The sequence below is a fragment of the Lissotriton vulgaris genome, unplaced genomic scaffold, assembly GCF_964263255.1.
Source record: "Lissotriton vulgaris unplaced genomic scaffold, aLisVul1.2 SCAFFOLD_3957, whole genome shotgun sequence".
Lineage (NCBI taxonomy): Eukaryota > Metazoa > Chordata > Amphibia > Caudata > Salamandridae > Lissotriton > Lissotriton vulgaris.
This window is the reverse complement of record NW_028251085.1, coordinates 63,158-195,226: the sequence shown is the minus strand read 5'-3', so window position 1 is coordinate 195,226 and position 132,069 is coordinate 63,158. Positions and strand designations below refer to the sequence as shown.

The 132,069-nt window shown below is 46.7% G+C and overlaps 1 protein-coding gene and 1 long non-coding RNA gene across 2 annotated transcripts; both read left to right on the top strand.

Moving 5' to 3' along the window:
- The first annotated feature begins 12,804 nt into the window (after nucleotides 1-12,804).
- On the top strand, nucleotides 12,805-124,692 carry LOC147663035 (sterol 26-hydroxylase, mitochondrial-like). Its single transcript, XM_086950715.1, has 8 exons — nucleotides 12,805-12,992; nucleotides 44,121-44,320; nucleotides 61,449-61,646; nucleotides 66,555-66,718; nucleotides 92,039-92,205; nucleotides 110,207-110,288; nucleotides 122,116-122,316; nucleotides 123,250-124,692. The coding sequence occupies exons 1-8, from the start codon at nucleotides 12,829-12,831 to the stop codon at nucleotides 123,373-123,375; spliced, it is 1,302 nt and encodes a 433-aa protein (XP_086806841.1). The 5' UTR covers nucleotides 12,805-12,828; the 3' UTR covers nucleotides 123,376-124,692.
- Nucleotides 124,693-125,424: 732 nt separating this feature from the next.
- LOC147663034 (uncharacterized) lies at nucleotides 125,425-128,963 on the top strand. Its single transcript, XR_015305441.1, has 2 exons — nucleotides 125,425-126,306; nucleotides 126,665-128,963. It is a non-coding gene; the product is annotated as an uncharacterized LOC147663034 (long non-coding RNA).
- Nucleotides 128,964-132,069: the final 3,106 nt, after the last annotated feature.

Below are 132,069 nucleotides of genomic sequence, written 5' to 3'. Positions count from 1 at the left end.
CTTACTAAGTCCGGCAGGAGCGAGATGAGTTACAATTAAATCCTCCACTAGTAGGTCAACGGTAGTGTCACCACTGTTCTCAGGTACCCCGACTAAGCGAATGTTGTTACGTCGGGCCCTATTTTCATACTCGTCCAGACGTCTGGCCATCAGATCATGCGATGATCGCAGGTTGCCAATCTCCGACTGCACATCCGCCATATCAGTAACAAGACTGGAGGCCTTAAGGTCCAAGGCTTTGACCCTCTCATTGGTCTTAGCCAAGTCCGCTCTGATGAGGGTAACATCAACGGCCACCGTGTCGATCTTTGAGACAATGGCCTCATATTGTAGCCCCATATCAGTCTTGCCCCCAGCAATGGCGCGCATTAGATCCTGGAGGGAGACCTCCGATGTCGCCGCAGGGTCCATCCTTGGGTCCTCAAGACTACGGCCAGCACCACTGGGGGAACCCTTCGGTTGTGTATATCGGTCCATAACATTAGTTTGGACGGAACCCCCACTGGTCGGCACCTTCGTCTTGCGCTTCTAAGTTTCAGGTTTAGTCGCCATATTGGAAGCCGCGCCCCGAAGGGCCCCTCTGGACCTGGTATAAATGGCAGTTATCTTTGGGTCGCCAAAGCAGGGTTTACGTCCAAATCGTAGCCTGTAAGACCAGGGATATGGCCGGAATGCACAGCGAGTCAGGCCGCCGCGGTCCGAAGTCAGGAGTACTTCCAGAACAGTCAATAGGAGATAGAAGAGAAACCGAAACCGAAACTGAAAGTGACAGTGACACCGGTGGAGAGAATGTACTTTGACCGCTGTTGTTGAATTACGTCGCGGCCAGCCAAGGCTTCAGAGACCCCGGTCTCGTCCGGGGGTAGGCCAGAAAGTTGAAGACGGTGTAAAAATGGTTCCCGAAGTCCGATCTTAGCTCTGGAAGGTGTAGCAGGATCATCAAGAGTAGTACTTCAAAAGCCCATAAGAATATTCAGGATAGTAGAAGGATAATTGCGAGAGGGCGGCGCGGGTCTCTGGAGCCCTCTGCTCACACGACCATCTTGGATGCCCGCGTAGCTCCTCCTCCCGAGGAGAACTTCTTGATGCCAGCATTTCTGAGGGTATTTTACCTTCACTGTATCCCCCACCTTCTCTTTAGTTATTGAGGTGGCATGTCTAACAGCAAAATTAAGTTTCCTTTTTGTTACTTTCTGATTTTGAGCTCCTTCCCACTCTCCTCCACCTGCAGAAATACCAACATTCCTACAATTCATCCAACCAGTTTTGTGCCCTGGAACAACTCGAAAGCTATCCTGTTAGTGGTAGAATGAGGTGTAAGTCAATAGAGTTTCACTCTCTCCACAATCACACCTGGCCAGTCCTTGTTCTATGGCCTGGCTATCTGAATGGACTCTTTTAACACCCTGTTGGACATCTCTAACAGCCATTTCGTCTCGGGATGATGAAGAGAGCATTTCTTGTGTTTGATTCCAAGGACGACAAAAACTCCTCCATTTCCTGTTATCTGTTAAAATGTATTCAGTAAGTCCTTCCCTACAGAAAACATCATCAAGAAAGGCAACAACTTTGGACGTTTACATTTTTTGTGCGATACAAATCTCTGGACACCTAGCAAATATATCCATTAAAACAAGTATTGGCCCGACTTGCATGCCAGAGGTCCTAATATATTCAAAGAGATATCTTGCCTCACCGGAGTGACCATAGGTTGAATTCTGGTCTTGCACACTCTGTCGCTTGTACAACATTCCATGCAATCCCTTACAGCTCTTTCCACTTTCATGTCAATCTCTGGCCACCAAAAGTACCACCTGATCCTCTCTGTGTTTTAGAAATTTCCTGATGGCCTTGGTGTGCTAACCAAACAAGTTTCTTCCTAAGCACACAGGGCAGTACTAGTTGTATACCCCTCCGTAAAAGCTCATCACAGACAGACACTTTATCTTTTGCATTCCAATACTTCTGAACATAAATATTAATAATAATAATATCCTCTCTCAATTTGCTTTTCTTGACCACCCATTAGAGGTCATCCGAAAAACATTGTGTAGAGCAACAACATTGGGCAACAAATCCTTCCATTCTCTTTCGCCAACAGCACCTTCAGTGATCGCACACATATTAAAATCATTTATGCTTCTAATGTCATTCTCCAAGTTTTCATCATCTCCAGCTTGTACAGACACCAACCAGGACAAGCAGTCAGCTACTCTATTCTCTGTACCAGAGATCTATTCAACACTAAAATTAAAACCTACAGGCAACCACCCATTTACAAATTCTAGTCGAAATACATCCAACTTCTTCTGTAAAAATATATCCTTTAAGGGCTTATGGTCCGCCCTGACAACAAATGAGCCTACCTATAGAAATTTCTTAAGTGTTTTAATCGCCTAATAAATTCAAAAAGCTTCTTTCTCAGTGACCGAGTAGTGGTTCTCAGGTTTAACGTCCTAGAAAGAAACATAATAGTGTGTTGTTTCCCCTCTCACTTGTTTCAACACTGCCCCCAAAACGTTCGCGCCGGCATCCATGACCAGAATGAATTGACTTTTAGAGTCAAAACTTTGCAGCGAAGGAGCATTTCTCAAAGCATCCTTCACATCATGAAACTGAGTCACATTTAGGAGATCCCTGGAATCTAAGACCTCTCTTCAACGATGTTCTTAACAAATGGGTGCGGTGAGCAAACCCTGGTACAAATTTATTGTAATATTTGGCCATCCCAAGGAAAGTTACCAAATCATCCCTACTCTTCGGAGTTGGTAGAATGTCAATTAATTTCACAAGCTGTTCCTTGTGTTTAATTCCATCCTTAGTCAATCTGTGTCCCAAATATTCAATCTCACTAAGGTTAAATTTATACTTTATTGTCTCTTAAAGTAAGTCCTCTTTCCTTAAATTTTTCTAACACTAGTCTCACCCTGAAATCATATTCCTCTTGGTAAGAGCCATAAACCAACGTGTCATCTTGGTAGGTTTTAACACCATCGATTGCCCCCCCCGAAGACATCCTCCATGGCTCTCTGAAAAAACAGAAGCAGTTGAATTGAACCCAAACGGTAATCTCATGAACTTGTATAAACCAAAAGGAGTGATAAATGTGGTTAAATTTACGGACAAGCTATCTAACTTAATCTGGTGGTAGGCTGCACTAAGGTACAAAGTAGAACACCTCACAGACCCATCCAGCTAAGTCAACATCTTGGAGATTTTAGGGAGAGGGTACTTGTCAACAACCATACATCTGTTAAGACCCCTCAAATCTACACAGAGCCTTATCGCTCCAGACGCCTTGCTCGTAAGAATGACCGGGCAAAGCCACTTGGTCGCTTCAATTTCTACTATAATACCCTCCTTTATCGACTTGCCAATTTCTGAGCGCATGGACTCCCTCAAAGCCAACAGCACCCCTATCATTTTACATGCTACGGGCTTGGCGTTTTCCTTAAGCACAATCTAATGAGAGTAATCAGAGAGACACCGAAATTTGTCGATGAAGACTTCCCTGAATTCCTTCCCTAAACACACTATCAAATGATTCCCATCTTTACTTATCTTATCTTATCTTATCTTAAGAGGAACTTGTATAGCGCTCTGTCACCATAGGTTTCCTGGCGCTGGGTGGTACTGAGAGATGTAGAGAGGGGGAGCTAGCCAGACTGTGTAAAAAGATTGGTTTTAAGAAGTTTTCTGAATTCCAGCAGAGACATGGAGGATTTGAAAGATAACGGCAACTGGTTCCAGAATTTGGGAGCCAGATGAGCAAATCTGCAACCACCATATTTTTTGAGTTTGATTGGGACTGCGGTCAGAAGTTGACGGTGGGAGGACCGAAGGTTGCGTGCCGGACGGTAAGGAGTCACTAGGGACTTCAGAAAGACGGGGGACGTACCAGTCACAGCTTTGTAGGTCAGGCAGCCGATCTTAAATGCAGCTCTCTGTTCGACCGGCAACCAGTGGAGTTTACAGAGTAGTGGTTTTGCAGACTGCCACTTCGGGGTCTTAAAGTTAAAGGCTAGTCGGGCCGCCTGATTCTGCACGACTTGCAGCCTATGTAGCAGGTATTTCGGTAGGCCATGATACAAGGAGTTGGAAAAATCCAGGCGGGAGAGCACAAGGGCGATTAAAACTTGTATCAGGGCTTCAGGCGAGAGTAGGTGGGAAACTTTCCTGATTCTCCGAAGCTGAAACATACATGAGGATACGACTGCACCAACCTGAGGCTTGAGGGAGAGCTCTGAGTCTATGATAACCCCTAGGCTCTTTGCCGATTTAGCCGGGATGGGCGGGGAGCCCAGCTCTGTAGGCCAAAACTGTGGGCCCCAGTGAGTGGAGCTACTGCCAGGGAGAATTAGCTCAGTCTTCCCTGGGTTCAGCTTGAGCTGATTAAGGTTCATCCATTGCTGGATATGTAACATGACCGCCTGACAGTCGAGAGCTGCGTTAGGGGTGTTAAGAGGGAAGATGATTTCCAGGTCGTCTGCATAATTGAAGACGGTAATGTCCCAGCTCTTCAGGGAATGGATGAGCGGGCGAAGATAAAGATTAAAAAGCAGGGGAGACAGAGAGGAACCCTGAGGCACTCCACAGATGAATGGTTCCCTAGTAGCAGTGAAAGGACCCAGGTGAACAGCCTGGGTTCTGCCTGTCAAGAAGGATTTAATCCAGACCAGAGCCGAGCCCCGGATACCGGCTTGCTCAAGGGGCACACATCAACCACACACTTTCCATCAATATGCCTCTTAATAAGCTTCTCCTATTTGTGTGGCATCATTTCTTTTAAGACCATACTAGGTCCGTTGTTAGGGTCAAGCATAGCATTGAGACCTTTCTGATGGAACCAGCCTATTATACTATCCCCTTTGCATAGGACAAACATTTTTCCTGCTGCCAAGCGACAGTTGTAATCGGACCCACCCAAAAATTATCCTAGTAGGTTTATGGGTCGGCCACCATAAGCCAGCAGCCTGATATCCGGCTTGAAACGTTTAAATTTGCCCTCTAACTTTTCCCGGTAAAGTACTTTGGAACTAACAAAATCTTGGCCCCGGAATCAAAATGCATCTAAATAGACTCACCATTGACCAGGACACTGTCAATGGGACCTTTACCCTTGTTTTCTTCTACCTAGGGTACAACCTTCACGCAATGCTAATCATCATAATTACAATCACTTTAGACTTCCTCCTAGTTCACTTTCTTCACCCGCTTAGTTTTCTGTTGGGTCTTGCAGTATTTAGCAAAGTGTCCCATCTTTCCGCAACTGTGACACTTAACAGAAGCTTGAATGCAAACTAATACGTTTGGAGCGATAAGGCTCTGTGTAGATTTGAGGGGTCTTAACAGATGTATGGTTGTTGACAAGTACCCTCTCCCTAAAATCTCCAAGTTGTTGACTTAGCTGAATGGGTCTGTGAGGTTTTCAACTTTGGACCTTAGTGCAGCCTACCATTAGATTAAATTAGATAGCTTGTCCGTAAATGTAACCACATTTATCACTCCTTTTGGTTTATACAAGTTCATGAGATTACCGTTTGGGTTCAATTCATCTGCTTCTGTTTTTCAGAGAGCCATGGAGGACAAGTACTAATGTGGTATTTCGTTTAGTTGACTATGTGTTCTTTTTGTAATCAAAGATATTAATTTAAAGAAAATAATGAAATAAAAGGCAGAAATTACTGCTAAGGTAAACGTATTGGTTTGCGTTCTTCTTACTTCATATGAATAAGTGTTGTGAAGTCACTAGAGGCATAGGTAATTTTTTTCTTATGTAGTATAACTGGCCCTACATACCCTCTAATCCTTAGGGCCAAACCCCTCCTTTTTTAACAGAAGCAGCAGGGTAAGTCTTGTTGGTAGCTAGATGAGAACTGCTTCCACATCTGAAACACTTCCCTTTGAAAGTTTCTTCTCATATATCGCAGACGGATCCTCAGAGTGTTTATTAACTGTTTTGTTCACAGGCTGCACGTTCTCACCTACCACAGTGACATTTTCCTTTTTTATGACTTCCACACATGCTAGGAAGTGCTCAGTGCATTTGGCCAACAACAAGATCTTGTCAAGTTTTGGGTTATCTTTCTGCCAAAGATAGTTTTTGACCTTCTTAATACTGCACCTAAGCATAAATTGATCATGTATTTGCTCTTCAAGAACACCTGCACATTTGCAAGACACCACTAATTTTTGCAGGTCAGTGACATATAATTCCACTGACTACTGTGGTTTCTGAACCCCATTACTGAAATGGTAACGTTCTAATATCGTGTCCAACAGTGGTAGATGTTTGTCTAGTTTACACCAACACACTTCAAAGTCATTCAAATCCTCTGATTCACAACCTGAGCTCAGGCAAGTGTTTTAAAGACCTCTTGGCCTTCGGGCCCTAAACAATGCAACAGCAATAAGGCTTTTATCTCCACACTTAGCAACACACCATAAATACGGGGGTAATGTCAAAAAAAAGTTTTTCACTTTGACCAATTAATAGTTGGTTCACCAATAGAAAACAAAAAGAAAGGTGGTGGTGTAATATTTTGCATGATTCCAGAACCAGCAGCCAGGGACAAGAGTGCACCTGTCACTGTGGTTATATGCAAATGACAAGCAAGAGCTAGTGAGGAAAGTGTGCCTGTCACTGAGGTTTAAATGCACATGACTAGCGAGTGATCATGAGAATAGTGTGCTTGTCACTGAGGTTAAAATAACAAGCAAGTGATGTAAATGTAAATGTACAGGAATTTATATAGCGCAAATCCCCAACTGGTCTCTAAGCGCTTGCTTAGGGAACCCGTCCTGGTATTCCCCTGCGAGATAACCCCGGCAGGGTATCCGCAAGGTGAAAGCCAGGCATCCCGCCGCGAGGGGCCGTTGTGGAGATTAAGCAAGCTATTGCCCAGAGTTGCAGAGTGTGAACCCGTGAATCGAGTAGACACCGGAGCGAGAATTGTCGAGTCCATGGACATTTAGGACTCAAGACCCCGCCAAACCGGGAATTGAACCCTGGTCCCAGGCTGACCTCTGCTTCCAGGTCTGCCTCCTCTAACCAGTGAGCCACACTTCTCCACTGATTGCAGCAGAAGTACAACAAATGTATGCCTGTCACTGATGTTACATGCAGAGGACAAGCAGGAGATCATGAGGAAAGTGTGCCTGTCACTGAGGAAGTCATAATGACAGATGCAGCCTCTTCTCATTGTCAAAGCAGCCAGTGAAGTAGTATGCTGCGTCTTAACCCTTAGGAATCCAGAAATAACAGACCCCCATGATGTCATCCAAGCAACATCCTACAAAGACTCCGTGATTAAACCCAGGGCCTCCCAGCCAATGGGAAGGCACGGACATTAGTAACTGCGACGTAGGCTCGAAGGTGAGGAGGCAAGCTATTGTGATGTAAGACCCCGCAGCTCCCTGTCTGCGAGGACTTCGCCCGCGGGTTCACAAGGTAGCGTGGCTTGCACGGTGGCAGCACAGCGAGAAGCTTTTTGAAACAAAAATAAATAAAGTAAAATTGTACAATAGTACCTTGTTACACCATGGGAGGAACACTCCCAAAAGCACTTTGTGTTGAGACGTCTCTTATGCTCATTGTAACCCTCGTTAGGTAGAAGACTGGGTAGGCCATGGAGTAGGTCCGTTGAGTGTAGTTCTCTGAAATAGTAGCGTTACAGCTGAAAATCTGTATCGCAGAATGAATGACACCAAGATCGTCGCCATTGTAGAAAAGGACTGGAGGCGGCAGTAGATGTACCACAATAGTTTATTTAATACAGAGGTACACAGAGAGATGTTCCATTACGAAGGCGGCCAACTGATAACACTGACATTCCAACCCTAGCAACCTTCTCAGAGCAGGGTTCCACGTTACACTTTCTGCGTCCCTACAAACTAAGACTTAAACTAAGAGTTCCCCACATAATAAAGACACCAAGATATCACACATTTTTTCTCTTTTTGTCATAGAAGGAGACACTTTGGCATTTTCAGGTGTGCTATTGAGCTGTCAGTACTCATCAGGAGTCAGAGACTTAGGGCCTTATTAAGAGTTCAGCAGTTTTACTGCCGGTCCCAAGAAGATGGCTGCGGTCTCCCGCCCGCCGTATTGCGATGTTCCCGATGGGCCGGTGGCGGTCTTTAGTGACGACGGTGAATGTTTCTTCATATTTGTCGATGCATGTGCATATATTTTGACTGCACAAGTGTTGAATGTACCCATATGCATGACACATGTGAAAAAATACCTACTGCCCATTGCTGGAGTCTGGACCATATGTACCCAGTCTAGTCAATGGGTAAATACTGCAAAACACTTACCTGGATTTCAGCGACATCAGGGTCGTTTTCTTTGAGGTAAAGATGCTGCTTTAAAGGGGGGGGGGGGCTGGAGAAAGGAATCCATGTCAGAGACTGAAGGGATGAAAAGGAAATGAGTGAGTATGCACCCCAATTCCTTCGATCCATTAACTCTAAGCTGATGGTCCCACCAACAGGGTCAGCTCATCGGAAAGCCAACTTGTAATTCTAGTGGCAGTGAAACTTCTCTCCGTTTTGCCACAACCAACACCTTGATGATCTGCGAATGGCTGTCGGTGTATCGCTTCGCACTCCCCAGATAATAGAAAATACCGCCCTCCAACACGGAGGCTCAACCATGACAAAGCAATGAAAACAGAACACCACCTGGAAAGGGATTTCACTTTTATAAAATGAAACCCATCAAACACAGGTTCTCAGAATAATGCATGGGGTTTTATATATGCAACACTCTCTAACAAAATGGCTTTACCTTATGTCAAATGAACAACATTCAAATGTATATAGCAATATATATATGTGTATATATAATATATGTGCAAGCAATAATAACACACTTATAAGTAGGATAATAATATGAAATGAAATGCAAGCAGTTAATACTGGATGTCCTGCAAGAAATCAGAAAGATATATACACTAAATACATCAAATCATTATAGCCACTGAAGACTTAAATGTGCACACAGACATTCGCACATCACAATAGCAATAATCAAAAATAAAACACGTCACCTGGTGCAAACTTCATCTTGGCCCTCTCCAGACTGTGGGATTCACAACTGGGGTCAAGAGACTCTGCAAACAGATTCCTGCACTGAAGACGCGTCCGCCGTTCAGGCCCAAATCCCAGTTTCCAAGTCAACAAACCCTCGCTTTGTAATTTCAAAACACACTAGAAGGTTCCGAGAAGCCCTCCTCTGCACCAAGTAAACTGAGTGGAATTGGCCAGTTTCCATGAAAGCATTCCAAAGGCAAAAGAGTTCTCACGTTCCTTCTGCACTTTCACATGTTCCAGTCTTTATCTTAACAAAGCTTATGAAAGTCTCCGGCAGTAAAGTCAACAAAAACAACCTTGAACGTGAATAACCTGTGTGTGCATAAAGCGGTGAAAGAGGTGTGGCGCAGCGGCCAGGGTACCTGACTCCGGACCATGGGGTTCACGGTTCAATCCCTGGCACCGGCGGCAGGTTAGCCCAGCACCATGTGACTCTGGGCAATAGCTCGCTTAATCTTCTTGACGGCCCCCAGCGCCGGTACACCTCTTCAGAGGTAGCTGTGCGCTTTACAAATGCTGGTATTTCATTTCATGCAAGACAAAGTAAAATTTCAAGATGGCATGTCAAAGCCAATAATAAGAACTTCATAATACTTCCCAGTGTACAACATAATGTACATTTGAGCACCACTGCTTATAACACTGCACTCTGAGACCTAGAAATACATTCCACACCTCTCTCTCTCTCTCCCTCCCTCTCCCTCTCCCTCTCTCTTATGCACATCCTACACGTTATGTTCCTGGCAAGGCTGTTCTATGCTGTGAAAGCTCCGACCACCAGATTTTCTGTATCTGGTAGATGCAAACAGGTCAAGTTTGTGACTATCAGATTGGAACGAATGATAGCCGCTACCACTCCACCGGATTTGCCTGAGCTACGGTCGGCGTGGATGGTGTAGTAATTATGTGGGAGTGCAGCTATTATGTCGGGGGCGGAGTCCTGGGTCAACCAAGTCTCGTGAGCAGAAGGATGTCTGGTTTGTCGGAATCTAATAATAGAAAGATATCCATCTGGTGTTTTACCAGAGAACGGGTATTAAGGTAAGTTATGGACAGAGAGTGAAAGGGAGGGCAGGGCTCCGTCCGTCTGCGCAAGCTCATCTTGTTAGATGGAAATATGGGAGGAGTGCCATTGGCTAGGATCCCATGTTTCCTGGCCCTATTGACCGCATCTCTAGACATGTGGCCCTGACCTCTGTTGTATTTGAGAAGGTCATTGCTCGAGTATGGAAATGATTGGGCAGCACGGTTGGCCCTGGGGCCCGTCTGGGCGCGGACGGGCTCAGACAAGCTTGCCTTCGGCGTGCCGCCGGCGCGCCCGCTGGGCCCGTCCGCTGCTCTTCCTGGGTGGAGGGGCCATTTTATACCTTCAAGGGCTGGAGGGGCCGAGCACTGGTCCGATCGTCTGCTCCTCAGCCAAGATGGTGGCCGCAAGGAGACAGAGCCCAGGCAGCGCCTGATCGGCTGCAGTGGGGCTAGAGAGCAAAGACCGGGTGGCAGGTCCACACTAGGCAGGTCAGTGCAGCGCGGCAATTTTAATCAATTTCCAAAGTTGCACAATTATTAAAAATACGAACAGCAAAACAACAAAGTGCAAGTAATTTTTAAAAAATGAGGGTCAAGGCTATTCACGCACAGAAGTCCCGACTTCCGCCTCAGGACAAACACCAGCACACTGTCAATCGGTGCTTGCATTGGCAATGGTCTTTTATACCTCCAAGGGCGAGAGGGGCCGAGCGCTGGTCCACTCGCCTGCTCCTCACCCAAGATGGTGGCCGCAAGGAGACAGAGCCCAGGCAGCGCCTGATCGGCTGCGGCGGGGCTAGAGAGCAAAGACCGGGTGGCAGGTCCACACTAGGCAGGTCAGTGCAGCGCAGCAATTTTAATCAATTTCCAAAGTTGCACAATTATTAAAAATACGAACAGCAAAACAACAAAGTGCAAGTAATTTTGAAAAAATGAGGGTCAAGACTATTCACGCACACAAGTCCCGGCTTCCGCCTCAGGACAAACACAAGCACACTGTCAATCAGTAGAGAATACAAACAAATAATTGTTTATTCAAATACACTCAGAGTGGAGACCGATCTGCCAAGTCACTTAGGAGTGTTGCAGAGGGACTGACATCAGCAAGCATAACGATACATTATGTACATTTTAGAACCAGAAGAAGCACACCCACCATGGAATTCTCCAAACCGAGGCAGCTGAACAGTAAATTACAAAGGAGTATGTTTCGATTCTGAGGCCGGGCGCACATTATCTGTTGGTCAAGGTCATCCTGCCGGTGCCCGCCACTAGACACATGGGAGAAGGCCTACATCTCACAACAAAGGTATGCACTAATAAGAACAGTGTATTCGTTAATGTAGCGAAACTCGTCTCTGAAGAAACATAACCTAAGGAAATGCATTTCTCGGAAAAGGCAAAGGATTGGTTTTGATCATGACTTAAAATGGCGGCAGTACATAAAATGGTGCTCCGAATGCTAACTTTACGTGAACATGAACAAAAACATATTTCATTATTATTTTTATTCTAACAATCCTCACCCTTGACCATTTGGAAGTGAAAAAGTATAGGCCCATTTGTGCCTACCTCTTCTGGCTAAAATACTAGAGAAAGCCATAAATGGATTTGTACATGCTGCTCAGCTGAACTTCTACTTCTGGACTTTGCAGTGGGAAAACAGCAGACCATCTCTTATTCCTGCCTCTTCATGGGCTGGTGGGGCCATGCCCCAAAAACCCAAATGGATGAGCTACCTTTGGAAATATCATAGAAATTAGTTTAGAAAACTTGCCTGAATGGTGGTGCTACCCGTGGAATCGTACGTTCATGCATAATAGCTGTTAGTGGCTTTATTTATGTCATCAAAATGATAGGACTAACAGGAGTGACCTCGCAGGAAGGGACATCACACAGTGACAAGCTTTGCATGTTGTTCGGCCAGCACTGATTACTGACTATTTGGATGTGGCAGTAGAGCGCACGACTTAAGCTAGATGAGTAGTCATGTTCGTTATACCACATTGGTTGGAAAGCAGTACACAGGTTCGGCAAGCTGACGTTTAGGGATAGTAGTTGTAATTCCTAGCTGTTCTAACTGTCCATGACCTGTGTGTGACCAGCTGTTAGATCGACCATGTAAAATAACTGCATTCTTTTCAACAGGTCGGTATTCCCAATTCTGTCTCTTGCATCTGTGTGCCAAGGTATCACACCGCCTTATGCACCACTCACTCTTATGCATTATGGCAGAGCTCATGCTAGTTTCAGGGGTATGTTTGTGGTCAGGAACATTTAGGACACAGGGGTCCCTAGAAGCAATAAGGCAAGGGACACAAGGCATAAATTCCTCTCCTTCTTGAGCGAAAGTCATTGCAAGGCATTGTCTTGGATAAATAATTTGGAAGAGTCATCCAGGAAACTGCTACTTCATTTATCTACAATGAGAGTCTTACAGTTAGGGCATTTCACAACTATCTTGGCTAATCCTATCCCACAGAATGTCCACTGTCTTGCTAAGAAATACTATTCCTGTCCATTATAAGTGGTTGTTATTCTTAATAGAAAGGTTTTAAAATGTTTCTTTAGAATATAACCGCTGCTGTTTAACGCGCTGGCTGTGCCTGCACAGCTAAAATAAAACCAAACCAAGACCTGTTTCAATGATGTCTTGTATCTGTGGCTTGTGTCTTACAGCTGATTTTCAAAAAAGTGTATGGACCCATGTGGAAATCCACATTTGGACCATACAAGAACATGAACATTGCCTCCCCGGAGATTTTGGAGATGGTGCTGAGGCAAGAGGGGAAATACCCCATGAGATGTGACATGGCGCTCTGGAAGGAACACCGAGACCTGAGAGATTTCGCATATGGACCTCTGACTGAGTAAGAAAATTGTTCTTTGTTTTTCTCATAATTTGATTAAATTGCTGATCTATAATGCACAGCCGCTAACATGTACATGTTTCTGGACTTGGGTGTAGTCTGCTGGTCCCACATTGAGGAAATCTTTCAAATAGAAATGGTCTACCGGTCCCTAACAGGGCACCGAAGGGATTTCTGGCCTTAGATGTAGTATGAAGGGCCCCAAAAGAGTACCTAAGGGAATCCTGTTGTAGTTTACAGGCCCCTGACAAAGAGATGCCTGGTATTGACCAGGAACCCTTTCTGTATTCTGTGTGGGACCACTGGTTAGAGGCGGCAGACCCGAGAGCAGAGGACGGCCCGGGACCAGGGTTCAATTCCCGACGCGGCAGGTTTCTGGACCAGGGTCAGCGGACTCGATAATTCTCTCGCCTCGGTGCCCACTCTGATCAGCGATCACACTCGGCAACTCTGGGCACTAGCTTGCCTCATCTTCACTAACGGCCCCATCAGACCGCCGGGGATGCCTGGTCTCACCCTGGAGATACCCATTAAGGGACCATCTCTCAGGGAAGCCAGGAAGGGTTTCGCAGCGGTCGAAGCGCGGGGACACGCCGGTGCGCGTAAAAACCCAGCGCTATATAAATGCCCCTATTACTATTACTATTACTATTACTTACTTGTAGATCACCTGTCTCTAAGAGAATATGTAAAGGGTTATATGTAATCTACTAGTCCTCTATGAAGTAAGTAGGGAAGTCCTGTTCCTATGTGTAATCTACAGGTCCCTTACAGCATTTGTAAAATATTCCTCATCTCAAGTGTAGACTACGGGTATATAATGTGAATTTATAGTGTTATGTTCACTTATCTCGCCGGTAGCACAATATGTAGGGAATGCCCAGTCTAAGATGTAGCCTGACAGAATACATACAATTATTTGTTTTAGGTGTAGTTAGCAGAGTATGTAAGGAATCCCTGGACTTAGGTGAAGACTATGTGCCCATGTCAGAGTGAGAAAGAGTTTCCTGGTTTAAATGGAGTCCACAGACCCTTAACACATGAAGGAAGAGAGTCCTGGTTTGAGGTGTAGTCTTCAGGCTCTTGATATAGGATGGAAGAGATCCCTGGTCTTGACTGTAATCGACAGATCCATAACACAGTGTGTAAGGGATTCCTGTTATTAATCGTAGTCGACAGGTCCATAGAGTAAAGAAGGGAATCCTGAAATTAAGTGTTGTCTACAGACCTTTAAAAGAGTAAGAAATGCCTCCTGATCCTAGGTGTAGTCTACAACCCCTTATCAGAGTAAAGTAGGGAGTCTTTGCCTTAGGTGTGGTCTGCAGACCCCTGACAGTGTCTGTAATGTAATCCTGGTCTTGGGTGGATCCTACAGATCACTACTCGGGTGTGTAACGTATTCCTGGTCTTAGGTGTAGTCTACACATATCTAACTCCGTACAAAAGAGATTCCTGTTCTTGGGTGTAATCAGCAACCCTCATCATGCCATGGAAGATATTCCTAGACCTGCAACAGCATTAGTTTGGGACCCCTCTCTAGTTATTTTATGACCAGGGAAAAGAGAGCACAACATCTAAGAAAACATAATAAAGTTCCCCCCTGGTCTATTAATACTTTCTCATAAGGCGTGGCTCATATAGTTAATCAATAAGCCTTCAGATTAACACAGGTACACAGATTTTTTCTGATTTTTGATATTTTATTCGTTTTGTTTTCCTTTGTAGTATATCAAAAAAAGGCTTTTTTTTTTCTTCTATTTTTGCTATTTTTCCATATATATTCATTAATTCATCAATAATACTTAGTCATTTCAACATTAAAATTCAATAAACGGGGGCGTGGCTTGGCGGGCGAAGATGGCGGTCGCAGCCTTGTAGAGCTCCCGCCGGCCCGGACTGAATCCGATCATTTATCCTGACCCCCGAGCCCACTGTTGGTGCCCAGTGCCTGTACTCGATCCGGTGAAGTCTCCAGTCTGCATTGGTGTATAGATCCTGTGATTCCTCCCTTCCTGTGATCGAGGGGAGTCGGCGGCAGAGTGCGGCCTGGTGGCCGGCCGGAACCGGGGTCCTCGAGTTTCGCGACGCCTGGTGGCAGCTGTGACCTGGCGGGTGCGGGTGGCATCCGCCACGCCGTCCTGGGCTTATCTCTCAGCCAGCGATCGCCTGGAGTTTGAGGCGGAACTAGCGACTTCTACCCATCGGTTCTTCCCCTGCACGACCGGCGAGTGGTGGCAGCGTGGCCGGGCCCTGCGACAGTCTGGTGGCGGGGGCAACCGGGGCTGGACTGGTGGTCGGCTGGCCCCCCCTGATCCGCCTCCCCTGGCTAGGCCCACTGGATACGGCGACCCATGGACCGCGGACCCGCTGATTCCTCCTGACATATCCTGGACGGCTGCCCGTGGGGACGACTGTGGGTGCGGCCTGTCCTGCTGGGGTGAAGCCGGGGCCTCGATTTTCGCGACACCCGGTCGCAGCGTCCCTCCCCGGGGCCTCATCTGGGCAGCCCCGTTCCAGTTTTTGCGACAGTGCCCGAGAGTGGTGTGGGCCCTGCCCGGCGCTTGCCATGACCAGGGACAGAGGAGGTGGCCCGCCCAAGCATGGACCCATAGATAAATTCACAGGGCCGAGTGGTGGCGCTGGGGCGACCGGTGGCAGCGGCGGCCCCGGGCCAGACAACGCAGCTATCCTAGCGGCCATAACCCAGTCTCGGGACATGCTCGATGCCAAGATCGGCGCGGTCGGGGCGGATGTCACGCTCCTACGCCAGGACCTTCGCAATGCAGTGGAGCGGATTGCTGGGGTCGAAACCCGTGTCACGGAGACTGAGGCGGACATTGGTGGCCTAAAGAAGCGCCTTGCGGAGGTGGAAAGCGTCCAGAAGACACTGGCGGCCCGAGTGGAGGATGCAGAAGGGCGCGCGCGGCGCAACAACCTCCGCTTCATTGGTTTTCCGGAGCGGTGCGAGAAGGACAGCATGGAGAGGTTCCTGACCGGATGGCTGGAGAGCTGGCTCCCTGAAGGGGCGTTATCTAGGTGTTTCGTGATCGAGAGGGCCCACAGGGCCCTGACCCAGCGGCCGCCGGAGGGTGAGCGCCCGCGGCCGGTTATAGCCCGCCTGCTGAACTATCATGACCGGGATGTTATCCTGCGGGAGGCGAGGAACAAGGGCTCCCTCGCCTTTGAGAATCATACCATTATGATCTTCCCGGACTACACAAAAATGGTGCAACAACAGCGGCACTCCTTCATGGACGCTAAGGCCAAGCTCCGGGGCCTCAAGCTCCAGTATTCGCTCCTGTATCCAGCTCGCTTGCGGGTCGTATACCAGTCTCGTACCCACTTCTTTGACTCGCCAGAGGAGGTGTTTCGCTGGACGGATGAGGCAGTGCGACTACGTCCCCACGCCCAACCGGGACTGGACCCGGGCAGGTCTCCAGGGTCGTCGCCGGAGCGGACACAACGCCAGCCCAAGAAGGGCCGACATCGGAGGTCTCGCTCCAAGAAAAGATCGGCTTCCGCCTGTGCGTCGCAATCGGGTGGCGCCAGGGACTCTGAACACTCCGATGCGGGCAGCTGAACACTGTTGGGCCTCCATACATTCTGTCGGCGGCATATGGACTTGCTCTGCCTTGGCTGGTGAGACTGTTTTACTTTGTCCTTGATGTACCAGCCGGCTCCCATGTGGAGACCTCAGCTATAGACGTGGGGACACTGTGTGGCTCGGAGGGTACCTTATACGGGCCTCAGACCCTCACGGATGTGAGTGTTGTTGGGGGGGTGGTGTGTGTGCGTCTTGGTGGGGTTTTGGGGATCCATTGGTATGGCGGGCCCTGAGTCCTCTGTTTTGGGCTCGGGTCTCTCCATGCCGCGACAGGTACTTCACTGTTTTCTGAGGTATTGGGGTGGGGGGAGTGGGGTATGGGGGGGTGTTTTGGTGTTGCACTTGTTGTTGGGGGGGCTCTGGGCTGGAACGGGGGAGTTGTGTTTGCGGGCTGGGGGGGTGGGTCCACACGTGTCGGGGGCTGTGCTTTTTGTCGTTTTGCGGGTAGCACCTGGGTGGGAGGGTGGGCCGGATCTTGCACTGTGTGTCGATAATGGCTAGTGCTGCGAGTGTGATTCCTTCGAAGACCCTGCGGGTGGTAACGTGGAATGTGCGGGGTGTCCTGGATAAGATTAAGCGGGGGGCTGTGCTGCGGTGGGGGAAAAGGGAGATGGTGGATGTTCTTTTGCTTCAGGAAACGCACATGCTGGGATCCAAAGCCCTTAGCCTCCAGAGGTTCGGCTACCACCAGGTCTATCATGCTGGCTTTACGAGGGGCTCGAGGGGGGTGGCCATACTGATTCATCGTAGGGTGGCCTATGTCCACGAGAAGCAATGGATTGACCCCCAGGGCAGATTTGTTTTTGTTAAAGGTCTACTGGGGTCCGAGCCAGTGGTTTTTGGTAGTGTCTATGCCCCTCCCCCCCCTGCAATGGGCACTGTCTGAACGGCTGTTTGCGTTGTGGGACGAAGTCCCCGAGGTCCTGACTGTGGTGGGGGGTGATTGGAATGAAGTCATGGATGTGGGCTTGGACCGCCAGTGGCGAGCGTGTGTGGTACCTAACCCCCCCCCGCGGCTGCCCCCACCCGGTTGAGTGCAACGGCGCGCAGTATGGGCTGGGTCGATGTGTGGCGGCATTTTCATCCCGCAGTACAGGCCTTCACGTATGTATCGGCGGTGCATGGGTCATTCTCGAGGCTTGATTACTTGTTTGTACCCGGGGCCTGCCTGAGCCGTGTTAGGGACGCCTCGATACTCCCCAGGGGCCTTTCGGATCATTCCCCTGTCCTGGCCACTCTGACCCTCCCCGTTAAACGGCAACCTTTTCGCTGGCGTATGTCCGCCTGGCAGTTGCAGCGGCCGGACTATGTGGCGCACCTACGGGAGGCGATCGACCACTTTTGGCGCGAGAACTTGGTGGGGGGAGCCGACGCTGTTGTAGTGTGGGAGGCGCTGAAGCCCACGATCCGGGGCATTGACATAACTTGGTGTGCGGCCGCTCGGCGGAAGCACCGGGAGGCCATTGTGGCTGCCGCGGCCCACGTGGAGGAGTTGGAGCAGCGTGGTCGACTTGGAGGTGAGGAGGGCGTGGTGCGCCAGCTCCTGCAGGCCCAGCAGACTTACTCCTCGGTCCTACATGAGGAGGCCCGGCAGGCGTGGCTCGCCACGCGCAGTAGGGTATATCAGTGGGGCGATAAGTCCTGCACCATGTTGCATAGACTTTGCCAGGCGACCTTCCAGCCCCTGGAGCTACCCGGTCTTACGGCGGGGGATGGCTCAGTCATGACCGACCCGGACCAATTGGCGGCCAGCTTTGCCCGCTACTACGAGGCACAATATGCCCCTCGCGATCCGCTGAGGGAGAGCGGGATTGCCCCGTACTTGGATGCTTTACTCCCGCAGGCAGTCCCGGAGGAGGCTAGAACGGCCCTAGAGGTCCCACTTACGTCCGAGGAGTTAGGGGAGGCGCTTGGCCAACTGAACACTGGGAAGGCGCCCGTCCCTAGTGGCTACCCTGCCGAATTTTATAAAAAATTCCACGTCCAGCTGGGACCCCACTTTCGCAATGCGCTAGAGGCAGCGCGGTCTAGGGGCGAGCTGCCACCTGACTGGCGCCATGCTGAGATTGTGGTCTTTTTGAAGCCTGGTAGGGCGCCTGACCGTCATGATTCATACAGGCCTATCTCCCTCCTCAACATCGAGGCCAAGATCTTGGCGAAAGCCCTGGCGAACCGCCTTCTGCCCCTTATAGCCGACCTGGTCCACCCCGACCAGGCCGGGTTCATGCCGCACAGAGCCACCCGACACAATATCCGGCGGGCGCAGGCAGCGATCGACGCCATGAGTGCTAGGGATGAACAGGCCGCACTTCTCCTTGCGGACATGGACCGGGCCTTTGATTCGGTGAGCTGGGCGTATCTCTTCGCCTTATTGGCCCGCCTAAACCTCGGGCCGGTCTTTCTGTCCTATGTCCGCCTCCTGTATACCAATGTCACGGCGTCGGTCCGGGTGGCAGGCGCGGTCTCAGGACGCTTCCCAATCGGCCGCGGTACGCGCCAGGGTTGCCCGTTGTCCCCATACCTATTTGCCCTGGCCATGGAGCCCCTCGCGGCGCGGGTGCGGCTAGATGCCCAGCTGCGTGGCTTTGTCTGGAACGATACTCTTACAGATAGAATTGCACTCTACGCGGACGATGTCCTCCTGTTCCTTACGGATCTGCGGCGCTCTGGCCCTCGAATCCTGGAGATCATGCGGGGGTTTGGCGAAGTCTCCGGGCTTACCCTTAACCTATCTAAGTCGACCCTGTGGGTTCTGCATGGCGGAGCGGTGGCCGACGATTGGGCTGCTGATCTACGAGTGGCGACGGACGGCCTGAAATACTTGGGTGTTTTCCTCTCGACTTCGCGGGCCGTGGCCTGGACGCGTAGTGTCCTACCGGTGTGGGAACGGGTTCAGACGGATGTTAAAACGTGGTCCAGGATGCCGCTTACGATCTTTGGAAGGTCGGCCATCTTTAAGATGGTGGCGCTGCCGAGACTGCTGTACCAACTCCAGCATTTCCCGCACCCTATCGGCATGGAGTGGTTTCGCCAGGTGAACTCTGTGCTGGGCCGCTTCCTGTGGGAGGGCGGAGCAGCCAGGGTGGCCCTCAAGACATGTTTTCTATCCACCTACTGTGGTGGCTTGGCCACGTCTGATCTCCTCTCCTACTACCAAGCATCGCATCTGCTTGTTCTTAACGATTGGTGGTATGGGGATAGGAGTGATCCGGCATATGCCCTGGAAAGGCATCTTATGGGTGACCATACGCTCCACACCGTTCTATACTCGGCGCGTATACGCCGTGGGTTGCCATCGGTGACAAGGGTGGTCTTTGCAGTGTGGCGGCAGTCCTTGCGCCGCATGGGATGGTGGGGCAAGCTGACGGCGGAAACGCCGCTGTGGCACAACGGTCTGCTTCCAGAGCTGGCGACTCTGGCTGGGTTCGAGGGTTGGGAGACTATTGGGATTACTCAACTGGGTCACGTCGTGTCCGGCACAACCCTCAAGTCCTTTGCAGACCTCCGAGTGGAATTCCAAATGCCCCAGTCCCAGTTTTTCCGTTACCTACAGCTGCGACATGCCCTCGCCCCAAGCATTGCCGGCCTCGACTCCCTTCCGGAGTTTAGCCCAATTGAGGCGAAAGTCTTTATGGGCGACCTGGGAGACAAGAAGGTTTCCAGGATCTACCAGACTCTGGTTATTCACTGCTCGTCTACTCTCAGCTCCCTCCGGGAAGCCTGGGAAGTGGACGTGGGCACCCTGGACGAGGACGACTGGAGAGAGGCCCTGGAGTCTCCCCGTGGCACCGCTATCGCGGTTCGGCTCCGTCTCATACAATTCAAGTATCTACATCGTGCCTATTACACACGTGAACGACTGTGGAGGGCTGGTTTGATTGAGTCATCGGAGTGCCTGCGATGTGGGGAAGTGCCTGGCACCTTGTTGCACACAGTATGGTCATGTGGTCGCCTGGCTGGCTTCTGGAGGGGTGTATGGAATTGCCTGGCTGAGGTCCTGGGCTGGGATCTTCCCCGTACCCACCGGCTGGGCCTGCTGCACGTCATGGACGGGGTTGGGGGCAACATCTATAAACGTCACCTATTGCTACTGGGCCTGGTGGTGGCTAAGCGCGACTTGGCTCGGGCCTGGAAATCTGTGAGGGCCCCCCCCCTGTCGGCATGGAAGGCGGGACTGGACTATTTTATGGGTCTTGAGAAGCCAATTTTTGAGGCGCGGGGCTGCCCGCGCAAGCACTTCAAGATCTGGAAGCGGTGGGCTGACTATCGTGGCCTATCCTTGGAACCCCCAGCGGAACCGGAGGAGGACATTTGATCGCAGCGCTGTCTCTGGCCCTAAAGGCACATCCCAGGTTGCTTCATGCCTGCTTCTCTTATATGAACCATCTCTGTGTTGCCTCTGTACATGTGTGGAAAGGGGGGGGGGGATAGTGGGTACGGGTGGGGGTGTAGTTGGGGTTGGGATGGGTAGTTGGGATTTTAAAGCTGAGCTTCATTGATACTTGCTTAGTATTTCTTGTGTATGTGATCCATACATTGATCTTGAGGTGGTGACCTTGGTGTGGGAAGGTGCCTCATGCTTGTCATTCTTTTGCTCAATAAACTTGGTTGTGAAAAAAAAAAAAAATTCAATAAACAGTTCCTTTATCTTTACAATTTGATATATACATAAGAAGGAATTTTTACAATGGAAAACAAGGACCCTGTCCGACACACACTTATCGACATTCACACTTACTCATTCATAAAATTATACACACTTCTTTTTACAACCCAAAACAATTTCTGAGGTTGAGGTAACACAGATATTAATCGTGAGTTTCCACGCCAGGTCTACGCGCGTTTCGGCTGGCTTGTACCACCTTCCTCAGGACCAACAAAGAAAAAGTTTTCTCTTCAACGTGTGTTTACAGGGTATCTGAAATACAAATATAATATAATGTACCTGTGCAAATTTGACCAAAGGACAGTTGAATTAATCTAACAAGTTTCCTTTATATAGCACTTTATAATTACTGTGAGGTATCAAGTTTATTTATTTATTTATTTATTTATTTTTGCTATTTTTAAAGCGCGCAAATACCCTTACGGGTGTCTCGGCGCTGTTGCTCAAGGAACTCTAACTCTATGAGGATGGTTAAACAGAGGAGAAAAGCCATGTCTTGAGGCTCTTTCGGAATTTAATGAGGGTGGGGGCAGTTTTGATATGCAGTGGGAGGGTATTCCATAACTTGGCAGTAGCTGTAGTGAAGCACCTGTCTCCCCAAGTCGCTTTTTTTGTCCGAGGGACCGACAGCATGCAAGTAGTTGAGGATCGAAGTGTTCTGCGGTGCTCCAGAGGATGAAGAGCTATTTTTAGGAACTTAGGCCCTGGAAAATTTAGGGTCTTGTAAGCTATACAAAGAGCCTTAAATTTTATTCGGCTTCTGATTGGAAGCCAGTGGAGTTCTTTGAGACGGTGGGATACTGAGGTGAATTTGGGGATTGAAAGTAAAATTCTTGCAGCCGCGTTCTGGACAGTTTGGAATTTATTAAGGACTCCTTCCTGCGCGATGAGAAGCAAGGAATTGCAGTAGTCCGTTTTTGAGAACACAAGAGTACTAATGAGAGTTTTGCCCGCTGATTGAGGAAGATATGGGAGAAGTTTCTTAATTCTTTTGAGTATAAAGAATGCAGATGATGTCACAGTATTGGCGTGTTGATGGAAGGTCAGTTTGTTATCAAAGATAACTCCTAAGTTACGGACCTTAGTCACCGGTTCGGGGGGGGATCCCAACTCCGGTGGCCACCATTGTGGGGACCATGCTGGTTTCAAGCTCCCGAATGTCATCACCTCCGTTTTATCAGAGTTAAGTTTGAGGCAATTTGATGACATCCAGGAGCTTATTGCCTTCATACCCTCCCGGAAATTGGCTGCCACACTCGTTCCGTTGTCATGTACCGATAGCACTAATTGCGTGTCATCGGCATATGTGGTCAATGCAATGCCGTAAGATTTTATCACCCTCGCCAAGTCCGATACATAGATATTAAAAAGCGTCGGACTTAGCGAGGAACCTTGTGGGACTCCGCAGGGGAGAGAAAAGGTCTGGGAGGTGTAGTTACCCATTTTGACAATCTGTGGCCGATTGGCGAGAAATGAGGCAATCAGGTCTTTGGCCGTTCCTCCTATTCCCAGGGCTGCGACACGGTCGATCAGAGTGATATGATCGACCGTGTCAAAAGCAGCGGAGAGATCTAGGAGTATCAAGACAGCTGATCCTCCCTTGTCCATAGTTGTTCTAATTTCATCAGCGGCTTTCAGTAGTGCCGTCTCAGTCCCATGTCCCTGCCTGAAACCGAACTGAGTGTCGTCTAGCAGGTTGTTGGTGTTTATGAATTTTGACAGCTGCAGGTTCATGGATTTTTCAAAAATCTTAGCTGGAAACGGGAGACAAGCAATTGGTCTATAGCTTGCTGGTAAAAGAGGGTCTAGCGTGGGTTTTTTCAGCAAAGGTTTTATTATTGCTTCTTTCCAGACAGAAGGATATGTTCCCGTAGAGAACATGGCATTACATATTGTGACTAATGAAGGGGAAATTGCTTCTGGTATGCGGTTAAGAATGGAAGGGGGGCAGGGGTCCCGGGGGGAGCCAGATTTGGTGCTGACTACTAGACGTTGAATATGATCTTTGTCTACCGGTTGAAAGGATACAAAGGTTGGTGAGTTACTGGTAGAGGGAAAAGTCACAGGTTGTAGCGGGTTAGAGCGTGAAAAAGTCTGGAAGATGGAACTGACTTTTTGCTCAAAAAAGCTAGCCAAGGCATCGGTCAGTGATTGGGAGGTCTCTAGGGGCGGCGTCGGGGGGTTGGATAAGGTAGTTACTACCCTAAATAATTCTCCGGATGAATTTTTTGCCTGGTTGATCTGAGTAACATAGTAGTGACTTTTCTCAGTAGTTATCGCTCTTTTATAGATAGCGAGGGCATTTTTGTAGGTGGATTTGTCTGCCGGGCTGTAGTTACGGCGCCATTGTCTTTCCAGGTTCCTGCAATGTTGTTTCTGCATGCGTAGGGCCTCCGTGAACCATGGGGCTGAAGGTGTTGTTCTGTTTCGGTGTGTAGTTTTGGGAGGGGCTAGTTTGTTACAGGCCAAGTCTAGATTGGACTGGTAGTTTACAGATGCTATGGTGGGGTCTTGCTCAGTAGGGATATAGGTATCCTGTATCATCTCTGATAATTGAGATATATCAATATTTTTCCAGTCTCTGTATGTAAGCCGAGCTGGTACATCAGTGTTCGATTTAGTGACAGTAGTTTGTATAGTGAAACAAATGGCTGAATGGTCTGACCAGATCAAAGGAATTATCTGGGTAATATTTACCAGAGGGTTGTTTGTGAATATGCCGTCTAATGTATGGCCGGCTTGGTGAGTCGGAGAGTTAATGAGCTGTATTAGTCCCACAGCTTCAAGATCTGAAATTAGTTGTATGGTGTCTTGGTTATTTGAGATCTCAAGGTGAAAGTTAAAGTCACCTAATAGCGTAAACTGGGGGGTGCCAGCGACTGCTTCCAGTAAATTCCCTATGTTAGATAGAAACTTCGCTCTTGAACCAGGAGGGCGGTATATCAGCATTCCCTTAAAGGATGTTTTTGCTGATAAACCTAGAGTGAAAGTAAGAGACTCGTATTCTGAACAAATATGTGGTTTGGTCGTGAGTTTAAAACGGTTTTTATAAATGATGGCAATGCCGCCACCTCTTTTTATTGGTCTGTCGAGTCTGCAAACATTAAAGTTGTTAGGAGTGGCTTCGGCGAAGTCGGGTCCCGAGGCCTCGTCGCCCCAAGTTTCAGTAATGAACAATAGGTCGAGTTTAAGCTCCTCGATCAAGTCGGCTATTTCCGTTTTGTGTTTAGGAAGGGATCTGGCGTTTATAAGTGCCGCTTGTATGGAAGGTGTATTATTTATTGAGGATTTTCTGGAACGTTTGGTGCAAGATGGACATGACACTGGGCCTACAATATGGTTGGAGTGTTTTAAAGTGGGGAGTGAGTGAGGTTGCTCCGCTAGATGTTTTAATTGGCGTAGTTCATCGGCGGAGTAGGTTAATCTCACCGTATGTGGATGAGGCCACGGGTCTGGAGTAGCATGGGGGGGGCCGTTGGCCCGTCCTCGGCGCGGACGAGCGCAGACGAGCTTGCCTTATGCGCGCCTTCGGCGCGCAATCGTCGCGCCCGCTGCGCTCGTCCGCTGCGCTTCCTGTTGCAGCACATTTTTAAGTCTATGGGCTGGCATAGGAAGAGGGCGAGGTCACGTATAGATCACGTGAGTGGGCGTGTCCGCAGCAGTGACGCGGCGTTGCCCTGGCAACCGAATGCCGAGTCAGCCCTGAATCGGCTGGCCGGTTCGGTTTACAGTGCGCTAAAGCGTGGGTGAGTTAGCAGATGGGATTAAAATGAAAAAGACACAATTACAAATTAAAAATGCAGCAAGCTAACTCCCGGCTTCCGCCTCAGGAGTGGAGTTCCTTGAACGCGCGAAAGCAGTCTGCGCGCGCTCAAGTAGGTTAGGTGGGCGTGGTCACGTATAGATCACGTGAGTGGGCGTGTCCGCAGCAGTGACGCGGCGTTGCCCTGGCAACCGAATGCCGAGTCAGCCCTGAATCGGCTGGCCGGTTCGGTTTACAGTGCGCTAAAGCGTGGGTGAGTTAGCAGATGGGATTAAAATGAAAAAGACACAATTACAAATTAAAAATGCAGCAAGCTAACTCCCGGCTTCCGCCTCAGGAGTGGAGTTCCTTGAACGCGCGAAAGCAGTCTGCGCGCGCTCAAGTAGGTTAGGTGGGCGTGGTCACGTATAGATCACGTGAGTGGGCGTGTCCGCAGCAGTGACGCGGCGTTGCCCTGGCAACCGAATGCCGAGTCAGCCCTGAATCGGCTGGCCGGTTCGGTTTACAGTGCGCTAAAGCGTGGGTGAGTTAGCAGATGGGATTAAAATGAAAAAGACACAATTACAAATTAAAAATGCAGCAAGCTAACTCCCGGCTTCCGCCTCAGGAGTGGAGTTCCTTGAACGCGCGAAAGCAGTCTGCGCGCGCTCAAGTAGGTTAGGTGGGCGTGGTCACGTATAGATCACGTGAGTGGGCGTGTCCGCAGCAGTGACGCGGCGTTGCCCTGGCAACCGAATGCCGAGTCAGCCCTGAATCGGCTGGCCGGTTCGGTTTACAGTGCGCTAAAGCGTGGGTGAGTTAGCAGATGGGATTAAAATGAAAAAGACACAATTACAAATTAAAAATGCAGCAAGCTAACTCCCGGCTTCCGCCTCAGGAGTGGAGTTCCTTGAACGCGCGAAAGCAGTCTGCGCGCGCTCAAGTAGGTTAGGTGGGCGTGGTCACGTATAGATCACGTGAGTGGGCGTGTCCGCAGCAGTGACGCGGCGTTGCCCTGGCAACCGAATGCCGAGTCAGCCCTGAATCGGCTGGCCGGTTCGGTTTACAGTGCGCTAAAGCGTGGGTGAGTTAGCAGATGGGATTAAAATGAAAAAGACACAATTACAAATTAAAAATGCAGCAAGCTAACTCCCGGCTTCCGCCTCAGGAGTGGAGTTCCTTGAACGCGCGAAAGCAGTCTGCGCGCGCTCAAGTAGGTTAGGTGGGCGTGGTCACGTATAGATCACGTGAGTGGGCGTGTCCGCAGCAGTGACGCGGCGTTGCCCTGGCAACCGAATGCCGAGTCAGCCCTGAATCGGCTGGCCGGTTCGGTTTACAGTGCGCTAAAGCATGGGTGAGTTAGCAGATGGGATTAAAATGAAAAAGACACAATTACAAATTAAAAATGCAGCAAGCTAACTCCCGGCTTCTGCCTCAGGAGTGGAGTTCCTTGAAGGAACTTACACCAAAAGCTCCCAAAAAACCAGGGTGTGAAACTCTCATAAGTGGGAAAGCAAAATTTGGCCTAGTTTCAAAGTGACACTAGATTGATGGGTTGTCACATTTGATCTGTATGACTCCATTTGGAGCCTCATCACAGTCATTCTGAAAGATCTTCTCAGACATTTTAATGTAATCTAAAGTATGGGACTCATTGTCTCAGAGAATAGAGGTATGAATGTATTCTCACCTTTAATCTAGGTGTGATCAAATGTGTAACATGTAATCCTGTTAAATCACGTGTACATTTTGATCATGTATTTTCAATTTATTTATTTATTCAAAGTTTTATATAGCGCGAACAAGATCTTTTCAGATATCAGAGCGCTTTACAGAAACAATGGGTAGGGGCAACAGGAGGGCGAAAAACTATTGGGTACAATACAGTAGTCGGTAGTGAATGAATAGCAGAGTAGGATAGCAATCAAGTAAACACATAACAATATAATACAATACACGATCAGGTGCCAATAATACACCAAGGGTGCAAAGTCATAGATCCAGAAATAATAGAGTTCATGTGAACTTGGCCATAAGGATGGCTTTGACCTCCTTCTTAAAAAATGCAGTGGAGGAGATAAGTCTTGTTTCAGGAGGGAGTGCATTCCAGATCCTGGGTGCCATTCCTGAGAAGGAGCGTTTGTATGTTTTTTCCTTCCGGAATCTTCGAGGTTTCAGGAGGAGATTTTTTGTGCTTCTATTGGATCTCGAGCCACCAGATATAGTCAGCTTTTGAGTGAGGTAGTTGGGAGACTTGTGGTGTATGGATGAGTGTCATACAGGCAATTTTCAGCTGTATTCTGGCTTCAACAGGCAGCCAGTTCAGGGATCTCAAGTCAGGGGATATATGCAAATGTTTTCTAGAACCAGTGATGAGTCTCGCGGCAGCGTTCAAGGAGGCTCTTAGGGGAGCGGTTGTTGAAAGGGGGAGTCCGCTGAGGGCCACGATTCCGTAGTCTATGCGAGGGATGACTAGGGCTTGTACAGCAGTTTGGAAGTCCTTAGCTGGGAGGAAGGGTTTAAGTTTCCTCAGAGTGTTGATTTGGAAATTAGCTTTGCTAATGTGCTGCTGCATATTGAGGTTGGCGTCAAGTGTGATGCCTAAGGATTTCACGGAGTCCACAATAGTGGGTTGGACATCAAGGGCAGTAAGGTGATTGAGCCAGGTTTGGGTGATGGCGATTTTCTCAGGAGGTGAGATCAGAAGGAACTAAGTTTTCAGAGCATTTAGTTTGAGGTGATTATCGACCAACCATGATTGGGTGTTACTGAGTGTGGCATTCAGAATTTTGATGTCTTCCGGGGATTGTAGTTTGAGGTACAGTTGAGTGTCATCGGCGTACATGTGGAAGTGTACATTAGATGCTTGCAGCACGGTGGTGAGTGGTTCCATGACGAGGTTGAACAATGTGGGGGATAGGGAAGATCCTTGTGGGACGCCTAAAGTTGCAGGTACAGCTGAGGACAGTACGTTGTTGATCTTGAACTTCTGAGACCAGTTATGTAGGATGGAAGTGAACCATTTGAGAACCGTCCCGAATACACCCTTTCTGGTATATAACAGCTCCAGTAGGTTCTCATGTTTGACAGTATCAAAGGCTGAGGAGAGATCAAGAAGGATGAGGAGGCAGGAATCATTGCGATCAAGGATTTGGAGGGCGTCATCAATTATGTGCGTCATAGCTGTTTCCGTGCTGTGTTTCGCTCGGAAGCCTGATTGATGAAGGTTGAGGAGGTCAAACTGATCAATGTGTTTTGTCAGTTGGAGTTGTACGCATTTTTCCAGCAGTTTGGCCAATGTGGGGATATTAGTGATAGGGCGGTAATTGTGTAGGTCAGCCGGGTCAGCTGTGGGTTTCTTGAGTATGGGCGTGACTTGCCCTACCTTGAGGGAGTCTGGGATGAGTCCTTGCTGAAGGGAGCTGTTAATGATTTTAGTCCAGAGTGGGAGGAGCAGGGGGGTGAAGTCTTTTACTGCATTGGCAGGTAGGGGGTCTATGAAGTGATTAGAGGGCTTCAAGGTGCCGACCAGTTTGTGAATTGTATCGTCAGAGTAGGTGTCAAAGGATGACCATGATGCGTTGTTTTTAGGTTGAGTGGTGGTCATGCTGATGTGGCTGGAGTATCGGCTTGCATCGATGAGGAGATCACTCCTTAAGTTATCTGTCTTTAGTTTAAAGAAAGCAGAGAAGTCTTCACAGTGTGGGATATCGCTTGCTGTGATGTTTGCTTGTAAGGGTTGCATCTTGGTTTGAGTTTTGACAAGTTCGAACAATTTTCTCGGTCGGTTTTTTGCTTGGTCCAGCTGGTGGCTAAAGAAGTCAGATTTCGAGCGCTTGATTTTCCTAAAGTAGGCATTTCTCTTGTTCTTGAGCATTTTAAAATGTAGTGCTGAGGGGTCAGATCTCCAGGTGCGCTCCGCCATTCTCATAGCACGCCTGTCTTCATTGAGTCTACCATCATACCAGGGGTTCGAGTTCTTGGTGGAGACTCTCTTCAGTTGCAGGGGGGTGGCTTCGTTGATTATTGAGTTCATAGAATCGAGGTAGAGGTCGGTCAGTGATTGTACATCAGAGGCGCCCGAAGGGGGAATGAGGAGACTGCAGGTGTGGGGAGGCAAGGAGTTAGGGTTAAGATTATTCATGTCCCTTTTCCAAATCTTGGATTTGGTGGGTTGAGCCGGGTTAGGTTTAACTTTTTCATTGATGAAGAAAGTGATAATGTGGTGGTCTGACCAGTCACAAGGTTGGATCTCTCCCAGTTGGGTAGTGTCCTCTTTGGCGATGATAAGGTCGAGGATCGAGCCTTTGTCGTGTGTCGGGCTGTTGCAGATTTGGGCGAGGTCAAGCGCATTAAGGAAAGATTTGAGACTATTCACCACTGCGTCTTTCTGATCGTTCCAGTGGAGATTGAAGTCACCCAGATAGATTTGAGTGATCTGCTGACCGGCGTTGGATGAGATCGTGTCCATGAGTTGTTGGGTGAAGGAGAGGTTGTCCCCGGGCGGGTGGTAGAAGACATGTAGAGAGCATACAGGTTTGCCCTCACTTGAGATATCCAGGCAGAAGAGTTCACAGGAAGTGAGGGAGGGGGAGGTGACTTTGCTGACCGAGAGGTTGCTCCTAAAAATGCATGCGATTCCCCCGCCCGTCTTGCCGGACCTGTCGAGTCTAATGATGTGGTAGTTGAGGGGGACTAGTATGTCCATTATAGGTGTAGAATTTTTCAGTTAGCCACGTTTCAGTCAGTATGGCTAGGTCGAGATCCATTGATATGATGAGATCCGCGATATCGGAGGAGTGTCTCGGGGCCGATCTGCTATGGTGGTGCTGAGTGAAAGGGAGAGGAGAGATGGGTATTAAATGTCTAACTAAAAACTATAGTATATGTGAGGCGGACTCGGAAAAGAAAAGGGAGGTGTGAGGAGGGAAAGGAGGTGAAGAAAGGTAAACCAAAACAGGCCGTAGGCTCACAGGTAACCTACTGTTAGACCCTACCTACGGCTCTATGCATCATTAGTGCTGCTTTGTGAAACTTTTCTGACCTAGATGTTTGGTTCTAAGAAAAATCTATTAAAATAAAAAACACATTAGGGGTGGCACAGAGTGAGCATGAGTGCAAGGCGGCGTGCAGCTGGTAGTAAGCTAGGTACAGCCTGCCATACTTTGCCTTGTAGCACTGCCTTTATCGCACGCTAAGTCGGAGTCTTCTGGGTGTGGTGTAAAGTCTGTTTCTCTAGGTCGGGTGACTGTCTTGTTCGCTGAACTAACGCTGTGCAGTCAGCGTCGGAGAGGCGTGGCCGCAAAAATGTATGGATTGTTTAAGTATATCTAATGGTTGTAGGCAATATGAAATGGTGCAGCATGGTGGCACTTGTTTCCCAGGTGTACAGCATATCTGAACGTATGAAATTACTGCTTAATTTTCTTTTTTCTTTTAAAGCAGGTGCTCGTCAGGAGGTCGCTGCAGCTTGACAAACGCATTGCCCCTGCCATCGCTGCCAATGACAGTACCAGCACAACTACGACCAATCACACTCCTGCAGGTGTGACAGTTCAATCTATTCTAGCGCCCCAAACCTATAAAACAAAATGGCTTAGGCGGCAGGTACTAGTCATTTTTAATTTTTAATGTATTAACAACTGTTGTTGTGATACACAGCCACTATGTAGCAGATTGGCATAAACGCCGGTGCTGACTATTAAGAGCTTGTGCCCAGCACCGAAAACCACCGGCTCAAATTAAGCTCTGAAAAGGCTCGGTTTAGGGTGCTCTGCTGCGTGTCCTGTTTCTCTATGCGAGTGCAGAGGGCAGCCGGTATGACAAACCAAAAGGCAGGAAGGAAGCTGGTTGGATTAAGTCTATACAATTTAGACTAGCAGAGCACACATACCTCTGCTTGCACCAACAAACACTTCAGAAAGAACCGGGCGCGAAAGAGATTAGAAAACCTTGAAACTAGCAGGCGTGATGAGGATTACAATGCAGGGGTGACACTGGAAAATTGAAGCGGATAAGTGGATGTGATGGAGATTTGACTGCCTCGGACCAGCACCTCCCTGATGTGCATGCAATATTACCATGTATACATTTTTTAGGTCTTTGTACACACACTTTTAAAAGAAATCCAACTGTTTACCTGGATGCAGGGTTGGGCACGCTAAAAAAAACAAGTCGGATGGGGTGGGGGGCGGGGGAGAAGGGGAGTGAGCGAGTGGGAGGGAAGCGCTGGCTCTCGGCATTGCGTGGGCGGGGGGCACATTCCTTTGAAGTGTGAAGCAGGCAGGCGGCTCGGGGAGCAAATGGCAAGCGCGTGCATAAGCACATGCACTCCCCACTGCAGAGGGCTCCTCGAAGCCTCCCCAGGCCAGCGGGGCCCACATAAGCAATTCTATAAAAGCTCTGCCGAATTCCACCATAAGTAAATCATTTGCTTTTTTTGCGCCAAAAATTGCAGTTTACTTCTGCAACTGAGTCCCTTTAATAAGCAGAGAGCATCATTTAATGGAAAAAACAAATCAAGCAACCCATGCAATTACTGAATGACAGGGCAAGCCTCCCCCACCCACCCTCCCAGGAGAAAGCACAATGAATTCCTCTTTATTGCTCTCCTTGCTGTGCTTTTCAGTCCCAACCATGTACTTACCTGATTTGTCTGCAAATAGTCGAGGGCAGGACGGTGGGCTCCATTGTCGGCCTCATATGAGCAACGAGGTTCTGGATTCCATGACTATGTTAAGGTTTCTCATTAATTGCAATGAGTGGCAATCAAGGCAACACAGATACTGCACCAGCATGGGACACTAATTACATGACACTGGGAGAAATCTGAACAGCCACGAAAGTGAAAGCGCCAGGATGAGCCGGCAAGGCGACGGCGAGCATGCTAATGTAATTAAGCGTGCGCATGTCCCATATTACAACACGCGCTGAAAGACAAGCGTTTACCTTATGCGCTGAAAGTGCAAAGGGACCTATCTATCCCAGATTCTGGCCATGGCACACATGTTGGCACGGGGGAGGTGGCACTGATGCACTGCTCGCTGTAGTGAAGCGATCCCACTGTTGCCAAAAGAAGAGCGGGTGAGGCCGGGCCCCACTCCCAGCAGGGCCCGCATTTGATAAGGGCGGTGTACTGTCTAATTAAAGGGCTGTCAAAAAGCAAATTATGCACTGCAATGTGGCATGTTGTGAGGCGGCATTACTTTATTATTTTATTATTTATTTTTTACAATGTTAACATTACCTGAGCAGATTCAACTGCAGGTAAGGGGCCTCTCGTTGCGCGGCATCACAGGAACAGCGTTTTAAATAATTTTGGTTCTATTTGAGCAATAGATTATGCGGCAAGTACTGCAAATCCATAACTATGAGTATAATGCTGTGACTGCAGAATCGCATAATTTGAGGCACTAATTGTAACCCATGTTCACAGCAGTTCAGGTAAATTACAGCAGGGGAGCGGACTTCTTAACGAACATTAATTACTATTCCTTTGGGGGCTTGGACACCTCTGTTAGCCTCCGTCAAGATTCCTCCAGTTGGGCCAGTGTGTTTGGGGTGGAAGTGGGGGCATAGCAGGATCCTGAACAAAGGGGTGAGCAGGCTGTGCCGTCGAGGCGTGCCCGTTGCTTCCCAACTGATGGTGCTGGGTCACGCGCTCACAGGATGGTGCCAGGCCCCACGTAGAGTCAGAGTACACTGAAGCAAAAAAAAGATGACAATCACATTAGTTTGATAGCAGTCACACTTCTGTTGTGATCCTGATGCGTGTCATACCTCCATGTGGGGCTGAAGAGCTTGTGTAGCGCTGCGAGACGCCTGCAATGCACAGAGGACGGAGCAGGAGCCGTGCTGAGAAAGTTAAGGGCACTGCATCCGCACTACATGCATAGTGGCCCGGGAGGCAGGCGCCATGGTAATTACAAGTAGCATCTCGGAGCGAGTGATATTTTTGTAGAACATCACATTGTATTGCTTTTATTCAATGTTTCAAAGAACAAGGCAGCAAGTACTCCAGACTGTGCTAAGGGGTCAGACTGGCACGAATCCGAACTAATCCAGATGACGGAATGATTAAATAAGGCCTAAGAGAGAGCCACAAAGAAAAGGAAACATCATTTCAGAAAGGGAATCCGGCCAAAGCTACAAGTAAAGCTGTACCATGGTCCAGCCAACCTAATCAGGGGGCATGGCTGTAGGTCACAGATCCTAACAAGCATTGGCGCCGCGCGGCAATCAGTCACACTTATGTTGTGATCCTGATGCGTGTCATGCCTCCATGTGGGGCTGAAGAACTGGTGTAGCGCTGCGAGACGCCTGCAATGCACCGAGGACGGAGCAGGAGCCGTGCTGAGAAAGGCAAGGGCACTGCGTCCGCACTACATGCATAGCGGCCCAGGAGGCAGGCGCCATGGTAATTACAAGTAGCATCTCGGAGCGAGTGATATTTTTGTAGAACATCACATTGTATTGCTTTTATTCAATGTTTCAAAGAGCAAGGCAGCAAGTACTCCAGACTGTGCTAAGGGGTCAGACTGGCACAAATCCGAACTAATCCAGATGACGGAATGATTTAATAAGGCCTGAGAGAGAGCCACAAAGAAAAGGAAACATCATTTCGGCGGCTCGGGAGCAAATGGTAACAAGCAATTAGGGGGAAGAGAAGGGAAGCCAGCGCACGCTGGGGAAGCCTGTGGGAGGGAGGCTGATGGCTTTGAGGTGGGGAAATGCGTGTGCTTGTGGTCACTTGATTTCACGTGAACTGTTGAAAATCCGCACTCTGTGAAACTTTCTGGTTTCACCGCAATAGGTCTCTCTACGAGACCTAAAAACGCTTGCTTTATGTACAAGCAATCATGGACATGGTGGTCGGCTGACCCCAGCAGGCCACCATCCCAGTTATTTTAGTGATTCCTAGGGGGTCGCAAATTGCGACATACCTCATTAACATTAATGAGGTAGGTCCATTTGCGAGCCCATACGAATCGCTAAATGAAAATCTTGGTGTTTCATACTTTTGGAATAGGGATTACGTAATTGACCTAATTGCGATTTTCAGCAAATCGCAATTAGGTTATTTCTAAACTAAATCTTGATATATGTGGCCCATAGTTCTGTGGGAACTTCTATCTTTTAGGCCAACCTTCCTTCAGAAATTTCCACACTTTCAAAAGTAACAAATTCTCCTTCACTGCAGCTTTCCATATCTCATCTACCCCTTTAAACTCCTTGTGCATAACATCAGAAATACTGGCAACTACTTCTGTCTCCTCCTCTCTCTTACTTCCCTCCCCAGTCTCTGGGAAGCCTAGAAAGACAATCTGCAATAACATTTCTTTTTCCGGACATATATCTAATTTTGTAATTGTACTCTTCAAGTCTAGACATAAGCCTGGCAATATGTACAGTGGGACCCCCCTCCTCCTACCCCCCCGCCGCACATGGAGATAGTATTCAGACTAATGGCTTATGGTATGTGTTAAGGATGAAACGAGCACCCCAAACATAAGTCCTACAGCCCACACATGCGCTAAAAGCTCCCTTTCAATTACTGCATATCTTCGTTCAGTTTCATTCAGGGAATCTAAATTTATATGCCTTAAAGGGAGATCATAGGAGTTTTAAGACTCATTCTTGATTTCTATAAAAGTGGGTGATTTCAATTTGCCAAAATTCTATCTTAGCCCAGGCTGGATTGAATCAACACATTTTTAGTGGCTGTACTTGTCAATTTTCCTCATGTAGACAACAAGAAGAGGTTTTTTTTGGGAAGGCTCCAGTTTTATTCTGAAAGTTAAATTAGATCACATAGGTTTTGCTATTCTTAAATCAATATCTCCTTTCTATTATAATATCATTACTGATGTTGTTTTAACTGACCTTTTTATCCGCTGCTGGTTTATTCTCTGTCACTTATAGTCTTCAAATTTTGTTAGACATCACTGTATTTTCATTTGCTTCCACAGTGAATTGTTGTTTAGTGCTGATGATGCATTTAACCCATCTCTCCATCAGGATTTCACTATGTCTTTTTATAGTTAGCTATACCATTTTATTAGAGAGTTAAAAACGGAGTATTGCCTTTTGTAAATAAATGTGACATCCGTGGAGCTTCATTGAACTCCCATTAATTACATAATCGACGTCAAAATTCAATGCCATGCTGAATTATATCAACCTATCCACTATACATATACTTGATATGCATGTTTGTTCTACCTGTATAAGTATCATGTCAAAAAAAAAATTCGAGTTTATATTGGTGAACATACAGGTGTAACTTGATACCTCACAGTAATTATAAAGTGCTAAAGAAAGGAAACTTGTTAGATTAATTCAACTGTCCTTTGGTCAAATTTGCCACAGGTACGTTATATTATATTTGTATTTCAGATACCCTGTACACACACGTTGAAGAGAAAACTTTTTCTTTGTTGGTCCTGAGGAAGGTGGTACAAGCCCACCGAAACGCGCGTAGACCATGAGTGGAAACTGACGATTAATATCTGTGTTACCTCAACCTCAGAAATTGTTTTGGGTTGTAAAAAGAAGTGTACATAATTGTATGAATGAGTAAGTGTGAATGTTGATAAGTGTGTGTCGGACAGGGTCCTTGTTTTCCATTGTAAAAATTCCTTTTTATGTATATATTGAATTGTAAAGATAAAGGAACTGTTTATTGAATTTAATGTTGAAATGACTATAAGTATTATTGATGAATTAATGAATATATATGGAAAAACAGCAAAAATAGAAGAAAAAAAAGCCTTTTTTGATATACTACAAAGGAAAAAAACTGAATAAAATATCAAAATCCCAAAATATCTGTGTACCTGTGTTAATCTGAAGGATTACTGATTAACTATATGAGCCACGCCTTATGAGAAAGTATTAATAGGCCACGGGGGAACTTTATTATGTTTTCTTAGATATTCCTAGACCTGACATAGTATACAAGCATTTCCTGGCCTTAGATGCAGTCTGTGAGCTGTTAGCAGAGTATCAATGGAATTCTTGGTCTTATATGGAGTATGCAGGTCCCATGTATGGTATGTAAGGGGTTTCTTGTCCTTGATAAAGAACATCCCTGCCCTGCATGGGTGACTATGTCATAAAACAATATAAAGGGTGTCATTTTAAGTAAAGCCAGCCTACTAGATTTATCAAATGGTCAGCACAGCAAAATATAAAAAGCAAGGCCCTACTTGTCTATCAAGGGTTCAGCACATCAACATGTATTAAGCAGATATATTTGTTTTTTATAAAAGTCACCAATAACTATAATCAAATATGTATTTTGTAAATTCACACATTGCAATGTTTAATTATTGTGATTATCACAAAATATTTTAAATAAACATTTTTAAAAAATACATTAAATATGCCTTAGAATAATAATGTTTTAATTTTTCAGACCACAAAGTGCAGCCATAGAATTAAACACAAGGGGTCCCCGCACGCCAGGTGGCGAGCATAGAGCTCCAGCTCAGAATGCTTTAACAACTTATGCTTTGCTCTCCTTGGGGCATGGATTCATGGTCCCAGGAGACTTACGGTGTTTTGTGTTTTTTAATGTTGTTGGGGCTGCTGCATTTCCTGCAGCGCTCCACAACATAAAAAAGTGATTGGTCATGCCCCTTGTAGGGGCACCACAGTATCAAAAGATATTTTTTAAAGGCGCTCCCCAGCTGTGAATATGAAGTTTCACATTTCAAATTTCAGTTTTTCTGCGGAAGGGGCGCATGGCTCTCTTTCCCGAGCCATTTCTGGGCCCAGTGGACCCCATCCCCTAAACGGATCCCTTTTTAGGTCTCGCAGACGTAAAAAGCAGGCGTAAGCCTGCTGTCTGCGAGACATCTTTTGTTGGCGTTTTAGAAGGAATCTGAGACGGAGCTCACGCACGAGCGTCGCCGTCTCAGATTCCTCCACGAGGGCGCGCACGGCACCACACACACGCATGCGCATACACAGAGACACACAAGCGCCCATGCACGCACCCATACATACAGAGAACCCACCCCCGCATACACACACGCGCGCAGACACACTGCACACACACACTGCATACACACACTGCATACACACACGCTCCCCCCCTCCCCCTCCCTTCACGGCGCTGTGCCCATCTCCTGCCTCGCAAGCACTCACCGGGTCGGCTCCCATCTCCTGCCTCGCAAGCACTCACCGGGTCGGCTGGTGCTCGGCGGCGGGCCGGTCTCTCCTTCTCCAGCGGGGGCTCCATCTTCTGCACGCCCCCCCCCCCCCCCGCCATGGCTGGCACGGCATCTCCGGTCACAACAGGCTGAGGCAAAGCTTCCGCGAGGCAGTGGGAGTGGACACACCTCTTTCCGGCCCCGCCCACAACCAGGCGGCGGGCCGGACATCTGCTTCCGGTGTTTTCCTCCGGGCTGCGGCGGTGATTGTTCTCTCGTCTCCTCCTGTAATGCACCGTTCGCTCCTCTTGTTAAGCTATAGGCGAAACAGTTGCAAGAAAACCTATGGGAACTAGACTAGTGAATTGAATGTGTGTTGCACGCACTTGAAAACAACCCTCACCAGTGGACGACGTGTTACGTTAAAATTGCATTCTAGAGGCCACTGGGGCAGATAATTGCTCCTGTGTAAATGTGTGTTTATTTATCCCATGCAGCACTGGATTCTGTTTCCGAGCTTGAAACAAGGCGCGTTAACAAGCTCTCTTTTGCATGCTGGTTAGTTACCTTTCTAGAAATTCATTACACTTGCGCCATCTTGTGGCACCTCCTTCACAACATTCATCCTCAGCTGCCTGTCAACCAACCCTCGAAAGAAATCCTTCCTTATTTTTGTTCTTTTTAGCATCACTGTTTTCACCTCCTTAGAATCCAGCCTGCTGTAATAGTCATCTGCACAGTGCATTCAACTTTCTGCTTTATGTTTGCCGGGCTCGATATAAGCATCGCTTCTCTAGTGATGCGCATTTTGCTTAAACTCGTCAGCTTCTCTAGTTTGCATTTATTTCAGAGGAAGGAATAGCGCAAACTCCACCTTCCAATAGTAGTAAGCCTTTTATCGACACACTGTACTGCCAAATGTGTGACGCTTTCTCATAAGTAAATGCTTTCCGTTACCAGGGTATGTGGAAGGGGTAGTGGTCTTCGGTATTTCTCAAGGCGATCCGTCCTGTTCTCCCCTTTGCACCTCTTACCTCTGCAGTCTCTCCCACTACGGCCCTTTTTCTCCCCATATCTGTTTTGAAATCCTTCATCTGCATGTCTTGCATGTCATGCCCAAGCTGGTAATCACATTAGTTTGACTCTGTACTCTGCACCACACATCCACCCATTCTCTCTTCCCTTATCTGAAGACGCATCATTTTCTTTATATTTAATGCTGTCAGTGTTTTGACATCTGTTTGTGTATACCTCCTTCACACGCTCCTGTAAAATGGCATTTACAATTGCACATGTGTGAACATTGCTCTGTGTGGTAGGCGAAGAGACCAAGTACCAGATAAACTTGTAGCGTGAATAACTGTATCACTCACTAAAAGGCAGGATGAGATCAATTGTGCCCACATTAATATTTGTGATGCAACTTAAATTAGTTATGTGGAATGTCAAGAGGCTTAGAAAACACCATTAAACATCAGCGTGCTTCATCTCTCTCAGCTCGATTGAAATTTCATACAGCTCTGCTACAAGAGACAGATCTTAATGATCCATAGGCTGCTAGGCTTAAACAAGCATTTGCAATGCAATAGGTCTTGCATTTGCCCGAGTTTGAGCTATTGGCATAGTAAATGACAATGCCTTTTATTTATGTTTTGGTTTTTAAAACATAAATAAAAGGTATTGTCATTTACAATGCCAATGGCTTAAACTTGTGTAAATGCGAGACCTATTGCATTGCAAATGCTTGTTTTATGCTGTACCATCCCCTAAATGAATATTAATACAACCTCTCTTCACCTAATGTCATTGGAAGTATCTGAACAAATCTAGTTACACTCAAAACAATGACAGTCTCATATTATGAAGAGGCCTAAGGAGGCAGGCAGGAGAAGCCTTAAAACCTCTGCAAAGAAAAGGCAAACGTCTACCCCAGAGCTCTTCGAGGACTGCATGTCAATATAGATTATCTCAGAACAGCTTCTTTTACTGCGTGCGGCCAGCAGTCAAATTAAAATACACATATGATAGCATTAGCGTTCAAGATGGAAGCTAGGCCTAGTTTAGTCCAGCACAGGAAAATGTAGTTTTGCAAAGTACTGTGTTTTCGTTTTTGTGCAAACATGTTCACAATGAGAGGCACACATTTCAATAAATCAGACTCCTCTCTGTGACCCATCAAACCTGCTCCCATACCAACACATACACCATCCTTACCTGCTCCCTTCCCACAACAAATACACCATCCTTTCCTGCTCCCATCCCACAGCAAATACACCATCCTTACCTGCTCCCATACATCAACACATACACCATCCTTACCTGCTCCCTTGCCACAACAAATACACCATCCTTACCTGCTCCCTTGCCACAACAAATACACCATCCTTACCTGCTCCCCTGCCACAACAAATTCACCATCCTTACCTGCTCCCTTGCCACAACAAATACACCATCCTTACCTGCTCCCATACATCAACACATACATCATCCTTACCTACTCCCATACATTGACACATACACCATCCTTACCTGCTCCCATACATCAACACATACACCATCCTTACCTTCTCCCATACATCGACACATACACCATCCTTACCTGCTCCCTTCCCACAACAAATACACCATCCTTACCTACTCCTTTGCCACAACAAATACACCATCCTTACCTGCTCCCTTCCCACAACAAATACACCATCCTTTCCCGCTCCCTTCCCACAACAAGTACACCATCCTTACCTGCTCCCTTGCCACAACAAATACACCATCCTTACCTGCACCCATACATCAACACATACACCATCCTTACCTGCTCCCATACATCAACACATACACCATCCTTACCTGCTCCCATACATCGACACATACACCATCCTTACCTGCTCCCTTGCCACAACAAATACACCATCCTTACCTGCTCCTTTGCCACAACAAATACACCATCCTTACCTGCTCCCTTCCCACAACAAATACACCATCCTTTCCTGCTCCCTTCCCACAACAAATACACCATCCTTACCTGCTCCCTTCCCACAACAAATACACCATCCTTTCCTGCTCCCTTCCCACAACAAATACACCATCCTTACCTGCTCCCTTCCTACAACAAATACACCATCCTTACCTGCTCTCTTGCCACAACAAATACACCATCCTTACCTGCTCCCATACATCAACACATACACTATCCTTACAGACTCCCATACATCAACACACACACCATCCTTACCTGCTCATTTCCCACAACAAATACACCATCCTTACCTGCTCCCTTGCCACAACAAATACACCATCCTTACCTGCTCCCATACATCAACACATACACCATCCTTACCTGCTCCCTTCCCACAACAAATACACCATCCTTACCTGCTCCCTTGCCACAACAAATACACCATCCTTACCTGCTTCCATACATCAACACATACACCATCCTTACCTGCTCCCATACATCAACACATACACCATCCTTACCTGCTCCCATACATCAACACATACACCATCCTTACCTGCTCCCTTGCCACAACAAATACACCATCCTTACCTGCTGCCTTGCCACAACAAATACACCATCCTTACCTGCTCCTTTGCATATCAAATACACCATCCTTACCTGCTCCCATACATCAACACATACACCATCCTTACCTACTCCCATACATTAACACATACACCATCCTTACCTGCTCCCATACATCAACACATACACCACCCTTACCTGCTCCCATACATCAACACATACACCATCCTTACCTGCCCCCTTCCCACAACAAATACACCACCCTTACCTGCTCCCATACATCAACACATACACCACCCTTACCTGCTCCCATACATCAACACATACACCACCCTTACCTGCTCCCATACATCAACACATACACCACCCTTACCTGCTCCCATACATCAACACATACACCATCCTTACCTGCCCCCTTGCCACAACAAATACACCATCCTTACCTGCTCCCATACATCAACACATACACAATCCTTACCTGCTCCCATACATCGACACATACACCATCCTTACCTGCTCCCATACATCAACACATACACCATCCTTACCTGCTCCCATACATCGACACATACACCATCCTTACCTGCTCCCATACATCGACACATACACCATCCTTACCTGCTCCTTTGTCACAACAAATACACCATCCTTACCTGCACCCTTCCCACAACAAATACACCATCCTTACCTGCTCCCTTCCCACAACAAATACACCATCCTTACCTGCTCCCATACATCAACACATACACCATCCTTACCTGCTCCCTTCCCACAACAAATACACCATCCTTACCTGCTCCCTTGCCACAACAAATACACCATCCTTACCTGCTTCCATACATCAACACATACACCATCCTTACCTGCTCCCATACATCAACACATACACCATCCTTACCTGCTCCCATACATCAACACATACACCATCCTTACCTGCTCCCTTGCCACAACAAATACATCATCCTTACCTGCTCCTTTGCACAACAAATACACCATCCTTACCTGCTCCCATACATCAACACATACACCATCCTTACCTACTCCCATACATTAACACATACACCATCCTTACCTGCTCCCATACATCAACACATACACCACCCTTACCTGCTCCCATACATCAACACATACACCATCCTTACCTGCCCCTTTGCCACAACAAATACACCATCCTTACCTGCTCCCATACATCAACACATACACCATCCTTACCTGCTCCCATACATCGACACATACACCATCCTTGCCTGCTCCCTTGCCACAACAAATACATCATCCTTACCTGCTCCTTTGCACAACAAATACACCATCCTTACCTGCTCCCATACATCAACACATACACCATCCTTACCTACTCCCATACATTAACACATACACCATCCTTACCTGCTCCCATACATCAACACATACACCACCCTTACCTGCTCCCATACATCAACACATACACCATCCTTACCTGCCCCTTTGCCACAACAAATACACCATCCTTACCTGCTCCCATACATCAACACATACACCATCCTTACCTGCTCCCATACATCGACACATACACCATCCTTACCTGCTCCCATACATCAACACATACACCATCCTTACCTGCTCCCATACATCGACACATACACCATCCTTACCTGCTCCCATACATCAACACATACACCATCCTTACCTGCCCCCTTGCCACAACAAATACACCATCCTTACCTGCTCCCATACATCAACACATACACCATCCTTACCTGCTCCCATACATCGACACATACACCATCCTTACCTGCTCCCATACATCAACACATACACCATCCTTACCTGCTCCCATACATCGACACATACACCATCCTTACCTGCTCCTTTGCCACAACAAATACACCATCCTTACCTGCACCCTTCCCACAACAAATACACCATCCTTACCTGCTCCCTTCCCACAACAAATACACCATCCTTACCTGCTCCCTTCCCACAACAAATACACCATCCTTACCTGCTCCCTTCCCACAACAAATACACCATCCTTACATGCTCCTTTCCCACAACAAATACACCATCCTTACCTGCTCCCTTCCACAACAAATAGACCATCCTTTCCTGCTCCCTTCCCACAACAAATTCACGATCCTTTCCTGCTCCTTTGCCACAACAAATACACCATCCTTACCTGCTCCCTTCCCACAAGGAGTATACTACTGGAAAAGCAGATCCATTCAGAGTGATCGTCTGGTAAAAGCACTTCCCTTTGGCTAGTTGATCTCAGAAAACCAGGATAAACCTTCCCACCGCGTCATCGCGGATAGAAGTTTCCAATAAAACACAGACCAGCTGAACCTTTCCTCATTTCACCACCATTCTTAAGGACTCCTGTCAATGCCGTCAAACAGACCGTCCACTTCCTCAATCTATCACCGTTCGCCATTGTGGCCCACCACCCAAAACTACCTAAAATCAAGAGGAGCGACCCCCCATAACACACAGGATTAATGTCTGTCCCTTTTAATTGTTCCACACTTAAATATAATGTGACAGAGAATCTACAATGACATCTAGTTCTCCAATATCAAATCACAGCTTCTTGGTGACTTCACCTAACCAGGACCAGTTCCGTCCAATCCCAAACACCATATCAGTCACAAAGCCTCCATCTCATCTGCACCTCTTCTTGCTCCTTGGGGAAAACAGGAGATATTCAGGATGACCTGGTTACCGCCGCCTTGTGAACACTCCAGTGAATTTCGGTGGATGAGCAGAGAAGATCTGCCCCGGACTATGATCTTGAAGGTGGTCCATCAAGATGGGAAATTGCATTTGGAAGAAATAATAAAAACGTAATCTCCTCATTGGCCCCTCTAACTCTTGGACAGCAGTTGATTTTATCAATCAATCAATGTAAACTTTATTCAACTTTTGAAATAAAAACCATAAAAGTAGAACAAAATGTGATATACATATCAAATAAGAAAACATCCTCCGAATGATCAATTTAAAACTTAAAAAAAAGAACATACAGTATTTAGAAATACATTGAAAGGGCCAAGGATAATATAAATAAATACTCTTGGACAGGGGATTGCTGTACATTCCCAGGGTCGAAAGAAGCGCTGGGAAGGGTTTAAAGGGGAGTAAGGTGTGAAATTGTTGCTAATAATGTGTGTTAAGTGCTAAAAATGGGCTCTCATTTGACTTTTGAGATATTAATAGTCTGCATCAGTTTAAGAGTGGGTTGGAAGCTTCTCTTGTGTGTGTGTTGAATGCCTTGGATTCAGCACCCACACAGCTCTGGGTTTGTGCCCCCTACAGGTGTATTCACATTAACTCCTGAGATTTCAGTACAGTTTTTCATGGAAGTGTTGTTTGAGTTCAGTACCAGGTTACAGTGTCTCCTGTCAAAGACTCGTGTAGTAATTTAGGTACAACATCTCACCTGTACACTTTGGATTCTTTTCACAGAGAAGGCCAGAGGTGGTACCAGCTGCGCACGGTCCTCAATAAGCGGATGCTGAAGCCGATGGAGGCGGTGCGCTATACGGGGGTCGTAAACGAGGTGGTGACTGACCTTCTCACCAGGCTCCAGAAGATGAGGAGCACCAGCGCCTCTGGTGTGATGGTCTGCGATATGGCCAATGTCCTCTACAGGTTCTCTTTTGAAGGTGAGACATCATGGCCTGCACTACATATAGACTGCATCATTCTGGCAAAACCTCAGCATTGCTCTGTACTGTGGGTTCCTCGTTGTCGGAGCCTTTGCAGACTGTTCACATTGCCCCAGTGGCTGGAAGACAATTGGGCAGCGAGGGTGAGGTGTGCTGGGAAGGAGCAAAGGTGTGTGAGAAACTGATTTTATACATAACTAAGCGAGCGAATAAAAAGAAATGGGTGGGACACTAATATAAGCTTCAATATGAATTGTGATGGGTGTGATGACCCGGATTTTATTATATTGTGCTTTGTTGCATTGTCTTCTGTATTGTCATGTCTTGTTATGTTTTATGTGTACTGTGAGTTTTGTCTTGGCCTTTTTGTCCTAAATACGTAGCCTGACTTGCCCGAATAGAAACAGAAAATGGTTAATTATAAGTGTAGTTGGGACCGCTAGATTACCTATCGATGTAGCCTGTCCTTTGGGGTCTCTGGCACCTTACAGATCTGAGTGCAAGTGAGCCAACTTGTGTCTGTGAAGGTGCTAGGCCATCTCCAGAGTGGTGACCACAGTAAGTCATCCATGGACCAACTCGTTGTCTCCTGTGTGCCTCCAGGGTAGTAGGTTAGTTTGCATTGCTTTCCCTCACTTAGCAATGTGACCCCAGCCTCCATCCAGTGAATCAAATGAACATCAATAAGAAAAATAAGTTCATCCCATTCAAGTGCCTGACGCTGAAATGTTTCCTAACAAAAAATGTAATTTACTAAGTCCATGACTGCATTTTACAAACAAGCAAAGCGGTTTGGACAATCTATGGTGTCCTGAGTTCTCCGCGCCAGGAGAAGCATACCGTTCTGGTGGAGTTCACGAGGAGTGTAACAACCCTACCTCGCCTTCAATTCGAGGGCGTGGTACTTGGGTGCAGTGAAACGGGCTGGGGAAGTACTGATACTGCATCGTGTTCTCTGGTGAGACCTTAATCCTCCATTGCAAGCAAGAAATAGGGATAAGTGTCAGTATCCCATTCTGGCCAAAATTTGGGATGGGGTCAGTTTACCTTCTGCTATGAAACTTATTCTGTTCTTATCATTCTACTTTCTTAAAATACTGTCTGAATAGTCTGAAGGGGGTACTGTTACCTGTTTCTTTCTTCCAAACGGAGTCCCAGTCATAAGTTAATGCTTAGATACCAGCTGTAGGGCAGCGTTAAAAAATGAAATGTTACATAATTCTCTCAGTCTTGGTATATGCAAAACTTCAACAGCTCCCTGTTCCCTTTTCGCCTCGCTCTGTCGATGGGCCCTTGCCTGTTAGCCCCCCTCCATACTCTCCGTGGCATCCGCTCCGTGAATACCACCGTCGTACCTGCCTGCCCACACTGTCTTAATCTCTAGCCAGTCCTGTTTTATAGCTCTTACTAAATCCAAACCTTTCATCTAGACGAAGTCATTTTCTCCTAGGTGCACCAATAAAATGTCCTGGCCATGGGCTCCTTTTTCCAAGTCCTTCAATTTGGGCAATAGCTCGTGCCATCGCATGCCTCCTTTTCCAAACTGCACTACGGTATCCGGCACCCCAGCTGGCTTCCTCCTCGCCTTGACTCAGCATGCCTCACTGCCCACTTCACAAAAAAATTCATGCATATCCAAACCTCTATATGGCCTCGTAGTGGGCATGCAATGCAACCTAGGAGAAAAAAAACTCATGTTATTGGTCGTCGTGCAACATCCACTCCATACCTACATAGCTCCAATAGCAGCTAGATCGCCAACTTCCCACCTGCTGAATCTCCCCCGCCGTCCAACCCCTGCCCTCGGCCTCTGTCGCCATTCCATTCCGGAATGAATGCGCCCCGAAATCCTTTGCCTCGTAGCCCAACAAACCCAATGCTTTTCTCAGGAATCCCAGCATCTGCGATGCCGAGAAACCCTCTCCAATCTCCTCCCGACTGCCGCCTTGTTCTCTCAACCTTACCCACCAAGCGCATGTGCAAACCGATACATCGGGGTACACTCGCAATACCACACAAAGGACCTTGCCCAACTGATTTGTCTTGGACTTGGGTATCCAAACCTGCACTGCCCCCCCCTGCACACGGACCTCACGCCAAAGCATCCCCCCGTGCGACGCAGAGCCAACCAATTCTTTAACCCAAAAAGCCAACAAAAAAACCAGCTACACCACAATCACCGAAAAACACTGCTTCTCTCATGCGTCCCGACACACTCCTGGCAGAGCTGCAATCACTTGTTTCAGAATCCAGTGATATGGGCCGTCTCTACTGATCACTCATCCCCATTCCCCTGGGCCACCCCTCCAGAATGCCCTTCCCCATGTCACCCGCCGGTGGCTCGTATTCCCACCACAGATTTACAAACAAGCATTTACAATGCAATGGTTTTGCCTTTGTTAAAGTTAGAGCTATTGGCATTGCTCTTGACATTATTTTTATTTGTTTTTTTTTTAACATAAATAAATGGCATTGTCATTTACAATAGCAAATTCAACCACTCATCTAACCCATCTAAAACACCCAGCCACTGATCCACCCGCTCATCTATCTACGCATGCAGTTGCCAATCTCTTCATTCACCCACCCAGCTGCCCACTTGTCCATTCTGGTACCCACTCATCTATCAAAGCAGGCGCCCGCCGACCTCATCATACATCCGCTCCCTCGTCCCTCCCTCCAGCTGCCCACCTACTCATCCATCCACTCATCCTTCCACCTATTCATCCATCCGCTCACACATCCATCCGCCCACTCATCAATCTGCTCATCCTTCCACCCGCTCATCCATCCTCTCACTCATCCATATGCTCATCCTTCGACCCATCCATCCGCCTGCTCATCCTTCCACCTACTCATCCACCCACTCATCCTTCCACCTACTCATCCATCCATCCACCCACTCATCCATCTGCCCACTCATCCATCCGCCCACTCATCCATCCGCCCACTCATCCATCCGCCCACTCATCCATCCGCCCACTCATCCATCTGCCCACTCATCCATCCGCCCACTCATCCATCCGCTCATCCTTCCACCTACTCATCCATCCGCTCATCCTTCCACCACCTCATCCATCCGCTCATCCTTCCACCACCTCATCCCTCCACCCACTCATCCATCCACTCATCCTTCCACCTACTCATCCATCCACTCATCCTTCCACCTACTCATCCATCCGCTCACACATCCATCCGCCCACTCATCAATCTGCTCATCCTTCCACCCGCTCATCCATCCTCTCACTCATCCATCCGCTCATCCTTCCACCCACGCATCCATCCTCTCATCCTTCCACCTACTCATCCATCCGCTCATCCTTCCACCTACTCATCCATCCACCCACTCATCCATCCACCTACTCATCCTTCCACCCACTCATCCTTCCACCCACTCATCCATCCGTTCATCCTTCCACCTACTCATCCTTCCACCCACTCATCCATCCGTTCATCCTTCCACCCACTTATTCATCCGCTTATCCTCCCACCCACTTATTCACCGCTCATCCTCCCACCCACTCACCCATCCGCTCATTCTTCCCGCCACTCATCTATCAAAGCATGCGCCGTTCATCCAGCCATTCATCAGCTCACGTGTCCATCCCTCCATCCTTCCGCTGCCTGCCTGTGGGAAGAGTCCAAGCCCGCACGCATGTCCCCCTCCCCGTTCCATTGAGTGGGGGATTCAAATTTTCTGACACTCTTGCCGTTATAAAACTTTAAAATAAATTATATGACAAAAAGTGAGAGGCGTCCAAGGGGTAAGGGAGAGGAATGCGATTTGGTAGGAGTACTAGGAAAGAGAACACAATTTTTTGAAAATAAAAAAAAAACATTTTTGAAGACTTTCAAAACTGGAGTGCCTATGCGTTTTTGTCTGTGGGTATGTAGAAATTCCTGCTGAAATCCAACTGGCATCTCATTCTCAACCTACCCGACTGAAAGCACCCCTACCATTCTATTAGGAGATACATATATTAGGGAGGGTGTAACCCCCCTCTTGACCCCCGCCCCATCTTAAGCTACACCCCTGACTTAACCGCCTCACCGTATTTCTTACATGTGAATGAGAATGGATGAACCCACAGGGGAAATATTTCCTTATGGTGAAAAAGGTACAGTGAAAAGCTGTGAACATGCATTTCCGCCATGTATTCTCCAGCGGATTTTTCCTCCTCGTGGATAAAGCAAACACTTGATTGTATGTGGCACAATACACGTCGATTTATCACTTAAGTTCTGCAGCGCAGCGGTTATACGTGATTTGAGCGGCATCCCCTGTACATGGAGAGTGACATATAACCATGTATCGGAGTGCAGACATTCATGTTTTTATCAGATTTATTTTCTGTGTATTGCACTGTTCCCTACTTGAACAGCAGACACGAGTAAACAGAAAGTGGCAGTTCAGAAATATCACATTCTGAGGGCGGCATGGGGAAAAAAATTAAACGATTTCACTGCGTGTCAAAAACATCGCAACACATTTTCCATTGAGCCAAGAAACCTATAGAATGTTTGCTTCTATGTAATATTTGCAGAGGTCCACATGAAAGAAAACTAATAGCAACTGAGCCCCGCTAATTTTATTTTCACTATCATGTAACTCCTGACTTTTACAGTCACTCTCACGTTTCCATCACCTTTCTTTCAATGCACAGTGCTCCGCTGCCTTTTGGCTAACTTTGTGCTATAGAAATACCATATAGAAACATTGGACATTCATTTGAGAAAACTCCCCCAGACTGAACCCTTCAGATTGTTGATGCAAGTGATTGCATGAGTGACTAAGTCAGTATTTCAGAATAGGGGTGCGCCGGGGCTGCACCTCCTCTGTTTTATTACCCTTTTGTACGCCATTCTACGCTGGTGGCCATTAAAGCAACAGTTCAGCGCGTTATCAAACTGCAAAGAAACGTAACAAATTACTTCTACCTGCTCCTCGGTTTCTCTAATCTGAACCAAACAACATTTAAAACTGCTCTAAAACCTCGTCTCAAAAGTTAGAGGTAGCAACCCTACTCTAGCTAAGGTTGCCAAAAGCGATGCACACTATATTTATGGTTGAAGTTATTTTTTCAGACAGAGTTTAGCAAGCAATAGCTTTAATTTAGCCGTAAATGCGTGTTTTTAACGTTTAGCAATTATCGAAATAATTAAACACCTAAGCACCTCAGGGAAGAAGCTAAACTGCCATCCCAAAAGCACAGTGGAGGGCACAGAAGGAAACATAAGTGACGCCAAGTGCCAACAGGGAGCACCAAACGTGGCTGTGCCCGCGGGATCAGGTGCGCCCTTCCTCGTCTGAAGCCCGGACGCCCACCCCTTCAGTTTTATGGGGGCTCCTGTCCTCTCGGCTTACCCCGATGTTGACTAAACATATGTATGTACACGACTCTAATGAGGGCATCTCAAATAAACTTCCCTTCGCGGATCAACTAAAACACTCGTTTTGATATTCAAAAAAAGAAATAAAAGGGGGCGGATTGCATGCATAATGGAGCTGATCGGAGCTGTTGTGGCAGAACCCCCACCCCCCGCATGCATTCCAAATGTGCCCCAGTGGAGCATTTACCGCCATACTTCTTGTCCTGGGCTGCCGTCCTGGCGGGGGCTCCTTGCGACGGCGGCAATCTGTTGAGCACTTCTCCGGTCTCCCTCTTCAGCATGGGAGATCGGCAACGTCCTCCGCTTCTTCCGGGGCTCCCTCCAGGCAGGCCACGGGAGCCCCGCGTGGGCCGCCATACTTCTTCTGGGCCGCCGTCTTCCTTCTTCCCCCGGGCGGCGGGGGGCGTGCACTTCCGGCCGGCCGCGCTAGGATTGGCCGGCCGGCTAGTCACTTCCGGGTCACCCTCATGGCCCGAAGAAACCCCCGGGCGGGGATCGAGCAGGAAGGGAGGAAGGGAGGGAGGGGGGGGGGAGGAAGGGAGGGCGGGGGAAGGTCACTCACCTCCAGACCTGGGCAGCTAGGAACAAATAAGGAGACCCGTCCCGAGCAGCAAGGGAGGTGCCGGCAATGCCGGACCAGATTCGGGGGCGTTCCCAGCTTTTGGCTGACATCGCGTGACGTCGGCAAAAGCCAAAAAATCTCGGGAACGCCCCCAAATCTGGTCCGGCATTGACGGACAGGCCCGTCGTCCAATGGCTATGCTCCATTTGTGGAGCTAGCCAATCAATGACGGGGGCCGTTCCAAACCACACTACAGTACTCATTAGGTTTTCGCCTGCGCGAAAAAGCTGCGCAGAGCGCAGCTTTCGCCAGGCAAAACCTAAAAAGGCTATGGCCGGCGACTTACCAGCTATCGCGACCGCCGACAAACCCTTGTCAATCAAGGATATGATAAAATAAACCATATCAACCCGTCGAGCTCGACAGCCATCCGAAATTCCCCGGGGGACCGACCCTGACTGCAGAAACTCCTCCCACGCCAGCCCATAAGCTTTCCGTGTTGAATCCGATAGCAAATCCGGGATCAGTTGCATCACACACTTTCCCCTACTTCCCACAAGTGGTCCGGCATCACAATCTTCCTCTAGTCCGCTCCTGGGGCCAACCCACAGAACCTCGTCCGCTGAAATCGAGAGAGAGTATCAGAAATGTCATTGTGTATTCCTGGAATGTGTCACGCCCTGTAAGAAATGTTGTGCCACAAACATTCCAACACAAATACTCTCAACAACTGCCACACCTTTGGCTCCTTTGCTGACTGACGATTGACCACGTGGACGGCTGCCATGTTATCCACATTAAAATGGACTGTCCTGTTCATAAAGCAGCTCCCCCACAAGCACACTGCCACCACAAGAGGAAAGAAATCTAGTAAAGCGATCCTACGCTCTCCCCACTTCCACCCCTCTGGCCATTCCTCAGCGCACCACCGCCATTGTCAGAAAAGGCCAAAACCGTGTCCGCCAGCGGCATCTGAAAATGGCTCCAAGGACTACTCCATCTGCTCTCGAAGCCCCAACCTTGGAATGCCATTGCACTCGAGCAGAAAGGTACGCCAAAACCTCAAATCCTCCCAGACCCCTGCTGTGATTCTCACCCTATGATGCGGCATTGAAGTCCCGGACAGTGCCCAACCCAATCTTCTATAAAACGTCCTGCTGGTTCTGAATGCCTTACAAGCAAAGTTCAGGTGCGCCAACATAATCTGCACGTCCTTCACCTGCACTTTCAACCTGGGTACAACCGCATCCAAGAGCGCCAAGCAACGACTCTTATCATCAGGCAGATGAATTTCCATTTTGTCTGAATCCAGCTCCACACCCAAAAAGGTAATCACCTGAACTGGCCCCACCATCTTTTCTGGTGCTAAAGGGACCTCCAAATCATGCATTAAACCCTGGAGCAACCCCAAACTCTCCTGACAATCCCCAGAACGTGGAGCCCCAACCATGAAAAAAATAATCTAAATAAAATGTGTCATCACATCCATTCCAGCCACATGGAAAAATATGCTTTGCAAAAAGTAAGTAAAAGCCTCAAACAGAGAACAGGAAACTGAACATCCTATCTGCAAAGCCTTATCCACAATAAACTGCCCTTCATACTGAGTGTTCAACTACTCATGGTGTGCAGGGTGAACAGCAAGTAGCCTAAAAGCTGATTTGATGTCACATTTTGCCATAAGGGCACCCTTTCCCACCTTGTTGACCAACTGGACCGCCGAGCCGACTGAGGCATTTTGCACTTTGCTACACCCCTCAGGAATGAAATCATTGACTGACTGCCCTGCAGGCCAGGGAAGGTGATGAATAAGGTGAAACTCACCCGCCTCCTTCTTGTGCATCACCCCGAAGGGCGAAATCCTCATATTCACTAGCGGCCAGTCCGAAAAAGGCCTCTTCATTCTGTCCTCAGACACCTCCTTCATTAACTTTCTCCAAACCAACGCCTCTTGGCCTCTGACTGATCTCAAATTTTCCGCCCACTGTCAAACCCTGGGACCCTCATAACACAAACGAAAACCAAACTGGAAACCTGTCAACAACAACTCCCTCTCCTGTTCGGAGCCCAGCATGACCAGCCATCTGTGCAAGCAGTCCAACTTAACCAGCGTACGTGCTTTTGCACATGGAACCCTGGCCTCCTCTACCCCGTCTCTAGTCATTATATCTAGTCCACTGTCTCCTGACACCCCCTTGTGACGAACCTTAACCCCCTCTGGACGCCACACTAGGTAAGCATGTGTTTGCCACCACATTTTGAACACTTGTGGAGGTATTTGCAGTATTCCTGCAAGCACTGTCCCCTATTGAATGACTAGCATGCCCCAGCCTTCGCTGTCTGGCCCCGTCCTGCCGTACCAACCCCTGTCTGGGTGGGAAAGCCTAAAAAAGACCTGTAGATCACCGGCCAGCTTCTCGCCGTATAAGTCGATGGGGCTGGCCTCTCCGGTGTCATAGTTTGCAGGAACAACTACTAATCCAATTGCCCCTACATCCCATCCTCTTACTCTGCCAAACGTGCCCGAAATTCTTTGTCGTAACGTACCCACGCCCAACCTCCAAAAGTCACATGCGCCTACCGCACTACATCCAGATATAGAAACAGATCACTGCACCTCTCTGGATACTACACGCTTAGGTATATGAGTAAATTCGTTGTCCAGTTTTCAATATTACTGGTCACCCTAGGCCAACATGACATCTCATGCTCATCCTCCTTTGATGATTCTTTTGCCCTTATCTCCCGATGTAGTAACTTAACCCCTTGCATGCTGATGACGGCCCCCATCCGTCATGTACTACGGCGCTCGTGTGCTGATGACGGCTGGGGGCAGTCATAAACCCGCCCACTCGCGATTTTACCGCGCAGGCGCAGAATCGCGGCAGCATGCAAGGGTTTAATAACCCCACAAATTCCTCTTTCAAAATCTGCTCTTCAGTAGAAGCCATCAAATGTGTGCGCAAAGGTTTAGTGATCCCCATGTATGGCATCTTCTTCCTTCTGACATCTTTGCTCTCCTTTTTTCCGCTGTCTCCTTCCTTTCCTTCAGTTTCGGTGGTCTCTCTGGCTTGTGCTGTGTCCCTTGTTATGTCCATACCCGTACCATGATCCTGCACATACATACCCCTAAATAGCTGCAGACCACCCTCTCTTTGCTCCTCTGCCTCATAGCCTGCGGCTTGAACCTCAGCTTCCGCAAAACCACCTGTTCCCCCTTTTTGCATCATCCCCACTTTACCTGGCTTCAAGATTGGGACACGCGCCAAAGCCGTCCGTCCTGCCGCTGCTGGTCTCTCCTTTTGGGTCAACAGTGAGCTTATCATCACATTCTGAAAGACACCAACACTACCCCTCCGATTAGGCACACCTCGCCCTCTACTTGCAGGAAGATCCACCCACCACTCATTTTCATAGCTAACCGCTTCCAGCAACTCGCCATCATCCACAATCTCACCCTCTTCGAAATCTTCTTCATCATAGTCCTGGTCCCAGTCCCTGACCCCTCCATCGCCCCACTGCGCACTCGTACTCTGCATAACCTCATAACCTATTCCCCCATCTCCAAATTGCTCCAGAAACAAATCCTGTTAAGAGTCCTATGATTTTTAAATATGTTTATTAGATTTACGTTTCATTTTAGTTTGTTTTTGCTGTCATTTCATGCCTTATGTTTTCCAGTGTGTTACTGCCTAGGAATCTTTTTACATACAAGGGTCCTATTCTCACCAGGCAGATGCACCCTACTGGCTTTGGCTCGCTTGACTTGGGTCCCCCACCGTCCCAGGGCCGGCTGTAAAGACGCACACCCTATCTTTGGCTGGGGTGGACAGGCCGCATTAGACCCTCCCGACTGACCCGCCCGCGATCATTCCACCACGCCTACCTCCAACCCACTGGTTGGCATTAGACTGTCCCTGCCCTGCCTGCCCAACAAAACCAGAAGGGGGGAAGTGGCACCACACCCACCGACCTGGGCCACCATCCTGGAAAGCCTCAACCCCACCCAAACCATGAAACGAGGTGGTCAATAAGCATTACCCTACTTTAGGAACCCCGCACCTGTGTTCCCACAGAGCTAGCACACCACCCTCCTCCACCCCAGCTGGTACTGCCCTTGCCCCGCTACCTCCATGCCTGCCCTTCAGACCCTGGGACAACCCTCCCACCCTCAGTACAAGAGCCTCCCCAATGACTACCCCTGCCCCCAAAGCACCAACGGCTCCACCTCAGGGGCCCCACCTCACCCTTCATCAGACACAGTTGCATTCTATGCCCTTCCCCTCTCCCCAATCCTGCCTTCTCACCGCTCTACCCAGCCAGGGATTGCATACGCGGACTGGAGAGGTCCAGCGGCAGGCCCTGAGCAGTGCAAGCCCGCCCGCCACATCATTCTGCCCCACGGCATCACTGCACCCTCTGGCTACACTACAGGGTGCAGGCCAGAGCCACGAGGACTCACCACCTCCTGGCCCGCGGACACACCCCTGCTGCCCGCCTTCCTCCTCCCTTCTGCACAACGATCGGGACCGCCATGCTACCTCCCCGAGCTAACACTAAGCCTACTACAACACGTCAACACACAGCGCCAACCCTGACCCTAGCAACCGGGCATGCTGATTCAAAATGGCACCTTGAACCCGTCACCCATCACCCAAGAACCTACCTAAGCCCCGCCCTTCACCCCCTGGTCAATCTCTATGCCCTGAGCTCTCGGACCCTACCACCCGTCTGAAAATGCTGGGAGGGTAGGGCTTCTGCCGACTCTTTCAAAACCATCATAGTCAACAGTAAACAGTCACCTGCAGAAGCACAGATAACCTCATAAGTGCTGCGCCTACTCCAACGGCCGACGGCACCACTACCTCGGGAGTGCTGCCGTCGGCCGTTGGACGTTCCAACTGCACCTGCGCAATGGAACGTTGAGCACTGGAGCTGGACGTTCCATGGCTGCTAAGGTGTTAATGTCCCAAAAATCTGTCCTCGTTATCAGTAAGCTTCTAGGAAACTTAGCTAGGCAGGACCTACAGACTTAGACCACAAAAACGTTACACTCATCTTTTAGCCTAAGGGAGCAGTATCGGTGATGTCATGAAACCAGACCAACATAAAAAGCCTTACTAGTATTGATGACGAAATGAGTAATGCAATAGCAACCATAGCAGTATTCACTGACACCGAAGACATCAATAGTCTTCCAAACTCACCATGAGTTTTTTTTACATTTTTAAAAAATATATTTTTTATTGGTATTTACACATTACAGAATACAGTGTGACATGTATCACATACAAGTTCCTAATTTGTTTCGAAAATGCTAGTATTTTTCCCCACAGCATCAGCTTACCCATGTCTTAGAATATACCTCTACTATCAAATGAAATAATTTCATTTTGAATAAATACATTCAATTTCCCCAACAAAAAGCCTATCCTTTCATTAAAAAAAATTTAAAAAAATTTTGTTCTGAAATACCAACTTTTCATTTTTAGCAATCATTTGTTTGGTCCTGAGACATCAGTGTGTCGCTTTCATCAAGTATTCTTCATGTGCACTGCTGCTCCACATAGACGGATTCTGCCTGTTGTATCCGTGTAGCATCATCGGATACCCTTGATGTTAGTTATTTGCCAAGGATTGTCATTGGTGCTACGCCTGGGATGCCCGCAGTTACGTAAGATGTTCACCATGTATTATGGTTCAGCACCATTGCTGCATAGTCTTCAGTTGGTCAGGAGACGGCCCTGTAAAGCCAAAGATGTCCATATGATCAGGATGACCAGCTTCATGCCAGGGCTGGGATCCACATGCAGGACATGCCACAAATGACACTCATTATGCCAGACCTCCCCATTATGACAGAGGCTGGCACCGTTATTTTTTTTTTGTATGTTCTTATATAGCGCTCGAATCACCGGGAGGCATCTCGGCGCTTGCCTTGGGAACCCGTCCTGGCTTTTCCCTGTGAGATAGCCCCTACAGGGCATCCCCAAGGTGAAAGCCAGGCGGGGTGCCGTTGTGGAGATTAAGCAAGCTTAGTGCCCAGAGTTGCAGAGTGTGAACCCATGATTAGGGCAGGCACCGAAGCGGGAATTATCGAGTCCGTGGACATTTGAGCTCAAGACCCTGCTGCGTCGGGAATTGAACCCCGGTATCCGGGTCTGACCTCAGCTTCAGGGTCTGCCTGCTCTAACCGGTGAGCCACACTTCTCCACGTTATGCCAGTGATGCCACATTATTCCAAGTGTGGCCATAGTTTTGCGAATGGCTTCTCGATGCCAAGTGTGTAAACTATCATTCCACAGACATCCACAAAGCGGAAAGAGCAGCCATAGCATTCCGGCCCGCATTTACGAAAGGCCTTCGCCGCCGTAGCATCACATTGTATGAAGGTCCGGTGGCGCAAGCCTCTTAATCATATCTATGAGGCGACGAAAGCCCCCTTGCGTGGCTCTGCATGACGTCATAGCTAAGGAGTAAGGCAAAGCAGCACAAATCGCTGAATTGCCGTACACTGCGTCAATGCGACATTCCATGGGCGTTGAAGTGGTTGTGCCCACAGAACACCCATAGATTTTGAAGCTGCTCCAGATTTACAAATTCATCTAAACCTGGGGCAGTGCCAAAACCTTACGCCTGCCCAGAGCAGGCGTAACGAGGGGAAATGTTTACATTCCTCCTCGTTTTTTTGCTCTTTCCAGACATAGAGCAAAACGCCTCTCGTGATTGTTTGGTGTTGCTTCCTCAACAAAAACAATCCTGCCAACAACACTGAGACACTTGCACCGTGGTGCTAGGGCGCCTGCGTTGGCCTCGGCTGCAAATTGTGAAAGGGCAGAAATGCATCCCATCTTGTAAATACGGTGCATGCCTGCCCTTTCGAATTGGCGTAGGGCAGCGCTGCGAAATGACTTGCAGCGCTGCCCTACGCCAATTCTTTGCAAAGGAGGCCCTGAATGTACAGCACAGAAAGGTCATAACCTGCGCGTGTGCACTGAGCCATAAACGACAGAGCGGGCACCAAATCCGAATCCCCAGCATAATTCCGCATAAGTCAGCATAAGTGGTTGAAAGATTTTGTATAAAAGTCGAATAGAGTTGGGATAAACTAAGGTAACACCGCAAATGCACCTCTTTGTGCTGTTGAAAAGGGTTTGTTCTTTGCTAATTTACTTTCACTTTGCATTCTGTAGTGGTTAACTTTGTGCCAGGGTGCTGTGAGGATCAGTGACATCAGAGGCTCCCTTACTGGCTGGCCTGGGGCACCGCTGCTGTTATGGTCTGTGCACAAATATACTTGGATGAAGAGCAGAACATCCGGTGTGGACGAGAAGCCACCTGGAGACCCAGACCATGTCTTCAAAGAGAGAAGCAGGACAAACCCATCCGGAGCATCACAAGCGAGACGAGACCAGGAAACACGTCTTCACATCAGCATTCCTTCCATCGGCGGCGGGGGGGCACCTGTGGTATAGACAGACGGATGAAACACAACATTTCTTCTTCACATCTGTCAGCTTAATGGCAGACACGTACGGGCGCGCCGCAGCTGTCAGCGCGTGAGGCCCTCGGCACGCACAGAATTCCCTTTGCCCAGCGCTAGAGGGTGTACAGAGGCCCACAACATCTGGAACACAGCCCCGAACTGAGCAAAGGCTCCGAGGCAGAGCGCAAAACCCCACACTGCGCTCCAGCCAGCCACAGTGACCGACAGTGTAGAGTGACATTAATATGGATAGTTTAAACTTACCTCTGTCATCGAAATAATTTGTTTACTTCCACAGCGAGGAGGAAGATGTTTGAAAACAGCATTATTTTTGATTGTGGGGCTGTATCTAGGAAGGACTCAACCCTTTAAACTGAACAACACTGCTACCTACTGTCCTTATTAAAAATTACAAGTGGCATTAAAAAGTATAGAAGCAAACCAGGGAATGTATAGGCATTTTATATAGCGCACTACTTACCCGTAGGGTCCCAAGGCGCTTCGACCGCTGCGAAACCCTTCCTGGTTTCCCTAAGAGATGGTCCCTTAATGGGTATCTCCAGGGTGAGACCAGGCATCCCCGGCGGTCTGGTGGGGCCGTTAGTGAAGATGAGGCAAGCTAATGCCCAGAGTTGCCGAGTGTGATCGCTGATCAGAGTGGGCACCGAGGCGAGAGAATTATCGAGTCCGCTGACCCTGGTCCAGAAACCTGCCGCGCCGGGAATCGAACACTGGTCCCGGGCCGTCCTCTGCTCTCGGGTCTGCCGCCTCTAACCAGTGAGCCACACTACTTCACTCTGGGAACCCTGGTCCACCCCCCACTGAATGTGGGCAGGGATATTTGAGAATTGCTCGGTAGCTTTGGATGGTCAAAACCTCAGTCCTACCAGGAAAAAGTCACTTTTGATAATGGGTTGGGTAAAGAAGAACAACATAGCTTCAAATACTTACCAGTGGCACTGGATCAACACGGTCAACCTATTCAAGACTCTCAAAAGAAAGTTAAACAGTTACTAGAGGTTTGATTTGCCGAGGCAGTTATATCGCTGTGGCAAGACACGCATGTCATACACAACCACAACGACAAGATGAATATGAAGAGGAATTTGTGGCCCACCTAAAAGAGCTCAAGATCAAATGCCAATTTAGTGAAATGATGGATGAACTAATAAAAGACCAATTTATAACTCAGTGGTCTTCTAAGAACAAGAATGAAAGGCTTTGGGCTGCCAAGAATCCAACCCTCAAAGAGGCAATTGATATGGCCAAGATTGTCAAGAAATCCTGTTTATGCATGAAGGAAATGGACCTCAAAGACTTCAATCTGACGCAAGAAATAGCAAAGCACTAGGACAGGGAGGAAGTGGCAGTGGTAATTAAATTACATAACTTTTCCACTGTTAGACCTTCTTGAAACAAACAAGCTCAAACGAGAAACAGACAATACGATGAGGTATAGTTAAATAAATAAGAAGCACATAGAACTCATGGTTGATTCAGGCTCAGTGTTCACCAGGGTGCCTGAAGCCCCGTAGACGGAAACATGGCGCAGATCTACATTGTATCCCAACGACATCAGTCCCACATGGTATGAGAGTGGAAACATTGATGTGTTGGCTTATATGTGGGTTGATATTGTCTTTCAAGGAAGGAGCATATGAGCAATGGTTAATATTGCACAATCTTGGCCCTTGTGTTTGGGTTGGTCCACCAATACGATCTCTATATTATTATTACTAATCCTCGAACTGTCAGACGCTAGTGGTAGAGGACACAAGCATGGAGAAGATTATAGACAATGCCGAAGATCATTTCATTAATGTAGGGGCTCTTGAGGGGTATGTAAAAAAAATCATCCTAAAACGCGATTCTCAGCCTGTTAAGCATAGGCCCAGGAAAATACTGATCGCCTTTAAGGACGAGGTAACAAAAATGTTGAACAGCATAATAAAGGATGAGCTGATAGAGCCAGAGGAACTTTGCTGAGTGGCTTTCTTTTACGGTAATCACAAAGAAACCCAATGGCAAGTTGAGGTTTTGTGTCAACCTCCACACCCTCCACCAGAACATCGTAATGGACAGGTTTCCCACAAATAGGGGAGATGGTTCTGATGTTAAATGGTGGAAAGTGTTTTTGAAACCGGACCTGCACAGTGCGTACGCCCCAGGTTAAGTTGCACCCTCATTCTAAAAACCTGACCGCCTTTATAACTACTAAGGGAGTATTTCAATTCAACTGCCTTTCTTTTGCATTGGCTTTGACAAGATGCATATTCCAACCGGTCATGACAGAGATCCTTAAGGGTGAGAAGCAAGTTGCCTTCTTTCAAGATGACATCCTGATATTTGGCGAATCTGTGGAGGAATACAACTTGGTTCTGAGCAAGTGTTGGCTAAGGTAGAAAGAGCAGGGTTAACTCTGCAAGGATAAATGCCAATTTTTAAAGGAAAAGATGAATACCTAAGCTATTCATTATGTGCGCAAGGTGTTAGGCCCAAACCTGATTTGATAAAGGCCATAAAAGATACCCCCAGCCATGAGACAATGAAGAGTTGAGGTCCTTTTGGGTCTTGTGGAGTAATATGCAAAATTTGTCAAGATCTTTTCAGAAAAAACAGAACCTTTACAATTCTTGTTGTCAAAGGGGGTGAAGATTGACAGCGATCTGTGAAAGTATCAGCATTTGAAAGTGTCAAAAGTGAGATTGCATTTGCAGAGACTGTGACACCATTTGGCTTGAATTGCAAAATACTCATTACGGTAGGTGCCAGCGCTGTGGGTATTGATATGGCGTTGTCGCAAAAGAAGGCAACAATGAAAAGACTGTTACTTTTGCCTCTCACTCTGTCGCACACTGACAGTAGATATTCCGTCACAGAGAGAGAGGCATCGGTGGCATCTTGGCCACTGGCACATTGTAGGACCTACATTGGGGAATGATTTTTTTGCTGCACATGGATCACAAGCTTTTAATTCGAGTATTGCAACTCGGGGGAGCTTCAAAAACCTGAGCGAGGCTGGCAAGATTAGCGTCCCATCTTATAGATTACTATCACACCAAAGAGCATGTGCCAAGTTGGAAAAAGTGACAGGCGGATTGTTTTCTCAGATTACTGATTGAAGAATGTGTGATTGAATATGAAATTCACCCTCGATAATTGTGGCTGGGGCCGAAACCAACCTTAGTGACCTCTGAAGTAAGGAATATACAGCTTGCCCTCATTAAGAGTTGAGGTACTTTATAGCCCAGGATCCAGTTTTCCTAAAGCTGCTTCATTTGGAGAGCATGCTACCATGGACAATCTCTGGTTACTGATATTAATACATCTGTGTTGGTGGTATTGTTTCCAGCTGAACAAAAGAAGAGCTTATTGCATCATGTGTGTTTTTTAATGCAGTAAAGTGACTGTTTATTTTAATGTCCTTCTTGGCGTATTGTAGATGAGGTAATTCATTCTGCACTTTTCTATATATTTTATGTAAGGATTTTTTTGATGTTGTGAATGGTTGTATTTATATGGTGGCATATTACTATGGCTGACCAATAACTTCGAACGTTTTTTGAAAAGTTTTTTGTTGTATTATTTTCCAAAACTGTGTGATTAAATCCTTTAAGAAATGTATTTGTCCTTGCCTTGTAACATGAAGTTAATTCTGTCGCTGTTGTGTTTCACCCCCTTTACAGGAATCTCCGCCATCCTCTTTGAGACGCGCCTTGGCTGCTTGGAGGAGCGGATCCCGCCTGAGACGCAGAAATTCATCGACTCCATTGGCTACATGTTCAAAAACTCAGTGTTCGCCACAGTCCTGCCCACCTGGACGCGGGGCGTTCTGCCCTTCTGGAACCGCTACCTCGAGGGCTGGGATACCATCTTCAACATTGGTACGGTGTAATTGGCCAGCGTCACCTAAACTGCATGCAAACTCACCAATGACAGTGAGCATACAACTGGTGCACTAATGCATCACCTCAAGCGTTGGAGGCTCAAATCCATCAGCCTGAAAAATATAGATTTGTTGAAAGAGATACAGTCATATACATAAAATCCTTTTTTCACCTCTTTTATTTCTTTCCCCCTCAGATCAAAATTCTTCACTTTCGTTGCAGGGAAAGTTTTCCATGTTAGACCATAGATTAATCCCAGGCAGGCTGGGTAACTTTGTATAGAGAGAGTTTGCTGTTTCCAGACTCGTTTCGTCAGCACACACAGGTACATGGAGAGTGGGCTTTAAGTCAGCCACCCTCAGCTGCCAGCTTGCTTTGGTCACTAATGCTTGTTTAAAGTTCCTTTCACATTTTGTATCAGGCCATTGGAGTATTGTGCAGTTATAGATTTTTGTAGTAGTAAGTGTAGAAAGAGTCGCTCTTCACCACAGCATATGCAAAGTAAAGTGAATGCCAGAAATCTGGCTTTTTAGGAAGGGACTCTTCAGGTCTCTCCTCTGTCCTCTGTAGAAAAGCCTCTCACTACTAGCTCTGGAATGCTTCTGGGTCTATAAATCCCTTAGCATGGCACAGCACTTGAAGTGTGTGGCATCGAATGCTTTAGTCTCAAAGTATTTCACCCACAGGGTGGCATTTAGATTAGAAGCGGCACGACCTTGTCCACTCTTATTTTTCAAATACTTCCTCTGCAATTGAAAGGAGGAAGAAAAGAGCTACTGTGTGATCCCAGGGCATCATGGGTATGCAAATAGACCCTGGCAAGGCATTTTTTGTCTTGAGAACTGTTTCTTTCAGGTCCTTCACAGTTTGCAGCAATGTGAATCCGGAGTGCAAAAACAGAAATAAAGTATGAGGGACGCCCTTTCCTCTTTTTTAATGTTGTTTTTCTGTACTTGTTTTTTGCACCTTTATGTAGTACCACACCCCTGCTGACTGTGCACAATGGATGATCTATCACTCACATAAGTTTGTGTACTTAAGTTTGATTGTTGAGGTTGCACTTGGGGTGATTTAGTACATAATTGTGATCTTTCACCTAAATGTGTTTTTGCTTTGAAATGTGATTTTTTTCCCAATCCACAATCCTACCAACTTTGTAGCAAGGGAGATTTGTCATTAAATGTGATTTATTTTCCTAATCCTTTCCCACATGTGTGTTGACATTGCTTCATGGGCGATTTTGTACCTTAATGTGCTGTCAAGTAAATGTGTTCTCAAGGGTATGGCTGTAAAGATGGGTGTTCAAATGTAAAGCATATAGCAACATAGCTATGGTGACCTTTTGCCAAATAACTATAAACAGAGTCCAGATAAACCGACAAGATTGCAAGATTGGAGGCAGTGTTTGATTTTTGTAGGAGCCTCCACTAAGCTGTAGAGCTCCTTGTTTATTTTATTTGTATGTAATCTTGCAGGAACGATAACCACACGAGGGCGAGTTACTGCCCTTGATGTCTCGATTTCGACATGCTAAATATCTTGTGTAGCTCTGACTTCATCAAGACTTTGAGTTGCCAGTCAAACTAGTCCTCCTGAGGCTGCCTGAATTGATGGATGCAGGTGGGGAGTACATGTGTTCTGAGTTGAACTATAGTTTACTTATCTTCCCTAAATGAATACTCTCACAGTATTCAGTGTTTGCCCTTCAGAAAGAATTGTTAGACTTGGCTTTTTGACCTCCTGTTTTTTACCCTGTTTTTGTTGGTTTTAGGGCTCTGGGCATTGTACCACTGCCATTCAGTGCTAAAGTGCATATGCTTTCTGTGTAAATTGTGTTCATGGATTTGTGATTCCATGATTGCCATATTTGATTTGCTGCTAAGTCCTTAGTTCAGTGCACTGGGTGTGCCCAGGTCATGTAAATCAAATGCTGCTAGTGGGCCTGCAGCAGTGAAATGTAACTCAGTCCTGCCACTGCAGTGTCTGTGCGCAGTCTGGTACTGCTATGCCGAACTGGCAAGTGCACCCATTTGCCAGACCCTAACCTTCCCTTTTCTTACATGTAAGACACCCATAAGGTAGGCTCAAGGTAGCCCCATGGGTAGGGTGCAGTATATGTAAAAGATAGGACATGTGTGTGGCATGTCCCGATAGTGAAATACTACAAATTTCGTTTTTCACTATAGAAAGGCTATCTGTACGATAGGATAGGATGGGAGTTTATTTATAACATTTTATAAATATAACTTCCCATTGGGACAAGATAGAAAGATGGAGTTTAGTATGACTGAACTCAGAATATAAAAATGCATCTTTTAGTAAAGATGACTTTTATATTGTGTATTTGAAAATACCACTTTTAGAAAGTGGGTATTTACTTGCTTAGCCATCATGTGTGCCTCTGCTGGTTTGTGGATTAACTTTCTGGCTTTTCAATGACAGGGGCTGAGGATGTGTATTCTCTCAGACAACTACTGGGAAAGGGGGGTGGGGGCGGTTGATATATGTCCTGCCTTTCCTGGGTGAACCAGGGCTGGGTTTAACAGACCTGGGCTGCATTTAGAGTAGGGGAGGAGATTTCTTTCAAACCTGAATGGGCCTGATCTGCCTTGGACAATGCTGTCTCCACGTCCTGCCGGGCAGCTGCACCAGAGTGGACAGAACTCATTTTGGCTGGGCAAAGAGCTTCTCTGCCACCACCAGAGAGCGGCATGAGACGGGAACAAATGACTTTTATGCATTCATTAGTACCATAGCAGCTCGTCTGGATAAGACTTTATTTAGCAGCATCAAACAGGGTGCTAGCATTATTTATATGAGTGTTAGTATCCCAGCCAGGTGTGAAACTGTGTTGGTGTGTGATAACTAGCTGATCTGATTATTTTTGAGTAAATTGTGGCATCAGAATTGATAAAGTGAGATTGCCTGATATGGACCCACACTCCTCTGCCGGTTTACCTATTTTTCAAGAATGCTGCAATGCAGATATAATACCAAGCTCTTGATTTTTCCATACCAGCCTCAATGGTCTTAATAACCGGTATAAACAGTGACTTTGAATATGTTGTGTTATGTTTTGGTATGTTATGCAGATTTGTAGAGCACACTATCACCCAGGAGGTTAACCTGGTGCTGAGCTGGCGGGAGTCTAGCTAAAGTTAGACCTAGTGGGTCTACTTGAAAGCCAAGTCTTCAGTTTTTTGTGGAATTCAAGAAGTGAGGAGAAAGCTCTTATTTGCAGCAGCAGGTTGTTCCAGTCTTTGGGAGTGATGCACGAGAAGGCTTGGTCGCCAGATGTTTTCTGAATGAATGGGATGTGTTCAAGTAGGAGTCTGGACGAGCGGTGGTTTCTGGTAGGTTTATGAAGCAGATGCAATTCTTGAGCTATGTTGGGCGAGTGTTATGTAGAGCCTTGAAAGTGTGGGTAAGGAATCTGAATTGTGCTAGTTTGTGTATAGGAGGCCAGTGGAGCTCCTTCAGGTGAGATGAGATGTGAGTGTGACAGGAGAGGCTGACAGTGATTCCGGCCACTGAGTTCTGAATGGTCTGCAGTCTTCGGGTGAGTTTTTTGCTGTGGAGAGGTGTGGTGCAGCGGCGATGGCTGCTGACTTCGGAACACAGGGTTCACGGTTCGATCCCTGGCTTCGGCGGCAGCTCAGCTCAGCACCATGTGACTCTGGGCAAAAGCTCACTTAATTTCTACGAGGGCCCCAGCGCCTTGAGACCTGTAAGCCTGAGTAGTTCATGCTTTACAAATACGGATTTGCTGATCCCGGTATTGCGGGTGTTCCTGTAGTCCAGCTTGGTTGTGACAAGGTCTTGCATGACTGTTTACCCGGGTGCTCATTGGGAGCCCTTTGAAAACATTTCTCCTAATAACTCTTGTAGAATTCAACAGGCATAAGATCCTCACCCGTAGGAAGTGATGCAATAGCTTTATTAGCCTTCTCAATTGTAATAGCCATTTCTAAACTTATTCAATGATCTTCATTGAGTCAGGTTAGCTGTATTTGAGATATGAATTGATCTGCATCTTCTTCAAAGCTAGTTAAGTCACCAGTATATGGTTCTTGATAGAACTGTTGAAGTTGCCGTAATATGTCTCTTATATGTGTGTAGCCATTTTCTCTCTGAGGCAGCAACTGATGTGTGCACGCATAGCATCTATTTGCAAAAATAATCCCATCACTTCCTCTATTTGATATCTAACTGTTTCTGTCTGTGCAATGTCAGGTTTTCTTAAAGTGATCTTTGTCGCCTGATTCTCAATATATTTCTTTTTTCTTCTATACAGAATAATTGTATATGATACCCCATTATATTGTGAGTTTCCATTAGCCTTAGATTAATATTTGCCCGCAAAGTGTGGTAAACTCAGCAATGTGTCAATTTTTTTTTAAAGAGGTGAAAAACTACTAGTAGTAACATTCCACTTGTAAATTCTGTTTCAAGAATCCCCTCCCTCATATTTGAAAGGTTGGAAACATGTAAGTCTACACCTATGTGTAAATCTTCCCCTCAGAATTGGTGAATAGCATAAGAGTGGAGTCACACCTAGTTATAGGAGTAAGTAAAATAGGGGCTTAACATGAGATTGTTCACACAACAGCTTCTGCCCATATCTTACAGGTTTGCATCTCATAAAAAAATATAAAGAAGAATTGCTGTCTCAACTAAGTTCTGCTGGTGCCTCCATTTTGGAGGAGGGCTCAAGACAATCCGCTACAAGAGCAGAAAAAGCAGGGAGGGAGCATTAATGATCATGTTTATGGTTGAATGTGCCAAAAAATCTGTCTTTTTCTAATCCTTTGACAGTGAATTGGAAACAAATTCTAGACCTTCATGGAATGAACGTTCTTCTTGTTAACGATATTGCTGAAGGTTGTTCTCTTGTGTCGTACACAGGGAAGAAACTCATTGACAAGAAGATGAAACTGATCCAGGAGCGCATGGCGCACGGCACCGAGGTGGAAGGCGAGTACCTGACTTATCTGGTTTCCAGTGGAAAGCTAACACTACAGGAGGTGACCGGAAGCATGGCCGAGCTGCTGTTGGCTGGAGTAGACACTGTACGTAATGCCTAATGTAGGTCTTGCATCCCAATCAAGGGAACAAGCCTGTTAGCTTGTAGTCATCTGGTACTGTAGAAGGAAATGTCCTCCATAACAGTGCTGAGCAGGTTGGGATGGTGCAGGCTTTTAACACTGTAGCTCTGGGAATTGTCTCTGCATTTACTTTCCCCTCTGGTCACACAATAGATTGATTGCAAATTGTGGACAGTGGGGTGCAAGTTCTTCATACCTTCCAGCAGCTCAGTCCCCTTGCTGATCTCTTGGTCAGAGGTACAAAAGGGGGTGGTGATGGACGGAGCATCTGAATCAATCAAACACTCACACCCAGTCAAAAGATCTGGGTTTAATCCATCACCGTTCTTTAGCCCACTCCGCCACCCCAGTTCAGACATGGCTATATGCAAATCAGTCTGACCCTGTGCCTCATGGGAACAGTCCAGCCCGAACTGCCAAGCCATGTCTTCCCTGGACCGGAAACAAGCTTCTGAGGACCGGTTTCTGGCATTCCAGCCGTCTTCAGCCCGGCTTGCTTGAATCCAGTGGCAAAGTGAGCAAGGGACTCACGTCTTAGCATACCATGCCAACTTATGGCGAACAAAGTGGTACAAATGGGGGTGGTGATGGACGGAGCATCTGAACCAATCAAACACTCACACCCAGTCAACAGATCTGGGTTTAATCCATCACCGTTCTTTAGCCCCTCTGCCAGCCCAGTTCAGACATGGCTATATGCAAATCAGTCTGACCCTGTGCCTCATGGGAACAGTCCAGCCCGAACTGCCAAGCCATGTCTTCCCTGGACCGGAAACAAGCTGGGGTGGCAGAGTGGGCTAAAGAACGGTGATGGATTAAACCCAGATCTTTTGACTGGGTGTGAGTGTTTGATTGATTCAGATGCTCGGTCCATCACCACCCCCTTTTGTACCGCTCTTAGTCAGAGGCCTGCACCTCTCCTCTCACTGGGCAGTCCAGGCTCCTCATTATTCGAGTTCTGGACCCAGCAGCAGACCTTCTCCCAAATTCTAGGTCTTCTTGTCTGGGGAGTGAAGACACAAAGAGGGCCCTGGTGAGGCTTCTCTGTGCTGGGGCTGTGAGGGTCTCTTCTCAAAGTCCAGAAGAATCCCTGGCTGAAAAGCCAATATTTATCCCACTTGCAGACAGCCAGACCCAAGCAATGTGCCAGCTTATTTCACAGTTTTCAGCACTGCTGAAATACCAGCATAAAGTACATCTTAGTTCTTGTTGTGGGACATTGGGGAATAATTACTATAAACTGGGAGGAAGGTAGTGAAATGGAGTGAAATGTAAGGAAGGTTTGGGAGGGGTTGCTTAAACAAAACACACACCCACAAACAGTAACACAGTTAACACCTTAAGTGCTGCCGTCGGCCAATGGTCGTCGCGAGCACTACCTCCCAAGTGCTGCGCACGACCGTTGCCCGACGGGCCAGCATTTGTTCGTCGAACGTTCAGCAGTGGGCGCTGAACGTTCGAGGCTCTTCAGGTGTTAAAAATCACTAAATACCTGCTAAAGTAACAACAGCCCTAAAGGCGTCAAAACATTGGCAACCGTACTCCAGCGCAGCCGTCTAATAATTCGGCACAGCACCTGACCAACCAACGGAACTGCAACATTGGAGGCAGGGAATTAAAGTAGCTTCCTATAGGATCTTATGGTAAACCCTGTTGTTATTTAATATTACAATGAAGTAAAAATAAAGAAGGATATTTTTTAAATTATTTTTAAAAAGTTTTAAAATTAACTATATAAATTACTTTTAACCAAGTTATAACCGCATTTACTAAATATCCAATAAATGCACAAATATTAGTGGTGGTGATTATATTTTTAAATTATTGTTTAAAAAGTGATAATTATGAATTAAATAGTTTGTCTGTTAATATGTCATAACATTTTATTTTATTATTTATTATTTCCAGCTTCATAATAAATACTGGAACATATTTTTGATTTATTGTTTTTAATAGTAAACATTATTAAATAGTCCCAATACTTTCACATAGGAAGAGCTCCACCCAGGTGGTGAGGATCCCCACTAAGAGGTGAAAAAGTAATAGCAGTAACTTTACAAATCTTATTGACGTTGTAGGAGCACTTCTTTGGAGGGGTTGGAGACATGCAAGTCTACCGCTAGGTGTAAATCTGCACTCAAAAATGATGCAAAGCAAAAAAGTGAAGTTACAGCTAGGTATAGGAGCAAATATGCATGTGAGTACACCTACACGTGTATATTTACCCTTGTGAATTGGGCCAGAGCAGTTGTATTGAGACCAGTCGTACTTCCTGAGCCATGTTTCCACTGATACTTTGTGATGCCCAGTGCAAGACACGACAAGGGAAATGGTGGGTTTCATGTAGAGAAGGGAAGGCTAGTCTAACAAGGGAGAGGAAGGCTGATACTTCACCAGCTGACTGACCCCTCCAGCTGGTGACTGGAGACCCAAGGAACCAAGCACATGTCGGCCATCATTCACCAAGAAAGCAGCCGGGGTGATAGAGGATACCAGCTCAGGGCCTGCCCCTTGGGGAGCTAATGCACCTCAATCCAGAACCAGCTGCTCTCTTTAGTTTCTGCAGCTTGACCTAAACTCTCCCAGGCTTCCACTTGCAACTCTTTGTTTCTATTACTTTTAGTCTTCTTATATCTACGTCTAGCTTCCCGAGCTGACACAAGGTCCCTAGGTTTCAAATGTAATTTTTTTATAAGGTCCTTCCGCGCCTGGCAGCATGGGTGGTTAAACTAACCTGTTTTCCCTCCCTTTGCCCTTTGACCTCCCAGTCCATGTTTGGCTCATTGAATGAGATATGGAGATGTGAGCCTCCAATGTCTCCTCGTGATTACTTTCTAAAGCCAGACCTGTCATAAAAGGCCCCCTGATCCTGGCTTCCAGCTTGTTTCAAAAACTAAAGGGATCAACACCAGCCCATTTCAAAGAAGCAGGGGTTACATGATCAATTGTACCTGCACCAGGGGCTGAATCTAAGGCAATGTGACTGGATTATGATCCCTGATGCAGGGGACTCCCCCCTGTAACTCCTTTGGAGTCATTCTATCCCTCTCTGAAATAAGAAAGTAGTCCATGTTACTGTTAGTCAAGTCAAGTCAAGTCAAAGAATTTATATAGCGCACTACATACCCAGAGGGTCTCAAGGCGCTTAGGGAGGGAAGGAGGATTACTTGTCAAATATCCACGTTTTAAGTTGCTTTCTGAATGCAAGGTGGTTGTGGGTAAGGCGAAGGTAAGTGGGGAGTGAGTTCCATGTTTTAGCAGCCAGGTATGAGAAGGATCTGCCTCCCATGGTGGTCTTGTTGATGCGAGGTACGGTGGCGAGGGCTTGGCTGGAAGAACGTAGTTGGCGGGAGGGGGTGTAGAAGGACAGTCGTGAGTTGAGGCATTCTGGTCCGATGTCGTAGAGTGATTTGTGTGCGTGGGTTAGCAGTCGGAAAGTGATCCTCTTATTGACGGGTAGCCAGTGGAGGTCTTTCAGGTGACCAGAGATGTGTTTGTTGCGCGGGATGTCTAATATGATCCTGGCTGAGGCGTTTTGGATTCGTTGGAGTTTCTTCTGGAGTTTAGCGGTAGTACCTGCGTAGAGGGTGTTTCCGTAGTCCAGTCGGCTCGTGACCAGAGCATGGGTGACTGTTTTTCTGGTTTCGGTGGGGATCCAACGAAATGTTTTTTTGAGCATGCGAAGGATGTTGAAGCAGGATGAGGATACGGCGCTGACTTGTCTGTTCATTGAAAGTGAAGAATCTAGGATAATGCCTAGGTTCCGTGCGTGGTCTGTCGGGATGGGTGCTTTTCCAAGGGCTTCCGGCCACCAGGAGTCGTCCCATGCAGAGGGGGATGTACCTAAGATGAGGACTTCTGTTTTATCTGAGTTCAGTTTCAGACTGCTGTGTTTCATCCATTCGGCAACTTCTTTCATTCCTTCGTGTAGGTTAGTTTTGGCGGTGCTGGGGTCATTGGTGAGAGAAAGGATCAGTTGAGTGTCATTAGCGTAAGAGATGATGTTGAGGTTGTGTTGGCGGGCGATGGCCGCGAGGGGGCTCATGTATACGTTGAAGAGGGTGGGACTGAGTGAGGATCCTTGTGGTACGCCACAGATGACTTCAGTGGCCTCGGACTTGAATGGTGGAAGGCGGACTCTCTGGGTTCTTCCGGTGAGGAACGAGGTGATCCATTCAAGTGCTTTTCCTTGTATTCCGATGTTTCTGAGGCGTTGTAAAAGGGTGTTGTGGCAGACTGTGTCGAAGGCTGCAGAGAGGTCGAGGAGGATGAGGGCGACTGTGTCTCCATTGTCTAGTAGAGTTCGAATGTCGTCTGTTGCTGCGATGAGGGCGGTCTCAGTGCTGTGTTTTGCTCGGAAGCCAGATTGTGAGGAGTCGAGGCATTTGTTGGCTTCGAGGAAAGCGGCGAGCTGGTTGTTGACAGCTTTCTCGATGACTTTGGCCGGGAAAGGAAGGAGCGAAATGGGGCGGTAATTTTTGAGTTCGGTGGGGTCCGCTGTGGGTTTTTTCAGAAGGGCGGTGAGTTCAGCGCGTTTCCAGTTTTCCGGGAAGGTGGCGGTGTTGAAGGAGCAGTTGATGACGTCTCGGAGGTGCGGTGCTATGACGGAGTCTGCTTTGTTGAAGATGTGGTGGGGACATGGGTCTGTGGGGGATCCTGAGTGGATGGAGTTCATCAGGCGGATGGTGTCCTCAGTGGAGATTGGGTTCCAGTCGTTAAGGGTGTTCAAGGGGGGAGAATGTTCAGCATATGGTTGGGTGGGTTGGTCTCCGGGTTGGTTGTCGAAGCTGTTGTGGCTGGGGTCATTGAATATGAGAACTAAAGCATGAAGACGCCAAAGGAGCAGCGTAGAGACTGGAACAACACGTATGAAGGTTAAAGGCTGAAAATGGCAATTCGGGATACAAAAGTTTGCTATCTCTAGATTATGTTTCAGCTGTTAGGGTTCGAGGGAGAAGAAGGAGACCTTGAGCTGTGTTTAGGGTCGGATCATGGAACCGGAGGCGCACTTTACACACACTCCCTTAGTCCTCTAAAGGAACGCCTCGTACGTAGCCTGACGCTTGGCTTACTGACTCGTTCCGTGACCACGCCCCCTTCTACTTCCGTGTTGTTCCAGTCTCTACGCTGCTCCTTTGGCGTCTTCATGCTTTGGTTCTCAGCTGCCCGGGGTCCTCGACTCAGCTCCCCACGGAGTCGATATCCTCCTGAGGTGTAGCGGTATTTCTTTCTTGGCAGCCTCCCCTTCACTGCATTTCCTTCCAACCCCTCTCGTTGTTACCTGCCTCATTTGTGTATATCAAGTGCCTTATATCAAGTACTGCGAAGTCTGTCACGGTCTCAGTGCTGCTCAAGACTTTCGTTTATTATCCTCCCCTTTTTTGTTTTTCCTGCGAGGGAGTCGCTGTTCCGCTCCATATTTTCCCCGTGGAGCCGGACGGCACACCTCAGCGAGTGTGTGTCGGCTCCGCCCTGCTGTGGCTGACAGAGCCGGGCGGAACACCTTGGATCCCTTTCCTGCATGCGAGGGAGTTGCTGTTCCGCTCCATATTCTCCCGTGGAGCTGGATGGCACACCTCAGTGAATGTGTATCTGCTCCGCCACGTTGGGACCAACTGGCCGGTCGAAACACCTCAATCCCCTGTCCTTTTAGTTTAGACAAGTTTTCACCTTCTGTTCCATCCCCCACAGTGTCCGTTGAATGAATGGTGAATGAATGTGAGTTAAGGTTACCTCAGTTTGAGACCTCCCGGAAGAACTCCGATAACCTATCCTCATTCCAATCACATACAAGGAGGTACCGGGAAATTTGGTGGTCCTCCTCTTCAAGGAGTCTTCCAGACGAGCGCTGGTGAGTGTGAGACGATGATAAACACAGCTCAATGTTTGGAATGTTCTAAAAGTTGCCTAGATATATAAGGGTGGTTATTGTTCTTTCCTTCCAGCATCTACGTTCCCTGGCTGCCATTCTACACGACCTCAATCCTCATCATATGGGGAGAGTGGTGGACACTCCTTGGTTTTATTCCCCCATACTTTTTGAGAGCAGTGTCTCGGAGTGAGTTTCAAGATTCTCCTTTGAGGACTGCTTTTTGGAGGTTGGGATATTTATCTTCGCTCCTGTGGATTCTGGCGACTGTTCCTGATATCAGCAAAAGAGCGTTTAATGCTGAGCAAAGTGCGCAGTGTTTGAAATGGCCCGTGTCGTTTCGCCTAATGCCCATAAAACCACAAGCCTGTTTAGACGGAATGTTATATCAAAATCAGAATACTCCATATGTTGTAAGAAAATAGCACAGGAATAAAAAAAAAGTATACTTGCATTAAAACAAAACACAGAATTTTAGAAACAGGGTGCGAAATTGCTTGATTAGTGGATTTCCTACACAGGTTGGCGCTATTTAATTCCAAGCTTGGCAGTTACTTGGAGTGGGATGATGGGGGTTGTGTAAGGGGCTCTGAGACGGGTACAGTGTGCCGCCTTAATCTACCATATAATACCATGGACACTACTAGCACTGGTGAACCACAAGCGAGATAATAGGGACCATTGTGACTGTGATTGTTGAATTTTATTGAGAGATGCATATTTTGACATGTAGAGCAGCATTTAAAGGGGCTAGGCACGGGCTGGACCTATCGGGTAGTGGGCATTGGCCCAGCAGGCTGGAGAGGTGAGGCTTCTTTTGGTGCCTCCACTTGTGTGTGTGTGTGTGTGTGTCTCTCCCTCTCACTGGTTCTGGACAGGATCTGTTCCAGCATGCATGAGCTCCTGAGTGGGTGAAGGGAGTATTGATGCTCTTGTATGACACCCCTTCATTCAAGGGGACCTGCTGGTAGGGCGGCCATATACTGCGGCTGGGTTTTCATGATACCCACGCAGAAACACATCTTGGCAGCACCTGCAGTGAGCACCCTCACTTCCTGATTTGGAGGGCGAGGAGAGGTACAATTGGCTATTGCATAGGGCAGTATGCAAGGCTGCGCCTGTTGTCTGCTGCCCACTGACCGCACTTGCTGCCGCTCTATTCACCCATTGTAAAAATACATTGTTATATTTATTTATTTATTTTTGAGATTTTTATTGCGCGAACAATTACCCTAGGGTGTCTCGGCGCATATGTGAGCTAGCAGGACCACAATAGTAGAGTTCACTGGTCAAACAGCCATGTCTTTACGAGCCTCCGGAAGCTCATCAGGTTGGGGGCATTTTTAATATTTAGTGGAAGAAGGTTCCAGAGTTTTGGTACAGCCACTAAAAAGCGGCGGTCTCCCCAAGTTGCCGTTTTAGTGCGAGGTACAGATAGAAGGCAGGTGTTAGCAGATCTCAACAGTCTTTTGGGGGTGTACAGCTGGAGTGCCTCAGTCAGGAATTTGGGTCCTGTGCCATGCACTGCCTTGTAGGCAATGCAGAGGGCCTTGAACTTAATACGGCTCTCTACTCTAAGCCAATGAAGCTGGCGGATGGCAAGGGTAGTAGACTGGCGGCGAGGAATGTTTAGGAGAATTCTGGCAGCCGCATTCTGTACAGACTGTAGCTTTGACAGCACAGATTTCTGGGTGTTGAGGAAGAGGGCATTTCCATAATCAATTTTGGAAAATACCAGAGTGGTAACTAAGGTCTTCCCGGCAGAGGAGGGGAGATAAGGCAGCAATTTCTTTATTTTCTTTAGCGTGAAGAAAGCAGAGGAGACAACCTTGTTGACATGAAGGTTGAAAGTTAGTTTGCTATCAAAGATGACTCCCAAGTTCCTCGCTTTTACCACTGGGACGGGTGGAGAGCCCAGTTGATTGGGCCACCAGATGGAGGACCATTCTGGGGCGAGGTTGCCAAAGGTCATAACCTCGGTTTTATCCGAGTTAAGCCTTAGGCAATTGGAGGACATCCACATACTGACAGCAAGCATGGCCTCCTGAAAATTAGCTGCCACTGCTGTACCGTTCTTGTGGATCGCCAGCACCAGTTGGGTATCGTCTGCGTAGGAAGTTAAACGCACCCCATAGGCCTTTATTACCCTCGCTAAGTCCGCTACGTAGATGTTAAATAACGTGGGACTTAGCGAGGAGCCTTGTGGTACTCCACATGGTAGTGCAGAGACGGGAGAGTAGAAATTACCCAACTTGACTGTCTGGGTGCGGTCGGCCAGGAAGGATGAAATGAGGTCTCTAGCCGAACCGTCTATCCCCAGAGCTGTGACACGGTCGACCAAGATAGCATGGTCGACCGTGTCAAATGCTGCGGATAGATCCAGAAGAATTAAGATGGCCGTTCCTCCCTGATCCATGATGGTTCTAATTTCATCAGAGGCTTTTATTAGGGCGGTCTCCGTCCCGTGTCCCTTCCTAAAGCCAAACTGCGTTTCGTCTAAGAGTTGGTGCGTATCGACGAACTCTGAGAGCTGTATATTCATCAGAGCTTCGCAAATTTTGGCCGGGAAGGGGAGACAGGCAATGGGTCTATAGCTGACCGAGGCGGAGGGATCCAGGGAGGGCTTCTTCAGAAGAGGCTTAATCACTACCTTCTTCCACGGGGCTGGATAACAGCCGGTATGAAAGGCAGTGTTGCAGATTTCCATGAGTGGGTGGGAAATCACCTCACTTAAATTAGCCATTACTGAGGGGGGGCATGGGTCCAAAGGGGATCCAGACTTGCTGATGGAAATGAGTCTGCTAATTTGGTCTTCTGAGGTGTCAGCAAATGAAGAGAGAGGGTCATGGTTAATATGGGGAAATTCTTTACTGCTGGCAGTGGATCTAGCTCCTATATCTCCACCAAAGGATGCATAGATATCTGCCACTTTAGTAGTAAAGAAAGTGGACAGTGCGTTACAAAACAGTTGGGAGGGTTCTACTCCGAGACCCGATGGAGGTGTAGATAGGGAATTGACCACTGAAAACAGTTCTCTAGCCGAATTCCTAGCATTCTTTATTTGGGTCGCAAAAAAAGTCATTTTCCGAGTAGTGATGGCCTTTTTATATATGGTTAAGGCATCTTTGTAGGATTGCTTAGCTATGGGGCAATAGAATTTCCTCCAGCGTCTTTCTAAATTCCGACAATGTTGTCGGTGAAGTCTAAGCTCTTCTGTGTACCATGCCGCCGATGGCGACCTTCTATTAGGTTGGATGGACTTTTCCGGAGCGACCTGATCAGCAGCGTTCCTAATCCACTCTTGGAAATCAGAGGCTGAGGGGACAGAATTGGACCCTATAGTAGGGGAGGATAATGTCAGGATGTTTGCCATCTGAGGGATGTCAGCATTCTTCCAGGCACGAATTGCTGCCCTACTAGGTGGTCTGGAAGCGGGGAGGTTAGCTGGGCGAGTGTCAATACCAAATATAATGGCCCTATGGTCAGTCCAGGTAAGGGGTAAAGTGTCTAGTATCGTGATGAGAGAGTTGTTGGTGAACACACCGTCTAGTGTGTGTCCCGCCTGGTGAGTAGATCCCTTTACCAATTGTTGGAGTCCTAGAGTAAGGAAGTCAGCAGTAAGTTGGGAGGTGTCGTGATTTCCCTGTTCTTCCAAAGGGAAGTTGAAATCTCCCAATATTGTATAATCAGTGGAGCCTATAGTGTAGTCATTTAGCTCAGAGAGGGACCCAAGAAAGGAATTCCGAGGTCCAGGAGGTCGGTAAAGCAAAATGCCTTTAAAAGTTTGTTTGCAGTTAATGTTGATTGCAAAAGTTGCAGCTTCACAGTTGGTGGATGAAATGGGGTCAAGCGTGGTATGGTACTGATTCTTATAAATTATAGCGAGTCCTCCACCTCTTCCTAATTGTCTGTCATGTCTCACAACGCTATAACCATCCGGGGTGGCCTGACAAAAGTCAGGTCCCGAGCCCGCATCTCCCCAAGTTTCGGTGGCAAAAAGAAGGTCAAGGTCGTGAGTAATAATAAACTCACTGATATCTAGACTATGACAAGGGAGAGAGCGAGTATTAATTAGCGCCGCTCGACATCCCTGGAAAGGGGTGATGGTCAGACTGGAAGGGACGTCAGGAACTAGTGAATTGGATGAAAGTGGGGATGGTAATTGATAATTACACCCAGGGCACGGGGCGGGGTTAATACCCACAACGGTTGGAGGAGGCAAGGGGATACAGTGATGGCTAAGATGGCCCGGACTGAGCAATCTAAGTTGGACCGCGGAGTAGCATAACATCACTAGCTTTTCAAAGACACTTGTATGTGCGCAAATTTATGGCGATATTTCACTGTGGGCAGTGTGTGGCATTAGTGACTATAGGGCAAACATGCACAAAGCACAAGGTGAATGAAAGAAAAATGAGTGCAGCAGCAGGTAATACCCAGGTGGAGCGGAGCAGGGATGTCTGGTGGGTGTGTAGGCGATGCAGTGGTTTAGTTATGCAGGTCCAGTGTTGTGAAGGGCTTTGTAGGAGTGTGTGAGGAGCTTGAATGTGAATCTTTTGTTGATCTGGAGCCAGTGAAGAGCTGTCAGGTGACTGTGGCGGGGGATGTCCAGGATAAGTCTGGCTGAGGCGTTCTGGATGTGCCGCAGTTTCCTTTGTTACTTTCGGATGGCGCTGGCGTAGAGTGCATTGCCGTAGTCTAGCTTGCTGCTTAGAAGCGCCTGGGTGACAGTACTCCTGGATTTGTTAGGGATCCACTTGAAGATCTTCCCTAGCATGCGGAGCGTGTGGAATCAGGGGGATGAGGCAGCGTTGAATTGGCAGTTCATTGAGAATGAGGAGTCGAGGATGATGCTGCGGTTATGTGTATGGTCGGTGGGTGTGGGGGAGTTCTGAGCACTGCAGGCCACCAGGAGTTGTACCAGGTGGAGTGGTTGTGCCCAGGAGGACGACTTTGGTTTTGTTGGAATTGAGTTTGACAGCTCTACTTCATCCAGGTGGCTACTGCCTTAATCCATTGTGCAAGTTGCTCTTAGTGGCTGTGGGGTCCTCAGTGAGGGAGAGAATCAGCTGGGTGTCGTCGGCGTACAGGGGATCTCTAAGCCTTCAGAACAACCCAACAAAAGCAGAAAGGTTTGCTGAGTTGGTGCGTTGCCGGGACCGGCACTCATGCGGAGGACGGTGAGACTAGGAACACCGTTCAGCATTGTTGGCTGAAAGAGGTTCCGTCATATATCGGTCTGGGGATTGGTATCTTTTCTTTCTTTTGTTACGTAGTGTGGTGTTAACCCGGTAACAAACCTTTATGTTGAACTACCTTACTCTGGACCAAATACTCATTCATTATTGTGCCATCAATAAATCCTTGATAGCATTCTCCTGGGGTCCAGTGAATTTACTAATGTTTATATGAGCTGTTGTCTTCCCTTGACCGTCATCTGATCCTGAGGTCTGACCGGGATTACATAATATCCGACCTCACCAACTTAATCCTCCTCCTGGTCGGGTGGTAGGTATCATGGCCACGCCGGAAGATGTCTTGGCAGCATTGGTTGCTGTGCAAAATGCACTAGCAGCATCTAGACAGCAGACTGCCGATTTAAGGGGACACAATGCAGCGGAACCCTTTTAATGCTGGGGCTGCTACTGCCGTCCAGCCGGGTGCGGTTGTGGTGGAGATGCCCGTATCCATACCGCTGGCCACGCCCAAAAGATATAGCGGGGATTCCAGCACCGTCCAGGTGTTTTTAACACAGGTGACCTTACATTTCTCGTGCAAGCCAAAGTCCTTTCCCACCAACCAGGCGAAAGTCGCATTCCTAATGTCTTATCTGGCAGGAAACACCGAGCAATGGGCAGTGCCTTTAGTAAGTCATGGTGACCCTCTACTTCACGATGGGAAGCCTTTCAGGAAGAATTCGTGAAAGTGTTCGACCGTAGGGCTGACTCGTACACAGAAGACAGAGAACTGTTAGAACTACGTCAGGGCGGCAACGGTCTCTTGCAGTATTTGAACTCCTTTCGGCGCTTGGTAGCCGAAACCAAGTGGCCTACGTCGAAACAACGGGCGCTATTCCATCAAGGGTTGATCGAAGAGATAAAAGACGTAATAGCCCAGATAGACCCCCAACCCACGACTTGTGAGGATCTGATCAATCTGGTCCTTCGACTCGACCATAGGTTGAGTAAACGCCGAGGTGATCACACGAAAAAAGAGAAAACCATGCCTTACTACGGACAACAAGGGTCCCATGAACCGCACCCGGCCTCTCGGCCGGAACCGATGGACATAGGGGCCATTAGAGCTAGCCTTACATCCACAGTGAAGGAGTCACGCCGCAAACAGGGACTATGTTTGTACTGCGGCAAGAAGGGCCATTTCGTAAGGGAGTGTCCGGCTAAACTAAAGACGGGTCGTTTCCGTACCAATAGGTTGGCAACAGCGGCAGTGGAACAAAAGGGGGTGGTGATGGACGGAGCATCTGAATCAATCAAACAATCACACCCAGTCAGAAGATCTGGGTTTAATCCATCACCGTTCTTTAGCCCACTCTGCCACCCCAGTTCAGACATGGCTATATGCAAATCAAACAGCGACAGTGGATATCGGGGCGGAAAACTGAAGGACTCCCGGAACGTTGAAGGGGATTCCCGGAGTCGCAGATATATCCATTCCTTGCTAAGTAGAACACCGATGAGTCGTAGGCACCTGTTCATCACTATCCAGCTTCTGGTTCAAGCAGTGTGGGTGTCAGTGGTTGCCATGATTGACTCAGGGGCCACAGGTCTGTTTATTGGATGCGGAAGAGGCATGTCGCATAGGCATCGATCTTCTCCCTAAACCGTTCCCCGAGGACGTATATGCCGGGGGTTGGCGGAGACTGGTCACAGGGCCCATAGGTCACCACACGGGAGAAGTTCCAGTAGGATATGGAGAACAGCATAAGGAAGTTATCGATTTCAGCATCATCCGAGCTCCCCAGTACAGAGTCATACTAGGGTTGCCCTGGCTTCAGAAACACAAACCCTCCATAGATTGGGTATCACAGGAGATACGCATGAACTCTCCGTATTGCCTACAACATTGCGGTGTACAAACAAATCAGCCCCTACGGGTACAGGACACAGGACATATGGTGGCCCCGGCGGCTGAGAAAGCTGTTAATCTCCCTACAGAGTATCAAGACTACAGAGATGTGTTTGATGACATGCAAGCTGAGGTGCTCCCTCCGCACAGGATCTATGACTGCCAGATAGACCTGGTCCCTGGGGCCAGTGTACCTAGCAAGCTGTACGTGCTAACAGAACCTGAAAACGTCCATTTGCGCTCTTACTTGGACAAAATGCTTGGTCTAGGTTTTATCAGACCTTCGAAATCTTCGGCGGCATCGCCTCTTTTTAGGGCTCGGGCCTCCCCTACACGGAGTGTAGGAGGAGCTTGCGAGCTCTTTAGTATTTAGAATTTTCAGAAAGGACTCCGGCTGGGACATTCCTTAGATTTTTCTGGCATCTGCCTAGTGATTCGTCTTCGCTGTGCTGTGTATTCAGTAGCGTTGACGTGATAGGCTGTATGCAATGTACGCGTGGCCGAGTTGGCATTTTCTGTTCGCGAACGAGCACGGGAGAGTGATTCATCTTAACTAGGAGCTGTCAGAGTGCCCGTGTAATGCAATCCAGATGATGCGTGCCCTTTCACAGCGGTGAGCGCGTTCAATGTTAAATGACGAGAGAGGCAGCAGGCGAGGCTCACAGAAGATGACTCATACATGCTGTTCCCAAGAAGAGCTCCGGAGTGGAGCTGGATTGATGCGATTTCTTGGCGTGCAAAATCAAACAACGTCTGAAGTTGTGCGCACACGCATAACGCAGTTTATCCGCTGTCAGAAACTGCTTAGAAGCACATTTTTACCTCCAGATATTATTTACATCCAGGATGTACAAACACCAAACGCTCCCTACAGTTGCAAAGGCCTCGGGCCCGAGCGGCACCCGCCACGGCGGCTTCCAAAAATATTCCTAAATCACGACATATGTGCCTCACGGCACCCGGCTGTTTGCTCTGCAGGCCGACACAATGCAAGCCGCACTTATTAAATTTCCATGAAGTTTACCGAATTTGCAAGATCAGTAGGGTGGGCCCGGCGGGGAGGCAGCACCTCTGAGGCAGCCGGTGCCTTGCGGACACTTTGCATTCTGCCGCTCTCTGCCGCTGTAGCCATCCAGTTAATCTCCACAGCAAAGATTAGTTTATTCGATTAAGCGTGTTCCCTCCGGACCGTCCCCGCAGCTCCCTGGAAAACATCAAGAGTGCCTCTCACCAGCCGCTAAAAGGATTCAATAAAGTAAACGCGCCCCCCTCCCCTTCTTCCTTTTATATGATTGGAAAATAAATTGAAAATGAATTTCGGCTATTGCTTGTGTTTTAAATACGAGATAAAGGTCGGCTGCCTCCAGCTATCTCGATGGCGGGAGTTTAACAGGAGCATGTTTCGCAGTTATAAAATCGTGTTGTCGGTTTGCGGATGTGTCAGACCGTCCACGTGTGTATGATTAGCCAGTTTGATATTTAAATCGATGAACGCTGGTTTGCGTCTTGTAGTGCTGTCTAGCACCCCAAGTAGTTTTGTGAGTTTCATGTAATAAGGAAGCTAATTTGTGCATATTCGTCTTCCTGTAACCAAAGTCCGGAGCAGAGTGTGACATCATCGTGATGTCAGAACTGACACACTCATTTAGAAGTGGCGGCTAAATTATGAGCTAGGGGTCTGAGGCAACAATAACTTTACTGTGCTAATGACCAATACATTAACGATAGTAAGGTTTCCGTACTTTATTCCGCTCGTATTTGGCTCAACATGTTCATAAAGGGCCTACCCAGGAGTGGTTAATGAAGGGGACTAACAAGTGAAGCAGTATTCATGCCCGATTTGCACACACCTTTAGCTCATTTCACATATTATCCACTCGCTATTATCAGTAATGAAAATCTGGTTCAAAAAGTGAACAAGGACAATTTGAGGCCACCTGGTCACCAGGGCAAAAAAGGTTCCAAAATGTGAGTCCGTTTTCTCACCAAGATATGTGCCAAAATGAACGTGAGGTACCCAAGGAAGCGTTAGATGTTTGACCCGGGAACTGCAATGCAATTTAGTTTAACATCCAGAAGGCGGCGCTGTTTTTGCTATTCACTATCATGTAGAAATGAATCTGCATTTTTTTCCGACTACCTTATATTTTAAAAAAAAAGACCAGGCATGACTGGGTCAGTGTAGGAAATTCCTCCAAACTGCTCAGTTTAATAGGTCATGCTTAGGGAGACGTGCTATGCATTATGATAAAAATGAAGTGCACGAAAAAAAAATACTTTCATGTATTATTAAAAGAATTGCACAAGTCATGTACAGCACACGCACGCATGTAGAGTAGTGAGTAGTGAGTAGTGAGTAGTGAGTAGAGTAGTGAGTAGAGTAGTGAGGTGAGGTGAGTAGAGTAGAGAGTAAAGTAGTGAGTGCAGAGTAGTGAGTAGAGTAGTGAGTAGTGAGTAGAGTAGTGAGTGCAGAGTAGTGAGTAGAGTAGTGAGTAGTGAGTAGAGTAGTGAGTAGAGTAGTGAGTAGAGTAGTGAGTAGTGAGTAGTGAGTAGTGAGGTGAGTAGTGAGTAGTGAGTAGAGTAGTGAGTAGTGAGTAGGGTAGTGAGTAGAGTAGTGAGTAGTGAGTAGAGTAGTGAGTAGTGAGTAGAGTAGTGAGTGCAGAGTAGTGAGTAGTGAGTGCAGAGTAGTGAGTAGTGAGTAGAGTAGTGAGTAGAGTAGTGAGTGCAGAGTAGTGAGTAGTGAGTAGAGTAGTGAGTAGTGAGTAGAGTAGTGAGTAGAGTAGTGAGGTGAGTAGAGTAGTGAGTAAAGTAGTGAGTGCAGAGTAGTGAGTAGAGAAGTGAGTAGTGAGTAGAGTAGTGAGTAGAGTAGTGAGTAGAATAGTGAGTAGAGTAGTGAGTAGTGAGTAGAGTAGTGAGTAGTGAGTGCAGAGTAGTGAGTAGAGTAGTGAGTAGAGTAGTGAGTAGTGAGTAGAGTAGTGAGTAGAGTAGTGAGTAGAGTAGTGAGTAGAGTAGTGAGTAGTGAGTAGAGTAGTGAGTAGAGTAGTGAGTAGAGTAGTGAGTAGAGTAGTGAGTAGAGTAGTGAGTAGAGTAGTGAGTGCAGATTAGTGAGTAGTGAGTGCAGAGTAGTGAGTAGTGAGTGCAGAGTAGTGAGTAGAGTAGTGAGTAGTGAGTAGAGTAGTGAGTAGAGTAGTGAGTAGTGAGTAGAGTAGTGAGTAGTGAGTAGAGTAGTGAGTAGAAAGTAGTGAGGTGAGTAGAGTAGTGAGTGGAGGGTAGTGAGTAGTGAGTAGAGTAGTGAGTAAAGTAGTGAGTGCAGATTAGTGAGTAGAGAAGTGAGTAGTGAGTAGTGAGTAGAGTAGTGAGTAGTGAGTGCAGAGTAGTGAGTAGGGAGTACAGTAGTTAGTAGTGAGTAGAGTAGTGAGTGGTGAGTAGAGTAGTGAGTAGAGTAGTGAGTAGTGAGTAGAGTAGTTAGTAGAGTAGTGGGTAGAGTAGTGAGTAGAGTAGTGAGTAGTGAGTGCAGAGTAGTGAGTAGTGAGTAGAGTAGTGAGTAGTGAGTAGAGTAGTGAGGTGAGTAGTTTGTAGTGAGTGCAGAGTAGTGAGTAGTGAGTAGAGTAGTGAGTAGTGAGTAGAGTAGTGAGTAGAGTAGTGAGGTGAGTAGAGTAGTGAGTAAAGTAGTGAGTGCAGAGTAGTGAGTAGAGAAGTGAGTAGTGAGTAGAGTAGTGAGTAGTGAGTAGAGTAGTGAGTAGAGTAGTGAGCAGAAAGTAGTGAGTAGAGTAGTGAGTAGTGAGTAGGGTAGTGAGTAGTGAGTAGAGTAGTGAGTAGTGAGCAGAGTAGTGAGTAGTGAGTGCAGAGTAGTGAGTAGTGAGTAGAGTAGTGAGTAGTGAGTAGTGAGTAGTGAGTAGTGAGTAGTGAGTAGTGAGTAGAGTAGTGAGTAGTGAGTAGAGTAGTGAGTAGTGAGTAGAGTAGTGAGTAGTGAGTAGAGTAGTGAGTAGAGTAGTGAGTAGTGAGTGCAGAGTAGTGAGTAGAGTAGTGAGTAGTGAGTGCAGAGTAGTGAGTAGAGTAGTGAGTAGAGTAGTGAGTAGTGAGTGCAGAGCAGTGAGTAGAGTAGTGAGTTGAGTAGTGAGTTGAGTACTGAGTTGAGTAGTGAGTAGAGTAGTGAGTAGTGAGTAGAGTAGTGAGTAGAGTAGTGAGTAGAGTAGTGAGTAGTGAGTGCAGAGTATTGAGTAGTGAGTAGAGTAGCGAGTAAAGTAGTGAGTAGAGTAGTGAGTAGAGTAGTGAGTAGTGAGTGTAGAGTAGTGAGTAGTGAGTAGAGTAGTGAGTAGAGTAGTGAGTAGTGAGTAGTGAGTAGTGAGTAGAGTAGTGAGTAGTGAGTAGAGTAGTGAGTAGAGTAGTGAGTAGAGTAGTGAGTAGTGAGTGCAGAGTAGTGAGTAGAGTAGTGAGTAGAGTAGTGAGTAGAGTAGTGAGTAGTGAGTGCAGAGCAGTGAGTAGAGTAGTGAGTAGAGTAGTGAGTAGTGAGTAGAGTAGTGAGTAGAGTAGTGAGTAGAGTAGTGAGTGCAGAGTATTGAGTAGTGAGTAGAGTAGTGAGTAGAGTAGTGAGTAGAGTAGTGAGTAGAGTAGTGAGTAGTGAGTGTAGAGTAGTGAGTAGAGTAGTGAGTAGAGTAGTGAGTAGAGTAGTGAGTAGAGTAGTGAGTAGTGAGTGCAGAGCAGTGAGTAGAGTAGTGAGTAGAGTAGAGAGTAGGACATCACAGGCAGCAGCTGTGCAAGCTTCTTACACTCAGAAGGAGACCACAGGCAGCTGAGGTGCAATCTTCTCCCACTCACAAGAACGACATCACATGCAGCAGCAGTGCAAGCTTCTTACACTCACAAGGAGACGACAGGCAGCAGAGGTGCAAGCTTCTCACACTCACAAGAAGGACATCACAGGCAGTAACGGTGCAACATTCTCACACTCACAAGGAGATCACTGGCAGTACACACCACATGAACACACTCCATAACACATAGCAACAATACATTGGCATTTACAATGCCATTAGCTCAAACTCAAATAAATCCGAGCCCGATTGCATTTCTAATGCTTGTTTTTATTCCTAAAGCCAATAGGGAACTGCATGCCTGTGTAGACTTTAGGGCACTTAACGCTATCACAGTGAAGAACCGGTACCCTTTGCCACTCATTAACGTACTCTTGGAACAAGTTAAGTCGGCTAAAGTCTACACCAAGCTCGACCTCAAAGGGGCATACCACCTTGTGAGAATGCGGAGCGGGGACGAGTGGAAGACGGCATTCAAGACCAGGTACGGGTTGTTCCAGTACCTGGTAATGCCGTTTGGGCTCTGTAACACCCCTGCTGCATTCCAGTACTTCCTGAACGACGAGCTGCAAGAAATATTGGATGTCTACGTCGTAGTATACATCGACGATATTCTGGTGTACTCTAACAACACAGCAGAACACATCCAGCATGTTGCATCCGTCTTGCATATCCTACGAGAGAACCGATTGTTCTGCAAGCTCAGCAAGTGCGATTTCCATGTAACATCAGTGGAATTCTTGGGAGTCATGTTGAGTCAGGAAGGACAGGAGATGGCGGAACGTAAGGTCAAGGCCATAATGGAGTGGCCACCCCCTCGGAATGTTAAGGATGTGCAAAGCTTCATAGGCTTCGCCAGCTTTTATAGGCGGTTCATCGATCTGTTCTCGGGGTTGGTGGCTTCCGTTACCCAGCTGCTGAGAAAGTCTCAGTCTTTTATGTGGACCCCCGAGGCGCAGGATGCATTCATCGCCCTGAAGAGTGCATTTGTAACGGCTTCTGATCTGCCATACGTCGTTGAGGCGGACGCATCGGAAGTGGCCTTGGGGGCCATATTATCACAGAGGCATCCGGTTTCGGGTCTACTCCATCCGGTGGCCTTCATGACACGGAAACTGAACGAGGCCGAGAGGAATTACCACATCGCCGAAAAGGAACTGTTAGCCATCAAAGACGCATTCACTGAGTGGAGAGACCTCCTGATGGGTGCAAAACATCTGGTCTCAGTGTTCACTAACCACAGGAACCTCCCGTTCATGACTGCAGACAGACAGCTCTCCCCCGTCAGCTTATCAGCTTAGATGGATGCTTTTCTTCTCAGGCTTTCACTTTACTATCACATACAGGCCTGCAATAGAAAACACAAAGGCAGAAGCTCTTTCTCGCCAGTCAACGGTCACAACGCTTCTCCCTGAACCTGTTAGACCCATCATCCCGCCAAGCGCAGTGGTGGGGGTGATACAACCAGTGGAATTTCTCAGAGGGGTGTAAAATGGTGTCCTTTCCTTTGCATGGAAATCCTGGCTTCAATGGCACAAGGAGTGGTTGGTATGGGATGGAAAACAGATGAAAGGCCGTTGCATCTTGCTGCCCACACCAAGGCTTTGGAAACAAGCGTTTCGTTGGTGTCATGAATCACCCAGTGCAGGCCATCTGGGAACAGAGAAAACGGCAGAACACTTATCGAGGCAATTCTAGTGGCCATCTATGCGAACAGACATGAAGGAATGGGTCGCGTCATGCAGCATTCGCTGCGCAATGAAATCAGACCATTGCCGTCTGCAGGGACTGTTACAACCCCTTCGACTCCCTCAAGACCTGGACTTTATAATGGAGTTGCCTGTGGATCAAGGGTGCACCGCTATCCTGGTAGTGGTCGACTACCTTACCAAGATGGGGCATTTTATAGCCTGCAAGATGGTGCCATCGGCGGGACAACTGGCCAGTCTGTTGTTGAAAGAGGTGGTACGCATACACGGCATGCCCAGAGTGATTGTGTCCGATAGGGGTTCGCAGTTCACGGTTCGATTCTGGAAAACCTGGTGCTCCTCTCTACTTGTCACCTCAGCGTTGTCCACCAGCTACCATCCTCAAACGGACAGCCAGACAGAACGCCTCAACCAGACCCTAAAGCAGTACCTGCGTTGTTTCATTGAGCAGGGCAAAGAAGAGTGGGTCGATCAGTTGTGGCTAGCTGAGATCGCTTACAATAACGCCACACATAGCTCCACCAAAGTGTCCCCGTTTTATTGTAACCACCCCAGATTTCTCCCGTTTGTGCACCCAGCCGGGAACACAGGTCTGCCGGAAACAACCAGGAGAGTGGCCCACTTGAAAGAGACTGTGTTGCTCACACAACGATGTTTGGCGGCTGCCAAGGCCTATGCTGATAAGCGCCGAAGGCCTGGTCCTTTGTACAAAGTAGGGGACCACGTATCAGTGTCATCCAGGAATTTACACTTCCGCAAACACAGCGTGTTTCATCCGAGATACATAGGACCTTGAATTTGAATTTGAATTTAAAATACTTGTAAAGCGCAGCGTTCACCAGACGGTTTCTTGGCGCTATGAAGGCAAAGTTAACAGAAGAGAGGCAGAAGATAGATTACTACGAAAAAGCCTGATTGAACAAGAAGGTTTTTAAGCCTTTACGGAAAAGGGAGTAGTGTTTGGCCGACCGCAGATGGTCGGGAAGGGAGTTCCAAAAGGTGGGTGCCAGGAATGAGAAGTTGGCCCGTCCCCACTTTTTCCGCTTATAGCGGGGTACCTGCAGAAGAGATTGAGAGGATGAGCGAAGCTCTCTGGCAGGAACGTATTCCTTTATCAAGGAGACAATGAAAGCAGGGGCTGAACCCTGGCGCGCCTGGAAAACCATGCAGCCAGTTTTAAAGAGGGAACGCTCCCTAACAGGCAGCCAGTGGAGCGCCTTCAATAACGGGGTGGAGTGGTGGGAGCGGGAAAGGCCGTACACTAGTCGGGCCACCTGGTTTTGCACCAGTTGGAGCTTTCTTAAACTGTAGGCTGGAATGCCGTTGTACAGGGCATTGGCGTAGTCCAGCCGGGAGATCACTAGGGCAGACATGATCAGTTTGAGTGCCAGGGGGGAGAAGAAACGGGAAACAGTGCGAATAGTACGAAGAGTGAGAAAGCAAGAGGAGACAACAGAACTAATTTGTGAGTGTAGGGTAAGGTGATTATTCATTTTAATGCCTAAAGTCTTGACTGTAGGAGAGGGGGTGGGAGGGAGACCTAAGGAAGAGGGCCAGAATATAGAGTTCCAGGGACTGGAAGAGCCACCGGTGAGAACCAACTCGGTTTTATCAGGGTTCAGTTTTAAGTGGTTGTGGCTCATCCAGTCCCTGATAAAAATCATAATAGACTGAAAATTAGAAATAGAATGGGACGAAGAAGAAAGGTTAAAGATGAGCTGGAGGTCAACCGCATAGTTTTATACGGTGACCTCCATCTGCTGGAGAGCAAAGATTAAAGGATAGATATAGAGATTAAACAAAAGAGGGGAAAGAGAAGAGCCCTGAGGGACACCACAAGTGATCTTAAGTGGAATTGCCGTGAAATCCCCCAACCGGACAGCCTGGGTGCGGTCCCTCAGGAAGGACGATAGCCAGACCAGGGCTGAGCCCCCGATTCCCGCCGCTCTGATACGTGAAAGCAAGATGGAGTGGTCCACCGTATCAAAAGCGGCGGAGAGATCGAGGAGCACCAGGGCCTGGTGTTTATTTTGGTCCATGCCCTCCCTGAGGTTATCCAGGACCGACACCACGACAGACTCAGTAGAGTGCCTGGGCCGAAAACCCGCCTAACGAGGCGCCAGGCTCCCAGTTGCTTCTACGTGGGCACTGAGTGCCGATGTAACATGGCGCTCGAGCACCTTGCCCAAGAAGGGCAGCAGGGAGATGGGGCAATAGTTGACTGGGGCGGACGGATCTGCAGCAGGCTTCTTTAAAATAGGCACTATTGTGGCAGATTTGAAAGCAGGAATCACAACCCCCTGCACAAGGGAACTGTTGAGAAGAGTAATCGGGGGCTGAGTACAAACAGAATAAATCTGTTGAAGAATGCAGGCCGGGCAAATATCTGCCGGAGAACCTGACTTTACCTTAGGAAGTGTTTCCAAGAATACTTCTTCAGTGAGAGGGGGGATTGAGGAGAGACAGCACTGGACTGTGGGAGGGAAAGGTGCAACAAAAGTAGGAGAGGGGGTGGGATGGGTGGGATGTTGGTCTTGATTTTAGTGATTTTATCCAGGAAATAATAATTCAGTGAATCACATAAGGACTGGGTGGGAAGGGGTTTATGTGTAGCCCTCTCAGAAAAGGCTAAATCATGAACAATTGTAAAAATCTCCCTAGATTTATTCTCTGCCACCAGAATTTTGGCTGAAAAGTAGGCAGTTTTGGCTCCTATAATACATTTTTTATAGTCACTTAATAGTGTAAGATAGTGGGTTTTCAATAAGGGGCAGTAGTCCCTTCTCCATTGCCTCTCAGCTCGCCAGAGGGTCAGCTTTTTATCCTTCAAGTCTTCACTGAACCACCGGTTTGACTCCTTAGGTCTTCTGGTTGAAATCCGACGTAGGGGGGCTACTGAGTCGCAGCCTCCAGCGAGCCAGGTGTCAATGGCGGTGGCTTGCAATGAAGAGGATAGGGCCGCCAGGTTGGGTGAGGAGTCAAGGAGAGAAGAGGATAACGAAGGGAGGTCAACACGGTTCCAGTTCCGCGCCCAGGTGTTTTTTGCAAGCGGGACCTTGGTTACAGGGTTGAGGTGGAGGGAGAAAGAGATAAGGGCATGGTCAGACCATGGGCATGGGGACACAGACATGGACGAGACGGAGCTATTGAGGGACCAGACTTGGTCTAGCACATGTCCGTGTGTGTGTGTCGGAACTTGGATGTGGGGGACAAAATTCAAAGATTGGAGTGACTCTGTAAATTGTTTGGAGGAGGTGCATTCAAGAGGGTCCGTGGGCCAATAATTAAAGTCGCCTAGCACTAGGACTGAGGCGTAATTGACCGCCAACGTGGCCAGAAGGTCCTGAAAGGCTGGTATAAACAGGGGGAAGACTGGGGCGGGCGATACATTAGCAAACAGGTGAGCGGGGTGAGAAAATCGATGAGCGAACCACAAGATGCTCAGTGGGGACAATGGGAGGGGAAGGGAGAAGTTGGAAGTTGTAGTCAGACCGGGCAATAAGCACCACGCCACCCCCTGTCTTGCTCGCCGGGCGGTCAGCCCGGAGGGCCACAAAAGAGGGGGGGGAAACAGCCAGAAGGGAAGGCAGGGAGGACTCCCAAAACCGGGTTTCGGTTAGGAACAGTATGTCAGGCTTGTGGGAGTCAGTAGGACAAACAGTTCCTGATGGTGTTTAACCGCTGACCTGGTGTTGAGCAGAATGATAGACAAAGGAGGGTGGGAGGAAGAGGAGCCGGTGCGAGAGGAAGGCTGCTTCGAGGGTGTCAGCAGAGAAAGAGGAAACTGAGGAGCTGAGGGAGCAAGACCAAGAGAGGAAATACGGCAAATAGTGGAGGCGGGTAGAGGCCAATTGCCCTGTATAGTTTGTAAATCCTCAGGGAAGTAAGAGATGGGAAGTGCATGGGGGCCTGCCCCTAGCCCCGTCCGGCCGCGGACGGGCGCAGACGGGCTTGACTTAGGCGCGACTTCGGCGTGCATTCGTCGCGCCCGCTGCGCTCGTCCGCTGTGCGCACGAGGGCACATCGCGTTATATGGCGTGCACCCCCGAGCAGCTGGACCGCTAACTGCGGTCTAAGCAGCCTTCAGACTACACCCAAAATGGCGCCTGCCCTCCACACAATCGGCACGAGCAGCCGTGGTGGACCGGGGCTGGGGAGGCCACACAAGAGGTGAGAAATACACAATATGATGTTTTAAAAACGAAGCTTTAAATGAGCGAAATTGCAATGATTTAAAAGAAAGTTTGGTGCCTGCATCTAAATCATGCAGGAGCACCGCTTGTCATCCTGTTAAGAATACAGTCGTAGTCACTGCAGCCTCTCGCTGTCACAATGCCCCCAGTGAGGAACAGGAGCTGCCACCACCTGCTTAACCCACATAGTCAAGTGTATCAGCCCGGTGAACATGAAACTGGCCCTGCCAACAAATATGCGTGTTCATCCTGTTTTTTACATCTCTCTGTTGAAGCCTTCTGCCTCTCGGCAACGTCCGTCCCCCTTGCCTGTTCTGGTGGATGCGGAACAGGAATACGAGATTGAAGGCATACGCGATTCGAAGCAGAGGAGAGATAAGCTGTGGTACCTGGTAGCATGGAAGGGGTACGGCCCTGAGGAGAAATCATGGGAACCCGCTTCTGGGGTCCACGCGCCCCGTTTGGTGTCTTCATTCCACAGGAAGTATCCCGCCAAGCCGGCTCCCGCTGCAGTCCCCTTAGTGGGGTGGGATGTACTGTCAGGTTCGCTGAGGGGGCGAGAACCGGCTCCTGCTGAACTGCGTTTCTCGAGCCGACCGCCCGCCCGCAAAACTACATTTCCCAAAGGGCCTAGCGATGAGCATGCGCGAACCGCCGTACGCGTAAAAGGAGGACTTCCGCAAACAACCGGCGTCGGATATTGAGATTCACCAGTGGCTGGATTAGGATTGAGGTGAGACGCGAGTTGTTCCGTGTGCCGCTGGTTGCCTGACAGAGTCTCTGCTCCTTGGGAATTGTCCGGTGAGTTCACGGGTCTGTGAGCCGGGGATAACTTTGTTCGGCAGATGCTCCCTATTCCTTCTATTGGGATTATTTCAAGTCCTATTCCTTCTGTTGGGATTATTTCAAGTAGCTTTGTTCTAGCATTCTACTGTTGTGGGCTGAACTCGAGTGGCGTTTTCGGCCATTTTCTAGCACTGTGCCCTCCGTTGGAGAGTTGCCGGGATCGGCACTCTTGCGGAGGACGGTGAGTCCTTGAATTCATCTTCAGGCGCAGACTTACTAATACGATAGGGCGGAACTCGAGTGGCATTGTTGGCCACTTCTTAGCACAGTGCCCTCCATTGGGGAGTTGCCGGGACCGGCATTTATGCGGAGGACGGTGAGACTAGGAACACAGTTCAGCATTGTCGGCTGAAAGAGGTTCCGTCATATATCATTCTGGGGATTGGTATTTTTACTTGCTTTACTTTCTTTTGTTATGTAGGGTGGTGTTAACCTGGTAACAAACCTTTATGTTGAACTACCTTACTCTGGACCAAAAACGAATTCTTTATTGTGCCATCAATAAATCCTTGATAGCATTCTCCTGGCTCCCCTTAGTCAACTTACTAATGTTTATATGAGCTGTTGTCTTCCCTTGACCATCATCCGATCCTGAGGTCTGACAGGGATTACAATTAAAGTGGTCATGGGTAAAGGATGGTATGAAATGTTTTCTCTCTTCTTTGAGGCATAACTGCAAGTGATTCTATCACAAATTACTATGCTGATGTAGGTATTAAAGTGTACCAAACAAAGCCCCTATAAGTCCTTCCTTCCTGTCTGTGCAGACTTCCAACACATTGTCTTGGACCCTTTATCATCTGGCGAAGGAACCTGAGATCCAAAATTCCCTTTACGAGGAAGTGATCCGAGCCATCCCAGAAGACCAAATCCCAACCACAGAACATATTGCAGAAATGCCGCTGCTGAAGGCTGTTATCAAAGAAACGCTAAGGTAAAACCCTCGAGCTAAGTCCAGGAGTCCCAGGTGTGGGACATCGAAAGTTGCACAAGTTTTATGTGTGGGCAGGGTGAGGGGTCAGTCACTATATCCTTGATGGGCTCCAGAAGGTAATATCTGTTCATCCTCTGGCCCAGTTCCAGAAGTGATGGTGAGGTCGCTGCTGACCGAAGGTGCCTGGGACGGGTAAGACCTGGGTGCTTCTGTGGTGCCTCGAAGAACACGCCAGTGAGCAGCTTCTAATGAGGCATGCCCCAGAAAATTGATTCTAGCCTAGCTTCCCCATCACATTAGACAACAGGCTGGACCCTGTATTACTTCCAATTTTCATTTTTTTCTATTTGCTATATTTTATATTTAGCTGAAGCTGCTGTAGTTACATCGTGCAGACCTGATTACAAAATTCAGCATGGAGCTTAGTAGGGTAACAATGATACAAGGTAGGCATGCACGGTTATAAGGTGTTCATGAGGATGCTTTCATAGTGCTGGGTTTATATGAGAAGGATGGATATACAAAAAAATATTGAGAGTTTGGTAGAGACCGTATGAGCGGAGTATTCATGTTTACAGAGTGGACTCAATATTGTTTACATATTTACTGGGTACATTAATAACAATGGTTACGTGGCAATATTTAGGAGATGGAAATGTCACGCGCCATCAAGACCTTTTTTTTATGTCTTATCTACTTGCAGTACATAAGAGACATCTGGTACACCATGCCAGCATGCTGTCAAGGAATATTTGTCTCCCGGAATAGCTCCTTCCATGGATGCTGGCACTACTTCAGGGAAAAGAATCCATGTAAACATCATAGAACTCTGAATTTGCTAGCCTGCCTGCCACCAACATGGCAGAAGCACTGCCTTTTTCCCAGAAAGATTCAGTGACCAGGCCACCAAGTTCTAAGTGAGGCTCTAAGTCTGGACTTGGGGTTATGTAATGGCCTTCTTCATCCTCACTTGGGGTTATGTAATGGCCTTCTTCATCCTCCCTAGCACTTGAAGCAAGACCATTTGTAAAACATCCGTGTTGATGTAAAAATGTGATAATGATTCTGTCTCTTTTCATTTGTTGCCCCTCAGTTTTCCACACCATCACTAGCCATTCTTCGGCTTTTCTCTCCCGCTATTTGTTTCAATTCACCTCATCCCCAATTATTTTTTTAAAATCTCACCACCCTTGTCTCATAGCCCTAATATTATATGTCACTGCTCCTTCCCATGCCTGGGCTTCCATACTATCTCTTTTCACTTCCCCCTTCCCCCTTGTGTTGTCTCCTTGTGCTCTCTATCTTCCTCCACCCATGGGTCCATTTAATCAATAGTTCTCACCCCTGAAGAAGGCTGCAGCAGAAGACATGATTATACACACCCACATTTTCTCAGGAGAGCTCCCAATTGTGTTTGTGTGTGATTCAAACTAAATGAGTGACACTGAGAGCCATGGGGTGTCACTCCCCTCAATCGAGTGAGACTGTATCAATCACACTAATGAATTGAGGCTAGGCTCCAAGAGCAAGACTTTAAAGCAATAAGCAAATCTGATCCAAGAGGTGAGATTCTCACCTATTCAGTGAGTTTGTGCTCCAAGATGTAAGACTCTCGTTCATTGGATCGCATTCTGCTTCTAAAAGTAACACCCAATGGGTCAGACTCTTCTACACGGCATGCGACTTTCTCACGGTGAGAAAGACTTAGCTGCAAGGTGTGAAAGAGACTGTGCAGTAATGTGAGAGCCTTTCATCAGGTGAGTAATGCAGTGCTGCAAGCGCTGAATATCATATGTCATGTGTGAGAATGAAATTCAAGACATGAGACTAAAACCCGCCATCCTCGTTCTAGCTCATGGTGTTGGCGCCTCTCCATCTTGTGTTCTCTGGTGCGTTCTGTTTTACTCTAGACTCACATGCTATGTGTGTGTGCTACTGGAGGCTCCACCCTTTCCGGCCTCCGCACCGTCTGAAATGATTTTTAAAAAGGACATAAGGGACCATGGTAGAGAGACCCTGACCCCCTAACCCTTCTGGGAAGCAGCACTAATTAGCCCAACTGTGGGTCGGGTGGGAGGGTGCACACATTCTCAGGCACACCCACCCACACACACATTCCTTCCCAGCATATTTTGTTTTTACATATTGACTCACATCAGACCTGGGCGATGGGGTCCCCGAGGCCAAACGTTCGCTGGGGAAGGGGAGGGGGGTGGGGGGGTGGGGGGTGGGAGGGGGCTGACTCATGGCCCCCTCCCACCAGTCATTAAAAAATAGAAATTTGCCACCTCGTTTAGATTTTTTTTGTCATCAATGATGTCATAAGTGATATCGTCGATTGTCATTGAACATGTCATGACTGATGTAATATGTGAGGTCATAAGCACTGCATGGGGACCATTTTCAGTTATCTCACTGAACTATGACTGGGAAAATAACCTTTTTTTTAAAGTACATTTCTAGTTTTTATTTAATGTAAGTGAATGTCTTCTATACCTAATTATAATGTAACTTTAACCTTGTTTTTCAGTGACGCGATAATATGTATATGGAGATAAATATATATATATATATATATATATATATATATATATATATATATATATGTATATATATATATATATACACAAACATTCATATATAGATTCACAGCTCCTTTCTCCTTATAGAAACGAACCAGAACTTTCTTTGTGACGGTATCTACGTGTTTCGACTGCTACATGCAGCCTTGATCACGACACAGATCACCATTTTCCTCAGCCTTAAATACATACAATCTATTATTATGGAAATTAACATAGACAAAGGACAATTACCAAGGCAGTATATTCAGGAAAATATGGGTGCCATTTTGGAACAGAATTTGTTTTACATAGTACTTTGTCATATACTAATGCTAGTGCATAATTTCATCAATAAAATATAGTTGAAGCCAAAGATTCCAAATTATTGGATGAATTTTAAATAAAGACAGACATATTTACACATAAAAGTGAAAGTTCCCCTTTAAAAATAAAGTGCAAATGCCTACTGCTCCTTAGCTGCCTTTTTACATATAGACAAACTATATGTACTCGCCACTTGCCCACCTAATTCTTATAAAGTGCTTATAGATTTCTATTTTTATTTCTTGTTGTTTTTTCTAAAGTTGTTTTCTAAAGTGCCAGTGCTGATACTCCTGCTTGAAAAGAAATATTTAAAGTGTTTTGCAGCAAAGTGCTAGTGTCCATTGTCCTTCTCCTAAAATTCACATGAAAAATGGTTCTCCTGAATGTGCAAACTCTACAGCAGTTATTACAGGCATGTAAATAGATCTTCATCAATATTCAATCCAGTAGACTCTTTACTATCAAACTCAAGAATAAAATACGTTTCCAGTTTTTGCAGTTCTTTTTCTCTATTACCGCCCCTCCTATTTCTTGGAATCTCTGCTATGCAGCTATAGCACATTAAATTCGGGTCACTCTGGTGGTTTTTCTCAAAATTCCTGGCTACAGGGTAACTTCTGTCTTTGTTGATTATTGCACTCCTATTTTGCAGAATTCTTTTATGGGCCGGTAATGCTGTACTCCCTACATAAACTTTCTCACAAGGGCATTTTAAAATATATACAACAAAGCTCGACTTACAGTTTAAACAACCTCTCATCTTTATAGTTTTATGAAAAACTGTTTTCAATTCAGTGAGGTTATATATATATATATATATATATATATATATATATATATATATATATATATATATATATATATATATATATATATATATATATATATCCTACTGGCAGTCGCCAGTATAGTTAGACCTAGAGCGTTTTTTCATTTCCAATAACTTTGGCATTCTTTGACGAATCTAAGTTTAATTCAATTAATTTCTTTCTGTATTCGGAAGGAAACAGATCCATAAAAGATACAATAATACAAACATAGAAAAAAAAAGTCATTATAAGCAGACAAAACACGCAGCTAGTTAAAACAGAACAAGTTACTAAAACCCTAAGGTTCTAAGGCTATACGTCCCATTGCGCGAGAATGACCTTTTGAATACAAAAAAACTTAGATCCGTGAGCTGCCCGCAAAACGCATATGACTACGTGAAGGGTCTAGGGATTTGGTAACAACTGCGAGTGCTAAAGTGCCGCTTTGGCCTGCATAAGCTTGAAACTCTTTAGTAAAGGCCGGAGGAATCATTTTGTTGGCACTGAAAACAATTTACACAATAAAACTAAATGAAGCGTGTCCTGTGGAGAACTGAGATCCCAGCCACCAGGGCCTCTATGTCATAAAGAAAGAAATTCAGCCAGAGACGCTGGGCAGTGGCAAATTTATGGTGTAACTCTTCTGTGATATTAACAGCCCCTGGGCTTAAACTGTCATTTGCGAGAAAAGGTCTGGCTTTCCTATGGCCTGGAAGGAATCCTTTATATAACGTATCCAAGGGATTTTATTACCATGTTCCAAGTCCAGACATTGTGCTAGGATCAAGGAGTTTAAACCCTTATCGTCACATGTTCATATCTTTATCCAGCAAACTAAGAGTTTAATTGCCACTTGGTCCACCAGATAACCAACCTCTAACTCTTCATGCACAGACTAAGCTCGCATGCCTTAAGAGACTCGAAGGATTCGATGCAAAAACGTATTTTCCACCACCTGTAATCTATGAGAAGAGTTGTACACCCAGATCTCACTATCTTATAAAGTTTTTGCAGTGGCCTTAGATTTGTACAGTTTTAAAATGACCTCCGGTGCCCATTAGCCCAGTCTGCTAGCAAAGCTGAAAATAGCCCCCACGGATTTGTGGGGGCTATTTCCCATCTAAGAGGGCTCTCCACTGTAAACTATCGTCGGATAGCACTCCAAGATAGGGGAAGACCAGAACCTTAGCAAGAGTATGGTGACCAGCTTTAAAACCTTTCGTACGAAACTCCCGGCGACCGGCAACTGATACATACGACTTAGTAAAATTAACAGACAGGTCTAGCCTGTCTATAAAAGAAACAAAGCCATCTATTAAAATCTGCAGAGTCCGAAGCTGGGCGGGCCATAGGCACTGCATCATTGGTATAGAGTAAAACTGGCAAGGCTCTCATCCCCACTCTAGGGGAATTCGGCTAAAGTGCCAATAAGGCCGCCTCAAGACCATTAATGTAAACAGAGAATAAAAATGGAGCTAAAATACAGTCTTGGTGCATACCCTTCGTACAGTTAAAATTATTTGTAAGTGCCCCCTCATGTGTATATCTCACTACAGCTGTCATCTGGCCATGGAGTGATGTAAGTAAATGGACAATAGAATGGTCCAAAGAAATTAAAATTTCCCACAACTTAGTCTGGTTAACTCGATCAAACGCGAATGTAAGGTCCATGAAGGCTAGATACAAAACACCAGGTTGTATCAGTGTGTATTTGGCTGTCAAAAGGTAAATAATGAGGCATTGGTCTGTAGTTGACCTGCCTTCACGGAAACCAAATTGAACGTCCGATAAAATCTGACTGTCTATGGCCCACAAGGACAATCTGGGTGAAAGGACCTGACCCAGGACCTTTACTACAGCATCAATAAGGGAGATTAGACAATAAGATTGCGGATTGTCCTTGCCCCCTTTTTTGTAAATTGGAATTATTGTAGTGGTAGACCAGGAAGGCAACATCCCCTATAAGGCTGCCCCATTTAGGACTTGAGTTAATAGAGGGGCCCAGACCTCAATATTATTGTGAATGAGATCTGGGGGTGTTCCGTCGGGAACCGGGGCCTTATTTAGCAATAGCAGCTCTATGCTTGAGTGTACCTCATCCAGAGAGAAGCTATTGGGGATTATATCCAGACTAGGAGGTATATCTACCCATTGCTCCACCAAGGAGCCTACAATATAAACCTTTTCGAAATGGGAATCCCACTGGTCTGACGTAATATGATGGCACATGGTCGGTCTCGCTTGTTCCGCAAAGCAGGGACTATTAATGAGCTTACAGAATAAGGCTGAGTCCCTCAACTCACCCACTTTGGATAAATCCTCCCAGGCCTGCTCTTGCAACTGGCGCCTGCGCACTTTCACCGACTCTTTGTAAAGGCGCCGGCACAGAGTCACTCTATCTTTCTCCCGGGTTACCTGCTTCACGGCAACCTTTAACCTCCTCAGTGCTTGCGAGCACTTGTGATCGAACCTCGAATAAGAAGCCTGAACCTGCCTCACTGTGTATAGTTAAAAAGCCAGAAAATACCGGGGTGATGAACATTAGTATGTCCTTGCAGAAGTATACGGATCCAAACAAAGGCCTATCTCAAGCTGGCAGGAGGAGAAAAGGCTATGATTAAAAGCCTTGGCATCTATGCCTGAACAACATAGGGGCCTACCCTGATCCTAGGGGTGCCCGGGAATTACGAGGGCCCATTATATGGATGCCCACCCCCTCAGTATTTGTTAAATTAGCGGGAGACTTGTGGACCCCGCACCCTGGGGACAACGCCCCCTCACACCACCTCCGGGGATTTCTGTATTTTAAAAAGGAAGGGCGGCCCATTCTTAAGAAAGGAGGGGGGCCCTCCTGGAGCCTTAGATGGCCCTGGGGACCACCACTCCCCAGGGCAGGCTCCGGACATGTAATGGGGTGCCCACTTCTGTACGTAGCTGTTCGCTGTGGCTTGGCAGGAGCTTCCAAAGCTCCAGAGTTCCAAGCTACAGCAAACACTCCGCTTCCAGAAATGCTCTTGCTTGCTGGAAGTGGAGCATTCGTCTGTTTTCCTGCCCGCTGTGAAGGTAGAAAGCTCGATACCTAAGGTCGTGGTCTCTTGAATAACAAAAGGTTTGTACGAACGTTGCATCAAACAAAAAAGATAAGGTCCCAAATAAGCGAAAAGGGAAGTTCCAGGGATTCTTGTAAGAATAAGAAAAAGCCCAAATGTCTTTGAAGGAGTTTGTTGTGCAACAAAGTAAAGTCAGTAGCAACCCAAAGCTTCCGGGTAAGTCACTGGAGAAAGAACGATGCGTGATATCCAGGAATCTCTTCAAGTAGCAAAAAAGCACCCAGCGAGTCACACGCAAAGGAACAATGCGTGTTGTCCAGGCGCTTCTGTTAACAAGGATTAGAACACGCGTTTGTTTGCGTAAAATTCTCAATAAAAAGAAGGAAGCGTCTACCATTACTCCACGGGGACGCCAAGTGTCAGCGTTCAGGTGCATACGCTATATGCCGGGAAAGGCAGCGCACACACGGGGGAATGAATCACACAGTGGTTCTCCAGGTAAGCTACCGTCGAACATCCGCGACTCTGGGATATCAAGGGAGGGAAGACGAGAGGCAAGACTCGACAGGATGCCGCAAAGGCGACAAACCACACGCAGCACACAAATAAGGAAGGTGCCGAATCAGGGGGAATCCATAGATCAAAGGCTAAGCGTAACTCCAAATGTAGCGAGGCAGGAAAACAGGGAATCCAAGACAGGATACTTCAGGACTGAGGTGGAAAGCCAAGCGCCGCCATTACGTCTCTCGAAGTTTAAGAACCTCCCCTGACATCAGGTGACTTAGCGCAAAGCAGTATGGGATAGCACACTGTTGAAACCCCTTACAAGGCATAATGGTCTTTGTAGTGTTTGTTGTGTAGCCCTGGTTCGAGGTTCAACACAACTGGTACAGAGACATTATAGTTAGATGCACATTTCACTTGTACAAAGTTATAAGTATCCAAACTAACTATACGTTACGCTCCCGTTATGCACTGCTTATGACCTCACATAGTACATCACTCATGACATGGCCCGTGACATCACTGATGATATCTCAAATGACATCACTGATGAGATCATCCAGTGAGAGTGAGTGTTTTCTAAAAATGTATCCATGCTAAGCCCCCTTTGTGCCTCTGTGTGCATGCAGGGGGGCACATTGTGTGCCCCCTTGTATATTGCACCCCCAGTTCCTGTATGGGAAGGAATGCATGACATGGTGCTTTCCTTCATGTGCAGGAACGTGCTGCAGAGGTTCCACACTACTGACTGTTGATGGCTCTTCTATGACCCTTTAGACAGGCACCATCATGTCCGCCTGCCAAGTATTACACTCGTATTACACTCGTAATCCGGCGGGTAGTGTCAGAATGGCTTTGGCAGTCCTCCTACAGGGCACTGGTGTGGCGCTCTGGAGGAGGACTGCCAAAGTCATAATCCGGCCCTTAGTCTCCTGTCCTGAAAAAGTCTGACAAAAATAATATATTTGGGCAGGGTAGGGATGCCCTGATAGCCAAAAGTAAAAAAAAAAAAGATTTCTTTCCACAAAATCCTGCTATTCTCCCGAGTTCGGTCCTGGGGACCAATACTTTTTATTGTTCCTGGGTGCTCCCCCAGGGACACTGCGATTTTCTACCCGAGAGAGGGTGAGCACACCCTGCCCAGACTTTCCTTGGAAGGGTACTGTTAGAAATGGGTTTTCTGGTAGGCAAAGGCACGGGCCGAAGCCAGGCAAAAATCTCCACTTTAGTCAGGATAAAATAACCTCTGCTCACCCCCTTGGTAGCTTGGCATGAGTAGTCAAGCTTATCTTAGAGGCAGTGTGTAAAGCATGTGCACAGAACCCACAGTAATACAGTGTATGCACTACAAACGGACACCACACCAGTTTAGAAAAATATCCAATATTTTTATATAATTAAAAAAAGACCAAAAACGACAAAAATCCACAGTATTATATAAAAAAAAGCTTTTAGTTACCAAAATAAGTTTAAAACAAAGTTCCTCAAAGTCGGTAGCTCCATCCGGGGCTACCATGGCGTCGTGAACAACAAATCCAACAGTTCTGGTTGGTCGCGGGGTTGCTGGCCAACTACGGTGTCGGGAAGACCCGCAAACAGTACCTGTGAAAAATGCAGGGTGATGAGGCCCTTGAAGTCACTCGCGTTGCAGGTCAAGCTCCTCGCTGATGGAATCAGGAGTGCTGGCGTCGGCAGGCGTTGGGTGCTGCGGTACGAAGTGCAGTGGTGCAGCAAGCGTCGCCCCCAGGTTGCGGTATGAGCAGTAGCTTGGTGGCGGGGTCGGATGGCGTCGTCGGTGAAAGCAGGGTCACGGTGCAAGATGAAGGCGGTGCTCATCATGATACTGGCAGGTCACGGTGCAAGCAACGGCATCGACGTTACTGAAGCTGGGGTCAATGGTGTCGGTGGGCCAAGGCTGCAGTGCAGGATGAGGGCGGTGCTTCGTATGACTTATGAGCGGTGCCCGCGAACAACGATGCAAGCAGCCGCATCGATTTCGGCGTGGAGTGGCGGCGTTGGGGAGGCCAAGTCGTCCTCGTGAAGCAAGGCGCTACAGAGTGCGGGGCCCACAGGTTGCGGTGCGAGCAGCAGCTCGGTGACGGCATCAGCAGGCGGCATCGGTGAGACCCAGGCGGCGTTGCGGCGGTGCTCTATGCAGTGCCAAGGCTTCGGCATGAAGCTGTGCAGAGTGCGGTGCCCACAGGTCGCGGTGCAAGCAGCGGCTTGGTGGCGGCATCAACAGGCGTCGTCGGTGAGACCAAGGTTGTGGTGCAGTGTTGCGGCGGAGCCCTCTGTGGTGCCCTCTGTGGTGCCTTCAGGACACGGAGTTGGCAACAGTGTCCTAGACGTCATTGAGTTGCTGTTCCTCTGATCCATCACAAAACACACAGTCCCCAGTGCTGCGGACAGAAGAGCTTCAAGTCTTTGCTGTTCCTGAGACTTCGTGAACAGGGGGCAAGCTCTACCTCAAGCCCTTGGAGAGATTCAGAAATTAGGTTGCAGAAAGTCCAGTCCAGGCCTTTCATGACCCAAGACAGAAGCAGCCACTGCAGGTCAGCCCAGCAAAGTGGTAGTTCCTCCTCCAGCTCTTATTCTTGGCAGTCTTCTTGATCCAGATGAGTTCTAAAGTTCAGGGGTCTGGGACCCAGTATTTATGTCCAAAAATCCTTCGATCTTTCAGGAAAAGGGTGTCTGTGCCTGGCCAGAAACATTTGGGCTTTCTCTGGTGTGAATTCCTGGCAGGAGGTGGAACCGGCATTTGGCAGAGGCAGACCAGGCCCTTTGAGGTGCAAGGAAAACTCCTCCCCCTTCCCCCATCGTAGCCTAGGTCTATTCAGACCTTTCCTGACCTACCTAGACTATATGGAGCCCCTCTGGCCCAACAGCTGTCTGTCATCCAAAACCCAGACAGGCAAACCACATTCCAGCAGAGGCACACGGGATGACTGAGCAAGAAAATACACACTTTCTAAAAGTGGTATTTTCACAAACAGAATGTAAAAATCACATTCACTAAAAGATGCATCTTTAGATTCTGAGTTCAGGCATACTAAATGTTCTTTTCTTACCGAATTCCCTGGGCCAGTTATGTTTATAAGATGTTATAAACAACCCTCCAATTCTATCCTATGGGGAACTGGTAACCTTGCAATAGTAAAAAATGAAATTAGCTGCAATTCACTATTAGGACATGCCACACACACCTGGGCATGTCCTACCTTTCACATGCATTGCACCCTGCCCACAGGGGTATCTTGGGCCTCCCTGAGGGATGTCTGACATGTAAAAAAAAAGGTAAGGTTCGGAACCGGCCAGTGTGTGCACTGGCCTAGTCGACAAGGCAGTTACAAACTGTCTGCAGACTGCAATTGCACGTCTGAGTTATCGTTTTCAGGGTTACTCACAGGGGGTGGCACAACCAGTGCTGCAGACCCCCGGGTAACATTTAATTCACCTGCCCTGGCACATGCAGTGCACTTTACTAGGGGCTAACAGGTAAATCAAATATCCAATCATGGAAACACCAATCAATACCACAATTGACATAGAGAGCTCCTGCACTTTGCCACTGATCGGGAGTGCGAAAAGTGCGCAGAAACGTTACACCAGCAAAAACAGGTCAAAACTGGGAGGTCAGAAAGCAAAAATTCAGGGGAAACACGCCAAAAGATGCCAAGTCTAACAGGTACAGAACTAAAAAATGTTGCTCTCATCTGGGCTAGAGAGAAGGAAAGGTTCTGGTGTAATATGGTGCTGGTATTGACCTAACACATACCACAGATACACTAGGTACTATTAAAGCCTTTATTGTATCAATATACACTGTTTTTAACATTGTCCAGTAGCCTTAGAATAAATAATATTTAGATAAGTCATACCAGGACAATTTTTAACTCACTGACTTTTTTTCTTTTTTCACATTCATCACTCACATACCCGCTCCACTGTATCTCAGGTGTCGCAGCACACCTTGACGGCACTCGGCTGTCAAGGTGGCCCCGATGATGAAGCATGTCACCGACCAGGTCGGTGAGTGAGGGGTTCCTTAAAAACAAAGAAGGACTTCTTCTTTCACACTAGTGTCTCATTCCACCAATATTGGCTGTCTAGCCTCATCTTTGGTGGTACTCCTTAAATTTGTTATTTAGCTACCTAACCAGGGGATTGGGAGTACCCTTCCGTCCACCCGAGTGGATTAAATCCCTTCGCTCTCTAAACCTTGTTAAATATGTAATATGGTGCTGGCCAGGGAGGCAGTAGGGGCTACAGTGGCTGTGGGGCTCCCCCCTGGCCTGAATGTAGGCAGCACTGTGGGTGCCCTGAGTGGGCACCGTGGTACCCACCTACCATCAAAAAATGGCTGGCACCCGCCAGTGAAGCCAGCTGGGGAAGCGGGGTACTGGGGCTCCCGCCACAGCCCTCAACACAATTTAGCTCATGGGTGCCCCATGTGGGCACCTGGCACCAACTAAAACATTACCGAGGTGTCTGTGGAGCCAGCCAGGGCCGCAGGGGCCCTCTAGCTCCCCCTGACCCACAACATTAAAAAAAAGAATTGGGTGCCCCGGGTGAGCACAACAGCACCCAAAAAATGTAATAATTTTTTTTTAAAAAGGTGAATAATAAATGAGTTGCAGGATCTGTTTATTTATTATTTACTGCTCCGCTAAGGAGGGCCACGTAATGCCTTGCGAGGGCATTTTGTTTATTTTTTCGGAGCTTGCTTAATGCTATGGGGGGCTGCAGGGAGTGTAGCTGCCCCTCAGGAACCTTAAAAAAAATACTGTAAATCTCCAGGGTCATTAAATCTATGACCCAGGAGAGCTCTCCTTATTTGTTTAAGGCATTCCTACCGGAAGCTCTATGCTCTTCATCTGGAGTGCAGAACCCCCTTGTGGCTGATGCTATGGCTGCTATTGTGGCTTAATTTTTTTTTTTTTTAGACTTAGACATTTTTTTTAATAAAACATTTTTTTTAAGGCATTCACTTTTATTACAACATTTCAACATTTGAAAACATCTAATAGACTTGCCCTGATGAAGTTCTTGGTATAGAACGAAAGGCGTTGGCTGTTTGCTGTACATTTGTCAACATTGTAAAGAAGAATAAAGAATGTTTTGATTTCTCTCAACACTGGACGGAAATTCGTATATTTACATGTTTATGGACTTCCTTGTAAGGTGGTGCAACCTGCAGTTGTTACAAGTGTATATTTGGTTATTCTAACCGCCCCTAGAGGAACGGCAGGGGCAGCAGAGTTGCGCACAGTGCGAGAATAAGGCTCTGTGTTAGGTTTAAATTATTGAGGAGGCTATAGAAGGAGGGAGGTGCATCACAAAAACCAGGGAGTTTTTGTATAGATTGGCTGTTCCCTTGTTGCTCTAGAAATGAATAGTCATGCTGAGAATGAGTAGATTAGAATGAGTGAAGAAGTCATAGTAATTTGAATAGAAAACCGACAGCTCAAAAAAATGAATGAATTCAAACAATGTATAAAACAGTATTCAAAAGTAGAAGACAACAAAAAACGTAGTCCAGGCAACAAAAGTATACAATTGTAAAAATTATATAAAACAAGTATATTCAACACGGTCATTTAATCCATGTGGCATCAAAGAAGTATTTGCGATTGTCTCTCCCATCCTTGAAATAAACAGTTTCAAGTATCATGTATACTTTTTTGGTGTAAAACCATTCAGCAGTTTTTGAGATTTTGAAGGAAATCCAAATTCATATATCTAGGGTCGCGAAGCCTTCGCGAATAATGACGAGCTTGTGCAGAGATCTGCAGAGCTCTGATTGGCTGTTAACACTTCAACCAGGAAGTGTTGGCAGCCGAGTCCCAAAATAAAATGCAAGAAAAAAGTAAAGGGGGCCAGGTACGAATACCCTAAGCCCTTAACATTGGTTTTGGAGTCACCCAGGGACTCGGCAAAACAGCATTTATTAAAATTCATGGCGTTGTTCAAAATATAATCTTAAATATCACCGTGAATTTTTAAAAGAAAGCATAGTTTCCCATGCTTGTGTTTCAGTGAAGCCCCGGGGTGGGCCAGGTCTCGGTGACATGCATATTTTAACTAAAATAATGTAGGGGGGAACATGTGGCACCCCTCCAATGTCATTTTAATGCCCCGGGACAGCCACCTCCCCAGGGCTACGTATGCAAAGGCCTAGTGGGACCCCCGCGGGACCCAGACATCACCACCTCCCAGGGGCTTATTAAATAAAGGAGGAGGCTGCACAGATCCCCTTCCTTGGGCTTTTAGAAACCTCGGGGAACACTACCTTCCCAGGGCCAAATTTAAAATGTAAACATGCAGGGGGACCCCGCAAAACCCCCTCCGGGCCATATACGTCCCGAGCCCACCGCCTCCCAGGGGCTGGCCCATGCAAAATAAAGGAGAGGTGCCTCGCAGCTCCCCTCCTTGAGTCATTCATGGCCCTGGGCACCGCCACCCCCAAGGCTAGCTCCTGCTATCGCCAGAGGTGACGCAAGCGTGAGCTCCACTCCCAGCAAGGGATAGCTGTCAAACTTCGTCTTCTTGCTGGGAGCGGAGTTTACATCTGCTTCCCTGCCCGCTGAGAAGTGGGTAGGGAAGCAGATGAAAGGATTGCTCCCACATGCAGGAAGCTGGAGGTGAGGAGCTGGCATTCAGGCTCCCTCCCTGCGGGTCCCAACATAGCACACTGGGTGGGGCCAGGGCACCAAGGTAGATGTGGCCAGGCTCTGGATGATAGAATTGTGGGGCTGAAATCGGCAAGGAGAGGGGGCCCATGTTGCCCCCTCCCCTCATTGACTTTTTGCCGGGCCCTTGTGGATGGGGTCCGACGGGCCATTCTGGCCCTGATGCTAGTTTCACAGAAATTAAACCTCAACATGAAGCACGTACAAATATAAACATAGCAGGTGCCTCAGCTGAACCTCCACTTCTGTACAGGACAAATGATCCTAACTCCCTCGCTTGGCGAAGGTAAAGCAAGTATGCTTTCTCAGCATTTCCATATTGAAAGATGATCTGAAATTCTTTGTGGAGGTGAATGCATCATTGTATTGGAGTGCAATCCATAGTGACTGAGACAAGTGAGTCCTTCTTGTCCTTACCTGCTGAGAGCAGAGTCCATGGTTCTCCCTTTAAATTCTAAGAGTATTCAAATGTACAAATCAATGAATGCAAAGGTCTTCCTACCTTTTGCCAGTATAATGAAGAGCTTAACAAGTAGCCCCCAGTGCATTCCCTTACCCATTTTGGTTACACATTCTTGATGCCAAGGAGTATGAGGACATCTCTAACAAACAAAGAACCACTAGCTTCATATAGTTAAGTAGAAAGACCCTTGTTTGTTGGAGATTTGCCTTTTTGTAGACTCTTTGTCTTCTTTACAGGAGTATCCATGTTATCACATATTTCCGGATAAAGACATACGAGGAACAATCACAATGCCGAAACGCACACAAGGTCACTGGAGACATTTCCTCATAGTCCATTACGCAGCTGTACTGTAGATTAAGTACTGAACATTTACCCAAGGAGGAAGCACTTTGATGATTAACCATTAGAAAGTTCTCCACTTGGGTAGTTACTTTGTTAAAAACGGTGGACTCTTGTTGGATAAAGAGGCAAGTGTAGTTCCTTTGTGGCCGAGTCACTCACAACTACTTACACCTCCACATAGACACTTAGACATCCACTCAGACACTCACATACCCACTGACAGGCCTACTCAGATACTGATACACCCACTACAGATCCCCTCAGACACTCACATGCCCACTCAAAGAACTTCTCACTTGCTCTCATAGACCCACTCAGACAGTAATGCCCCATGCACAGATGCCCTCAGACACTCACACATCCACTCACAAACCCACTCGGGCACTCCTGCACCCAATAACAGAACCACTTAGACACTCTCACAGTGACTTTCATGCCCATTCAGACACGCCCACTCACAAACCCATACAGCCACTCACACCCAGAAAATCACACATACACCCAGTCACAACCCCTTACAGCCAGTCAGACACCCACTGACGGAACAACTCCTACTCACTCACACCCACTCACAGACCTACTTAGAGACTCACACACCAACTCACAGACCCACTCACAGACTCACCCAGAGACTCACACACCCATTCACAGACTCACTCACAGACTGACTCACCCACTCCTTGAGGCACTCACAAACCCACTTAGACACTCTCACATCCACTCACAGACCCACTCGGACACTTTCACACCCGCTCACACACTCATGCACTCAGTCAGACACTCACGCACCCACTCAAACACCCGTATCATCACACACACCCACCCACAGACACACACAGCCACTCACACCCACAAACCTAATCACACACCCATCACAGACCCATACAGCCACTCACACACCCAGCCACCGACCTGTACAGCCACTCACACACACACTCTTAAAGGTTACAGGTCACAGTTAGTAGCTAATTAATAAAAAAAACTTCGAAAACAAAGGTTACAGGGATGTTATAGTTAAGAATTAACGTTAGGCTCAGATTTTACTCGTACAAAACCAGTGACATTCAGCAGTTATAGTTAGCTGATCTCACTATAACTTACACCCCCGCAATGCACTGCTTATGACCTCATATATTACAACGCTCATGACATCTCAATTGGATAAAAATAATAATGTGCTGCATAATTAGCATTTTTTGTTTTCCAGTTAAATTTGGCACCATTTGATGACTGTAAAGTTTCAGGGTGATTCGTCAAGCGGGGGCCAAGGAAAACGGAGGTTCCCAATGCAATGTACATGGGGATTTTGCATTTTTTAAATTCGACTACAGCCCAAACTGCTGAATGGATTGAAACCAAATTTGACAGAAAGATCGATCTTGGTCCGGAAAGCGTGCTTTTTGTAATTTGCTGCAAATCCGCTCATTAGTTTTAGAGTTATTAAAGAAAAAAGAAATGTGTATATCTAGTGACGCAGATCCACAATCAATCAGCAATCCTTAGCAGATCCACTCATGGGGGATCTACGGATCCAGATCTACAAGCCAGGCCCCGATTGGCTGGAGGCAACTTATAAGGGAAGTTGAAGCCGCCATTTTGTTTCTTGGCTGGGCCACTGAGGAGATAACCTAAAAAATACAATCATAAGGGCTCAGGATAAAGGAGTCCTGACCCCATTGGACACTTAGAGGAGTCTCTGAGGGACCTCTCATGGGCAAAATGTGTCTATATTCTTTTTTGGGGGGGCCAACCCGTGGATCCAAAGCAGAGCTCAGCATGACCCCAGTGTAAATCTGCGATGGATCAGCAGATCCGAAACCGAATGGAAAAAAACTGCGCCCACTCACACACCGAAGTCCGTGCGCAGTGTGTGGTTGGGTAATCCAATGGGGTTAACCAAACCCCGCCGCACATGGGCAAAGGCTGTGCATGGCAGTGATTGTATTAATGTATGGTAATTATATATTACTTTATGTAAAAAAAAAACATAGAACTTCACTGAAAACCCTGAGGTTACTAGGACATTATAGTTCGGTTCATGATTTACCCACATATAACCATGGAAATTCAGCAGTTATGGTTATACTTATAGTTATACTAATCTAAAGAAACTATAACTTGTGCCGTTAAGTAACTTTAGGCTACAAGTTATAGTTTTTTAACATAAGTATAACTATAACTGCTGAATTTCTATGGTTTTGTGTGGGTCAAAAGTGAACCTAACTATATCGTCTCTGTAGAAATTGTTTTTTTCCTGTGAATATATATATATTTGTTTTGGCCTTTTAAGGCTTTCTTCTCCAAAACAAACATGTAATATAAAAAATACATAATGGTAGAATGTATAATATCGTCCTATGTTGCGATCTTGGGGCGCTGATGACATTTACTAACCACTGGACCTTCGGCCTAGTAATTTATGATGTAACTAGAACCCATTGATGGCAGTAACGGACAATCTTACTCAGTTACTAAGTATGTATTCATTCTCTCTCTTTCTGTGTGTGTATCTGTGTTGGTACAGGTAATTTATAGTAACATTTGCTTCATGTGTAGAAATACAGTCAAAAGTAATGTAGTTATACCCTTTGGAGGTGTCGAAGATCAGTTCCACCTTTCGCATACCTTTGCACATCATATATATAGGTTATGCATTTGTCCCAACCATTATGCAAAAGTAACACCCATAAACTACACCTATGACCGGGAACTGCAGCAAGTCCAGCTACTTTTCTATGTAAATTGTGCGTAACGTGTATTTGTAAAGCACACGTTCACCCAGAAAGGTATCTCGATGATAAATAACAGATGTTCATAGTTACCCAAATCATTGGCACTCATTTTATAGACCTCAGAAGGATGAAAAGCTGAGTGGATCCACCGGGATTTGAACCTGTTACCATGAGGTCAAACGCAGGCCCCTGCAGTGGCTAAGCCACCAAACCCATGAATCTGTGGTGGGCATAGGCACTTTTTCAGCAAATTCTCTTTTTGTCTTTGTACAATATTGATTGCTATTTCTGTAACAACAACTAAAAGATTTGAAGGGGATGCCCAATATTCTAACTGGAAACATTTGCCAGCTTGCTCCCTGGCTCCTCTACTACTCTTATGATTTGCTACAAAGGAAACTACAACAAAATAATTTTTTGTGAAAAAAATCAATATAAAAGCAATAATTTCACTAAGAGAAGTAATGTAGTTCAACTCTGATCTTTCCTATTCAATAATGATGTTTTGTTTGCTTTGCCAGGCTGTACCCTGTTATTCCAACTAATTCCAGGGTTTCTACTGAGAAAGACATAAGTATCGGAGAATATTATTTTCCCAAAAACGTAAGTCTGCTTTTCCCACTCACTCTTGGTGCTAGGCTCAGAAGCATAATACATATGGGGATTTGTGGGCATTTGTTGAGGACTATATGTGGAGTTGTTGAATAGGTGTGTGTCTTTTGAGGGTTACATGACTGCCTATTGAGGCATACAAGGGGGTCTTATTAGGCCTAGGTGAGGGTCTGGTGGTGGTTATGCAAAGGTTTTGTCAGGTATGTAAGGCTCAGCTTTGGACAAACAAGGACTATTTGAGGATGAATCACTGCATTTCTAAAGCGCGCTACATACCCGTGAGGGTCTCCAGGCCCTGGGGGAGGGGGGCCGCTATTGATCGAAGAGCCAGATCTTGAGAAGTCTTCTGAAGGCCAGCAGGTCCTGAGTCTGTCGTAGGCTGGTAGGAAGAGCGTTCCAGGTCTTGGCAACGAGGTAGGAGAAGGATCTTCCGCCGGCCAGGATATCTTAAGGGGTATGTAAAGATCTGTTTGAGATGATTCAGGAGTCATTTGCGATTATCTGAGTGTTAAGTGATGAGAATAATATATCTAAGTTAATGCCTCAGTAAGTGGGTAGATATGTGATGGATGGTTGTGGGTTATATTAGAGTAAGTTGTGCTGATGGCTATGTATGTTTACATTTTTATCGAGAGCTATATGAGTGGTAGGGTGTGTATTTGATGGTGTTTAGGTTAGGTAGGCTGCTTTGTGGGGGGATTTCAAGGGACGATGCAGAGGGAGAATTAAATAAATAAAGAATGTTTCCCTCTGCAGGGTCCCTTGAAATCCCCCCTTACACAGCCCCACCGCTGTTACCTGCACGGACCGCGGCTGGTTGTGGTGAGGGCTACGAGTTGAGGGTTTGTAATGGCTTGCTGTTGAGAGGCATTTAAGTGTCAAAGGAGGGTGTGCTTAAATTAGGGTAGATTGCATTGAGGCCTGTGTGAGTTGAAAAGCTGTGACTGTGAGGGTTTGTTGACAGTTCTATGAGCAGTCATTTGGCTGATATTTGATAGTGTTTTCGTGTGTGTTTGAGGACCTATTTGCAGATCTGTCATTTTATGTTATGTGGGTTTGTAAAAGTCCTTTGTGGTCACGAGTGTCTGAGGGTTATATGCGAGGCTGGATATGTGATGGTTTGGTAAATAGACAAAGTGAGAGTCAGTAAATTGATATGTGATAATGGTTTGTGGGTTGTTTTAGAGAATATTGTGTTGCGAGCTGTGTACGTTTGGTGGTCTGTTGAATTCATTATGATACTCAAGTGGTGGGTATGTGAAGGCTTCCTAAGGGCTTTAAAAGAGATATTCACTGCATATGGGAATGCCTTGTGGGGAAATTTGAGAGTCAATCAGTGGATATTGCTGGGGGACATAGGAGGTGTAGGTCAGGCGGTTAAGTGATGGTTTGAGAGGGCAATATGAGAGTTAGTCCGTGAATATGTAAGTGTATGCTGGATTTTATATTAGTGAATGTTGTGCTGAGGGCTATGTGAGTGTAAGATTGCATTTTGTTATGGTAAATGCTATCTGATCATTGTTTTGTAATATCTATAGGATAGTCAGACAGTGTGAATGTGATGATCTTGTGAGGACTGTAGTTGAGTCAGTTGGTTATTTTGTGAGTTTAGGGTCCATTGGTGATTATGCGATGAGCTGGTGAGACTTACTTGAGCTACTAGTTGATGGATATTTGATGGTCTGTTGGGACTGGATGAGGATATAGTTAGTGATATGTGAGCTTCTGTTGGTAGCTATGTGATGGTCCTTTGTAGCGATGTGAGAGTCTGGCAAGGCCAATATGCGGTACTTTTGTTGGCTACATTAGAATCTGTCAGTGCATATGTGATAGTTTTGTAAGAGTTGCATGAGAGAGGATTGATTTGTGTTAGCAGGTTTGTGTGGAAGGGTTGATGAGTTGATGGTTTGTTGTTTATTAGGTGAGGTGCTCTTGAGGGAAACATGAGACATCTGTGGCTGTGGGAGGGTTATATGAGAATTGGTCTGAATATTTCATGGCATGTAGGGCCTACCTTAGATATGTTGTGTTTAAAAATATGTAATAGTCTGTCAGGGCCTTTGAGAATCTAGCACTATGCAAAGGCCTGTGCAATGATCTGTTGTAGGCTGGTTGAAGTTCTCTCATGGATTATGTGAAAGCCTTATGTGAACTATGAAAGGATCAGTTGTGGACTATATGACCGCCAGGTAACGCTCTGTTGTTTTTATGTAATAAACAGAATATATATTGGGTACCCATGTACTATGGTTCTATGTTGCCATTGAGTGGTGATAAACTACAATGCTGAAGAATGAGTGGTATGGAAAAGTCGTCTGAACATCAGCCAAGCACAAATTGTGCCCTCCGTCTGTAGGAGACACTGCTGATTATGTTATATCCTGTCATGTAATGTCTTATAATGTTGAGTGTGCACTGGGGAGCCGCTCGTTTCAGAGGTTTCACATCGAGTCCAGGACTGTGCCAGATTACCGCTACAGGAGTAGCCCTTGCCCAAAAACTGCTTACTGTGCCCAAGGAGGAAGGAGTCTTACCAGCGCGGCCGCAGAGGAGGTGAGAGGCGCGGCCCCGGGACTGCGAGGTACAGCGTAATCACCACCAGCTGTTTCCTCTTCCCGTGTGGGCCGCGCCCCCTCCCAGTGCCCCGCCTTCATTGAAGTGCTGATAACCTCTCGCGGCCCCCGCTTCGCGGGAGCCGCTCGTTTCAGAGGTTTCACATCGAGTCCAGGATTGTGCCAGATTACCGCTACAGGAGTAGCCTTTGCCCAAAAATTGCTTACTGTGCCCAAGGAGGAAGGAGTCTTACCAGCGCGGCCGCAGAGGAGGTGAGAGGCGCGGCCCCGGGACTGCGAGGTACAGCGTAATCACCACCAGCTGTTTCCTCTTCCCGTGTGGGCCGCGCCCCCTCCCAGTGCCCCGCCTTCATTGAAGTGCTGATAACCTCTCGCGGCCCCCGCTTCGCGAGTGCCGCTCGTTTCAGAGGTTTCACATCGAGTCCAGGATTGTGCCAGATTACCGCTACAGGAGTAGCCCTTGCCCAAAAACTGCTTACTGTGCCCAAGGAGGAAGGAGTCTTACCAGCGCGGCCGCAGAGGAGGTGAGAGGCGCGGCCCCGGGACTGCGAGGTACAGCGTAATCACCACCAGCTGTTTCCTCTTCCCGTTTGGGCCGCGCCCCCTCCCAGTGCCCCGCCCCCCTTTCACCTTTTACTGTTTTAAGCAAGGTTGCCAACGCGCATCGCCCAGCAATGCCCAGCTGTTTCCTCTTCCCGTGTGGGCCGCGCCCCCTCCCAGTGCCCCGCCTTCATTGAAGTGCTGATAACCTCTCGCGGCCCCCGCTTCGCGAGTGCCGCTCGTTTCAGAGGTTTCACATCGAGTCCAGGATTGTGCCAGATTACCGCTACAGGAGTAGCCCTTGCCCAAAAACTGCTTACTGTGCCCAAGGAGGAAGGAGTCTTACCAGCGCGGCCGCAGAGGAGGTGAGAGGCGCGGCCCCGGGACTGCGAGGTACAGCGTAATCACCACCAGCTGTTTCCTCTTCCCGTGTGGGCCGCGCCCCCTCCCAGTGCCCCGCCTTCATTGAAGTGCTGATAACCTCTCGCGGCCCCCGCTTCGCGAGTGCCGCTCGTTTCAGAGGTTTCACATCGAGTCCAGGATTGTGCCAGATTACCGCTACAGGAGTAGCCCTTGCCCAAAAACTGCTTACTGTGCCCAAGGAGGAAGGAGTCTTACCAGCGCGGCCGCAGAGGAGGTGAGAGGCGCGGCCCCGGGACTGCGAGGTACAGCGTAATCACCACCAGCTGTTTCCTCTTCCCGTTTGGGCCGCGCCCCCTCCCAGTGCCCCGCCCCCCTTTCACCTTTTACTGTTTTAAGCAAGGTTGCCAACGCGCATCGCGGGACGCGCGCGGGTCGACGCCCGGGCGAAGCCCGGGCCAAGGGCGGGCCCGTTTAAGCCCGTTCAAGCCTGGGCAAGTCTGGTCTGGGCCAACTCTCTTTCATCCTTATCTGCCCATTGATAATTACATCGCATATTGGTCGCACTTCACCATTACACTGACCACTTATCAATCCACGTGTGCTATAGTGACATTATGACAACCAGGGCCATGAGGAGCAAGACGGCTCAAGGAGTGGGTCAAGTGACCGGCCCAATTGATCAATTCATTACAAAAGCTAATGATGCTATCAACCAGGGGATTGCATTGTTGGATAGATGTGTTTCCCAGGACCTTGCTGCTGCACGAAGATCCTCAATGGGCCTTCTGGCTTTAGCCAAAACACCTATCCAACAGGAATCTAACGTCCCACTACTGCAAGAAATTCGCGCAGAACTCCACACTATCCCAATGAGTGTCGACCTATCTGTTACTCATCTTTCCCTAGGGGAAGCCTCTATGGATGATTTGGAGAGAACACCTACTCTGGTGATTAGCCCCACTCAAACCACACCGTTAACCTTGACTGAGTCGCAACCTTTGATAGTGCCGCCACCTTTAGTAGTAGCTTCCCCTACAAAAACTGATAAGGTGCCTAGGGAGGGTGCCATCCCCAAACAAGATGAAGAGAAAATAGAGAGTGCCCACACCTCAAGAGATAAACAACTTATTCAAAGAAGCACGTGTAACTGAATGACACATGTGGAGGTACATTTATTTATACCAGCAACTCATGGCTCTTTCCTGCCTCCTTTGAATCCCATTAATATTCAGCACACTTGACTGTGTACAATTCACTTGTATTCGGCGCGTTATTGCATTTTTTGTAATCAGGACTACATATCCCAGAATTCAATGGGACCCAACCTTCCTGAACCACATAAACACTTTTGACATCTTAGCGTTTCAGGAATGTTGGGACCTGACACCTGTAAATCTGGACGGCTATAGTTCACACTTCACTCCATCCATCCAGTCATGCAGAGGTAGGCCTTCGGGAGGTCTTTGCTTGTATGTCTCAAATAGACTAAACGTATCATTAGAACGAGTTGAGCTCCCCCCAACTGATTCCAGCACAAAGTCCTTTGGTCGCTTACTCCAGGCCTTTAAAATGTCTGGGAAAGAGGCAGTCAGTTCTCTCATTATAAACCTATATAACAGCGTACAGAAAGATGACCAATCAAAATTTATAGTTTCTATCTAAACTCATAAAGAAGGGTATGGGGGGGTCCTGCTTAGACAGACGCTTGATTATATTAGGCGATTTTAATTGTCACTTATGCCCATATAGTGGAACCAGGGTCTGTGACCAAAGAGCCCCAAATGGAGAACATACTACCCATTTCGAATATTCAACCATGGGATCCCTACTGAACAATCTATTACATGAATGGGATCTGGGCTTTTTCAACGATTTAACCGTGCCCCCGACTGACTTTCAACCCACCTTTCATGGAAGGGGATCACTCACGACAATAGATTTCTTTCTCTTATCTCACAGTCATCATGCCGACGCCCTAGAAACCAACAGAGAGGAGCTGGTTCTGAGCGATCATTACCCCATTAGTGTTAAAATATATTCCCCTTCCAGCGGAACTAAGTCCAGGAGCAACATAGAAAATCTCTACTCACATTCCATTTCTCTCTCCTCAAGAAACGGATACACTATAAAATGGGCTAAAATTGACACCTTGAAATTTCTTGAAAACCTGATCAAAACTGGCCCTGATCTTTTTCGGTCTTGTTTAGAACACCCTCCCAATCCTCAAGAAATTATTTCTGCCTTTGACCAAATTGCCTCGCAAATTAGAAAAAACTTGACTAGAACTTATAACAAAAGCAACGCTTCCAAGAGCAGTGGTTGGTTTGACCATGAGTGTTCAAACACTCATAACATTTTGAGGGCTACCCTTAACAAAACTCCAAAAAACCAGGTGGAAATTAGATCCGCCCGTGCCGCTTATAAACAGGCAATTAAAAACTGAAAAAGGGAACTGAAAACAGCGGCATGGGAAGCTCTGCTAAAAGCTAGCACCTTAAGAGACAATACGGCTTTCTGGAGGGAGGTCAACGCCCCCTTTTTTAGCGACAGGTCAACAGACCGCATAGAAATTGCCATCACGGAAGAAGTTTGGATAAATCATTTTACCGAACTGTACAAACTAGATGACCGGATTGAACCACTTAATCTCGTAACACAACCAATGGAGAGCAATGAATCGCAAATCAACAACTCGGAGCCGTTCCCACTATCCATCCACTTTATTCAGAAGTGGAACTGGCTATCCTTGAAAGTTCTAATGCCAAAGCTCCCGGCCCAGATGGAATCCCTATAGATCTATTTAAAGACAACATTCAACTATGGGCACCTATTCTTACAAACGTCCTCAACTCTTATGCCCGCAAAGGATTCCCTGCAACATGGCAAGAAGCGATCATTACACCCATCTTTAAATAAGGTGAAAGAATGGACCCAAAATGTTATAGACCAATTTCCTTATTGGACTCCATGATGAAGGTGGCCGGTAGAGTTCTGTTGAACCAATTACAAACATGGGCCCAGGAAAATAACATCTTGTCTAAATTTCAATATGGGTTCGTTTCTGGTCTCGGGACAGTGGAACAATGCTTAAATCTAGCTCTGATCATCGACAAATACGTGTTGGCAAAAAGGGGCAATATGTACATGACTTTTGTGGACTTAAGCTCTGCTTTTGATTGCCTTAACCACAGCTTACTCTGGTCTACCCTCATCAATATGGGCGTTGACCCTAACATCTTAGCCTTCATAAAAGAACTCTATCGAGGAGCAGGGGCCAAGGTTCGCTATGGTAAGGATGGAGCCTGCACGAGCAAGTTCCCTATTAACAAGGGAGTCAGGCAGGGCTGCATCCTTGCTCCATTTCTTTTTAATTTGTACATTAACAGCGTCGCCGACTGCCTGGCCGAATTAGATGTTGACTATCCAAAAATAAATGGCCTTGCGGTTCCAATTCTTTTATATGCGGACGACGCCGCTACCATGTCCAGGACCCAATTAGGGCTTCAAAAAGCGTTGACTGCCTTTTCTACCTTTATGGGCTCGAGAGGCCTTAAGATCAATGTAAGTAAAACTTTCACAATGTGTTGCAGTAACAAAAAGAACACCTCCTGCAATACGTTCATTGATGCAACTAAGATCAGCCTCACGAAAACCTTCACCTACCTGGGCATACTTTTTAGCAGCACAGGCACATGGAAGAATGCCGTACACACCCGAAATTTGGCTTTTATAAGACAAATTGGAGCCCTGAAGAAATTTGCTACGAAACTAGGTGGGAAACCGGTTAGGATTTTGTTGGACATATTTGCTGCCAAATGCGTCTCTACCGCAACATACGGAGCAGGTATCTGGGGCCTGGCGGACTGTGGAGAGATCCAAACCAGCGAGAATGCATTTTTAAGATTTTTGCTGGCTGTTCCTCGATCCATTTCAACCACAGTCTGCCATAATGAGCTAGCACGTGTATATATCTCGGACTCAATCAAAACCGCACCAATTCTGCTATGGCATAAAGTATGGTCCTCGGAAAAAACGGTGTTAAACCAGGACGTAATTAAGGATTGTATGGCCTTAACAAACGCAAGAAAAATACCCTGGCTCGCCTATGTACAGAAATTTATAACCTCACTGGATTTAGCCGATATGTATATTAATCTCATAATGTGTCAAACGATTTCAAAAAAGGACCACAAGGCTCGCTGTCTAGGCTTACTTTCAGACAGGCGTTCTTATCTTGAAGGTAATAAACCATTGATCGCCAACCACAACCTCTTACTTTATGATGCTGGCATCCCATCTTACATCTCCCCGATTATCACAACCTATACGAGAATGTTGCTAACAAGGATGAGGACGGATTGTCTATTCCGTCTACTAACATTTCCCACAGTAAACGACTGGTCGACTACCCTGGTGGCCTGTCCTTGTGACAATGTTTCCAAGCAATCCAACATTCACGTTATTTTATTTTGCAAATTTTATGACTGGGGTAGAAGGAACCATCTTCTCCCACTTTTTAAACTTTGGGGCTTAAGACAGTGCAGGCCAGCCTTACTTAAGCTATACATGCTCGAAGATGAACTTACAATCATTGCAGCTATTAGTTTTTTGAAATTTGCAGTAAGGTGTAGAGCGTCTATGAACTAACTGTCTTCTGTTCTCCGTCAGCCATAATTTGCACAAACTCAATTTTTAACCTTTTTTCTAAAAATTGTATGTTGTATGTTTTATGATTGAGCTTCGTACTCATTTTATGCTGTATCACATGTGCTTTTATGATTTTCCTTGTAAAAATCGAATAAAGCTTTATTTGAATTGAATTAAATTGAGTGTGCACTGTTACCTGGGAGGGTATTGTGGTGCTGAAACTGTGTGATTCTAGCTTTGTCAGGAGCAGGCTGAGGAGTGGTTATTTGAAGAGTTTTGTAGGTGTTGCTCAGGAGCGATTTGAATATTTTCCTCAGCATCTTAAGGGAGAGAAGCAGGATGCCGGGACACCGATGAGTTGTGTGGTAATATCCAATTTTCTGTCTGTGATGATCCTGAAGTTCCTGGCAAGGGTACTGGGGGTGGTTCCTAGTTCAGTCAGCCACCTGTTGGAGTCCTGTGGTGAGGTGTTCTTGCTGCAAATCACTTCTGTCTTTTCGTTGTTGAGTTTGAGACAGCTAGACTTTGTCCAGTTGGTGATTTTAGTCATGCAGGCTTGAACTTGTGCTGTGTCTTGGGAGTCTTATCCAAGAGGGAGTGTATGAGTTGCATGTCGTCGGCATAGGAGAGGACGTCAATGTCGTGGGAGCGGATGACACTGGCTAGAGCGATCATGTATACATTTAAGAGGGCTGAGAGACAAACCTTTTGGAACTCCAAAGATGAGGTTGTGGATGTCCCAGGAGCAAAGGTAAGAGTAAGGGGCAAGGATTACTGCTATGAGTTTTGCCAGTAAGGAAAGAGCAAAGCCAGCAAAGAGCAGGTCCTTGGATTCCAATCTTGTGTAAGCGTCGGATCAGGAAGGCATGGGAGACTGTGTTGAATGCTGCAGTGCAGAGAGGTCAACGAGGATGAGGACTGTTGTATCTTCTGAATGAATACATTAAGTACTAAAGCGCACAGCTACTCCTGCCCAGTTTCATGTGGATTTAATCTGTAGTGACAATGAATGCTGTTTCAGTGCTGTGGTTGGGTTTGAAGTCTGACTGTGTGGTGTTGGTGGTTGCTTAGGTGGTTGGTGAGGCATCGTTTGATGAGTTTCTTTAAGATTTTGGCCAGTTAAGGTCTGTAATTTGTGAGTGTAGACCCATTGGCGGACAGTTTCTTGAGTAGTAGGGGAACTGTGGCATTTTCTAGAAATAGAAGCTTTGAGGATCTGTATGAATGCTTCACAGATATGTTGAAGTCGTCTGGTGAAGGCATGATGGGGAATGGGTCTGATAGGACCCCAGAATGGAATGCCTTCATGGCGAGGACAATCTTGTCCGTGGTGATGGCAAGCCATGTAGTCAAGGTTTCCTCTTTGGTTGAAATGGCTAGTTGAGTTGTGAGGTCCTGTTCAGGAATGAAGTTGCTGTTTTTTGAAGTTATCTTACTGTTGAAGAATCCTGAGAGCGTGTTGCGGAGGTCCTGTGAGGGAATTTTGTTGTTGCAGGTGGTAGTTGGTGAGGGGAAATCTTTCACAATGGTGAAGATCTCTTTACTGCTGTTGGTGCTGGTGCTGATTCGGTCTGCACGTGTGGTGTGCATGGGGTTCTGGATCTGTTGGTGGTAGCATCTCAGGGTAGATTCGATGTCCAAAGTCATTCTCATGTGCTCTAGATGTTTGAAATGATGCATTTTCATCCTGAGTTCCTCTGTGTACCAACCGGCTTGCAGTCTGGATTTTGTTGCTTTTGCTGCATTTGAGGGCGGCCAAGGTGTCGGCTCATTCAGTGATCTAGCTGTTGCACCTTTGATGGTTTCCAGCAGGCTGTTGGTGTGTTTTGGCTAGTGTGGTGAGAGCAGTGATCCAGTTTTTCTCTGGGATACTGTTCCTGTTCCAGCGGGAAAGTCCAGTGGGGGCTAGTCTATAGTGGAGTGTGATGGGGATGCTGACTCTGATAAGGACACCTTGTCCAGTTGATCGGTGATAGCTTGTCAACTCCAATGTTGTTAAAAGAGGTAAAAATCATGTCCAGAAGATGTCTGGTAGAATGTGTGGGTTCAGTCACGTGTTGGATGAGGCCTGAGATTTCAAAGGTTTTCTAGCAGAGCTGTGACTTTGGATCTGTGGATGTTCAGTTCTCTGAGAAGGATGAAGGAGCTGGAGTCAATGTTGAGGGTTGCAGCGAAACCTGTGATGGCACTGGCGAAGTTGGTGCACGGTCCTGGTGATCTATGGATGAGGTCTCTGTGCACGGTGAAGTTGTTTGTCATGTGCAGTTTTGACCTAAGGTATGCCATGTAGCTGGAGGATGTGAAGCCTCTGGTGGCATCCTTGAAAATGATTGCGACTTTGTCACCGGACATGTACTGATGGTCCTACCTGGCATTCTTGTAGTTGGTAGGGATGGTTGTAGCAATGTCAAGGGCTGATGCCAGATTCAGCCAGGCTCCAGTCAAGAACAGCTGATCCGGGATGTGCATGTCTCATGTCTCTGTGGCATGTTTGATAAGTAAGCAGGTGTTGAAGAGCATGCATGAGGCTGTGGAGTGTTACGTGGGTGATGACTGATCCATATGAAGGTGAGAGTGGGGCGGAGGGTGCTACTGGTGTGAGCGAGGCTAGTGTTGGGTGTTGGGGATACCTGAGAAATGTCATGAGGTGCAGGAGAATGCTCATTTATTGTTGCACAGTGCAGCAGCAGTGCGGTGAGCGGCGGCCAGGGTTGAGAACATGAAGGCCCACTGTGGTTAGGAGGAGAACAGAGTGCCTGGCGCTGGCCTTGAGCAGGTTGCGAATGGGTGCAGATGCGCTTGCCTTTGGTGTGTCTTCAGCGTGCAGCCTTCATTAAGTTGGTCCTAGGAGGTGCCGGGCAGAAAAAGAGCAAATGAGGTAAGGGAAACTGGTAGAAGGAGCAACAAGACAAAGATTTTGGCCGACAAAGGACTAAAGAGGCTAAAAAAGTGGCCAGAGAGAGCTAAAGTGGTAGAAATGGAAGAAAAAGAGCAAATGAGGTGAGAGAAGTGGGCAGAAAGAGCAAAGAGGCAAACAAACTCAAGTAATTGTTGACAGTGCGAGCACAAGTGATATGCAAACCAACAGAAATGAGTGAGAGTGATGAGTGAAAATGGGCAGGGATGAGTGGGGTCTGAAAGGGCCTTGTCTGGTTGAAGGACCAGGAGCAGGTATGTCCTAGGTGGGCGCTAGGCTGGCATGTGCTAGCCTAGCTCTCACAAAGGACTTTTTATAAGGCAATCTAGGTCAGTGGTAAAGCTTAGCAGAGTTCTACTTCTCACTAGGGAAGCCAGGCAAACTGACTTACAATACAATAGGTAAACTCGAACTCCTGCACCCACGAAGGTTGGAAGTAACCAGAGATGACATGACTTCTGGTCACATGGGGCAAGCAACAGCCTTTAACTACAGCTCAAACCACACGTCTTTATTGAATCTCATGCCTAAATCAGAACCTTCACAATGGGCTTTGGGGTATGGCCCGAACAGGTTTCATGTAAACATATGGATCTGCAGCAACATCGACTACTAGATATCACTCGCCAATATTTGGCATGGTTAGCATACATAGGGGGTTTAGAGTTCTTTTTCTAACTCTGCATCTGTTTACCTTAGCAGTGCTGTGCAGGAATATATTTTAAAGTTCATAATTTTGCCTGGGTTCTCCCTCTCACACTGTTCTTTCTTTCCACAGACAATGTTCACCCTGTGCCACTTTGCCCTCTCTAGAGATGCAACCAACTTTCCAGATCCAGACCGGTTCCTGCCCCAGCGCTGGCTGCGGGATGGTGGCATGAAGCATCATCCTTTCAGCTCCATCCCCTTTGGGTACGGGGTCCGAGCCTGCATTGGCCGGCGGATCGCGGAGCTGGAGATGCACTTGGCCCTCTCTCGGGTGAGTTAAACCATCAAACTCTCATTACCCATGTCGGGCTCATCCAAACAATGAATCTGAAAGAGCTTTATATTGCCTGAGGCTGGAGGAATGTTGTTTTCTCAGACAAAAATGTATGATGAGGTAGTATTGACCCATTCGGATATTTTCTATGTGGCATGTGCCCTTCTACAGCACATATTGTCATGAGTTTTCCTTTAGATAACTAGTTCCAAGAGTATGACTTCGGATAGGATTAAACCCTCAATGTATCTTCAGTAAACGCATGTCAAATTATTTAAGGGCTAATAGTCCACTTTTTACTTGACCCCTGCATTACCTTCACTCTGGTTATTGTAGAATATAAATTGCCAGGACCCATATCTTCATTTCCACCTTTCCCCAAATGATACCCTCAAATGTCTCCTGATTGATAAACTTGCTTCCAGAATTGTAGATCCCTTTGTCTCAACCCTCTCAGCTCCACTGTGAAACATTAACAGCTGTAGGTACACCGACCAGATGCCCACACATACACATGGTGCTTACGTTGTGTACATAGAACCAAACGCGGATTGACCCATTTACAAATTGGCAGAGTCTGACTGACTCTAAGCATTTCCAAATTTACCAGCCTATGAGAGGCAACAACTTGTCAGGGTATCTTCAAACCTCCTAGTGTGCTATTGTCTCAGGGTCTCAAACATCCATCCATCTTTCAAATCTCCTCCAGTAGTGGGCTTTTGAAGTACAATTCACAATTTTCTGGAAAGACAAAGGTGAGAGAATGTTCCTATGAACTTATTAACTCTAGTGTTAAGCTGGCTCTGCGAGGATAAATAGGCCTCCAGGTATGTCTTTTTATTGTCAATGTGAAACTAAAGGCCATAAATTTGGAGCAATCCCTAGTGTTCACTTCCAGCTGAACACTGTTGTGTCTGTTTCATCCTGCAGATAATACAGATGTTCGAGGTGAGACCTGACCCCAAAGGGGTGGACGTGAAAGCCATCTCTCGCATCGTCATGGTGGCGGACAGGCCGATTGACCTACAGTTCATCCAGAGGACCAAGGAGCAGTAGCCATTCATAGTCAGCCATTATGAATTCTCCTGTAACCAGTGGGGCCCTAACAGCACCTGCCTTAATTCTTTGCTGAAAGACTTTCTCAGGGGTTTAACAGAAATTCCTTCATAGAAAACTGATCTACACTGAAACTTTGAAGGTGTCTAGCTTTGTCTTTTCTCATCCGAATGAATGCGCGGAGCCCCCCCGAAGCTTGCTGGTATTTATTTTTTAAGAAAAATCCTTACTCTGATAAGTGAAAGCACAAAACATGGAACATATCTAAAATAAACATATTCAGCTTCAGTTTCATCAAGAATTTTGGATAACCTGCCCAGAATTTTCCTCCCAGCTGTGATGGTCTGGTAGAGTTGTTCTCTGTGTCTCCAAACAGGATTTGACCCCTAAGGACTTGGTGTCAAATGGCCAGATGTACAGAGAGACAGTTTACAAATAGGGGTGGGCATAAATCGTAAAAAGAATTGTTGCGTAATATACAATTGTACCAAGATGCATCTATCACTGACAAATTACCAGTAAGGTCTGTTTGGAAAAAAATTCACCTCGAAAATTCAATTTTGAGTTGATTTCAGGTTGATCGCACTTAAAACAAGCCTTGTAGTTTGGTGCTAAAAAATTACCTGAACGGTCTACTCAGGTAAAAAATGTACCTAAAATGCTACTTGCATTCAAAAAATTACCGGAATAGATTCTTGCATTCACGGATGTGGCGTAATCATCGTAATTCCTGTAGATTTTGTTACACAAAGTTGCCATTATTATGGCAAATACTCCAATGTAATAAAAATGACTCCAATGTAATAAAAACTTTCCCCAGGCCTAGTTAGAAACACTGTTTGTGTTGTAAAATCTCCAGTCACAAGACATTGAGACCTACTCAATGAATATTAATGATTAATAAATTCATTTTAATTGGGTAGTTTGCTTTGCCATCCCCTGGGATTGGCTAAAATTACATGTATGGTGACCTACAAGGGATGTTTTTTTAATGCAATCAGTGCTAACAGTTTAAACAAAAACATTTGCTTCTGTAAAAAAAAAAAGTTTCCCTTTTCTAATGCTGTCTAATGAGGACAATCCTCCCCTATTCACATCATATTTCTTTTGAGGATGCAGTAGCATTTCTGTGTTTTGCTACTGAAATTGCAGTTGTAAACCACTATTATATGTTATTGCACTTCACCAAAAATAGGAGATGCCCCTTTCACGTGCCTCTTTATCGTAATTCAGAACGAGTTTGCAAAATGCCTTTCACGACTCAGAAAAGATTTTTCCCAGTCACAAAAGGGTTTCCCAGTCAGGTGTCATTTTACGGTCACAAACCCTGTGTTTTTGCAAATTGCAGTGTGTATGACACAAAATACTTTTTCAGTTGTAATCAATCGTCCCGTCAGCACAAATAGGTAACAATGGGAAGCAAGCTTATGCTCTTCACTCTCCTTGTGTTCCCAGTGTCATGGTAACAATTCTTTAAAAACCACTAATGGTGTATTAGAACTAAAAGACCACCACCACTAAATACTAGTGAAAGATTGTTGCATTGACTCTTAAAAAACGCAATACCACTTTTCTGCACACAAAAGGTCAACAGAGGCACAAATGTGGAAGTCGGCATTTGAATTCAAAGCAGAATTTATAATAATTATTCAACAAAGTGATATAACAAATTCTGTCTGCTCTCCCTGTCGCTACCAGACTTTGGCAGGTTTGATCTCCTGTGCGCGTCTGTATGTGGAGGACTGATATTGGAGCCAGAAATCGGGCTGGACACTTCCATTAATTCAGTCTTTTTAGATTTCACCTCTTGCGCTGTGCTTGTGAAATCTATTGTTTTTAACATATCTTAAGAGACTTACATCCTGCGTTCACTTTTTATTGGTTTGTATGCATGCCAGTTTTCTTTCCTCTGTTCCTATTGGTTGTAGCCTGCTCTCTCTTCTGTGTCTCTCTTATCAGTTTCCCGTGGCCTAACTAATCATTCCCATCCGAGTAGGAGGTTCAAACTTTTTTTTTGGGGGGGGGGGGGGGGGGGGCGGGTGGGGCGGAGGGTTCTTATGATGCAAACTGTTTACATGTTGTTATCTTTCAGTGTAAGCACTTAATATTGATATCTTTTATTGTTAAATAGGCAGTCAGAATTGAAATGACATTTCAGTTAAAGGGGGCTTGATTTAAATGGTGCAGCAGGTGTAGTGGTGCAGGGCCAAAAGCCAGAGGGACCCCACTAAACGCAGATTTTTACTAAATCTTTCTAATACACAGACAGTCACAAGTGCCATTATCTCGCAGGCACGAGGTTTATGATTACAGTTGTGCAGCGGGTGTACTGACACCGGGACCAAAAGCTCTAGGCACAACAATAAAACACCTAATATTTCTATATTTCACTAATAAACAGGCAATTCTAATTGCAGTTACCTTGCAGGCAATAGGTTCATGATTGAAATGGTGCAGCAGGTGCAGTTGCACCAGTGCCAGAAGTTGTCATATCTCCTCTAAACACCAAATATTGCAATATTTTACGACTAAACAGGTTGTCACAATTCCAATTGCCTTACAGTTAAAAGGGGCATGGTTTGAATGGTGCACCAGGTTTGGTGGCAACGCGGTCAAAAGCTCTGGGGATCCCACTAAACATCGATAATTGTTTACTACTAAACAGGCAGTCATAAGGGCAGGCACTAGGGTCCTAATTTCAAAGGGTGCAGCATGTGCAGTGGCACTGGGACCAAAAGCTCTAGCCACCCTACTAAACACTGATTATTTACTATTTTTTACAACCAAACAGGGAGTCACAAGTGCAGTTAGCTTGCAAGATCTAGGGTCATGATTTAAATGGTGCAGAAGGTGTCAAACTCTGCTAAATACAAAATATGTATATATTTTACTACAAAACAGACAGTCACAAATGCAGTTATCTTGCAGGCAGTATGATCATATTTACAATGGTGCAGCAGGCGCAGTGGCATCCGGCGCAGACGTTGTCAGAACTCCTCTAAACACCTGATATTGTTATATTTTAGTACTATACAGGCAGTCACAATTGCAGTTAATAGGGGCATGTTTTGAATGCTGCAGCAGGTTCAATAGCATCATGGTCAAAAGCTCTAGGGATTCTACTAAACACCAATTGGTGCTGGCATAAAGGCAGTTATCTAGTAGGCAATAGGGTCATGATTTCAATGGTGCAGCAGGTGCTGTGGCACCAGGATCAAACGGTCTCGGCACCCCACTAAACACTGATGATTGCAATATTTTACAACTAAACAGGCAGTCACAAGTGCAGACAACAGGGTCATGATTTAGGTGGTGCAGTGGCAGTGGGCCAAACATTGTCAGAACTCCTCTAAACACCTAATATTGCTCAATTTAACTACAAACTTGCCGTCACAATTGCAATTATCTTGCACTTAAAGGGGCCATTATTTGAATAGTGCAGCAGATGCAGTGGCACCGTGGTCAAAATCTCTAGGGACTTGAATAAACACAGATTATTGCTAAATTTTATTACTAAACAGTCCAAAGTGCAGTTATCTAGTAGGCAATAAGGTCATGATTGAAATGGTGCAGTGGCACTGGGGACAAAAGTTGTCATAACTCCTCTAAACGCCAAATATTGTTATATTTTACTACTAAAGAAGCAGTCACAAGTAATGTTGTCTTGTAGGCTCTAGGGTCATGATTTGAATGGTGTAGCAGATGCAGTGGCACCGGGGCCAACATTTTTCAAACTCCTCTAAACACCAAATATTGCTGTATTTTACTACTAAACAGGCAGTCACAAGTGCAGTTACTGTGCAGGCAATAGGTTTGATTACAGTGGTGCAGCAGGCACAGTGACACCGAGACCAAAAGCTCTAGGCACACCACTAAACACCTAATATTGCTATATTTTACTACTAAACAGTCACAAGTGTAGTTACCTTGCAGGCAAAAGGATCATGATTTGAATCGTGTAGCAGGTGCAGTGGCACCAGGGCCAAAAGGTGTCATTACTCCTCTCAACACCAAATATTGTTATGTTTTACTACTAAACAGGCAGTCATAAGTGCTGTTATCTAGCAGGCACTAGGGCCATGATTTCAATAGTGCAGCTGCACCATGACCAAAAGCCCTAGACACCCCACTAAACACTGATTATTGCTATATTTTACAAATAGACAGTCACTAGTGCAATTATGTTGCAGGCAGTAGGGTTATGATTTGAATGGTACAGCAGGTGCAGTGGCACCAGCCTAAAAGTGGTGGAACTTTTTTTCTTACATTAAGGCTGCACAGCATTTACTGGCTGCATGCATTTAAAACGTGTTTGTTTAACTCTGCTTTAGTGGGTGGAACATTTAACACATTTTCACATTCTTTATAATATTGTTTTGCTAATAAAATAGCATTTTTTTCTATGTCATATGTTTGTCGCTAATAAAATCAACTTTTTTCTGGTATATGTGTTTGCTGTTGGAAAATCATATATCGTGAATCCGAATGAAGTGATTACAGTGCTTTACATGAGCACGCTCCGTGGTGCTCCGAAGGGATGTTTAACCTCTTTTATCCATTGGAACAGTTTCTGTATAACATTACTTGGTTGTAAACACGGTTTAGTGCCTGTTCTAAAAGTATTCCTCAAGTTTTGTGAATACAGCTGTTCCTTCTACTGGCCGGGAAGAGAGGCTGTATAGTTTCAAGAGCATTGTTGTCCGATTGCGTCAAAGATTGTCTTTGTGAGCAAGACATTTTGGTGACCTTATGGGATTTGTGCTGCTGTTCTTTTGCAGAAGGTATCTATTATTTTGGAATACTTTTAAATTTAAAAAAAGAAACAGATTTTTTCTTCTTTGGTGTGAGTTCTCCACTTTTTTGACAGCAAGCATCTAGCTTAGTAAGCAGTTAGGTGGTGAGACTGGCCTATTTTTTTAACTGGACTTTACAGGGCAGATTGTATTGTTCAAGCACCAAAAACATGTAAATAATTTGCAGAATTTTCCTTTGGCCATATAAATAAGCAAGGTGGTAATTTAGCAATATTCTGTGAACTGAAGCAGGAGTTATTTCCTCATAGTGAGAATGTTGACTTTCATCTTTCCGTGGATGCAAAATGCATTCATATTTATTTACATACTTTTAATGCGTAGTTAAGGGTTTGATTTGTCCAAAGTAGTTCAAACAGCCTCTTGTATTTTGGTTGTTATATAATATAGATTATTGCAACTGCTCATTCCTAAAACAGATAAAGTGCAGTTATCTAACATGCACTAGGGTAATTGTTTTAATAGTGAAGTGGGTGCAGTGGCACTGGGACTCATAACAAATACAGTAGTTATTACATCATGCAAAGTTCGAAGTATATGGCACAATCATTGAAAATGTCAGTGTACTGTTTAAAAAAAGAAAATTGTGAAACCATAAGTAACACCATGCCAATGAGAAAGCTCATTATTGTTTCGGAGTTTATGTTCATGCTTAAGTTTTTTCACAATAATAAAAAACAAATGTGCACTGCAAAATAATAAAAAAGACTTTGTAAGAAATATGTAATAAAATATGTAATTAAAAAAAGTTCCTATCTCAATAAAACAATAATCTCACTTTGTGTGTTTCTTTTACTTATATTGCACAACTGCTCAAATGCTCTTTTGAAAAATGTAAGGAGAATTTGTATTTGTTTATCCTTACCATAGACAATAACCAAACAGCACTGTTTCCTTTAGCTATTGTTATTTTGTTTTTTTGAATTTGCAAAAGCAGTGTCTACGCTGTACTTGTATGGTTTTTCATCCATCCTTTACCTATTCTCCCTTAGCTGCACCACTTTCAGCCTACATTTTAGGTACATGTGTTTTTTTTAATCTTTGTCCCCCACCATTTACCATCTCCCCATTTTATAATACCACTAATAACATCACAATGAATTGCCCTTTTAACATAAGTCATAAGTCATAACACTTTAACAGACTTTCTGAAACTGAGCAAGTTACAGCTTACAACAAAAAAAACGTATTATTAATCACATAGGCGAAACCTAATGCTTGTTTAGTATTCACTATTGTATGTCTTGGAAGGAGTCTTTGTTGTGTAGCATTTTAGGACCCTAGTGTAATTTTCCCAATTCATGTTCTTATATAGGTATAAATCACCATATCCTTATATAGGCATATAAATCATAACCATATTTAGACATAGCTGATGCAGTCCAAATACGGCATGGCTACTTCCACTAGTTCCGAAAATCCACAACGATTTCTTGGAAAACTCGGCTTCAGCAGCTAGGGACTTCCCCTTGCTTGAATATTGATTTGTCCAAGAACTCAAGGAGCTTTCGAAGAACTGAGACTATTTGATGACGTTATTATGTCCACCTTTACGTCAAACTTGGCACCTTCAAGGTAAAAATATACCCACACTCGCCCTAGCAAACACTAGGTGGTTTGGAGCAGTTCGACTATCTACTTGCCCGATGCATCCTGCTACAGCAAGTGCCGAAGGAAGCCGACCCTCCAGCAGACGCACTAAGAGAAACGCTGTCTTTTCTCCTGCCGAGAAATCCAGCTCCAGTGTTTCCAAGCTCCCCTTGCGGGGTGTTGGGAAATCGAGTCCTGAGACAGTGAGATACCAGACCTCCTTCATTCTAAACCAAGGTACGGAGCTGATTAGACCCTAAGAGAAATCTTGCATTGATTCTTGGCAAAAGAATACTGAACTTATGCTACACCACACTTACTTCTTCCCTCGTACTAGACTTAGGTTAGGGACATCGGGGTAGGCATTTTCAACGCAACTTTTACCACGCAGTGCCTTTACGACGCAACTATTACAACGCATGTCATTACAACGCATAGCGCTGGGGGGCGCTCTAGGATAGAGGGAATAGATTTCATTTACTATCCAACACCTTCCCTACTATCCACGGGGACTGGAGTTGGAATAGTAAATTAAACTATTCACTATCCAGCACCCCTTAACGCTATGCGTTGTAACATCATGCGTTGTAACATCATGCGTTGTAAAAACTGCGATGTAAAGGCATGCGTGGTAAAAGCATGCGTTGTAATGTCATACAACCATTTTAGAAGCACTAGTTGAGTACTTTTAGTCTTTATTTATTCATGAATGTATTTTATGGCTTAGAAACCATACCATGCATTTACAATATTATTTTATAATACTCTTCTTGCTGTAGGCAATATACTTTACAGCCAGTATTACGATTGTAGCAGTTCATTTCTTCTGCATGAAAAAGAAGACTGTTCAATAAATACTTTTATTGAAAACGCCCGTCTCTCTATTTCTCTGCTCCTCTGGTGAAACGAAGCATGCATGAATGACTGAGTAAAATATCTATCTATTGTTTCCACAACTCTGAAGATCAGTTTTATCTTGGGGAAACAAAGTTGTCATGTTTATGCAGTTGTCAGAAACTAATCCCTTCTTGTGAATTCGAGAAAGTTTCTAGTGACCCTCTGAGCTAGCTGGCCCTCACAATTGTCTAATATATTTGATAGAAACCTTGTCGACGTAAGTCCTACGTCACATCTATAGGATATATTATTCCAATGCGCAGAGCCTATTGGGAATATAGGAACTAAAGAGTATACACTTGCAGCAAGCATTGTCTGTTTTTTTCTCATTTGGTTGATTTACACTTTATGACCCAGGTTAAGTGAAACATAATTGTAGGATTTGTGTCCTGTGACCTCAAGAGACCTCCATCTTTTGGTGGTGTCTTTGTGACAGAGGGCATCACAGGTAACAGTCCTTACCCTCTCCAGCCTTTCCCTGGACATGCTGAGAGTAGAAGCTAAAAGACAGACATGATGCCTGCCATACAACTGTGCAGGGAGGGTGTGGAATCATGGAGGGTCCCTGTGATGCAATGGAGAGGTAGATTGGTTGAGGGGGAAGTTACGTTAGTCTTTTCAGTGCCTGCTGAATTAAAATAAAAAAGTTAAACATGCAACTTACTAAGTTTAGCAAGGGTACAGGTTTATCTATGGTAATGGGTGTACACACGGGCAAAAGAAGCATAACAAATGACAGACTGCACAGAAACAATCTGTACACTTTTGTGTATTTCTTAAAGCGGCTTTGTCAATTTGGGTTTTTCTCTGTACCTTGATGATCCCTATCAGTAGTAGCACAGTCAGCAGAAATAAAGGACTGGAATGTGGTTCAGGTTAATTACCAGTGGCTGAGATTTATTCAGGCATTCCAGTAAACACTTCTTTTTCTAAGTAGTTACAAATGTGGTTGTTGTCTTTGTCTGTACCATCCTGGCATTTGTTGAAGTTGGGTCTCTCTGCTGTGGGGGCAGCTGTTGTCATTGTTGGTGCTCTTGCTGTCATGGTAGCTATTTTTCCCCCTGTGTTCCAACTGTGGTGTCTGCTGTTGTCCATGGTATGGTGGTGGTTATTATTGCTGTTGTTGTCCTGAGGTGGTGGCAGCTTTAGTCGTTGCTGAAATCCTTGCTGTGGTTAAAGCAGTGGCTGCTGCTTTGGTCCCAGCTGTGCAGGTCTTGTGTATCCCAGGGCTCTGTCCAGGTCTACAAGGTTTGTATTCTCAAATCATGGGTGCAGGGACTGAGTTCAGTGCACCATCACTTGAACAGGAATGCCAGGTTACTGTAGCCCTGCCCACTCACCTGAGCATTCCTCCAGGCATGGGGTTTGCTCTTTCCGCGATACTAACAGTCCCTTG

Excerpts from the sequence above, each read along its gene's own strand:
- LOC147663035 (XM_086950715.1), top strand. The coding sequence starts at position 12,829 with ATGTGGAAATCCACATTTGGACCATACAAGAACATGAACATTGCCTCC. Across the intron at positions 92,206-110,206 it reads GTTATCAAAGAAACGCTAAG|GCTGTACCCTGTTATTCCAA; the intron begins GTAAAACCCTCG and ends TTGCTTTGCCAG. Across the intron at positions 110,289-122,115 it reads AATATTATTTTCCCAAAAAC|ACAATGTTCACCCTGTGCCA; the intron begins GTAAGTCTGCTT and ends TTCTTTCCACAG.